The following is a 144,179-nucleotide window of genomic DNA, read 5'->3' as shown; positions in this document are numbered from 1 at the left end:
AGGGTGTCCATGACCTTCAGGGACTGATGGTTTTCCTTCTTAGTGCACCTCTGGCTAACGTGCCACGGGAAGATAGGAGTTGTCCTCAGGACTGCAAACAGACTAAAATGTGGTGCAATACATCTGCCCAGGTACTTCAGCTAAAATGAAATTCCTTTGATGTGATATGCTGTATGTTTCTAGTAATAGTTTTCATTTGCTTCATGTATTTAAGAAAAAACAACATGTATTCTTCATTTAAAACTAGTAATAACAATTCTGCCTTCTTGCAGTATGCTGAACTGTGTAAAGGTCACAGCTCTGCTGATGCCCATTTATTTATTTTTTGTTTTACACAGCTGGCTACAGATAAAGTGACTTGATGGCCAAATTCTGAGATCAGGCTCTAAGGAACTACAATATCAGATGCTGCCAAATGACATTTGATTCCTCCATTGTGAAATGCCAGGTTGGTTCTGGGGCATAGTGAGAAGCTAAATTGAGTTTAGAAAATTCTATACTGAGCTATTGTTTGGTATCAAATAAAAGCTACCTCTCCTGCAGCTGGTGCAAATCACAGGGCATTTGAGGACATTTAATACTATCTTCACTTTCTACTGCTTTTGCAAAATGCTGCAGCAGAGCTACATATATCCAGATTGCATGTGAAAGAATGGAGATCTCATTTCCAGGAGTATGAATGAAGAAGCAGGGTTTTTTTAAAGGCTTTCAGTAACCTACAAACCAAGTAGGCTGTATCAACCACAGTTTCATTATGCACAAGCTTTCTATCTTTTCTAAAGAATCCACATTGATTCTCTACCAACGTACAGTATTTATCCCTGTGTCCTCTGAATATTCTAAACTGTTTCTACAGATTTTACACTAAACAGTAGATCTTCTCTTGAAATAGTCTAGAATCCTTGAGTGAACACAATATACTGTTGTTCATTATTATCCTCTTCTACCAAAATCAGCTCTAGGGAATCTAAGCATATCTTTGAAATAACAAACTTTGTTTTCTTGAGTTGTCATACAATCATAAGGTTACAATCATTGTTGGGAAACCAATAGCTAAAGCAAAACCTAAGAGAAATAACTGGGATCTGGTAAGCTAGAATTTTCCTATCCCTAATGATCATGTGGAGTCCAATAGGACATTAACTTCTACAAGCTTTATTTACTACATTCAAAAGTTAAGTTAATTTTAACCTAGCATGAAATGTAATTGTAGGACTAACCTCTTCAGGAATATATGAACTTGAAACATATATTTCCTACCCCAAACATGAGATACACTCCAAGCATCATGCTACTTAACCTCTCGGTCTTGAACTAATTCTTGCAGCTAAAAGGCATTAAAGGCACCAGCAGTATCACCACTAACAACCTTTCTATTTCTCCACTCCTACCAAATTAGGTTAACCAACTCTGAAAGAAATCAGAATGAATGCATTTGTCTTTAATTATATTAACCTTTTTCCTATCACTGAGGCCATTCCACTATCAGTGACAGCCTAAGCTCAACAGTCCTTCTCTTCTAAACTCTACTCCTGTTTTTAACCAGAAACTGAAATATAACCCAGTAAAGAAAATGAAGAAAAAGTTACTAAGTGTCATTAACAACCAATCTTCCTGATTTCTGTTGGTCCTAAACAATCAGACAATGAGTTTAGTTGATGAAGCTTCCCTCTTTTAGGCCTTAATGTCACCCAAAACCTAAGACTAAAATTTTTTACATCAAAGTCACCAATTTGTGTAATAAATCTGAATGTAAGGTATTTGTACCTGCTTATGGAATCCTTAAGCCTAATTCTGCTTGTCTAGTGTAATGCAAGAATAAAAAGGCTTTCTGCCTTCCTTTCTGAAAACCTGATTCTGAAAACCTAGCTGTAAAATTAACACGTACTGTAGACAAAGGATTAATCTGTACCGGAATACTAACATGAAGCTTATGCCCCTGATTATACCATGCTATTTCTATCTCTGAAAACTACTATAGATGTGTTTCTTTTCCAGTTCTCTACCCTTATCCCAAACCTTCCTTAAATGGAAAAACGTGTCCAGGAATACTGAAAATAAAATACTTGCTTATGACTTCACCAGTCTTCTTTCAAACCCTTACAAATCCAGCAGTAAATCAAACTTGTTACAGTCCTCCTTTCCAGACCTTATCTTTCACCAGTCCCTAAAAGAAAATTAGTTATTCATCCCCAGTTATACCAATATTCTTGTTCCTGTCAGTCACAAGGATTTGATACTAAAAGAATTTCTCAAGTCTTTTCTTTTTTTCCAAATTCCAAATCTAACCACAAGGTTACCTATTCCCAACAGCTCCAGCAGAAAACTATTCATAGATTCTCTTTTCCATTCCCAATGGCCAGGCAAGTATCTCACTTCAAGATGACCTTCTCAAACCTTATTTGCAAATTCTAATCCAAACCTACTCTTTGGAAATCAGCTCTACTAAATAAAGTTCAAGGAATGGCAAACTTCAGTGGCCACTAATTTCTTTTTTTCCAAAAATTAAATATAAGTTAAAGAACATTATTAAGACACTAGGTCAAGAAAATCTGTTTTTATAAATACATTGGACTATGTTTATGATGAATGTGTTTAGCACTAAATAAACCAGAAATAAAGATTAGGTTTACCCTGTGAAACACAATGTCTAAAAGTTGTGGAGAAAACAGGATGCTGTAGAAATCTTAAAAGAGGACACTGGCTAAGTGATGTTACTGCAGGTCTGTCTGACCCACTTTATTAAACAAACGTTGGGAATAAAGAGAATATTTAATTGATATTACTAATAGTAATATCAATTAAAGTAGATAGTACTAAGATAGTACTAATGTGCCTTTACAAACACATGGTTTAAATATGACAGCATTGCCCTTTATATCGAACTCGGAGGTTAGTTTGCACTTAGAAGGCAATGCATAGATGGAAATGAGAGAAAGACATGAGAACCTTCATCTGTTCCTTTACTTATTAAACAGAAAAAGAGACACATATATATGTATAGCAATAAATCTGTGGTTCCAGCACATAAAGAAAAATTATCTATGTTGACACATCACTCTGTCTTACACATCCCTCAGTGATGAAAGAAACAATTGCAGAAGTGGCTGTAAAAAACTGGTCAGTCCTCAACTGTATCTCCACTGCTAACATGTGCTAACTCAGAAACATCTATTTTAAAAGGCATTTTAAAAAGCAAAGATTTTCACATGTTATCAACATGTTGACAAAACTGGAAGCAGAACGCTGGAAATTTCTTGTTGGATGGCTACCATGTTGCCATCTAACAATTACTCCAAGCTCCCTCAGTTGATAAGTTAAGTTTAAAAAGTTGGTGAAGTTGAGTGAAATATATATTTAACATATGTATTCTTTGCAACAGCATCTATCTCTGCATGGGTGTTGCATCATTCACACAATGATTTACAATACTACAAGAACATAAAGGCAGATTCAGATTGAAAAGATAAACACTAATCCAAACCACTGGCACTGGAATGTTAACTAGACCCTGCAAGAATAGCTTCCATGTTTCTGTGAGAAGGGGAAGGAAATGATCACTGAATTCATTCCATAGGTATAGGAATACAACTTTACATTAAAAAAGTGAGCTCTGTGACTTTCTTTCACATAACAAAATATTTGTTAAAGACGTCAATATTGTTGCTGAGAGAAATGACATGTTTGGCAAGGATATGCAAGTGGTAGCTGGATATTCTTGAAAATAAAGCAGATTTGGCATACAACTTGTTTTTGTTCTTTATTTTTCTTTTCCTCATTCTCTGCAGAATCTTGAGTAATAGTTACCAATAAAACATGAAGAATTATATAGAACTCAGTATAAACCCAGCAAAGGTTTATACATCTCTAAAATCTTCCTGTGAAGCTCCATCATCTGAGATACAAATATGCAATTTAAATCTAAATTTGTAAGACCTTCGTATAAATGTAAAATCAATACATTCTGTTTCATGTATGAATTTAAATACAGCTTTCCTCCTGCAATAGTGCACACTGATTCAGATTCTCAGCTCTTCAAAGCTGACTGCACAAGTGTGTTTTCTCTGTTAGTCATTCAGATTGCTTATAACATACACTGGAACAAATCAGCTGGGATTTAGGTGTTATCAGGCTCAGCTGGTGGAAGAACATGACTAGAAACCAATTCCACAGGTTACAGAGTCCTGTAAAAACCTTATAAAAATGAAGAGACTATTTTTTATGCAGTGTTTAAAAAGGAAGCATGATGTTATTGAACTACTTTCTGTGTTATTAAACCGTACTATAGAAATATGCAGACAATTAATTAATAGAAATGAAACTGTTACTTCAAAACTCTGATAATAGTATAGTTCTGAACCATTCCTTTTCTAGAAGCACATGGCCATTTCCTTGGTTCCTACATGGTTTATGACTGTTGGACTAGACTGTAGTCATGTACTGAACATGTACACTGAAGATCAAGAGCAGTCCTTCAACCAGGTTTTTAACATTGAGATTTCAAACAGCCCTTTGAATACTTTAAGCATTACACATATTTTTTTAAGAATAAATTAATTAATAAATAAGGGGAAAAAAGTCTTGATGTTGTTCTGTAAACATTGCTTTCAGAACAAAACAGCTACAACATTTTTAATAGAAAGAGTTGAGTATTACTTGGGATTTTCACGCTTTCAGATGCCAAAGTTCCTTAAGAACCTGTGCATTAGTTGTAGACATGACCTCAGCTAACCCAAAGAAAGCCACAGGCACGTCTCCTTTCTCCATTGGCAGCAACTTTAATTGGCAGGTTCACAACGAGCACTTTTGTTTGCATCCTAAACATGCAGAGCACAATTAAAATGTTTGATACTTTCATTCTGAAAGTGCAGCAATTAATATGTTGTGTTGTTTTTTTTTTAATAGGCCAAGTCCTTACACATTAAATAGCATCAAACACTTAAGGTACTTGTTTTACAAGGACTCGAAAAGTTGCCCACTTAAAATTATATGGATTTAGCTTGGTTTAAAAATAGACATTTTGTTTATTTTCCATTCCATTGCTCTAATATTTGGTTCTCTTTTCTTGCAAATACTGTCTCTGAGTATTTTACTACCCCCTACTGTATGGAGAGAAAACTGTGCAATACTTTGCTATGAACTATACACTGCTGGTAGCCCTCGAGAGCTCCCAATCAGCTGGAAGACCAAGAAGATGGATTCAGAGTTGTAGGATTTATAGGATCTGGTTTGAATTGTCACATGAAGTTCCTAGTGACTTTGATATGAATAACAGAGAACAAAGTTTCTTTGACAACCCTAAGGTAAAGTAGATTATTACTGGATCAGCGAAGCTAGTGGGTTTGTAGTGCATATCAACACGTTTCCAAAGCAACTAAAAGTGCTTTGCAAAGCAATGAGTCAGATCCTGGTTCTACAGTAACAACACAGAGGGATTTATATTTTCAGGAACTATCTGTCCAAGAGAAGCATACTGCTATATAGGTCTCTGGCACTGAATTTTTTGGGAAGCCACTGAATCAAACTGAAACCTCTAATGCCATATGAGCACATTTGGTGTACTACTGTATACCAACACAACCCACATAGTATTTACTCACTTGGGCTTCTACGTGATGTGATGAAACTCCCCACTCTGTCGAACCTCACTGCCTCTCTTTGTAAAAAGCATAGCTTTAAATTGCTTAAACACTTGCACAAGATAATACACATTCGACATGCAGTTTGTAGGTTAGTAAAAGGTCACAATCAAGCATTGCTCATTCACCATCAGAAGCCAGATCTAATCATTTCTCTCCCACCTTCTTCACAAAGTGATTTGCCAGTAAATCTTGTTTTCCATTCTGTAAGAAAGGGGAGTAAAGTTTGTGCCCAGTGGCATTTCCTCTCCCATTGCAGTTCACATGCATTTAACCTGAACTATTTCAGACTGGGCTTTCCCTGATGTTGAGGATGGTTGGTTGCTAATTTGCCACCAGCCTTGCTGAGTAACAAGGTGGTCTTCTTAATGGACTCTCCAGGTATTTGTCCTAGCCATGCTACCTGGGAGGTAGTCCTGGCTTCTTGAGCTTTTACAAATTCACTGAGTTTCTTCCACAAGGTTTTTATTGATTTTTTTTTTAATTCATGTCTAGTTGAAAATATCACATACCTACCCTCCTTTCTGATTTGGAATGGAAAACATAGTCATTAGAAACTGCAAGATTTCTATGAAAGATGAAAAGCATTTCTCACACAACTATTTTCCACTGACTGGAAGGGTAGCTTGTACAGCTAAGCTTGAGAATACCGTAGGCATGTTTTTCCAACATCAAACTACAGCACCTTTGGGTTTGTTGTTATTGTTTTTTAAGTCAGTACAGGTTAGACTGTGACCTATTGTCCAGATATAGTGATTATAATTTTATATGTGTTGCCTCTCTGCAGAACATGACCTAAATCATAGAATCATAGGGGTTGGAAGGGACCTCAAGAAATCATTGAGTCCAACCCCAAAATGGAAACTCATGGAGTCTCAAACCAATCCCTTGGTCCACTGGGGAAATGACCTGCTACAAAGCCTGTTCTAGCACTAGCTAGAATCACTCACAATCACTTGTTACTCTGGGGAACTGATAAATGTTCATAAATACCTAAAGGGAGGTGAGAGGAAAATGAATGAGGCAAGGCATGGTGTGTAGTGATAGGACAAGGAGTAATAGCCTAAAACTTGAACACAGGATCTAACATACAGAAGCACTTATTAAAGAATTTATTTACAGTAAGGGGGACAGAGAATTGGAACAGATTGGGCAGAGAGGCTGTGGAGTTTCCCTCTATGGAGATACGAAAGACCTACCTGGATGCCTACATATATGACCTTTTGCAGGGTACCTGCTTTAGCAGGTGTATGGATTCAATGATCTCTTGAAGTCCATTCAGCCCCAGCAATCCTGTATGAGTCTGTCTGATTCTGGGTGAGCATGGACATTAGTCCACACATCATTTCTACTTCTTCAGCACAGCACTTTCATCTCTAAGCAAGCCACCACTCTATCACATATATTCAGAACGAGCCATTTGTATGGGCTACAAAACAGTACTAGCACATGATTTCAATCACTACAATACAAAGTCAGCAGGTAAAACAGACAGTTGTCCAAATTCCATTTTAGTACCTAAAACAGAAATAATAATCCCTGTATCTTGGGTCTTCTGATGATATGTTAGCACTTGTTACCAGCAAATGATAGAGGTACAGAAGGTAGAGTCCATGTAAAATATACTGTTAAAAATATGAATTAGTCAGAATGTTTTATACAGCCAACTCCATAAATCTAGTCATATCCAGCACAACTTCTTTAAATTTCTCTTTAACAATTCTTATAAAATTAATGTATTTACCCATATTTTACTGTGATGTCAAATACATTATTTGACAAATTCTTTTTCAATTTTAATTTTTTTCCATACTCTTTAGTTAGCTCAAATAATAAAACTGCCTCATTCTGTCTTCATTAATTCACTTCCTATTTCAGGAAAAAAAAGTCAAGACTAAACATCTACCAAATGCTATTCCTCTCCAACTGAATATGACGGATGGTCTGAGAAGCACATAAAAATTAAACAAAAAGTGCATTGTTCCCTTCCAGATTTTTCAGCTGGTGTAAATCAGCATAGCTTCACTGATGCCAAGTTACAGAGATGTACATCAATTAGGAATCTCACTCTTCATCTTTAGGAGAAAGATATTTTCCCTTCCCTAAAGTCCTTTGCCTTTTCAGACTCACAAAAACTCCAGACCACTTTTCTGCAATGCTCTCCACATCCTCATAAATGATCTCCACTTGGCTTAAGTTCATTACTTCTAACTTGTGAAGTGATCTAGTATAGAGAGCTTGGGACAGATGTGATTGGTGAATTACTCCGTCCCAGACTCTGCCTGAGATCCAGGTGCCTAAATTGCCCAGTATTTGAATTTCTGTTTAGGGAAATAAGTCCTTAGCAAAGAGGAATATGAATAGGCTTTGCTCATCCCTGCTTGACAGTTGATCAGATCCCATAATTCTGAATGCTATACAATTTATAAAAACATAGTAATAAAACTAAATAATTTTAATCTAATTTAAAATGCAGTTTTGAGGAGACCACTGTTTTCCATTGGGCTCGATCGTTCTGGTTCCCATTCATTTGGTGCCTCAATATTCAGCAACCACCTATGGCAGGGACCATGTAACCTCCATCTAACCGCCTGGGAAACTGGAAGTGTGAGAGGGAAGGAGCCTTCACAGTGTTAAACCCTGGAATTCCCAGACTCCTAAGTCTTTTTGCAGACACTAGCCAGCCTCATACAAAGGCAGAAATGTACCTGCAGCCCAGACTCAGAAACACATCTGGATCACTAGCCCACTTCTTAACTTTTCCAAAGGAGCTGGGAAGGATCCAGCTCTTATCATTCATCTCTCAAATGCTCTCTTCAGGAATTTTCCCCTCACTTGCTGTAGCATCACTAGTTGTTTGTCTTCCTTCATCCTGCCCTGCCTCCCCATGATTCTTTTTTGTCATTCCTCTCCCCTGGTTTCAACCACAGCCCCTCCCAATCCAGACTAATGAAAGCTTTGTTTTCATTATATAAGCCCAGTATATAATCAAATACATTTATAAAATAACAAAACCGTGGAACTGACAAGACATGTGTCTACCATCACCCCATATCCAAACACTGAGGTTTGAGCTTGGCTCAGGCATCCCTGAAAGTGCCAAACACGGATTTCCACAAAAACAGCAAAATGGATCCATAGCTGCTGTAAACAGAATAAAGGTGCATTGTTTAAAGTTGCCTAGCAAATGCACACAGTAAATTATAGATGTCTTGAGAAGAAAGTTGCAAACTTCAGTCTGACAAACACTTAAGCACATGTTCAATATTAAGCAAAGGAGAGTTCCACCTCAAGCAGTACATTTAAAGCTTGAAGTATCACCCCAAGTATTTGAAGGACTGAAGTCTCAGTCTTGAAAGCTATTTCTGTTCTGAAAACTGCTCCACATTTATACCACAGATATCTCTGTAATAACTCATATTGGGCATGTTCAGACAAACTTTTTTCCTGTTTTATTTTTCTAAGTGCAACATTATAAACACATTATGCTCTACTGCAATTGAATTCACTTGAATTGCTGAGGTCTAGCAGTGCTGCTAATAAAAGGGTAGAACCTAAGGAATCATCCAGACTAGATTATGGGAGAAAAACATATTTAAAATTCAAGATTTCTCATGGAGTTTCAAAATGGAGGGTAAGTATTATATAGCAAGTACTTAGTCCCACTCAGGACACCTGGCTACACACTGAACAAATGCCAAGCTGTCTAAATACCTGACAGAGCTGGACAGCAAAACACAGGAGTCCCCAGGGAAGTCTCTTATTAGTAATTTTCACACCACAGTGATGCAGCATGTAGCTTGGGCATCAACAGAGAAGACACATTCCCACCTCCAGTGGTGACTGCAGATGCTAAGCACTGACTTCATACAGCTGCATTGCTCACAGTGAGTGAGCTGCGTGGCTGGAAGAGCATGTTTTCATCAGAGGAGAGAACTGAACTGTAGACATGTCAAGAGGAGAGAAGGCAAAATAAAACAAAAGACAAAACAAGTATGATGATGGTGGTGAAATGAACAGAAAAATAGGGAACAAGTGGAGGAAAGGAGAAATTCAAAACATCAGCTTTTTCTGTCTTCTTCATTTGTTTTATGGGTGTCATTGGGTTTGCTTATTTTTGAGTTTATCTTGCTTTGTTTTTTTAATATTCTTATAACTAATTTTATTTCCAGAATAGTTAACTATATGGAAATAAAACACTTCTGCAACGTGTCGTCCTGAAAATGCTAACTTGGTTTTTATAGAAGGAAGGGGACAGCAAAAGGCATAAGTATTATTTCACAATAAGTAAAACTCTCCTGCTGGGTCTCTGCACATGATAATATATTATGGGAAAAAAACAACTACAAACTTATTACTAGCAGTATAATAAATAGCATGTGCAAAATGCACAGTATAGTAAATACACTACAGGGACTACTTAGTGATTCTCTTCCACTCCATAACCATCATCAACCATCTTCTGTGGTTTGGCTCATCAAATATTTGCTATGTATTTTACCATTTTAACAGCACTGCAAATCCTTGGCTGGACACCAAATGCTGTACATTATTTTGTCAATTGTTGCCTTATATATTCAACATCTGACCTTACCTCCCCCTACAGTTCAACGTATAGAAGTGCCAATGAAATACATGATGTTTATTTCCAGTGGCTTTTATTATTAAATAGGTCTGTCACACTGACAAACCAGAAGATTTCTCTCTTGGAGGAAGTGTCAGAGGAAATCTATACCATTTGGAGACAAGGACTTTGGAACTATTTTTGAGAATCATTTCTGCTAAAGAGCTGCCTTGCAAGTTGTGTTAGCACATTCAGCTTTATGATCTTGAGAACAGAATGATATTTTCTGCACTTCTGTAGAAAAGCAGAAATACAAATTACCCTCATGCTCTCCTTAAATATATCACTGAGGAAAAAACACCAACTATTAATCAGTAGACATGATACTAACACAAATGCATATCCCAGTTGGTATCTATGCAGATAAGGGTGAAGAGATGAGAAGGAGAATAAAATGGGCATACTTATCCTTGCCAGAGGCTTGACTGGACCTGAAAATCTCAGAAGCTGAATTTCAGAGTATCTTCCAATATTGAAGGTGGATCAGTGCTGAGATGATGTCAAGCAGCCCTGGCTCTGATCAGTAACAGATTAGAAAATGTACTGGAAGGAGGACAGAGTTCCATCCACCAGTTCAATTTCTTATAAGCAGATGTGACACTTTCTTACCAGCTCTATAAGACTTGCATGGCATTGGTTCAAGCTGGAATCCATAGCTAGAAGATTCCTTGATGGTATAAATAAATCCCAAACTTTTAGCTCATACCTGTTTTTAAATAAATTTCCTGAGATAAATCATAGTATCATAAAATCAAAGAGGTTGAAAAAGACCCACAAGATCATCCAGTCCAACTGTCCACTTATCACCAATCGTTCTCATGAAAAAATGTTCCTCAACACAACATCTAAACACCCTTGAATAGCTCCAGGGTCGGTGACTCTACCACCTCCCTGGGCAGCCCATTCCAGCACCTGACCACTCTTTCAGAGAAGAAGTATTTCCTAACATCCAGTCTGGATCTCCCCTGGTGCAACTTGAAGCCATTCCTTCTTATCCTATCAGTAGTTACAAGAGAGAAGAGGACAACCCCCAGCTCACTACAACCTCCCTTCAGGTAGTTACAGAGAGCAATAAGGTCTCCACCGAGCCTTCTCTTCTCTAGACTGGACAACCCCAGATCCCTCAGCCATTCCACATAAGGCCTGTGCTCCAGACCCCCCACCGGTAATAAGAATAAATTCACAGAAACTCTAGAGGAAGATATAAAGGGATATGCTTGAAATGAAAAGATACAGCCCATGTTTTGTTCTGAAAAACATCAGGAAATCAAAACACACACAGCATACATAAGCATTATACAAGAACTCTTATTATTGCTATTATATGCCAGTCATAATGTAACTAAAAAAAACTTGTCAGTTTTCATAAATTTCAGTTCCTATGGAAACCACTTTTATTAAGCACTGGTTAAAAAAACAAAAACAAACAAAAAAAAACCCTGTTGTTTAGAATGTTTCAGTTCCTTCTAGGACACTGTTTTTGCTGTGATACATTAAAATAAGCTAGTAATAACAGCACTCATCGTTCAGCACAGACATTTGGGTTTTTTGCTCTCTTTCATGAAAGAGAGCATTTCTAAGCATTACATCAGCAAAGCTTTTATCTCATCATTCTGAAATTATATCAGTGAAGAGTGCATACTCTAAAGCATCTAGCTGTCTATCTACATTCAATTCCAGTCTTTCAGCAAAAATAGAGCATTTCTGGACCATATAAGTTATCAGTGTCCTATGTGACATAACCTCTTTTCTACAGGTCAGCTGAAATTTCAAGTCTCTCCTTCCTTTCCTTTCAGACTGTATTTAGAGCTATGCAGTCAACTGTACATTTGTCGAAATAACTCATGGTAGAAATATGGTCAATTCTATTTACAGATGTGATACCCAAGCACCAAAGACAGACCCCAAGTTCTACTTTCAGTTATTTAACTCAAGGAAAGTAACCAATATCACTCTTCAGTTAGCAGATTGATTACAAGTGTAGCCTTGTCAATGCTAAACTGATTCAGTTTGAGGATAGATGTTAAGTCCAGAGAGTTCTTTGAGAAGACTGCTTTCTCCTGTGCCAGCAGCTGAGCTTTCATCTCCAAAAAAATATGTGAATATCCAGTGCACAGTGTTACAAGGATAAGTCATAAATTCAGAAGCAAATATTACCTGTTACTGCAATGTGAGGCTCAAATAGCAAAAAAGTTCAAAGATTAACTTTTAAGAAGTAGAATCTGAAAGTCATCTCAAATCACATTAGTACAGAACATTAATGATTGTCCAGAAATGATGAAGACTGTTTGCTACTTCGCTGACAATGAAATATATCTTAAGCGTTTTACAAAAATTTCCACATTCTTTTGAGAAGGACTTCTCATTTTAGAGCTTCAGTATGTCAATAACTGTACAGCATTACTGTCAACAGGAAAGTAACTCTCAACCACTTACTAGTTGCTCTATAGTCCTTTCGCAGGCAAATTTACAAAATAGCTTTTGGCTCGCTAAGAGTCTGCAATCTTAGTTAGGAAGCAGCAAATATGACCAACAACAGGAAACTGCAAAAAGGAAGAAAGAAAACTTTGAAGACCCCTATATTTTGAGGTCCAGAAAGACATCTGACTTTTTAATACAGGCCACAGAGTTCTATCCAGGTACTTTTGCACTGAGCCATATTATTTCTGTTTGAATAAAATATATCTTCCATAAAGGCATTTAGTCTTATTTAGAAAAGTCAAGAGAGAGAATTCACTTCTCTCCTGGGTAGTTTGTTCCAGTGGTTTAAGCCAACTATGTTTCCAGAGCCTACAGAATGAAGAGATGCTTTCTGCACTTATATAATTCAATCCCTCATCTACACAGACATAATTTCATTAAAGTCAACAGACCTAAGTCATCAGTGAATTCAGCCAAAATTTTTGAGTTTCATTGACTAACTTCACAGAATATCATCAAACATTTTTTTCAAGCCAAGAACCCCCAAAGATATTTACTTGTTTGACAAGGAAGAGATGCATACCAGCTTCTTACACAGCATTGATTCCAGCAGACTGAAAAGGTTTGGGTTTGCAGAGAGCATGGTAAGTGCAGCTCTTCAGAAATGACCCAAAAATACATAGCCATACCTTACTAGCCAAAAAAATAAAATCTCACAATGGGTCCAATACAGCTTGGAAAGATAATCAAACACTTGTTAAAGAAACTAGACGTTCTGGCTATAGAGGTTAGCATGGAACAGAGAACACACTGGTTGGTTGTTCTCAATGCAAGATCATTCTTTTCCCCTGCTTTGCAAAACTCTTTCCATCTATTCACTTATCTAGGTGAGCCGATTTGGACTTGTCTTGCTTCAATATATCCCTACCAACACTGTCTTCATTCATTACATTGTAAATATGGATGTCACAGTCTCTTCAGGTGCTTCCAATAAAACCATTGCAGTAAAAGGACATATGAGGTGGGTTCTTCATAATCACAGTCAGCAGTAAGCATTAGGTAACAACTCAGAGCTAGTGCTACTGTATGCACCTTCTACCACAAAAAACGCCATGGTGGCATCCAACTCCTGCTTGTCTTCCACAGCTGGCTTTCTGAACGTAAATGGAAACAGCTTCCTCATAGTGTAAGTTCAGAGGAACAGACATTTTCATTAGCCAAAAGGTTTACTTCAGCTGAGAAGGGGAAGAGTTAAAGATTTGTCAGTACTTGCAAGATGTAAGAACAGGAGCATAGAAATCAGTCTCAGGAGCAAGAACAGGTAGAATGAAGAAGAGAACTGTGAGACAAATTCATCTAAAAACTCATAGAACTGTGAGAGAAATTCATCTAAAAACTCATGTAACAGATTACATCACCTTTGTCTCAGACAGATCAGCCTGCAAAGCACCCTACTTCAGGCTTCTAATTTTTTCCAATTAAATTCTATGCAGGCAGTAACAGTCCTTTGCAGCCTTTCTAAAGCATGGTACAACAGTGCCAGATGGTATACAATGGCTATGTTTACAGATAAAATTTATAGGGTGACGAAAATTGCAAACACAGGCTCCACCCTGTCTACTATGGAATTAGGGATTATTAAGCATTTCTTCTTGTACCTCATAAAATGATTCTGCTGGGAATAGGCATGGAGAGAGCAACATTTAACAGGTCAACTGACTTGACACTCTACAGAGTTCTTCTCACAGAGAATTCACAAAATCTCTTGCACAAAGTCAATTACACTTCCCCATGCTTCTCAGGGGTATACCTTAAAAACATTTGTATTAGATTTGGTTTTTGCATAAACACTGGTGTTAACATGAATATGAGAAACATCTCAAGATTGAATGAAACAGCAGTACTTGGAACTCCAGAAATTTCCTTGCCATTTTGCCTTTAGACACAAGATGGCAGCAAGAAATTCATTTCATGTACGTGTTTCCATTAACTCAATTGTTACCTGATAGTAAATGTTAATGATGTGGTCTTGGTTATTGTGACTATCTGATGGAAGTCTCCACAGACATTCATACCCTCACACTATTCTCCATTAACCTGTTACCCTGAATTCCATTGTTAACTCTAGTCATAATGACCAAGTATGTATCACATGGGGTGTACAGCCACATACGAAATACATTTATGTCAAATGCAGAGGACTAAGGATTGCCAAGCACAATCTCTGCTCTAGTGACCGTAAGTACGGACAGAAATCTTTTGTCAAGTTTTACTATATTATGTAGCCCTTTCTTCTTCCCTAGTGTGATTTTGGATAAGGGGAAATGGCTTTAAACTAAAAGAGGGTAGATTTAGATCAGATGTGAGGAAGAAATTTTTTACTCACAGTGCGGTAAGGTGCTGGAATAGGTTGCCCAGAGAGGTAGTAGATGCCCTGTCTCTGGAAACATCCATGACCAGGCTGAATTGGGGTCCTGTGCAGCCTGATCTAGTGGGTGGCAAGCCTGTCTATGGAAGTGGGGTTGGAGCTAGATGATCTTCAAAGTACTCTCCAACCTAAGCTATTCTATGATTCTATGATTTTTTTTTCTTCCTACAGTTTTCGACATTAGGATCCACCAACATCAGCAGCCCCAGAAAATTTATTTCTTGTCTTTATTTTCCCCACCCATAATGTCCTAATAGTTCTCTGGTCCAAAATATCAAGCTCAGAGCTGATCAAGGAAGACTTCTTAAGTTCTTTGCCAGAAAGAGTTTCTTTCTTTTAAATTCAAGTCAAAACTGATTTTCAAAATCACAATGAAACATTGTCTAATCTTACTCTATTGGTAAGTGAACACTTGAAAAATTCAGACCATTAGTCTACTTCTCCATAGTTCAGTGGTATTTGTGGGATATTCACAATTTCTGCTGATAAAAGAATCTGTTCCAGGGTCCTTCAATACCAAAGGATATTGGTATGAAATTAAAGAACCAAGCTTGCCACAAGCAAGCCTGTGTCATAGTCACAAAATAAATAGAGGGAAAAAGGCATTTTCTTAGTCCCTTGAACAATACTCACTCACATAATCTGAGTAGAGGCATGACCGACCAGCCTGGAGTTCTTTGAGTATGAAAAGTGATGTGTGGCTACAGGCAGTGTCAAGAGTTAACTGTGTTCAGAAAGCAGGCCAAACCAGCTGGAGGATCCAGAGCAAAACATTCAAGCTGGTAAGCATCTGGAGAAGCATACTACATGTTCAAAGTAAGCCAATGCTTCAATCATCTCACCTCACCTAATTTTGAAGTAACAGAAATAAAGGACATAGAGTAAAAAAAGACTAAGAAACTGCAAGATATCCATATATACATCTACTTTTAACCACCTGCTCTCTATATGGATTTAAATTCCTGATAAAGATCGGAGATTTTAATTACACAGCCTTTAAAGTGATGTTGAAATATGTGATGTTAAAGTTACTAAGTATTTCCTTTGTCTCCTTAAATCATTTTCTGCAAACTGCTAGTAACTGATTTTTTTAAGTGTCTTGCTAATACTAGACTGTTAAGTCAGTCCAAAAATGCTCATTTAATGCTTTAAGATCTCAAAGTAAATATTCTGCTTCATAGTAACCAAATATCTCAGTTGACATTACACGGACACACAGCTATTATAACTTCTTGGTTGGGGCGCATGTGATATACAAGTATACAAAAAATTTGGCCTCATATCTAAAGCTTGATAGTGCTTTTCCCCTCAGAAATAGCCATCTGTCTTCCAGAAGACATACCACACAAGATTAATGAATATTATCTTTGTTAAAAACTTTCATTTTCTCTGTTGAAGGGGAAGAATTTCCAGCTAGTAATTAATCTGCAATACAGCTCAAGGACAGAATTATTTACTTACTATCTTGGAATGCCGGAGATTGAAAACACATTTTCATCAGGATATTAATGGTGAGATCTGAAGTCTTCAGGTGAAATTCTTAATATAGCCACCAAAAGCAGTTTGATTTTTTTACCCATATTAACATTAAAATTTTCACTGGACTTTATTATGTCTGTTTCACTCTAAATAAACCTACAATGACCTCACAGTTTAACTTCTTTTTGGAAGCAGTCCTAATATTCCTACTAATACTAAGAGAAGCTGAAGCATGAAATTGTTTAGATGCAGATTTATTATTTTTCCTTCATGAATATTATTTCCAGTATAACATTTTGGAATCATGCACTTCTCTATCCTATTCACTAAATACTGGAGAATTTGCCATTTGACCTATGTCTGAATAGCTGAAGATTGAGTTGCACTTTTAACTTTTCCAGATAGAAGTTCCTATTTTTAGATCGTTTATTTTTATCTAACATACAGCATTCACTTAGAGAAGTTAACACCACAGGAGCAGAAGTCCCTCATGGCAATCTAATTACTGCAAACAAATTCAGAGGGACAGGAATTCCCACCCCTTTTGTCATCCTGGCAAGGTATGCAGATGTTGTAAGGATCTTAAACCCTCATACCTTCTTCTGGTGAACTACAGGCAAAAAGATGTCATTTCTATTTGTCATCATGTGAGACAAATCCTAGCAGTTACAGCAAGTTACAGCTAGTTCTGGGGCCAGCAAAACATTTGATTGACTGTCTTAAGCTACAGATTATGCAAGGAGAAGCATGGACCCGATACAGGGATGCTTCACCAGGAATAAGTCTCAGACAGTTAACTTTCCACTAGTGCAGCAAAAAACAATAGGACTGAGGACAAGAGCCAGCATCGAGAGGTTCAGCCAGCACTGCATCTACACAGAGAACAGAAAGTTTTGTCAGACTTTTCCACGTGCCCAAAGAATCTCGCGCTTGGTACAAAGCCCTCCTCCACTGAGGTGAGTAGATTTAAATTAGAATAGGATTAGGCCATAAATCAGACAATTTACACACTCAGCAAAAAAAACTGTAAGCTTGATATTCTCTTTGTTTTTACGCATATTTTTAAACCAGTTCACCTCAGCTATGCTCAGGTATTGTTTATATGTGTTTTCCCGAATATTCAGACAATCATACGGCACAAATACCCATAATTGGGCATCTAAATGGATATGCAAATATTCATAGGAAGCATATTTTAAAATTGTATGATGAAACACAGTACCAGGTGCTCAAAAGTTTATCCAATTTGGTAGCAGAAACTGTGTATACTGTGGACCAGAAATTTACTAATTAGTTAAACATCACCACTCCAGTTTCAGATTTATCTTACCAAGTCAGTATTCCCAGAGAAACTAACATAAATCAAATTTAGACTAATATTCTGAATATAAAAGTTGGTTAAGTCAAAATAATGAATAATTCAACATGACTGCTTTGTTCTTATACTGAAGAGGGAATCTACATTTATCAAATAAATTATTCATTGCAAAACTCATTCTGTTCTGCCAGTACAGACCACACAAACCATTCATCTCAATTCTTCTCAAGAATTATATCTTGAGAAGAAACCTCAACTGATCTGAGCTTTCAGTTTCAACAAAATCACTTAGTCAAACACAAGACATCAATACAGAGGACATCAGGATTATGTCAGATCTCAAAGAAAATTAATACAGACTAAAGAAACCACTTAACCTAACAATACATCTGAAGTTACAATTAAGACAGCTTAAAAAACAAATGATTTGACACTATAGAAATAATAGCCTGTTCTGCACAGAAAGGGGTATTATAAATTGTTGAAGGAAGAGTTATTTATTGCAGAGTATAAATATTGTAGACATAACATTTTTGAAAACTGATTTGAGATTTTGCAAGAATTTAAGAGTGTCTGGTTTTGATTGCAGCCTGAGACTGATTTATATTAAAAACTATGAAAAATGGAATCTTGAAATATTAACTTTTTCAACTCCTTTTCTCCATTCAATACATCTGTTGAATGAGATTAATCAGCACAGATTACCTGTAATAGAGCTAACATAACATTATTTTTCTGTAAAACAGCAATTTCAAGCAACTCTATTTAATAAATAATGAATATGGAAACAAATTATACTTCAAACCATAAGAATTCATTAAAAATTTGTGATATTTTAAACGGAAGTGGGTTATTCTTATTTGATGCCTGACAACCCACAGCTGGTGAGGTGTAAATGTGTTTAATTCTATTTTGCCTAGGTCTTTTTATAATCAAGGAACACAAAGACTGTTCAAAATCAAATAAAGATCGACCTGGAAGCACAAAAGAAAAGCAAAAAGACCAAGCAGACACTGATTTTGGAAAATGACAGAATTTGCTACCAGAATTCTTGATAATGGGACTATAGTTGATTAAACGGTAGTCATTGTGGAATAATTCTCACAGCAATTCATATTTTCCTTCAACCTCCACCACTCAGACTTCTGTGATCATTAAAAACATAAAATTTCTTTTAAAATAAAAGAATAATTACACATCTAGCATTTGCAGTTGGAAAAAAATCTAATCAATATTAAGAGAGTATTTTAAGGGATTTGAAACTAGAAAGCAAGTATGAAGAATAAACTTATTAAGAGAAGCATATTTGCATTGAGACTAATTTTATTGATGATAAACAAGTTGCTTTCAATTGAGCTATTATATCATAATATAATTACAAAATTATCAACATAACATTTCTTGAACACCATTATTTAATAAAATGTAGAACAAATAGTAGTCAGCAACTTTGCCTTTACTACAGTGTAAAGGTTCTTCGAAGTCTTCTGATCAGAAGACATAATATAGAACAAACATACTCAACAGATAGCACTGTCTATTGTCTGAGTACATTTGCAACAACAGCATAAGTACTTTTTAATGTCTCAGAAAAGCTTCATTAAAATCCACCTGTATATGGCTGAATTTATATTAGGCTCTTGTGTTTATATCCAGGCTCTTCTCAGTGGTGTGCAGCAGCAGGACAAGGAGTAATGGCCTGAACACAGGAAGTTCCAGACTAACATGCAAAATAAATTCTCTATACTTAGAGTAATGGAGCACTGGAACAGGCTGCCCAGAGACTGTAGTCTCCTTCTATGGAGATAATCAAGACCTGTCTGGATGCCTACCTGTGCAACTCTAGCAGGGGCATTGGACTTAAAGATCTCCTGAGGTGCATTCCAGCTCCTGCAACTCTTTGATTCTGTGATTGGCAGAATATCTGTATAATATATATTATACTATACTACAATATAATATAATAGTAATTATAATATATATGTAAGAATGCTTTATTCTACAACAGTCACATAGGAATTGCTTTTTTTCCATACAAAACTGTAAAATATTCTAGCAATACTGAAATCAACAGCTGTTCATCTGGTAGTTTAAATGGAACTAGAAAGAGACTTAAAGAAATTAGTAACTGATCCCTCTTCATTAAACACACCTAAATACCATTCTTTTTTTTTTTTCTGTAATTTTCTAAAATCTGAAAGTTTGCTGTTGCTGAGATACAATATCATCTCAATTTTATCTGCAATGACTACATTAACTGAGTAAATAAATAGATAGAAAGTAAACAAATAAATAAATAAGTGCCAACGTGTTTTGAATCCATATATAATAGAAAAATAAATTCAGAGGTTAATCAGATAAACACTTAAGTTAAAAAAATTACACTACAGGCATCACTTAAAATGTAAGTAGTTTAAGTGCTAGGCTTGAAGGAACAGAAAGCAAACAGTGAAAAATATCAGATGAAGGAAAAATACCGTAAACCAGCCAAAATTATATACTCCTAATTGATTGAGCACAGGCAAGATACTGTGACAGACAGGCATGTAGTATTAGAAGCAACAGACTTTATTTTGTACAAAGTGTTCCTTCAGCTTTTCAGTGAGTATAGAACAAACATCAACCAGCAGCCTGAAGTGGCTCATTCACCAGATAAGAAAAACATGCTATAGCTTGACTGGACTAACTACCAATTGAAGAATTTCACCCAGGAAGCTGAACATGCTCAGAAATCAGATGAGTAAACTGAAAAGAACAATTTAAAATTAGTTTAGAATGCCTATGCTCAAGAGATGGGGGGTGAGGGGGGGAGAAGGATGACAGAAAGAATAGAATAAAGTTGATGAAAGAAGCACAAAGATTACTGATATTCTCTCAAAACCAATGTATTCTCTAGGGAAACTGGTGGAAATTATTGTTAAAAGTTCAGCACATAATTTTATGAAAATAGCGACTCCCAATGGCTCATTTTAAAACTGAGATAATACGCGTGAGAAGATCTCAACAAAGGCAAAGACACTAAGAACTAAGAACATGAAACACTCCTAAACCCTGGGCAGATGACATAAGTAGACTGCCAGCAATTTGCAAGAGGAAATTCAAAAACAGGGTGATAAATCTAGGGGTTGGGGGGGGAAGGGGGACAGACAAACTAATTTAGATTTAATTCCATAAATGCAGTGTGTTAGCAGAAAGACAAATATACAACATCAAAAGGGAAAGACTGGATAAAAAAAAAAAAAGGAATGGGTATGTTGGATCCCAGACCAAATATGAGTCAACTGCCAACAAAAGTTTCAAAACAGAAGAATATAATCCTGTGTTTTTTAAAAGAAAACTACATAAAACACAGAAGGAAATTATTCCACTCTCCTAATGACTGGTAAAGCATTAGCTATATCTATTTTTGTCTTAGTTTTAAGAAAGATGTGGTAAACTGGAAATAGTCCTGAGAAGAACAAAGAACAATGGGAAATTTATAAAATATTCTATCAGGAAAAACAGAAGATTGAAGACCGAATGATAAACATTAGGTAATGTTTACAGATTTTGAAATCATCACTTATCCTGTTTCCATCAGAAAAAGCAAGAAGTAATCAGCTTCATGAGTGACACGAGACCTGGATAAGTTTTTAGGAAAGATCTTAGCTGTTACAACAAAGTTTATATAGGGAGACAGGTAGCTCAGACAACACCTGCACAAAGAGGATGGTAGGGGATGTAACCTCATCACTGCTAACAAGCAAAAATTCTTTGTCTGAAAATAAGGTAACTTAAATGAGTGCAGTGGGGATAGAAAGAGGGAGACACTGATTCCCTGGTAAATAGCTTATTAAATCTGTAACCTGCAGTTGCAAGAGAAATATCTATTTCCTCCATCTTGGTATTCTGGCCAAGAAGATCCATTTGAATGTGTAAATAGTCTGGTTAAAATGAGCTGGTTTGTTTGAGTAGCTGATTTCAAAGTTTCTTCTTGAAAGGAAATTTTCTTGTTTTGCAGGTAAAAATGAAATATATTTTCAAAAGACTCTCTACACCCATGGGGGCAGAATAATATTTTGACAGAGGTAGTGTCAGTGTTTCTCTGCTTCATTCTCAGCCAAAGTCACTCACTGAGATGAGTGGGACATGGTGGGGGAAGGTTGGACCTTTGGATTTATACAAGGATTGACTATGTTTCTTCCTATTTTCAGAAGTTTATTTGGTTAGTGTTTGGTTAGTTAGTTTTCTTAGTGCTCTTATAAACAGGAAGAGCTTTTCTTTTTTAAGAGAGAGCACTTGACACATGTCTGTGCTCACCTCACTTCTCTTTAATCTCCTACTCTGGGCCATAGCCACTGCTCAAGTGTGTTATAGCAAGTAGACTACAGTGCAGGATGCTCTTTGGGTGATAACAGATGACTGCTCCAGTCCAGAATTTATTCAAAAGAGGTAAAGGTATCATACAATCTACCATTCCAGTCTAAGTAATGTGATCATGAGATGACTTACTCTCAGAAGAGCTACTGATAAAATTGATTTTCATGTTGTCACTCCACTCTTCAGACTGCAGAGTACAGAAGTGGTCATCTGCTCCTCAGTTTCAAAGCTGAGGTGCCCAGGAGTGGCAGGTGGTAGTTTACCTTTTGACACATTATCAGGTTAGTGAGGACAAACTGCAATACTTTAAAATATCTTACTCAAAAACCTAGCCAAGACTAAACTCTCCTTGTCTCCATTTGACCCAGTACATTAAAGAGGATAAGAGGGTGTCAAATGCCACAGGTCTTTCTTTAGCCTGTTCCCAACATAATGCAACTGCATCCCATCCCTCCCTCAGAGCAGCTTCTGCAATCCCACCCAAAGCTGAAGCTGTAACAGACAGTAAAACTTCGGGCATCAAAGCGCAACACAAGCACAGCAACAATGGACAAAACAGACTGACAACTTCTGAAAGCATTTCACCTAAGAGCAGGAAATGACTACAAAAAGAGCATAGAAACTCTGCATCAGCAAAAGGCTTAGAGATAGAACAAACACTGTAAACATAATACAGCCTTTCATAGTAAGAGAAAGACTGAGGGAGGAGGAACAGTACAGCCTTTGCTGTTTTGACTGGCATCACTGCTTGTCTCGTTCTGACAGGTTGCCAGGTTAAGGTTTTGTTTTGAATCAGTCACTTCCCTTTGAACAGTGGCAACTGTTAGCATTGTTACCCTGTTACACTGAATATAAAACAAAATTTCCACCAGCAGCTTTCTTACCATATGTTTATTCTAGGAGGCAGCAGGCATCTAGAAATTGGTAACAGTCATAGTAAAGGAAACATTTGCAGGACTTGTCTCATCAAAATGATTACTTTGATCACAGTAATATCATACAGAAGATGATACTGAATTCACAACTGCTGTCCATGAAATGTAGGGTAAGAGATCTAATATAAGGTATTAATTTGTGTGGTTTTAGTTTTGTTTCTTAAAACTGATGGCTTATCATTACTAGAAATATAAAACTTATAGAATATACCTGAGGGATTAGTCCTAAAAGTCTGTTAAGCATGTTTGATCTGCAAAAGTATTTAATGGATATCCTTGAAACACTTTCTACTTTTGTCTCTAGATTAAAGCTATTCACTTCCTGCAGTTTTACATAGAAAAAACAAATGACACGAGGGGCTTAAAACAGGATTTCTAAAAGGTTTCACATCAGCATTAAGAGATTTTTTAATGTCTCCAATCTATGATTTCCTAATTATTTATGGAAAACATTTTATAATGAGACAATATATTTTCCTATTTACTTACCATGCCTTTTGTTCTTCCAAATTCTTTAGGCCTGAACAGATAGATATCATGAAATCTCTTTTTAGAAGAGTATCTTTATAGTCAAATCAGATTAACAATACAGTGCTTATTAGATTAATAAAGTAGTCCAGTCAGAAATGAGTTCTCCCTCTTGAATTCCTAGAGTGAATGGCCAAGTACCAGTTAGCTGTCATTCCTAATAAAACTAACTTAAATACATAGTAAAATAACTAGAAATTATGCATAGTAGCTGGGAATATAGTCCTTCTGCGGTCTTCTGGATTTAAAAAGACTAATACAACAATACAAGCTTCAGATGATAATTTGTAGATGATAGATTGCATTTTTGAAAGAAACAAGAGGAGGTAGACTCTCATACCCTTTTAAGGGAAATTACTGCTAAATTGCATAGGTTCTTTAGAAATCACAGAAATTATTAAAAACTAGGAAAGAAGGAAATATGGATCATTTTGAACTTACAAGTAAACTACTCTCAATAGCATAGCTGATGTTGCATCATTTTTTTGAAAGAGTGGACTTTAATCCTAGAATTTAGCTAACTTTCACAATCACCTCATTTTAAGCAAAAGAATCCTCTTACCTGAAAGTAATGCAGTTTGTTTATTATTCTGCAGGTACTTAGATAATCACCTTCATCTTGTTTAGTTGCATGAAGTTATTTGAGCACTATGAGGAATAGTTTATGTGTGTGAGATTTATTTCGTGCTGAGAAAATTTTTACAAGATTAAAACACCAGAATGCGAAGAATTCAGAGATAAGGTAAAGAAGGCAAAGACAGGAGAACTGAGTTTTTCATGACACATTAATGTACAGTATCCTTTCAAAAATAAATACATGAGAAAGCTCAATTCATTGTTACAGCAATGGATCTGCCCTGGTAGAATTCACCTGTTCTTGTTTTAACAACTTTTCTCCCTGTTAAGTGATTTCTCTGGGCATGGAAATGGTTGCCTTCAGTGTTTCAGCTGCTTTTAAGAAAAATGATTGTGGAAACAGATTAAAAAAAGAAAAATGAAAAGAATGTATCATAAAACCTCCGCTTTTCATGGAACACAGGATGTGTTTTTTTATTATTTATCTCTCATCCCTTCCAGCTATTTGTTTTCAAGCTTCCATGGCAAAACACCAGAGAAAAACATAAGAGGAGGTAAAAAAAGGAAGAACATTTAATATTTAACATTTAAAATTAATAGATGTTTAGATATGAACAGAAATACACACAAATGTAAAATATAGAAGTTATCTTCAAAGTTTTTGAATTATTTTATTGACTTGTGCTGATGACTAACAAGCTTTTCATTACACCACATTATGTGTAATTAAAGTGTCTGACATTTGCAGATTCTGAACAAATGATGTAGTAAAGCAAGTTATTGGAAAATATGTATAAAGACCTTTGGATTGAAGTATTTGTATGTTCTCATTTTTAAATGTTCAGTTAAAAAAAAAAATAAATGATTGCTTCCTTGTTAAAAACATGAAGTCATGTAGGACATCCTGCCTCAATAGCTCCTCATATGTAAAATAATATGTAAAGAAGACACACTTTGCTTTCTCAACAAAATGTTCCCTCTTTTGGGCGAAAAAAGAAAGTTGTATAATTTTAGCTAAATGTCCCAAAAATCCAGAGAAGGAAATGGAAAATAACCCTGCCAATTGAAACTGCAGGAGTTCTTTTGGCCAATGCCATGTCAACAGTCATTTTTGTCAAATAATGGGATATTGGAACAATAACAAAAAATATCTAGCATTGTCAAAGGTGCCCACGAATATGTAAGATCAAATTTGCCAAAGGCAGAAATTCTTTCCAAACAGACAAAAGAATAAGCATGAATTATACACCTGTACTTGCCAAAATGCCACAGATAAATGTCCAAGGGCAAGCAAATGGGAAGAAAAAAAACCAGTGGAAAATGCCCAGTCCCCACGCTTTTGTTATGTTTTGTTTTGTTTTTTACAGAGATGTACAAGAGGAATTTCATGTTCTCCAGTGTTGTGGAGATCCAAAGTTTGAAACATAGTAGAAATACAAATCTCTGTAAATGTCAACAGTTATAACAGTTTTCAGCTCAGATCTGCACTGGAACTTTGAACATCAAAAAACCTAATCCCTGTGTTAAATGGTATCAGTTGTATTGTTGTGAAAGTTTCTGTGTGATCAAACTACTCATTAAGGAAAGGGAAAAAGGGATTGTGAAGTTACAGATCTTCTACAGCAAAATTACCTTAAGAACTGATGAGCTACTGGATGCAGTGCTGATATTGGCTGAGAGGCAATATCTAGTAAAGCCAGCAATTCTTGAAGCAACTTATCTGCAGGGCTGACATCCAAATACTCCAGATAACTGGAATAGTAGAAGTATCTGAAGACTCCTCTGGATTTAGAGTATAAAGAGTATAAATGTGACTTTAGTATTTTATTTCAGATCAGCTCCTCTGTGATGAAGAATCTATAGTCTCTAAAGCCCCTTAAATGAAATGGAATGTTGTCAGATAAGTCAGAATGTTGTCATAACTGAATGCAACCATGGTGTTCAAGGACATCTACTCCACTGAGAAGAACTACCTAGCTCTGTTCAGAATAAGCTGTATATCAACCAGCTAGAATTAGCATGAGGTTTCTGAAGAATTATAACAGGTGTACAAATTTGGTCTTACATGAATCAAAAATGGCCCACCCTGGAGAAAATTAATAAAGAAATAAATCCAAATATAAGGGATTGCCAGCTGAAGAGTGTATGCCTCTGTCAAAGCATTTCCTTAGGGATATTTATTTGGAATGAAGTGATAGGAATGAGAAGATTTGTCAACATTAACTTTACATCCACACACAGCTTTCCGAGAAGTGGAAGCCAAAATGGCTTTGTGGCTTACATGAGAAGTGCACTGAATAACACTGCTGCCAAATCAAGATTCTTAACTCTGTATATACTCAGTGTCTTGAACTGGAGCAAATAAGTTGTTTAGCTTTATATATATATCTCTTTTTATAGTAAATGGTAGCATTTCTACAAATAGAGATTGCTATGATTCAAACATGATAAATACACTCAAGAGAAATACTATAATAAAGGAAACATACAAGGAAGCATTTAGAGATAATGGACACTTAATATGACCTCTACTTAAGGCCAATTTGTAAGATTCACACTGACATTCAAAAGAGTTTTAAGCCAATAGTCCCAAAGAAGAAATTCGGAAAAGTGTCACGCCCAACTCTCCAAACCTGATTTTATAAAACCAGAAAAAGATAAGCAGTTTAAACAAGGGTTCATTTAAAAATAGTAATATTATTTTTAAAAAGAGAAGTAGTGAAGATAAATGTATAAGCATACAGGAGTAATCTGGAGACAACTGAGTAGTGAGGAAAGAGAACTAATAGATTGGGACATAAAAATTAGTAGTGATATAATAAGACATGGTGGACTATCAGCCATGATTAGAACGTAGATACTGAAATACCATTCTAACAGCTGGAAATAAAATTAAGGCTACTGCCAGAGTAGCAAATAGCCACATTTACAGGTAAAAATTTTCAATAACATGGATCAAATTGAAGATTTTAAGGTCAAAATTAATGTGAAGTCGTGTAAACTGATTTACTGTGAGAAGTTTGCTAGTTCTTCATGGCTCAAATCTGAATCTGGATGAAAACCTCATTAACATTTTGCTGGAAAGAAAATGGCTATGAGAAAGTGTATAATTATGTAGACATATTAATTTCCCAGACAAGGACTGGAAAAAAAATGCTACCAAATATGGTAGGACTCATTTATTCCTGAATGTGATAGTCAACATATTTGTTCACCAAGCGTAGTGTGACTAATAAGTCCCGTTATTAGAAAAAGTTCTGGTCAGCTGGAAATGACAGAACAAGCAAAAGACCTGGGCATAAAACTTAATCACAAGATTATGATGAGTCACCAGCTTGATGATAAAATGTAATGTGATACTAATCTACAGCAAAAGCAAAATATTTCCAGTAGAAATAGGGAAATATTAAAATAATTATGCAAGGTAACAATAAGCTGCAGCCAGCATTCTATCCTAAGCTCTGAAATGAACAGAACACACATAAAGAAGGACTAGTTATTCTTCTGGGGAACTGAGAGACTACTTTTGGAGGAGAGACAAAACTTAGTGCAAAAACAAAATATTGTTCTCTAAAATTTTGCTAACTCAAGATAAGAACTGAAAGGACCATGCTTGGAGGCAGCTTCCCTGTCACTTGAATTAATTTAGGGAAGAAAAAAGAACAAATTTCCTTACACTCAGCTGAGTAAAGTTTTGAAACAGCTTACTGAAAGAAGGAACAGAGGAGCAAAAGTTAATTCGTTGGCTAATGATGAAAGATTATGAGTTTAGAGATGTGGTTGTTCAGTTTGTTATAGCAGAAGACTGAAGACTGATCCTGTAAATCCCTCGTTCAATGTACATCCATAATCATTAAGCACATCTGAGTTGCAGGTTTTCATCAACAGGTAGCAAACTACTCACACAGAAAATTAAAGCAAAACTTAGCATTCACTTAATGCTTAGTTTCATATATTCTGTTTAAAGCTTTGCTGATTTATATCAATGTAAGATATATAATAATATAGAGTGCACTCTAATAGTCTCACAAGATCTACTCTGTAGAAAATGTGGGAAAAATATGAACCAAATCTATGTAGCATCAAGTATGATTGAATAGAATTTGTTTTTCAAAATGCCTATTAGATTTTTTCAATCCATCTTTCCTCCTCTCATCCTCAATTTTAAACGTGAAGATATAGTAAAACAAAAAGGTCACATTTAGAAAACAGAAATAAAAACAAGTGTTTTTTTCATATATAGAAGTTTAAGTGACTTATAAGTTTAAGCTGTGTTTAAGAAGCAATAGAAAACTACAAAATGTGCCTTTATCTCCTCTGCCTCAAAGCCAAATGCTATGCTCTATACAACTATGTGTGCAGATAAAGTTTTCTTGTGGATTGCAATCTGAGCATTTAGAGGGCACATTTAACTTTCCCTGAAAAACCAGGCTTTTGGCATTGAGAATGCTTTTTCAATGCAAAAGGTTTAATGATGTTCAGAAGACAAGCCACCAAAAAAAAATGACAGCCTTCTTCTCCATCTTGTTTAACATTAATACATCATACTGCCATGGACAGTGGTACTTTTGGTCTATCTGTCAGTGTGGGGTTTCTCATGAATCTTTTTTTTTTTTTTTCTCTTTTTGCCTCTGACACCTAAGACAATGTGGAGGTCTGTATAAAATCAAATCTGCCAAAATCAAAATACCTAACTTATCTGACTAGACATTGAGTTAGCTTTCATGTTTACAGAAATCTACAGTGATTCAAGAGCTAATGTTTTAAGTGATGTACTTGTATTTTAATCACTTGTACAAGTGATTAAAAGCATTTTTAAGCCGGAATTATGGGTAGACTGCCTGCAGTACAGCCATCCATCTGGAAATTTCAGATTTTGTTTATCTGTTTTCGCAGGAATTTTGCCACATCAAATACTTGGGGTTGCAGAAAATGGCAATATGCATTTTGACTACTCACTGTCTAGGTAAACACTAGTCAAATGAGGAATACTGACATCAAAACAAGCTTGTGTGTGTGTCACTCCGTAAGTTACAGATTTGCTGGCTGCCAGATCAGATTGTAGTTATAGTTCCAATACTCATCAATAAAAAAGGCAGCACTCAGAAGATTGCTGGTCCTAAAGCATAAGGAGTTACATTTTGGATAGCATTACAAATATATAACAATTATAATCTTTCTATCATATCCAAAAATAGAAGGAGCAACTGATGACACTTCCTCATGAGTACTCAACAAATAAAGTCTGACAGTAGATCAGCCTCACCATGGAATGTATCTAGAAAGAGTTTGAACCAAGACATATTTTGGTATGACGTTGGAAAGGTTAATAGAATTGAATTTGTCCTAGCTGGAGGAGGGTGGAAAGAAGAAAGCCTTTCAGCATCTCTGCACAGTAAGTTTGGGTTAGGAATCAGGGCTTAAGTTGAGAAAAGAGGGAGTTCTCATGAAATACCCACTTAAACAATTAGAAATATCTTGTGACCGAGCTGTTCCCAGTATCTTAACTTTACACAAGACATACTAAAGAAGCAAAGAGGAATTTTAAATCAACCAAAAGACACAACAGTAGGAAATGATCCGGATCACAACCTTCCTGAACCTGAAAAGGCTTCATACATTCAACTTCTTAGCTTCAGCCTATCAAAAATTTTAAATGTGCTTGTTAATTGTTAAATAAGACCTTCACAAGTAAAATATATACATACCTACATATTACCAGGTAATCACAGCAGCTGCATTTCAGGCTTCATGGTTTTATGAAACTTAGTCTGTTAAAAATAAAACACTGATGCAGCTGTCCACAAAACAAAGAACATGTTCCAAAATCTCTATCGTCAGCCAGGCTTCCTTACTAAATATATATTTCAAATTCCTCTTCTTCTGCCTTCTCTAAACCTCTCAAGCACTTCATGCAGTAAGTTTGCAGATGAAATCAAGTTAGGCAGGATTATTTGATCTGCTTTCAATCTGCTTGAAGGTAGAAAGGTTCTGCAAAGAGAACTCTGACTGGGTTGATTAGTCCTGCCCATTATATTGTATTCAACAAGGCAAAGTGCCAGTTGTTACACTGCTGTCATAACAATCCCATGCAGCAATACAGACTCGAGGAAGAGTGGCTGAAACTGCATTTCATAGCAATGCCCACCAAAAAAAGGAATCATGAGTGCAGGTCAGCAGCCATCTGAGCATGAGCCAGCAATGTGCCCAGGTGGCCAAGAAGGCCAGTGTCTCCTGGCCTGCATCAGGGATAATGTAGTCAGAAGGACTGGGGAAGTGACTGATCCTCCACTTGGTGCCAGTGAGGCTGCACATCAAGAGCTGCGCTCAGATTTGGGCACCTCACTACAAGAAAAATTTGAGTTGCTGAAACATGTTTGTTTGGAGAAGAGCAACAGTTGGTGAAGGGACTAGAAGGCAAGACTTAGGAGGAGCAGCTGAGGAAATGGGGGATGTTTAGTCTGGAGAAAAGGAGGCAGAGGAGAGGCCTCACATCTCTCTTCAGCTGCATGAATGGAGGTTGTAGTGAAGAGAGCGTTGGTCTCTTCTCTCAGGTGAAAAGTGATGGGATGCACAGAAACAGCCTCAGGTTTTACCCGGGGAGGTTTAGATTGGATATCAGGGAGAACTTATTCATGGAAAGGCTGGTTAGGCATTGGATCAGGCTGCCTATGGAAGTGATGAATTTGCCAACCCTGGGGATACTTAGGAGACAAATGGATGTAGTGCTCTGGGACATGGTTTAGTGGCAGACTTGGAAGTTTTTGTTGACTTAATGATCTCAAGAACCTTTTCCAATCTAAATTATTCTATGATTATACAATTTTAATGTAAATGAAGACCTGTAGTGTAGTGGAGACAGAGGAAAAGGTAATACCAGTGTTGATCCAATTCTTCCCTTCCTTAAAACCAAGTCTAAAGTTTTATTTACCCTATGGAAACTAAAGATTATCTATTAAAACTAGTCTAATCAGAGGCCTGTACCAACCACAGATATGTAAGAAAGGGTCTTCAAATCTTTTATTTATCCATATTAATTTTTTCAGACACATAAAATGCATACATCATATTTATCTGGAAACTTTGCTAAACACATCACACCATGATAAAGTGTTATCAGGAAATGACAAGTACACTAGAGGAAAGAGCTGCAAATCAACTCTTAAAGAACATACTCCAATTTTTTTCTGGAGAATGGAGCTGGGATGATGGCAGAGAAGAATGTGAGAGACATGAAAATGTTAAAATGGTTTTGAATATTTTTTTAAGGTTTTTTCTTCTAGAAAATAATGGTTTTCTTTTACCATGTATCTAAATTTAACAACCCAATATTAAAGAGAACATTAAAGAATTTTGTGGAATCAAGTATTTGATATATCAAGTACCTAAAAAGAAACTATTTTATTTTCATTACACTTGGGTTTTTCATTACAGTAAGATAAACTACCTTGACTTAACTTGAATTATTGTTTTAAATTTTTACTCCAGCAAGTAAAGTGAAAAATTACTTAGTCGGGCCTACTTGCAAATTTTTAACAGGAGAAAAAAATCCTGGACCTTTCTATAAACTACAAATAAAATCTTATTTCTTCATTTAAATTCACACTAAAATTCCATACACAAAGAAGTCTGAGTTGACATGTGGAAGAAAAGAATTGACACTGCATTGTGACCTTCTTACCAATATCTATATTTTCTTCCTTCAAAGATATATTCTACTTTACATGTCACATATCATGGTGTTTATCAGGCTGCCTATAAATCCTGCAAATCCATGCATCACCTTAGAACCCTGCCTGAAATGTATTTGATTCTATCAGGAACATGTCACACAGGAATGAAACTTTAAATCAAGTAATTAATTTAATGTTAAGTTCTATTACTGGAATATATGATAAACTATGCTGTGCATTCAACCACATATAAATGTGTCAAAAAGGCAAGAAGTGGCCATCAGAACAGATAATGCCATACATTAAGCTTTGTCTTCAAGCACACCAGGCATCCTGAATTAGTGCTAAATGCTTATCAACTATGAAAGGAGCCTGAAATGTTAAAGCTGTAGATCACAAAACAGTAAGAGGGTTTTTGCTTTCTCCTTCAAGATATTCAGCAGCTGTGTTTACTTGGGGATTTTTTTTTAACACATAGGAAATAAGACATACTGATTTTATATAACAGAAGAACACTTTTATATTCTTCTGAAGCCATTAGCTTTTTCTTAGCTACTGTCAGGAAAATGCTTAGAATGACTGTTTAAAGACCTTATTTGTTACAGTAATTGGCAAACTCAAATTCCCAGGTAAAACCTATAAAAATATTTCTAAACACAATGGTACCCAAATATCACAGCTTCTGAAATTTTGAAGAACAGCAATCCATCACTTTTCTCAGGTCAGTCATCTGACTGTATATAAAGAGCTGCCCTTTCAACATACTCTGGCAGCTCCAGGCAGACGGGGTCTTGATGTAACAAATCCTCTGATGAATTCCCCGATGCAGAGAAATACTGGCTAGTCACAGTTCCTTCTGTGACTAATGATCCATCTGACTTGATGGCTAAGGGATGGGATACCTCATGTGCTACAAGAATCAACTGCTGCTCAGCCAAGTAGAAATTAGACATTTTTCATTTTGACTTATATTACACTGACCAATTTTCATCCTCTTTTAGTTTTGGGTCATGCCTTTTTTTATTTGTTCACTGTAGACCTATAGCAGGCAGAATATATTAAAACATAACAATAATCTCTTTACTGTCCAATGACTGGCACTAAAAGGAACTTTTAAGCTCTGGAAACTTTTAAGGTCTTCTTCATAAAGAAGATGAGCTTCTCAACATTCTACAGGCATTTTTGTAAAATTACCTAGGCGAGAGCAATCCTAGCCAAAACCAAGATTTATTAAAAACAGAGAAAATAGAATCCAAAGAAACCATTTCCTGAATAGCAGTGAGCTTAACACTTCAGTAAAACAGGCTTTCTATGATAGAACATGACAGTGGGGGGTTCAGGCACATGATTTCAGATAGTTTCCAAAACAACAATATATATAAAATATCACACCTTTCACGTGTTTCATTCTGACCAGCATACACATTTAGTTAAATACAAATTGCTAGTAAAATACCACAATACCAAAATTATTGCTGTTTATTTAAAGGACTTCTTATGTTAGATACATAAAGAGAAACACAACATTAGATTTCAGAACAGCAGGATAGCTGCAGGATAGCCTCATGTGGCAACTTCCATTCAATAAAAATAGTTAGATTGTGCTATGGTCTGTCTGGAGTTAACATATATTTTAAACTGAAGAAGTCATTAATATTAATAAAATAGTGAATTTATTTTGCTGCAGAAACCAGAGCAACTGACATAAAATTTGGAAAAATGTTAAAAGCTTTCATCCACACAAGAGCTTCTGTTTCTTTCCAGTTCTATCATCTGTTCAAGTAAAAAGGCATCATTTTGCTACACATATTTTTCCCTACATTTGTTCAGAGAAATTCATTAACTTAAATACCTCAGAAACTTCAGAAGCCTAAAATTATCTTCCCTCTATAAATATATTCACAAGCCTTTCCTTTTCAGAAAGTGCAAAGGCTTAACAGTCAATAATATTTCTAAGCAAGACAAAGTCTCTGTAAAGGAAATGTTCAAATAAAGATCCTGACATCAGTATAGCACAGCGAGATCTTTAAGACTAAGTTTGAAGAATCACTGTGCTGAGCTAAGCCAGTTCCGTGCCATCTCTGATTTTTCCTTAACTGAATAATGTCTGCCCCCAGAAGGAAAAAGGCCAATATCCCTTACTGGCAGATGCACTGAAGAATGGATGGATTTTGTAGAAAGACAATGCATATTGAGTCTCCAATGGGAAGTTAGAGATCAAGCTACTTCTGGCCCCAACATTGCTCAGATTATGAGAAAAGGGAAGGAAATTTATACAGTAGTATACATTTTATGGTAAATGATGAAAATAGTCGTGCAGCTTAAAATACTATTCTCAAGTATTCCCCTGGTAATCATTGCCCCCATATGTTTAAACATACACATTGAATTCTAAATCTCTTGCTGTACATGCTTTCATCAAAGTGACTTAATCATAAATATTTTCACTGGAGTTAGGTGCGTGCTGAAGAGTTTCTAGTTTAGTCTTATTCTTTGTCATCTTTCATATTCTTAGCTCTGAAATTAAGGCCTTACATTTTAATAAACGAAGAAGATACAAGATACACTAGTGCAAGAATCCAATTTTATTTTATTTTTTTAAGTATAGTCACACTAGGCTGAGTCTCTATTTACAGAACAGTTAAGGTTTCTACTTATCAAAAGAGATCAAATATATATTGAACTCCTCTCTATCCATTTCAGAAATCAGCTTCAGAATGTTGTTATGAAGCTGTAAAACAGCACCAAGTGGAACCAGAGATTCCAAAACTCTGTCAGAGAATCCCTTGGGTACTTCAGGAGAGATTAAATCTACAGATTATTCAGGACAAAATAACTTGGCTTGCTTTTTGGCATCAGAAAAAAAAATACCACCATTTCTAAGACCCCAGTTTCAGTTTGCTCCTGATTTCTCAAACATCTCAAATTTTCACTGCTGGAATTCCTCACTGCTTAATTCCTTCCAGTTTTTGTTGAAGAGTCTTCTTTACAGCAATATCACAAAATTATCTGATGACAAAAAAGGATATTTTCTAAACCCACAGCTTAACTATCTAATCCCTACATTTAAGCCTTGATCTTCATTTCAATCACAGATGAAGGCTCCAAACCTGATTTAGGGAAATTAGGGGATTCAAATCCATTGCTTAAAATAAGGAGTAGGCAGAACAGCAGCAACACTGTATTGCAATTGTCTGAAAATCAGTCTCAGGCTCTGTACAAGTATCCCCACAACCTACTTCAACAAGAATGGGGGAGAGGGGAGGGGAAACAAAAGAAACTGAGCATGAACATTGCCTTATCCAGAAAGTGTGATACAAACCAGCAAAAATAAGCCCAGGCAACATCTTAAGAACTGGAAGACAGAAGACAGTCATTTGCAAAGGTTGCACATCCATACACTCAACTTCATAACCCCTTTCATTTACCCAAAAGATTCAGGATCATAGTTGTCCTTTTAGGCTAACCATCAAAAACATAAAAAAAAAAAAAAAGATTGACTATCCATTATTGATAGTTCAAAGCAGATTTTTCAAACAGAACTGCCCCATAAAACAAAACATCTGTTATTCACTGTGGAAGAAAAATGTATACTTTGATGTATGCAACACCTCTGCCCTGCAATTTTAAAAGAATATAAATTCATATTTAAAACAAGTCAGGTAGTCCTTGTTGCCTGTTCCTGCTAAACTCTCATATCTTCAATAGTATTCCATTTTTTCTACAAAAGCCATCAAATTTTCCACATCTAACACCTTTCACACCAACGTGAACATTCGAGGAAACACAAGTGACCATAGAATCAGGCAATCATAAGGATTATACATTTAGGTTGCAAAATATTCTTGAGATCATTAAGTCCAACCATCAACAAAAACCTCCAAGTCTGCCACTAAACCATGTCCCAGAGCACTACATCCATTTGTCTCCTAAGTATCTCCAGGGTTGGCAAATTCATCACTTCCATAGGCAGCCTGATCCAATGCCTAACCAGCCTTTCCATGAATAAATTCTTCCTGATATCCAATCTAAACCTCCCCGGGTAAAACCTGAGGCTGTTTCTGTGCATCCCATCACTTTTCACCTGAGAGAAGAGACCAACGCTCTTCTTCACTACAACCTCCATTCATGCAGCTGAAGAGAGATGTGAGGCCTCTCCTCTGCCTCCTTTTCTCCAGACTAAACATCCCCCATTTCCTCAGCTGCTCCTCCTAAGTCTTGCCTTCTAGTCCCTTCACCAACTGTTGCTCTTCTCCAAACAAACATGTTTCAGCAACTCAAATTTTTCTTGTAGTGAGGTGCCCTAATCTTAACGCAGTACTTGAGACATCTTTTCAGTCATTCATCCTCAAGCCAAGCCTGTATTGCTGCATGGGTTTGTTATGACACCAGTGTAGTACCTGGTATTTAACCTTGGAATGCCATGCAATGGAATGTAACTCATCAGTCTAGCCTAACCCTCCGCAGAATCCCTTGAGCAGATCAGTGATCCTGCCCAACTTGTTGTCATGTGCAAATTTATTGAGGGTGCAATTGATCTCATCAAAATCGTTGATAAAGTAAAATTGGCTCAGTTACTAAGCCCTGAAGAACACCACTTGTGATTGACTGCCTAATGGATTTAATTCCATTCAGGAGAAACTGAGCCCAACCATCCAGGCTGTTTCTTTATCCAGCAAACTGTACATCCATCCAAGCAATGATCATGCAGTTTATTTAGGAGAATGCTGCGGGAAACAGTATCTAAAGCATAGCTGACTATGTTGGCAACAATTCAGATTATTTAATTTCTATACTTCAGTAACTGGTATCTTTTGGAAATAAGCTGCAATGGCATTCGCTGTGATGCAGTGGCAGAAGCAGTAATATATACTTCTAATTAAAATAAAGTCTCAGCCTAATATATTGCCTTTGATTGGTCCTGCAGTAGGCAAAATCTTAAAAAGTGTAAATCTTACTTTTGCCTTTAAGCTTCAGAATATTACAGTCATACATCAAGGTTCATTTCTAATTTTGTTAGAAATGTGGAAAAAAAAGAAAATGAGGATTTTTCCTTATGGAAAGTATCACCTTTCCTTCAATAAAAAAAAAAAAGCCTACTATTCAAGCTTTTTGAAATTTGGTAAGAGAAAATCAAGTCTTTTAGGTCAAAGCCACACAGAAATATTTTGGGGGTTTCCCACAAAAGCCCTGAAAGTTTCTAAGAAATGTAGATACTATCTGGAACAAGTACATTCAAAAAAATATATTGCCATTCAAACAGAGATTTAAGCTAAAAGGTTATTTTGGGTAACCTCCTCCTACTTATTTCATCAATTATGCTATTGAATCCAATTTCATAAGAAAGTCTCTCATCAACTACTACATTAAAATAAATAAACACAAATACCTCCCACAATTACATAGGAAAATATGTCACTTCTATTAGTATCTGTTGTAGTGGGAATCTTCGAGAAAAAAAAAACAACATAGAACCATTGGTAAGTAGCACTGCAAACACAAAAACTGCTGATTACAGGTTCAAACAATGCCTAAATGTTCAGCTCCATCACAGAAGAAGCTAAAGCCAGGTAGAGATAATGAAGAGAAGTCTGCAACAAAATTTCAAATGAGTATCCAAACATCTTACAGTGATCAAAAGAATCTACTATCCTGAAAGCATTTGGCCCGAATTCAAATAACTTTATAAAAATCTTATGTTTATCTGCTTAGTAGTATATAAAGAAATCAGAGCTGAAGAACATTTGATTAAAAAAAAAAAAGAACATTTTCCACTTAATTGTTCTGCATAGCACTAAGAAGTTTTACATTTACATGGAGGTATAAGATTCATATTCAGAGAAATATGAAGATGAAAAGGGAGACAGATGGAGAAGGGAAAAAAAACAGGAAAAAAAACAGACTTCACATACCACCTTAAATAAGGGTACACAGTGACGATTATAAGTGAATTCAAAGATCAGGAACAGACCTGCTAGAACCTATTTTTTTACTTCCCAAGACCTTAGGTATAGGGAAAATCAGAGCATGTAAATCAGCTCACTTAAGTTGAAGATCCCTGATATTTTTCCAATGAATATTTCAGTCTCATTTTGAAAAACACACCCAAGACAGATTTTCTTCTAGTGTCTGCCTGAATGGTACTTTTGCCTCTGCATAAGAATGCTGCACTGTTTTCAGATTCATTCCAATATTTTTTCCAGTGTTTCACTTCGAACTGAAGAAAATGAGAATTCTGAAGGCGCACCCTTTTAAAAAACTGAGTCATATCAGGTCACAACAATTTGGCTTAGATGGCTACATAAAACAGTGTAGTTGGCACAGATCTATCATAAACAGCTTGGTAGTGATTTTGAATGAAAATGAGTATGCTTGGAAGCCTGCTGAAAGACGAACATGGAGATGTAGATTTTCAGTTCTCAATCCTATTCTTCATGCTGGCAAAGCACCTGCATGTTGTTATAGGCAAATGCCAAACTCTTTGTTTTGAGACAAGAGTTTACTCACTCCCTCATTTATAGCCATTTTCATGCATTCTCATGCAGACTTTCTTTTCTGTTTATTCTCAGTTTAGTGGTGTGACAGCCTCTGGTATTCCATCGCAGCAGTAAATCCTATTTTCCAAGTGCCCTGTTTCCCAAGAACCACACTGACAGAACCACGTAACTCCTTCAGAAATTATTTTTACGGATAAGCTGGCAAATCTGGGGTTCAGAAGCTTCTCTTAGTACTCAGATTATATCCCATTCCCACCAAGCAACCCTAAGAGGCTTCCAGCTCTCTCCTTGTCACAGCAGGGTCCTGAAGAAGACAAAACCAGAAGTATCAGTGTGGCTCTCTGGAAGCAAACACATGCAGAAAGCAAGAGGGATGGAGACAGTTTTTCTCCAGTTTTACCCTAGGACAGATTCACTTACTTGAATTGACCAGAATTAATATAATGCAGTGATAAATCACATCTATTGATTCACTGACAGTGCCCTGTAGGACCTTCTTGAGCACCAGCCTACTGAATATTGCTTGCAGCAATGTCTTCCCTAACACTGTGCCATGCTATTTTCACAGACAAATTGTTTCCTGACACAGCATAGACTGATCTACATGCTTCCTTCTTAGTTAATGCATCATAACCACATTGTTTTGCACTGGTTGCCTTCTAATTTGTGAGCAAAGGTTTTCTGAGTCACAGAGCCTTCAGCTGTGACAAATCTATGTGGAGTTTCGACTCCTGAAGCACCCAAAATCACAGGGGCTACAGATGCAAAACATATTTCCCATATTTCCTAAACTATTTTTATGATTTGATTATTTGAGAAGCAAGGGAAGAAATGTCTGACCATAGAATGCCTTTTAAGGAGGCAGTGATAGCCAAAATTTTGGCCTTGAAGTCCAAGGTAGAAAAGGATGCCCTGAAGAAATATTTGCATATCTCTTGGCCTTTTTTGAACTTTTCAAAATTTTTCCACTTTTTGTTTTCAGTTGGATGTTAATCCCCAGAAAAAGCTTCAGATGGTGAAAAATTAAGCCTGGTCATAATTGCTGGATAATTAGCAGCTCACATTTGCAACAAGCCAAATAATAAGTATTTCATCTAAGTATACCTAGTCACTGTTTTGATGACACCTTTCCAGCTCAAGGTTTCTCATTTCTGGCTGATGTAAAAAATGTCATAGCATCAGGGCAATATGGAAGCCAACTGTATTTTTAGAAATCAGATAGGAGAAAAAGTGCCTTAAGAAAAGAAAGAAAGAAGAACCACTGCTCCAGTCTTCTTTCAACACTTCCAGGACACCTTTGCTGTTGGAAACACTTCGGTATACTCCTGGAGCTCCAAAACATTCATTGATAATCATAGAATCAAAAAATCACAGAATGCTTAGAGTTGTAAGAGAACTTTAAAGGTCATCTAGTCCAGATTCCCGGCAATGAACCCAGACATCCATGTCAGTCACGTTGCTCAGAGCCTGGTCCAGCCTGAGCTTGAATGTCTTGAAGAACTATTGATCAAAACCCTTCAAGATGCTCTGTTCCAAGAGGCAGAAAAATACAGACAGCTCTACAAAAGGAGCAGTTCCAACATATTTACAATTGTTATCATCCAGACATCTGTCCCACCTTTCCTAACAGGAGTAAATCTCCCTTTTCTCTCTCTCTTGCTCAGAAAGTCATTTGATACAATTGTGAACTGGCTCCTAAATTACCTGGGCTCAGCCCAGATATCCCTCCTCAGGATTAGAAACTCCATCAAGAAGATGAGGGATACAGTTAAGGAATGGAGGGAGATACCTATATTTTAAGCATTTCCAGACTCTATGGAGCCACTCTCCTAGAGCCCTCTACAAAGCTGAACAGGGTGTTTTAAAGGTTCCTTTCATCTTCTGGTATACACTCCCATTCATTTCAAAAACAAAGCAAACTCCACAAAGCAGGAAAGAAAGAAAGCTTGGGGAGAAAGAAAGCACAAATTAACTAGAGATCCCATGTGTTCACTTTAGACTTCAGTGTAGTCACGGCCTCTATGTGAATAAACCAAACAAACACAATGACGAATTAACCAAGCTTGAAAGGATAACAAGAATTGAAATTATTGTAATTATACAGTGTTCACAGAAGTGCCAAACTGAAGTACTCTGAATTGTAAATGAGACCTGAGGGTCAAGATCTGTTCCACGGAACGCACCAAAAACCTCACCCAAGTGAAGTAGCAGCTACTAGTAATCCAGAGCAGGACCCATGCATACTGTCCCTTCCCTAGGGAATTCCTCTCTCCCATTGGATTCAGATTCCCTGACTTCAGGATTATAATCACTGTCTTCTTGTATACTCAGTTAACTTTCTCACTTTTCTACTATATGCCTTCTGAAAGGAGAAACTGAACTTCAGCCACAAGAACACAGCATCCTGGACATCCTGACCTGCACTTGCTGAACACCTTGGCTTCTTTACACAAAGACAAGTGCCTACAATACCAAGGGATATTCTGCTTTTAATAACCACGGTCTTTATGAAAGGAAGTACCATACATTTCAGTCTACAGTGTATGCCCACAGTTCAAGCTCTATTCTGCTCTAAGAGCAGATACAGTAAGGGGGAAAAAAAGCAAGCAATATCCTAAATCTAAGTAAGAGTATATTTGCTCAACCTAAAGGCACAGTACACTCCTTTAGAAATAATTCCCTTCAGTTTTTACCATTTACAATACCTTAGGGAGGCTCTGAATACCCCCCAGTTCAGTAGGGCACTTCACATATTCTCCTGATTGCCCTCAGCCTCCCATTATACTTTGCCCACTGGGCCATTCTGACCTTAGCCATCTTCATAAGCAGAATGAAGTTTGTTCCAGCTACCTAGCTCTTCCAACTGATGTAAACCTGGTACAAGGTACAAATACTTTTCACAAGCTGTATGTTGGTAGAGAATTTAGCTGATGATCCTCCAGCATGGCTTCTGTGTTTCCCATTAGGTGATAAATTCTTTTTCTTTGATATCTTTCATGAAACTTACCTCCACTGATTAAATCAATGCTGATGATATCCCACAAATTTCCAGAGGGCCTTCATCAACTTACACATAACCATGGAAGACTTTTAAATGGGATTTCATGGAGTATACTTTGTTAGGCCACTGAAAACAAGTTTATTTTAACTGCAAGATCACATAGTCAGCTCAGCAGTGCTGAAATGTGGCAATGAATTCCTCTCATCGCATAGAGATGATGATCAGCAATACTACCAATAGATAGGAAAAACTAACCAAGTTGCCCTAGTCAGTGGATCTTACTTGCATTTAAAACTGACACATACATAGCAATTTGCTTGTGTTCTGCAGCAGCTGCAAACTATTAACTATGACAATGAAGTTGATTTTTAAACCAACAAATATGACGGCTATTATGAAAGTTCTACCACTGTCACATGGTGTGCAGTCTTTAAATTCATCCCTTGCTGTGTGGCTGAACTTTTATTGAATTTTTTTTTAATTAAAAGAAGGTCATGTGAGGACAGAAAACCTCTTTGTCAATCAGACTGTGTAGTGCACAGAATTCTTTCAGAACTCTCATAAAAGCCAAGACCAGCATACTGTATTTAATGAACAGTGTTGCAGAGATACTACAGCTGTGTTTGACAGATGAAAAGATAATCCCACTCATTCCCCATTGCTTCCTTTCACCTCCAAAATGCCAACATCTATGTTGGGTTCCCAGAAAATCTAGCACCAAATGAACCAACTGAGGCAGTTTTCAATACAAAAAACCTTCAAAAAATAGCCTTAGCCCAAAACATTCACTGACAGAAACAAAACACAGGAAAGCCAGCTGCCAATCCACAAGATACATTCGGAAGGAGAAGAAGGATTTTAGCTTCTTCTCAGGGCTGGCAATGTATTTGAGAAATTCTCACAGTGGGATATAATATAAAATGCCTCTTGTTATGCAGAATTAAATCCTGGGCAAATTATTCTGTAAAAATCAAGATCTAGCTCTTAAATAATATGAATTTTTCCTCTATGGTCCCAATTACATATGAAAAATATATATTTGATACTAGAAGCCTTTATATCTACTCAACTGAAGATCTGATTCCTCCTGGTTTCTATTTCCATTCATCTTCTTTCTCACCTCATCATATGAGCTACCCTTCTCCTTCAAAAGAAAGGCACAGAAACCCACAAGAGGGCACGATCAGGCAGATAAGGGGGTGAGCCTCACTATTTTACATAACAAAATCATATGCATCAAAACACACACACACACACGCACACACACACAACTTCCCAAATGTCTGAGGTTAGTTATCCTTCTTGTCCTGACAAGTTACACCCACCTTTCCCAGAGGAACAAATTCACTCAGTAACAAGTACCAGACTTCTGTTAGAACAGCAAATAAAGTAGGACCACCTACTGCCCAATTCTGCAAACATTTACTGGTAGACAATCCTGCATGCCTACCGCCAAGCACAGCCTCTGAGTTTCAGCTGGTCTGACCGTGTTACTAAGTGCTGTATCTCAATGTTCACAGAGTTATGCTCTATTGCTAGGTCAAAATCAGGCCAATTCTGCAACCCCTGTTTACAGTAGGCCTCAGGCAATAACTGATGATGGAATAACTCAAAAGAATGAAATGCTCTTTTGGATTTCAGGATAAGGCCCCCCAGTCAACATGTGGGAGCACTTATGGCTGTGTGAGACCTACGTTAAAAAATAGCTTAAAACCAGACAGTGTTTCCCTATGAGTGGCCAGTTTTCCCATGTTCCAGTATGCTCTTTCAAAGAGGCTCATAGGCTGAGATATCAGTCATTATGCGAAAATAACAACATTCAATTAAAACAATAGCAATTTTCAAGTGATGCTTTTTTTTTCAGTAGATGTATGACATTCCTAGACATTCTATTAATTAGCAGGCCTTAGGCAACACATTTGGAAAAATAGAACAATCTGGCCCTTGATTTTTATACAGGCCTTACCCGAGATTACACAGAGGTAGCCAAGCTGCCAGTAGATCCCTCACAAGAAGCACACACTCCCAGCAAGCAGCTGTGTTAAGAACTACACGCACCCCACTTTTAAGAATTTTCAGTCTGCAGGAATACAAAAAACGATTGTGATGGACTTCACAAGAATCTCTTAAGTGGACTTCACTAACCAGTCCCAAATCTGTTTCTTTGTCCTTTATCCAGTTACCTGTCTCAGCTCCACTATAAAAAACATCCTGGGTAAAAAACATGTCCTGAATGTTTCCTGTACTTCAGGAATTCAAACAAGCATATTACTTTCAAAGTAAGGAGGCTATTAATATCCCAATGAGCATCTGAAATTAACAGCATCACAGGTTCTACACCTACATGATGGTTATCTAGGAAACTGGCATCCTTGTTACATCTTTTCTGGGCAGCTATAGTTACAATTCATCAGAACATAAGATGAAAAACATCATCTCAGTAGAAGAAGTTGTAAGGCTCCAGCTGAAACACTCAAGCTTTTGATACTCCCACCTGCATTAATAATTTCTGGTTGCATTGGATAAAGATCTATGAGTTCCTTCATGTTTAGGAATTTATTAAGGTAACCAAAAATTTGGAATCTTTCTTACTTGTTGTATTACTCATTTCATCTGTTGACGATAATGGTTCTGTTACATTAAGGATAATTAGGGCTTTCAAAGACATTTCCACATTTTTCAGTGACGTAGCTGTAGCTAAAACAGCATCCAAAGTGGAAAGAGAAGGAGTATTCAATCTTGAAAGCAGTCAGACTGTCTGAAGAAGATATATTTTAAAGGTTTTATTCGTGGCCTTCTGAGAAAGGCAGCTATGACCTAAGCTTGAAGGCTAGCAAGGACTATGTGGGATTGCGTGGGAGGGGGTTAAATCTAATTTGTAAATGGTGAGTTATTAGCCCTGACATTTGAGAATAGACACTGCATTGTGTTGATGAGAGCAATCCTAGTTTTCTTGTTAATGGCAGTGATTCATTCTTTCCCACTCCACTATTGTTCCCATTTACCTGGCAAAGAGAATTTCTTCATATGTGTTTCCAATTGCCGATTTCTAGAGAAACAGTTCAAATGAGAACATGAGAAGAAATGCACCAGACAGGCAGAGTTCTGAGAACAGCTCTAGTGGATCTCAGAATGGGTGTGTTATTATTACCAAGTGGCTTTTTCTCCCTCCTCTACTCCCCTTTGCATATGAGAAAGACATGGCTCTCTTCTCTCTTTACTCAGACCTTACAATCACCTTTTCTTTCAAGTCAGTTTTAAACTCAAAATTTTCAAAAATGTTAAAAATATCTTTAGGTGGGTAAAGAATTTGGAAGCTCTAACTATCTGGATGAGGTCACGATCCTTCAAATCCACGTGTTGTCATTTATCTGGTATCAAAGAGCAATCAGTCTTGGATTCTCCACTGCTGGCTTACCCAACTGCACAAAAACAGCTACGCCCCAAGTGGCATTCTATGTCCACAGAGAAGGGGTCTCAGACAATTATTTTGACAGGAGTCCGGGTTTTTAAATTTGTCTCAAAGCCATGGCATATCAGAACAATGATCAGAAGTAAATCAAGACTCAAGTCTCCACACAGAACTGTCTCTCCAATAGTGTGTTTTATAAAATGTCTGACTATGGCACTGTGTCACTTTTCAAAATGCTAAACACAGCGCTTCTCTGCCGACCTCCCCTCATCCCAGCAGACTGTCCCACTGGTAGACAGGCCTGATCCCCTGCAAATGTGAAGTGACAGAGCTGCATTGACGTCAGTGATGATACTTCTCTTTATTACAAATACGAGTCTGGCCCTCCTACTTTTACAAATGCCCCTGAGGGGACTACATGGAAAACAAAGCCTGGAAAAGTACAGAGCTATGACTAGGGAACAGCCCATGGCACAGATGAGGGGACAGTAGCCATAAAGAGCTTGAATCCAGATGTGAAATTCTCCAATTCTCTATCTCTTATGTGAAACAAGTTAACTATTGGGTCAACCTTGCCCATAGCACACAGATTTCTGAGGGCAGCTCCACCCAAAGATCTTTGGGAGCTATTTACTTTGAGGCATGCAAACAGCTGTATATCTGCCAAAAGAAGGAAGCAAATTCCACCCTCTTTGCAGCTATCCAGGGCCACTGCAGCAGGCAGGGCAGGCAAGCTGACACACTGGAGCTACTTATGCACAAGTATTTCATGTGTAAGAGACATTGAGACCACAGCTACCTTTTCACCGGTAGTGCAGGTGTCACATCCAGAGACAGCAGAGGGCACAAAACTGACCTCAAACACAGTTTAAGTGGAATGCAGTATCCTCAATTCCTTTCTGGTTTTTAAGCAACTAAATGCTTTTCTGTGCAATCTACTGTAGGAAACCTGCTTTTTAGCAGGAGAGTTGGACTCGATGATCTCCAGAGGTCCCTTCCAAACCCTACAATTCTGTCATTCTGTGAAGTGAAGAGATGCATGAAATTCATATTGAGCCCTCAAGCTATTAAATGCCTATTGCACAGAGCTACATCCCTCTCTGAGCTTCCACAGCCAGCCACAAAGGTAGCTGGGCTTTGGCCATGCAGAATTCCCACAGATTTCAATGGGAATTTCAGTGTTCCAATCTGGACTCCAAGAATGCATCTTTGGACCCAAAACTCTGACTGCTGGAGCCACATTCAATATCAGCGTCTGGCAACACCCATTTGTGAAACAGTGACTCATTCACAGGCACAACTTTAGAGGGACAGACAGGATGACTTTAATCATACATTTCCATTTTGTTAAAAAAAAAAAACTCAGTGAAACCAGATGAGCATTCTGGATGATAATAGTTGGTATTAATGTAATGACTGCAGTGATCCACTGCTATAGTTAAGAATAGTTCAATATCACACAGAATGCACTGGTTTAATTTGCTTCCAGAGCATAGCAGTTAATGGACTCCTGCAGCTAAGAACAAAATAATTGTTTAAATGGCCACCATTTTCATTAAGATTGTTTTTTTTTTCTGCAAATAAGAGACATGAAATGAATTATAGAAAGTAATTTAAAAGAGACAGATCTTCAAAAGGACCTAGGTGACCTAGGAGTCTAGGATGTCAGATAAATAAGCTGCCATTAGCACTTTACATTCATTGTAAGTAAGGGAGAAAGTGGTTTGTGTAATGGTCTACACAGGGAATGACAAGTAATTCAGATAGATATTTCCTCAAGGTGCTCATCTGTTATGGCTGCAGAGTTCTTCCTAATGACCATCTGGGTTTCCATTCAAACACTGTTTTAAGTCTTTCCCTCTAATAGTACTGCATATCAAGCCTCAGACTTGACAGGAAGCATCTGAAAACACACTGGTAAAGCTGGAGGCTGGCACTAGGCTTTTACTGAAGAGCTTTCTTAAATAAAATGGGCAGTGTTTCGGGTGCTGTTCTTCTGGATCAGCATGTTTGGCTAATCAGCCTAACGTATTCAGGATACACTTCCATGGCAGCTTGCAAGCTGATGCCAATTCCCTTTGCACATGCTACAAGATGCCCAAATAGAAGCTAGCTCAAATCTTAAAGTAATGCAACTGCAACGCTGTAACACTGATCCCAAGCTAACAAATTCTGCTTCCCAGCAGGACTTGATAGTTCAGGCTCAGCCACATGCTAATCATGGCTATGCAGCTTCACATTCAGAGCCAGCTTTCAATCATCCAGCTTGGAGCGTGGACAGAGTGAGTTCATATCTGCCTGCCAAACCCTCAGCAGACATATCTTCTCAAGCAGCTAGGAGTAGAAATGAGGAATGAATCTTGTCTAATATTCTCACTGTCCACTAAATGGCTAGCCTTGCTCATTACTTAGAGGAGCAAGACAGAGTATGGTAGCCTGCTTTGCTTTCTTAATAAGATTACCAAAGCTCTTCCTCACTGACACTTCTCCAGCTTCATCCCAAGTCCTGCTACACTAAGAAGGCTAAGTGCCCTTCCGCTCAGAGTCATGAATTCCTTCAGGATTTGCCTCCATATGAAAAAATGAAAGTAACATATGCCAAACAAAACTCCTTTTACTAATACCCCAGACTCTGTAGGATAACAAGTGCTCTTCTAGATCCCCAAGAAAAACCAGGACCTCACAAAATACTCCTGAACTGATGATTTAAATTCTGTAGCCTGAAAGCCTTCCAGTTAGACTCATGGCAATCAGCCGAGGCATGATATATCCTACAGCTGTCTTAGTCCTAGAGAAAAATATCATATGCTTTGATAGAAATACATTTTATACAATGTCCATAAAACCTATTGCTCAGTGTTTCTAGTTCAAAGAGAACAAGTGAGAATTGAAAACAGTTTTAATCCCAAAACTTGTCCGCTTCCTCCATCTCTAGCTTCTTGTGCTGATTCATCAAGTCTCTTGTTACTTTTCTATACCTCAATCTATTTTCTCACCCCTAAATCTATAGTAAAACACCTAGTAGGAAGTTTGTCTTCCATCTCCATCCAGTGGCTAGCTAGTTTAGTACACTATATTATGTGGAAATTACCAACTTGAAAATCTGATGCGCTTTGGATCTCAGCCTGCGCTAGGAGTTAACTGTAAGATGGAAAATTCATACAAACCAAGAGCTCCCCCCACCCTTTCAAACAAGTTTTCTACTATCTTCTGTTTTTTCCTTCACTGCCTACACAAATCCAGGAAAACTGAGGTTATAATTCACCTTTTTGGATCCTAGCAGGCCATTCATTTAATGAAGAAGCTCAGGAAGCAACCATTGGTTTTCCAGTAATAAATTTGACCATGTTTCTTAATTTCCATGTTAGTATCTGATATTTTCCTATTATTCATATTTTAAAATCATAGAGATAGTTTCTATAGACTTACAAACACTTCAGGCAACACCAACCTGGAAATATATTCTTTTTGAACCTTCCATCATGACTACCAGCTTCCACATGCATTCCCACTTTTGCATGAATTTGTCCACTAGGTCATCTAAATTTGATTTTTCAATTTCCAGTTTACTTTAGACAGAGCCAGCATCAGCCCATCCAATTCAATAGGCTCTTTGAGATCACAGCTGAGGATAATATAGCAATTAATACAATACACAATTGCATTAGACAATGTCTAGAAATGTCATCCAGCTTAGAAATAAAAGTCCACACAGTCAAGCCACAAAGTCTCAGCCTACAGACTCCATCACATATCTGTATCTGATGTCCTGGAGGACAAACACAAGATTTATCCTGACCATAAGGAATAGAAGCAGCAAATGGAGTTTCACTGAAACTGTAACCTTACTGGTCTAGTACTCAGGCCAGGGAACAGTTAGCCAGAATACTTCTGCTGACCTCAGCTTCTGAGATAGTTCTTCCTTGTTTAACCTTGAATCTTTCACATACACATGGAGATAAACACCCAAAGTTCTACATGCTAAGACTTATGCAAACATATTTTGTGCCAAAGAGCATAGGCCAATAACCTGCAAAGATCCACACTCACACAAAATTGCACAATGGACCACACGTATTTGGGAGTGTGGCATTTGCCTATCACTAAAAATTATCAAGCACCAGTCATTCCCAGAATCAGTTTGCTGGTCTCAACGGATCAGTTACACTGCAATTATTCTTGCCTTAAGCAATATCTTCTATGCCAGTCATTCATACCAACTTGGAAGCTCACCCAGATCCTTCCCTCACCATTTTCCAGGTCCTCAAGCTCAATAACATTTAATTCACCAAGTGGAATTCCTCTGGCTCTTCTCTGCAATCCTAATTTCAACTTCATCCTGAAGAGCTGCCAGAGGCATAGAAAGCCTACTCCACAGGGATCCCAAATTCCGTAGTCCACTGCAGACCAACACTACATGACAGCAAATCTTTCAAAAGAAACCATAAAACACCATCAGACATCTAATACTTCAAAATGGAAATTCATACATAAGTTGTAAACTCTTCAAACCCACACACTCAGCTAATGCACAGATCTCTGACTCTCAAAGGCTGAACACCAGGTGCTTCACTGGTGCCTCGTATGTAAGCACTGATCCACAAGCTGGTGAGTGGGTGGAGCCCAGGCAGACCGGTACTCCTGGCAAGAGCAACGGATCTTTCCTCCTAATTCTACCACATGCACAGTAAGCAATACACCACTTAATTAATACTCTTAGTTCTTTCAGAACAGATACAAAACAAAACACACACAAAAAAAAAAAAAAAAACACAGGAGCTGAAGAAGCAGCCCCCAAACTCATCCAGAATGCCAAATTAAAAGGTATTTTGTAGATTTTCAACTGCTATTGGAAAGGCCCAACTAACAATTCAAATAATCTCAAAATAATAACAGCCTTCAATCTAACACGTATCAGTAAATTCCTGTTTCGCCCTTTTCTAGCAAAAATAACAACACTTTAGTTGCCAGTGCATTAATAAGATCCTATTTCTGCTCCAAAGATTGAATAGAACCTTTGTTCTACATAGCAAAGGATTAAGAAGGTTGCTATTTTGGTAACAAGATGCAGTAGAGGTACTTACTTTGCAGCTGAGATCCGGGCTGGATGACTGAGAAAGGAATAAACTCTGTTACCTCAGATGAACTTTATTCTCATAATCAGCATATCAGACTCTTTTTAGCATGATGCATATAATTAACAACGAAAGAGAGACTATTCATGAATAATTACAATTTGATAGTTTAAGCTCATATACAAAATGTACCCTATGTTTTACAGAAAAACATTAATGTAACTATAAGACAGCAACATGTACACACATATTACATAAGAAAAACTACTTTCTAAGTAGATTATTGGTCAGTTGTTTCCTTTTTTTTCCACTTTATTTCTGGGTATCTAACCTCTTTTAACAGTTTTTCATGGAGAAAATCTGTCATAAAGTGCCCCAAGAAAAAAGTGTCAGAAAAACAGCACATGGACAGAGACACATGAGAGAACAGTCTGAAAAGAGGATCAAATCATAGGACACAGGTCCAAGTGCTGAGGCACCAAGATGATTGAGAAAACTGTTTGTGAGGCTGGAAAAGGAAGCAGTGACCTGTGAAAATGAAAGCAACTCCATGAAAACATTAGTCATGTCAAAAATATGTTGTTTATAGTTATCATAACAACATTTTTATTAAATGAATTCGTTTAGTATATAAAGTTGTTGCAAGTAAAACATTTCCAAAGGACTAGGGTAGGTAAGGCAGTGTGGTTAGAAACTGGCACCACTTTTAATTACACAGGGATTAACTTTTTGCACTTAGAAATGGAAATGCTTGGGGCTCACATCAGAGGAGGTCCAAATTTCTAAATGAAAAGTATTATTGTAATAAAATCAAGGAGCATCTTTAAATACAGCAAACAAACAGATGTGAAGGTAAACAGAGCCTTGATATCTCACTTGTATCCTGACTGTTGACATGACAAAGGACTTTGGAAACGTGACAAAAATGAAACAATCTACTCTCATTTCCAGTTGTATGTATAAACATATTTTTTAAAGACCTCCATGATGAAAATCAATCCCAGAAATGGGCAGAATGTCAACAGGAAATTTATTCCATTGGTCATTACTGATATCCTGTGGGAATGCTGTTTTATATCCAGTGAAACTCTCTTATCTCTCCTTCTCCAAAAAACAGTAGGAAAAAGACAATAAATATCCACAGAGGTGCAGATATCTCTGGCAACACAGGTGCCAGATATCCCAGGGAAATGAATCATAGTTAAGTTTTGTCTGCATAAGCGATCACATGCGTATTGCCACTTCAGTCATTTTTGACATAATCACCAATTCCAACCATATCTGATAAAAGCAGACACCTCAAACATAATTATGCTCCTAGTAGGAGGCAGGAAAATAGTTGGATGGGTAAATAGAATGATCTTAATACTGTTTTCAATAATGAAAGGCTTCAGTGTGAACATACCCTACAAGGCTTTCAGGGAATCCACTAGTACTGAACAGTTAGAAATTTCCTAGCCACTGGAAAAGCTCCAATTGGAGCTTGAGACTTGTTAGAAAAGCAGGCAGCCCAACGTCATAGGAAATAAGACTTATTCAAAATGGGGCTTTATTCATTCCAAGCTCAGGGAATCACAGTTTTCAAAATAAAGAGAAAGAAAGAAACGGTGCTTACAAGTTTACATTTGCAGGTAACACTTTAATAAAACTTTAAAGGATCTGAGCTTGATGCAGATGTGACGGACCAATACTTTTGCTCTGTAATGTGTAGGAAGCGAGAATTACAAACAGTTCCCTCTCTTGAGTTTATAGAACATGTTGATTCCCTTTCAGATCCCTCAGTAGGTTAACTAAACAAAATATCTATTTACAACAGAGAAAGATATAAAGTTCTACAAGGATTGCCATCTGAGTATCAGTGTAAAGTAGTGACAAGTGAAGGAAGGATCTACATACTGAAGCTTTCCATGTTTATACTCCCAGTATGGAAAATAATTGCAGATTATAAAATAACTCCCTCGTGGAATAGTTGAAGAATTTGCATCAGTTTTATTTTCATATCATCATAGAAATGCTTTGACTCTCAAATGTTAACTCTCTCCGCAGGAGCTTAAAGGCCCGTAATGTAGCTTGACCCACACTGGTGGAAATCTGACAGGTCTCCAAGGCAGATAGACTTATAGATAAAAAAAGATGCTATCCATGCTACACTGGTTACTCAAATCTTATTACAATATATTAGCACATACCAGATTGTGCAGATTTTGCATATTGACCCCTAACACCTAGGTAATATTTTAGCCACCTAAAAGAAATTCTTTGATTTGGCCCCTGGGAGGAAAGGGCATCATGGCTGAACAACAATTTCTGGACATGGCAGTTTAATAAAATAATAATAATAATAAAATTTTGAAAATTAAAAGCTACCATTTTCATTTTGGGAACTCAGTTGAAAACTAGCATTTTCCACGCTTTAGCTTTCTCTTTGATAGCTGACCAGCCCTAGCCCATATGCAACTGACCCATGACTATGGACAATGGACAACAAATGAACCGACAAGACAACTCCTGGAGAAGAGAATTATTCAGCTGGATGAAGGCTATAACATTTACCTGTGTGGTTTTTTTTAATCTGAGTTCAGATAGATGGATGCATGCATGTGTATACACTTTTTCCCCACTTTTACAATACATGTCTTTTTATAATCACCTGAAATGTTCTCTCACTGTGCATAACATAGCTACAGAATCAGGCATTTCTATAGACTTCTATGTTTTAATTATATATTGTCTCAGACTTGAAGTCTTAGAAGCGTTAAAAAGACCCTCTGTGCTGAAATGAAAACAGTTTAGTCAACAGCAGTCCTTTCTACTGCATATTTAGGAAGATGCTTCAAGTCTCACTTTCCCCAGTATGTAGGAAGAACAATGTCACATTAAGTCAAAAGCTAGAGAACGTGCCTGTCATTTCACTGAAGTATGTGATATAGGGCCAGTGTTCCAGGCACCGGCTAGAGCTTATACTACTTTAAGAGCAAGAAAATGGAAGTTGGACATACAGCAACTAAAGGCTTTATGATCTTTCAGAGATGTTGCAGAGGGGATGTGGTTGTGTTCAGAAGGTCATAGAGTTCACAGATGGACAGAACAAGGCACTGGGTACTCCCCTCTCTATTTACCAAATGCACTTGCAGTAGGGTGAGTGATTGGAGGAGGTTTTCTAAATCTTTCCCTTGAACAGTCACAGTACAATCAGCAGGTGTGAGTGCCAGACATGCTGAAAATGAAGACATGGTTGTCTCAACTCAAGCAACCAGACTTAGAAAGAATTTTTGAAAACCAGAGCCTGCAGGAAAATGAGGGTTAGAGCAAAGCTGTACTAACTCTCAGGCCTCACACAGAGGCAGTTCTTTTGACTGTAGGACTCCTTTTTCCCTCACTTCCCCTAGTCCTTTGCATGGAGGTGGGGCCAGAGGGATGCATTTTCAGCCTTCAGAGGACCTTTATACTGTATTAAAAATATGGTTTCTTTAATGTTTCCTTTTTCAAAAGTAGTAATATAAACTAACTGAGTGTGCTCTTAGGAGAGCTGTTGGCAAGGGTATGGGATAATCCTCTGCCAAACCTCATCTTTGGCATGAAGAAATAAACAGACTGTGGTTCTGCATAAAGACAAAACTTTTGGAAAGCCTTTAGAATATTTCTCATAATTAAACAGTGGGGGGGTAGTTTTCTTGAAATTCAGAATATTCTCCAAACGACAAATTCAACCTTTAAATGTTTTAGCCTCATCAATTAAGAACTGAGTTCCTTCATTAAAAATAAATAAATAAATAAAATTGAAATTGTCCAATAATAAATGATGGATATGCTTTGATTTTAAACAATCCTCAGTATAGCTATTTCCATACCATTTCCTTTGTCTATAGCAAATAAATATCTTGTGTCAGATAGGAATTAAATTATTCTCATCACCCTATATTAATGAAAAGAACACTGACATTGAAAGATCACACGTTCTGCCTAACACCATGAAGGAACCACTGCCCACAACAGCAATGCCAGATTAACATGATCTAGACTCTGGCTCCATGCTTCCTGATCATGTTCCCACTTGTGATATCTAAAGATACTGTCAAAGATATGCGAAAAGAAAGGCACAGCCTCGCATTTCATTTCAAGGTGCTCACAATCAGTCTCCCATTGTAAATTGAAAGGCAATGCAGATTATACAAAGAATTTTGAAGAAAAATCAAGTGTAATTTTTGAGAAATATTTCAGCAAAAGAGTCCTAACGCTGAAATTCCTCATTAACATCAAAAATTAGACAAAAATGTAGAAGCCAGATAAGAGCAAAAAGCCTAATAGCCTTCTATTATTTTGGTTCATTACGTGAAACACAACTGCTGTGTTACTTAAATAAAGTTTATCACACATTGATCTGAAACACACTTAGATGAAGTCGATGTATCCAAAAGGCTGCTACGCTTTGCCAATACACACAGGATCATGTTGGACTGCCCAGTGTATCATGAGCACTGTTAAAAGAAACTAAATACTTTAAGAACATTTTAATAGTGTTCCTTTCTGATTTTGGGTGGAAGGGGAGACTGTCTTTTCCTTTTCAGGATTATTATTTTTTTCTAAGTATATTTCTAAAGCCTACTTAGTTTTGCTTAATTCCAGCCTTGTAAACCCTTTGTGTGTTTCTGTCTCTCTCAAGTCTATTTAAGCACTTTTATATCTCTCCTTCCAGCAAGGATATTGCTGCATTGTTTGTTTCCGTTCCTTCAAAAATCGAGTCTCTTTGCCCTCAGTTTGGTGAATTTCTCCTGCCTACACCCAAGTCCACTGCTTCAGGCAACATAAAGACTTCAGAATTAATAATTTATAAAAAATCACAAAGTTCTCTGCTTACTCCAGCAGACACCTCTGTACAAGATTCATTCATGACAAAAAAGCAGTTTTCCTCTGTAGTAATGATAATAGCAAAAAATGTTTAAATTTTAACACCAAAATTCTGACATCACCATGGGACTGACCAAGCTGGTGCCGGGAACCTGCCTCAGTCTGGACTTTGACATTAGTCAATTTGAGAGAAAGGACATACCTCATCCACACAGCCCTCCAGTACAGCTACATAGCTAACGTGTTTTCAAGTACCTCACTGAAAGAAGCAGTGGTTAAGCCCAAAGCTTCAAGAATTTCACTAAAGAATGTACCAGTATCTGGTTATGCAAAGGCCTTTGGTTAAAGAATACATAAATTTCAAATACCACTGGGGCTTGTGGGTTGAATTTTTGGGGATTTTGAGTTTAGGAATTTAAGTTGCATCTTACTGTGAGAAAAGAGAAAGCAAAAACAACTGAGAAATGGTAATAGTCCACTACAAACTCAGAGCCATATGCTGTCTTGCCACAACAATAAATAAGAGGCTTGTGTAGGACAGAAAGACAGGCTGTGACCTCCTTTCCACTAATTATCTCAAAGCCATTTTGCTGCATTTTTACACTTTCCTATCTTCATACATATTACTCAGTCCCAGTATAACTCTCCTTCATTATCTAGGCTCTAGGTTGATAACTGAGTAGTCCAAGTTCACATGTATGTGTTCCAAGTGTGTCTCATCAGAGTTAGGTATTTAAGTGCACGAGGATGAGAGACTTTTCTTTAAAAATAATTCATTTATTTTCCCCACGAGTCAATGTGTTGTCTGACTGCATCATGCTGCCATACAGAATAGGGCAAGATAGGGTCCCTTAGGCTTAAGCTGCATATGGTAACATTTTGGGCTGTAAATGATTCATACGCACTGCAGGAAAAGCATTTCCTGCAAGGAGCGCTAAAAAAAGGTGGTTCTATAAAAGGCATTAACAGAACAGCAGAGTGAAAACGGTTGACCTAATGGAAGGGGCAACATGAAGGTGGCATGAAGCCAAGAGCACAAGACAGCTGTGTAGCACATTAGGAAGCAGGACATTGAGCACAAAGCCGGGTTTATACAATAAAGCCAGTGCAGAGTTTCAGTTGCAAAGAACTTCTGCTGCATAGGTGAGAAAGCTGAGTGCAGTGTTATCACCTGAGTAAACACTAGCTGATGGAGAGGGATTTCAAGTCCTGATCTAACACCTAGTAAAGTAAATGAAGATTCCATACTGACCAAGCTCCACTAACAGCATGGAGACTGGGTCCCACAGTGAAGTCTGACTCCAAAAGAGTCAAGCAAGCAAAATCATTTCTTATCAATAGGAGTGCTATTGTTATTCAGCGGAAATGCAAATATGCTTTGGAATTGTCTTTCTCAAATGCCTGTTAGGGATAGCTTCATGGTGCATCACGAACATACACTGAAAAACACAGGCAAACAAAGATGTTCATTACATAAATATCTTTAAGGAGGTTTACCTCTGAAGGGTGTAGCTCATGTTTTCTCCACTGACCTCATTCTCATCCATCTATACTTAATATAGCCCACCATAGCGATTCAGTAGTTGCTAAATTCCCAGATAAATTTTGTCTTTTACTGAATTGCTTCAGAAGGTAAATTCACACTTTTTCAGAAAGAAATGAGGTTTCTTTTATGTAACTTATTTTCTTAGCCTGCAATTTAAAATAAATTTTAAATAACTTTGTCTTTTTTTTTGTTTTTAAGAAAAAAAAAAAAAACACAACTGTTTTTTTGGTTGAGCTACATTGTTTATTATCTTCCTAAAATGTCCAAACGATGAAACTCGTATAACCCATTGAGAAGTAACACAGAAATGACAGGACATGCATCAAACATCAAATAAATGGCTACTCCTGCTGCTCTTTAGACATCTGGGGCTTAATTTGCAATTATTTGCATTTTTAGAGCAAAGCTATACAATAGAAATGGGAACACATCTCCTATGTTGATTCAGAATTAATTTTCAAAGGGTGACATGCACCATAAATCCTATTGCATGATTACTATAAACATGCAGACAAAAGAATGAGGAACGGCACTGTCTGCTAATGGATGTTCAGTTACAAATTTCAATTGTTATAACATGTGATTAATTTACATGTTCAAATTAAGTCTCCATTTAGGCATGTTTAATTATGAGGTATTTAAAAGCATGGATGCATATGTTTGATCATAAGGAGCATTTAGGAAAAAGCTTGGCACTTGCTGATTGTTTGTCCTGGTTTAAAATGTTCTCATGACATCATGGAATTGAAAAGTTAAGAGAAATAAATGTGTCTGTTCCAAACTAACGATGCACACAAGTCAAGAACTCTGCTCTTCCTTGTATTTCCCATAAAGATGTGCATCAGAGGTATCTTTTTGGTAAGTAACTGAGGGGGGAATCTATGAAAATAATGGTGCCTTTGGAAAGTCCAGCAGTACACATACTGTGGATGCCATCATTTAATCCCACTTTAGAGCTCCTGCATTTCTAAAATCTTCTGACACCCCTGCATTTTAGTGGGACTTCCATTTCATGCCACTGTCATAGATGAACAGCTCCAGCAACTATACTACAATTTTCTTTGTAAAATGCAGGGGTCTAACTGCAAAGGACGGTTCAGGGCTAGTTTTTCAGTTCATCTGCCAAGACAAATGTTTGAAAAAGAATTCCATGCCATGTAAAATATAATAAGGTTTGCTCCAGCTTCACAAGTGAGTACAATTAACACAAGATTGGAGTCATTCTTACTCTATTCTCATTGTCTCTCAACTATTACTGACATACTCTGCATGAAGTGGCCTACTGGACCTGTACCATTTTGGAGTGATCTGAAGAACAATTGCTAGGACGTCGACCTGAAGAGTTAGTGACCCACAGTCAGACTCTTCTCATAACCAGACAGAGCACTGGCTTGAATTCAGACCCAACTTTGCTAAAGTGACTAGGTACTAGGGGGTTTGAGGAACTCAAACTGATTCACTTTGCATGTTTAAGTGCTTAAGGGGCCACCATCAAGCCTAAGAAAATCTTTAAAGTCTGGCATACTCACATAGCAGAGAAAGTATAAAACTGTTCCTTAGAAGTGAAAAACTGTGAAGAGAAATAACTGAGAGCACACTGTGGTAGCCCTCACTGCCGCTAATTGCTCATGTAATGTTCTGAGAGGCAGGATAGCAGGATCTAGATCTTTGGAGCAGAGAACATAATTAAGCCTTAGACTTCACCATTGCAAATTAACAACTTAATCATCAAGAGAGAAGGTAGAACAGAAAGACACCCCTGCTGAGTTTTGCCTTCTTCCTATAACCAGCAGTACTCCTCTTAGATGAAATTCTCTGGTGATAAGGATTGAGCTGTGCTGAATAATTTGCTTAATTCCAGAAATGACTATTTTATGATACTAATTCTTTTCTTTCACAGTCCTAGGCACTACAAGATGTACTTCTTTGAGACAGAAAAATTCTTCAAACAGCGATAACCTACCATCTAGAAATGCAAGAAGTGTAAGAACTGTAACACCAGAGCCTTTAGATGCAAGTTATTAGACACTATCACAGATACACTCACTAAAAAATGCTTATCTGTGTGAAGCGTCAGTAAACCCAGCTCAGGAGAACAGCTGTCTGACTAACAGAAGTGTCCTGGAGAAAATCTCACAGCAGCCTTCAGGCCATTTCCCTTCAGTTCCACATTATATCCCTTTTTCTGCATATTGTCACTTATGCACAAAGATGCTGCTGGACTAGCCAAAATATAGTTTCAAGTGTCTGAATTCATAATGGTTTGTGAAGAAAGGGCCCATTCATTTTGCAAGTATTGTACATCTACAGTAGTGTCATAATTACTGTGAGAGCAGTAGGAAAGCATATCGTAGATCTATTTATCAGAAGCAATGATTTCTAGAATCACAGAATCATAGAATGGCCTGAGTTGAAAAGGACCCCAAAGATCATCTAGTTTCAACCCCTCTGCTGTGGGCAGGGTCACCAACCACTAGAGCAGGCTGCCCAGAGCCACATCCAGCCTTGCCTTGAATGCTTTCAGGGATGGGGCATCCACAGCCTCTCTGGGCAACCTGTTCCAGTGCATCACCGCCCTCTGAGTGAAAAACTTTGTCCTAACATCTAACCTAAATCTCCCCTGTCTTAGTTTAAAACCATTCCCCCTTGTCCTATCACTATCAACTCATGTAAGCAGTCGCTCCCCCTCTTGTTTATATGCTCCATTAAAGTACTGGAAGGCCACAATGAGGTCTCCCCGGAGCCTTCTCTTCTCCAAGCTAAACAAGCCCCGTTCCCTCAACCTTTCCTAAACTGGTTCCAAGAGCTCCACATCTTTCTTGTGTTGGAGGCCCCAGGTCTGGACACAGTACTCCAGATGGAGCCCCACAGGAGCTGAGTAGAGGGAGATAGTCACCTCCCTCTCTCTACTGGCCACAATGTGACTTCTAACGTGACATAGAAGCACTATGTAACACTGTCAGGTAATATCAGTCACTCACAAATGCGGAGCAACTGCAAGAATCAAGGCAGTCCCTGCCCACAAATATACACATCCTAATTTAGTCAGTGTAGATATATTTCTGAATGCATTTACGAAGAAAAAAAAAAGAATATAAAATTAACCTAGAGAACAAAAAGTAAAGATGGGAAAGAAAAAGAAAATGAATTAAAAAAATAAATAGTGAAAATAATATTATTTTTGCTTGAAACTGCTAAGTGCAACTACACATTTTCAAATTGCTTAGAATTAAAATAGTGTTTAAAGTGTTACTGAAGACACTTCAATTTCTTTTGTTCTCTTTTTTTGTCCAAAATCCAATGATAATGTCCTACACTTGTCATTATAGTTGAAGCCTTTATAACATCTATTGCTTTGAGACAAATAGGTATTTGTAGAAGCTTTTTAGATTTATTACTAAACAATAACAATGTGGAAATAAAAATTCTATGGCTTTGAAAGACTTGGCATCCAGATAATATTTATGACCCAAAAAGTTCCACTCACATTTTTCTAAGTAATTGCTTTTTTCCTTCTGTCATATTTCTGTGACTTTCAGTGAACCTTTTTCTTCACTTTAAGTATTCAAGCTTTACTCATTAGCTTCTTGAGGATGAATTTGGATTTCCAAATTGTTCAAGTGCAACTGGTACTCTCAACTCTGCCTAATGCAGGTAATCAGCTATTTCCAGGGCCAGAGCTTACAACTGCCAATACAAGACTTCAGCCATTGACTAGGGGTCACAAAAAGCTTCACTCACTGAACTATACTCAGAATATAACATGTAAAGACAGACAAGATATTAGGGCTATAAGCAAGAGAAACCAGGCTATTTACCACACCAAGATGTAATACTTCTTGTTCAGAGCTATCATTAAAAGACCTCTCTATTGCTCAGAATTATGGTGGCAAGGCTTTGGTAGAAGCTTTTAAACATTAACAAAAAAAAAAAAAGAGTAGTTTATATAAGTTCAGCACAACTCTTCGTTCATTCCATTTGGATTTTTAACGGTTGCATTGCTCTCGTTCCACTAGGAGATCATCAGAAAATCACAATACTACGGACATTTTCAAACATTTTACATATTTTTGAGTCAGAACTGAGAGGGGTCACGTGACATACAGTTGTGTTAGTATATCTAGGGTTTGGATACTTACAAGCTCTTGCTTTCTGGAGTATTTTTCTACTTGTTTACAGCTGAGAATTACTGGATGTTTTTGGATTTTTTAACCACAAGGTTAGAATTTACGGGAAAAAATTAAGCAATAAGTAGGTACAGCGTCTCAACTTCATTTTTCTTGTCCTGACTGCCAGCAAAAGGATTAGGGAGATAAAGCCGGTCTTCTTCTGTGAAACTGCACCTAGTCTAGTCACAAGATCCCAAACCCTCCCTACCATGTTAGCTATACTTTGACCACACAAGTATGATTTACATGGGAGTTACAGAAGAACATGGCAAAGAGCTCTCTGCAGCTTCGCTTACATATCAGCAGAAAGAGCTTCCAAGGGACCTCTCCATCTCTGAAGTACTGAAAAACTTCCAGTGAAATCTTCCTGGATACCAATGATCTTGTTTAACACAGAACAAACTCTATTCTTAGCCAGCTGTAACAAGCACAAGCACAAGCCTGTACCAGCACACATTTTATCATTTAGTCACATAGACAGATGAATAGATCCCATCATCCTTTTGGAAGGTGCATGGCAGCAATCATAAATAAATAAAGTGTGCAGTATCTTATTTGAGACTCTTTTATTCCTTCTTAGCTCTAAAGCTTTTTTAAAATGCCAACAGCCTCAGTGGTAGTTGTGGTTTAATCTGGCAGGCAGCTCAGCACCATACAGCCATTCACTCACTTTCCCCCATAGGGTTAGGGGAAACAATCAGAAAAAGGTAAAACTCATTCATGGGTTAAGATGAAGACAGTTTAATAGGACAGAAAATGAAGAGAAAAATAATAATAATAAAATATATGTATATACAAAACATATGCAATTGCTCACTACCTGCTGACTGATGCCAAGCCAGTCCCTGAGCAGTACCTCAGCCTACTCTAGCCAACTCAGCATAATGTCATATGACATGGGATCCCCCTTTGGGCAGTTTGGGTTTGCTCGTTCTTCCCCTCCCAGTTCCTTATTCACCCCACCCCCAGCCTCCTCACTGGCAGGGCAGTGTGAGAAGCTGAAACGTCCTTGGCTTAGCAAAAGCACTGCTCAGCTAAACATTGGCATGTTATCAACATTATTTTTATCCTAAATCCAAAACATAACACCATACCAGAAAATTAACTCTAACCAAGCTGAAACCAGGGCAGTGGTGGAATTGAGGCTTGATACTGTATGTAAATCAGTAACATTCATTTTATTGTTTAGTAGTTTACTGTTTTTTTTACCTAACATGAAATAGAGCAATAAGTAACTCCAAGGGAATCCTGAGATTACCCCAAAACTTAGAAGTGCTTGGGATTTTGCTTTACCCAGCCTGGGCAGATTTTCAATATCCTCTGAGGTAAAATTGTTTCTGCTATCAACTCATCTGGTTTCACACACAAAAAGCTTATATGCACTACAGACCCTCAGTATTGCTTGGGTTTTGCCAATGCATATAAAATAAAATTAGTATTATTCCCACATACCATCTTGTTCATCATTTTGCTTGCCATCTCCTAGACAGTACTGTCTGCCTCCATGAAGCCCTGTAAAGAACTGTAGGTTGACCAGCTGCAACCAACAAAAATGTTTTTTGTAGGTTTTTTTTTTCATTTGCATTGTTGCCAATGCAAAGGTCAGTCTTGCCTTCCTTTCAGGTTCAGTGATAACTGATGACTTTGCTGAGAATAAACAGGCCTATGCATTCATGAAACATCCATCAGGAATTATCTTGGCGCAGAAGTGCGTGTATGAGCTCCTGTACTCTTTTCTACATAGCCTCCGTCTGCTCCTGGTCAAATCTCTATTTTGATTAAAATGTGTTGTTGTTATTGTTGTTGTTTCATTGAAAAAGAAAAATCCTATACTATCCAAGCTCTGAGACCTCAATACCATCTACTACTGTCTTGTATTGTTAAACTGCACTTCTCACCTCAAATAATGAGAAGTGATGACAAAGCAAAAAAAAAAAGAAAAAAACTTATAACACATTTACTGATTATTTACCTAGAAGTATATCCATTATTATTACTACAAAAAAACATCCATAATCAATCAGGTTCTAAAGGTCCTGTACTGGCACAATTCCCATTACACACTCTGCCATCCAGTTACACTGACTTTGTTTCTGCTTTGCATTTCTGCTTCTCGTTATTGTCAGATAAAAATCCAGATGCCTTTTCTGCACCTGCACAGACAAAAAAACAACACTGACTTCTAGTACCAGGACCCTAATTAATGACAGGAGAAGAGCCAGGAGCAGCCACAGAAACTGGAACCATCAGCAGGAACAAGACAAGAGTAGCATGGACAAAAAGAGCATGATGAACTCATAAGAAAACCAAAGGAGTTGTGGAATTATCCAGAATGACTAGTTTCTGTTCACAAAGAATAAACAAGTGACAGTAAAGACAGATGGGAGATACATGAAGTATTTTCTTCCCTAATAGTCCTACCTACCAATGACCAAGGAAGTGACACAATGTAATTGCAAATGGACAACAGGACCATAGACAGGAAGCAATAAGGGAAGAAGCTGCAAGCAAAAGAGAGGTGTTCAAAAGGAAGCCTTCTTTAATCCAGAAAAAGGTAATTCTCAGAAGGTATTTGAAAACCTTGCAGCATGCTGAAACAATACAACCCATCCCAGGTATGTCTAGTGGTCTTCACAAAACAATAGATTTCATGAGGCTATCAGTTCTTACTCTATCGGTCCTAACCACATCAAACGTGGAAAATCACAGAAAGTAGCCTGTAGGTTGCAGATGCCAGAAATATACTCTCTGAATGCCAAGTGCCAAAACAAGTGGTAGCATAAGTGTCCAAACTCATCCTTTTCTATCTCATATTAAATCCACATCCAGCATTCTTTCCTGTACTACGCTCTAGCCAACTGGAAGTTAACTCAGAGTCACTAGAGGTGAAAAAGTTTGGAACAACCACCTATCTCTAGGATAGCCAGAGCTCATGCGGTCTGTGTACAACTTGGTTTACTTTCAGGAATACGGTCTGCTGGTGTCAGTCACTAATTAGTGTTTTGTAAGCCATTATCTTTACTGAAGATTAAAGCACAATGTAGTCAAGTCTGACAATCAATATTCTTCTCTGTGATTTTCCTTAGTGGAATTGCATAATTCTCACCTGGATTCACCATCTCCTAGAAAGCACGTATTCCTCTTTCACCTGGAGGGCATGGTTATTAATGTATCATTCACACTGGGAGGAGACAAGCCAGAAATCACCATCTCCTATTAACAGAGCGTCTACACTGGTTCATATGCCAAGTACTGAGCATTTCCATTGCATTAAATGAATCAAACACTCACAAGTCACAACAGCTGCAGAGGAATTCAGCCAACACACAAGTAAACATGCAATTGGCATTGCGTGCTGCCTCAACCTATCAGCTATACTTCAGCTTCCTGACCTCGTACCTATAGTCTGTGCCTCTAGGAGGCACTACAGAACTACAGTCCAGGGCACCTAAGACGTTTAGAAAAGCAGCCACAGCCATAAATCCTCTTTTCACATGTTGTTGTTCATCTGTTCTCTATGAGGAGATGATTTATTTCTGTGGTAGAGAGCTACTCAAAGGAAAGCCTCAAAACATCCTAACAAGGATAAGTGTCACATATGTGTTATGTCAGCCACTACCCATTAGAAGGCCTATTTCCTAGAACTGACTTAGATGCAAGTATTTTCTGTAAAACAAAGTGCTGAAACCACTCTGATATTATGAACGTCATTGTTAACTAGGAAATGCAACTTCCACAGATCTTTTCAGTTAGTCTAATTTTCAGAACATAATTCCTGAAACATGTCAAATCATGTCATGATACATCATGTGATAAGTGTACCACATGTATTACGTCATATGTATCCTCCATCTCAGTACTCTGTGCCAAGCTTTTCTATACAGTCTTGATTATTCAAGACATTCAGCCACTATGGCCATTAAAAAGGATTCCTGTGGACAGGAGTTCTCTTCCCATAGTGAATTAGCAACACTTATTAAGATACCAGAATCCCCTGATTTAACTTGAGAGATTCAGTGAAAGAGCACTGAGACCTCTTCCCTTCAGATAGTACAGGCAGTAAAGCTCCATCTGTCTTCAGTTGGACTGATCTGGTGCAGAACTGGAGTAACACAGTGGTGAGTCAAGCTCACTGCGCTTCCCAAGGAGCATTTAATTGTGTTCTTTCTGTTTGTGGTTCATGCACTTAATCTAAAAGGTCGTTTTACACTGAAAGCAGTTGTTTTTCTAATGGAAAAACAATTCTGCATCAAACAATCCATAACAATAATAATAAAAAAGAATAAGAAACCCCATTCACATGTAAGAACCAGCCAGCAAGAGCATCCCATTGCACAACTTCTCTCCACTCCATAGAGCCCAACAGTTCCCAACTTTCCCTAAATATCTGTTCAAGAAGCTGAACTATAAGACAAGCACTGAAGGCAAATACCTCCAAGAGTCCTTGGTCTTTTGCTTGATCCAAGCAATTACTGTGACTCAGTTCTTATCATTTCATGAGCAAATTCAGTTTAAGGTCAATATTACAATCACATTGTCATGCTTGTACAGAAGCTGATACACAGAAAACAGATCATAACAGGTGTCCATATACTACTCCCAACTGCCAGTGTACTTTTTTTTACTGTGTGTTACTGTGCTGAAAACTGTACTGAAGCCTAATTAGATTGTCTTTAAAAGGTCCTTATCAAAATTATTTCACTGGAACTTTTATTGAAATTGTTGATAAAATTATGATCAAATATGCAAAAAGTATATATACACTTCAATTGAAAGAAGCAAAACATTACTTCTCAGCATCTTTTAACAGATTTTTGTCATGATTTTATTCTGATTTTTCTTTTTATTCTAATGTTTTTAACCCAACGTTAGTCCTCAGTCTTTCAAAAGAGAAAGTACATTATCATTTCTTTTATCTTTGTTAGAGTAAGGAGAAGCTGAGAGAGCCAGGGCTCTTCAGCCTGGAGAAGACTCCAAGGAGACTTTATATCAGCCTTCCAGTACCTGCAAGGGGCCTACAGGAAAGCTGGGGAGGGTCTTTATATAAAGGCACGTAACAACAGGATGAGGGAAAATGGTTTTAAACTGGAAAAGGGTAGGTATAGAATAGATGTTAGGAAGGAATTTTTTTTACTGTGAGGGTGTTCAGACTGCAACAGGTTGTCCAGCAAAGTCATGAATGCAGTCTCCCTGGAAGTATTCAAGGCCAGGCTGGATGGGACTTTGACCAACTTGGTCTAGAGGGAGGCATCACTACCTGTAGCAGAGGGGTTGGAACTAGGTGACCTTAATGGTCCCCTCCAACCCAAACCATTCTATGATTATCGGGAGGTGAGATAGGAAATAAAAAAAATACAATTTCTAATCAGCTCAGGAGTAAAATTGCAATATGTTTTCACTTATTTCCCCCCAAGCTTTCTTTTTTTTTTTTTTTTACACTAGAGCAGAGATACAGCACTAGCAGTCAGTCTTAAATCTGTTCAGTGTAAAACTGAATCTTCATCAAAATACTGTCAAAGTCAGCACTATACTTCCTGTGAAGGAGCTCACAGGAGACAGAGTTCACAGTGAAGTCCAAACACAAAACGGAGATGACTCTGTACCAGAGAGCTGAGTTACTGCTTGTCCACGTAGAATTCTGCAGCCCATTCACTGCATGTCTGTCTCCCTTTCCTCAATCAGCAGAATGCTTTGCAGTAACACAAATCAAGCTCCTGAACAGCATTGCAAATAAAAAATGAAGACAGCTTAAGGCATATAATTTGGGTTATGATTTGCAATATTCATTAAGAGGACAGCCAATTCTGGCAAAGAAAAAAGTGCTCTGAGCTACAATAATGAATACAGGGCTTGTTAAAGCAACAAGACTGATGATCTAATCCATAACGATCTGACAGTGGCTGCTTTTATAAGGTACCTTGTTTTGATTTTCATATCAATAATTATATTATGTGCCTCAAAACATCTGGCTGACTGGCTGACTTGTTGCATGTGAAAACCACCCTGTCTGTGGATATGCACTGGAATAGGAGCTATTACAGAATCATATAACAGATGCGGGGAGGAGAAATGATTCTTCAAAATTCTGTGCTATGCCAGGGCCAGACAGCACTCACTGTGGTCCATTCAGCCCTTAGAAGTTATGGCTTGAATATGTGAACTGAGCCTCCCAATGCCCAACCATGAAAACTCCTCTTTGTGCTTTTCTTCCAAGGCAGAGAGTCAACACCTGAGTTAGTATTCTCTTACTGAAGATGACAGGATGCTGTCACCTTGTCACTCAATGCAAAGAAGAGAAGGAATTTCTGCTTCAAATTATCCAGACAATTCCTGGCTAGTGTGGACATGCTGGGTCTCAATTTTCAAATAAAATGCACTCATCCTTGGGTTCTACAGTTGTCTCAGGACCCCTACTTCTGGCATCAATGGCACCAAGCACGTGGAGCAATATGCAAAGCAACACATTAGCTCTAAAGGGAAAAGTTTTAATTGTTTTTTCTGTGAAGACTTCTCTGAATATTTTATTAAGTTTTTGGGCCCAAACTTAAGTATGTTTTAATATAAATGAATACTCATTGCCAGTTCCAAACTTAACTATTTTTTCTGAGTTCTGATTTTTAGAGTGATTTTACAATATGAGAACTGAAGAGTTGGTATTTTTGGAGGACAAGAGAAAAAAGTTAAAATGCCTCTTGGACACTGACAGTCATGGGGTATCAACAACCTTTCTAGGAAGCCTGTGATCGCTTCTGACCACTGTCATATGAAAGACATTTTTTCTAATTATCCAGTCCAAACCTCCACTGTGCAACCTTGTGCTCGTCTCACATGTCCTATCACTGGCTACCAGGAAGAGACCAGCACCTCCCTTATATGTTTTCCCTACCCTGGGAAGTTGTAGAGAGAAGACTGTAGCTCACAGTTTAAGGAAATGGTTTATAGCCATCAAGTCAAGATACTTCTCACTTTTTTTTTCCCCAAATCGACACGACTTTCTCCAAATTCACAAGCTTCTGCAACAGTCTGATCCAAAGCTCTACTACACTTCCAGTGCATTCTCCACTGTTCATTCCACACCTCTTCCTGTGCCCTAATGCACAAATTATACAAATGAAAATGTTGTTTTTTATGACATGGACAGAGTTGAGAAATGTTAACAATAAAACCCAAAAACCACACTGTTTGTCTTGCTTCAAATGCTCTTAGAATCTTTAAACACAGTAAGTTTTTCAAAAGCTTCATTAATATGTAAGCATCTCCCGAAATTAATAAACACTTAGTGAAGTAAAATGAAAGGAGTACACGATTTTGCACAGAGTACTGTGGATGTCATGACTTTACACCAGTCATTTAATTTTTTATCTTTAAACTTGGAAGAATCCAGTTTAGCAGGTGGAAATAATAAAAATTTTCATTTCAACTGCATACAATTGGAAAATTGCCAGTTGTTATGTACAAAGTCTTTGGAGCATGTTTCAACAGACTTTAATGTTCAAAGGAAAGTCCTGAACCCAAAAAGATTAAAAACAAAGAAAATCCTAATCCATCCATCCTGCAAAACTACAGGGGACATAGGACGTACTATCTTGTCAGTATTTGCAGGGCTATGATGAGTTAGTTGTGCAAATCACTGATATAAATTCACAATCTCTAGCAGACAATTGTACGATAAGAAATGTTTGCACACATACCTTATATACACATTTACTCAAAGAAAATAGTCTAGAAATTTACTAGGCATTTGGTTATGCAGTTCAACAGAAAAAAAGTGGCATACACAATTTATAACTGAAGCTTGGCATCTTCAGAGGTACAATGCTGCTGAATTGAGCACTTGTGCTGCCTTCTGTAGATCACTTATTACTATGTTTTTAAATGTTGGTTTCTTTAAAAGGTCATTTAACTTTCTAAAGCACTTTCCATTTCATTACAGCCCATATTCAGTGAGAAGGCACACTGAAATCTGCTTGATCTATACTTGCACATCCATGTTTTTGTACTGAAATCAAAAAGTACCTGCAGAGAAAATCTGATCCTGCTTGCTGTATGCAGACAGCTCACATGGGGACAATGAAACCGCTAATACATCACAGAAAGAAGTTCCCACCTGAGAGTAATTAGTAGGAATCAGAAAAAAAGTTTACAAAATTCACTCCTAATGCCCAAGATATTGTACGAAAATGTCTTGAAGACCATTTAGATTAGCACCCAAGGACTCTTGACACTCTGATTTCAGATTACCAGATTCTGTTAGCAGTTATACGACTCAGGAAATAAAAAAAAAATGAAAGTTCTCTCTGATCTTAAATACAGGTAACTTCTGTGAGGATAGCTGTCCTTCACACAAACTATAATAGCAGTGTGAAACAAACTTCAGGTTACCTCTATATCTCCTCAACAATTTGTGTTAATTCCTACCATCATACATATTGCCTTCTCTCTCCACATTTAATATGACACAAATACCTGACTACAGGAAATTTATCTTCCAGGATGCAGGACTGTAGTGACATTTTTAATTTTAACAGCTAAAGTTGCCGTATCATTCTGCGATGGTCAATATTATTTCAGTATTGCAATCTGCAGTTCTGTCTGGTCACTGTCAGCTAGTCAGCTAGTGTTTTTCAAATAACGATGCTGCTCTTATTTTGAAGATAAAACATCTATAACTCTTCCAGGAAGAAGGTCATAAGGATTTGGGTTTGCTTGTTGTTTTCTGACTTTTTCCACACAAACAATTTTGAACCATGACATAAACAGAATAAGTCAATATTAAGTAACAAAAAAATTATTTTCCTCATTAATTCTTCCCTGTAATATTCTCCACTTCACTGCATTAGGGCAATTTTGTTGTTTTTTCCAGTTCCAAAGCAGAACAATAATGATAGTAGCATCCAAAATTTTATTCTAATTGCCTAAGTTGTATAACACCTTACTACGATGTTGGGAAAATAGCCGAAGAATTTCACATTATAAAACTCAACATATCACCTGATATATCAAGTTTGAGCATATTTTCAGACTATCCAGAGTTTACAAACTTTCCCAGTTCCAGTTTAGTCAAAAGCCTTTAATAGACCATCTGGTTCTAAGGACTCAAACCTAGAATATTTGACGTCCTTTTCACTATACTACATCAAATTACTGCTTAAAACATCAGTAAAGCAAAATTCATTCTCAGAAAATGTCTTTATGTTTTACAAAACTGTACTGCATACCCTATATGTTACAGCCAGCAGAATCCTTAGTTCAGTTACTTTTGCATGCTCCTTGGTCCACAGCCCACTGAAGCAAAGGAATTGTTTCTGTTGGCATTAATGGGCTTTAAATGATGTTCCTACTGTATCACCAGATCCTTACTCATTCTAAAACACATATGAGTTTTCAATACTTCGAGAAAAGGTTCAAACTATGCTCACAGTAGCCTTTCCTAAATCAAGTTTTCCATGCATACTTGGTAACTGCTCTGAAAGTCAGTGAAATAAAAGTATTAAGGGGTTTTATAGTTAAAAGGTATTGTTAATTATATAGTCTACTATCATATGCACTGTACCTAACTATAAATAAACTCTCAGGGAGCAAGTTTCACAAGTGTACATAATACTTCATCTTCTAGCAGCTGTTGAAAGGCTGTAGAGTTTTGAAAATCCAACACCAAATGTAGCTCATCATTTCTGAAATCAGACAACAGGTTACAATTCTGTATGTATCGCCACCACTCTTGTCCTCAAAGCTTGTCCTGGAAGTGGAAACACAGATGAGCATTTACATTTAGGAAAATGTATACAAAGGAAATACTAATAGAAGTGCCAAGCACATGTATTTCCAAGAAGATCAATACAACTAAGAAATTCAGCAAAACAATGCTTCCAAAAATTAACATTTTCCATGTTTGGTCTCTTCTCACTGGTAACAGGTGACAAGACAGGGGGAAATGGCCTCAAGTTGTGTCAGGGGAGGTTTAGGTTGGATATCAGGAAACACTTCTTTACAGAAAGGCTTGTTAAGCACCGGAATAGGCTCCCCGGGGAGGTGGTTGAGTCACCATCCCTGAATGTGTTTAAAAACCATCTGGATCTGATGCTCAGGGATATAATTTAGCAGTGGGTTGATCGAGTTAGGGTAGAATGGTTAGTTTGAGGTTGGATTTGATGATCTTGAAGGTCTTTTCTGACCTGAGCAATTCCATTATTCTGTGATTCTCTGTGCCAGCTAAAGTCATCCAGAGTAAATATGATTTCTTACTTATGGAATTGTTTACAAGTTTATAGCTTACCATAGCAAATAGCCATTATTGTTTTCTTTACATTTTGTTCTTCTTTCTAGTTTTTGTCACTATTATCCTCACTGTGAAGTTGAGATGCAGACACTGTCAAAGGAGGCATCACAGTCTATACTCTTCTAAACTCTTCCTGAATCCAAATATGCTAGTAGACATATAGTAGACAGACTTCAGTCTGTTTCTCTCTTTCTGCTTTTTTCCTCTTATTCCATGGTACCTTCCATGTTAATATTACAAAACAATTAGAACTCAGTTCCAACCCTGACTCTTTGCAAAGCACTTAAAACAGGAGTTTTTCTGGAGTAAGAAAGGACTGAGAGAGGACTGCAAGAATTGGCCCATACGGAGTTACATGCTAACTGTTGTTATTGTTCTCACAGAGTGCATTTAAGGTTTTGGGAACAAACAATAAAACAAACAGCTGAACAATTGTAATCATGGCCCAGTTCCTAGTTACAATTATTTTTAAGCTGTCTCACCATTTGCTAGTCTAACTTTTTTCCCCAATGAAAAAAAAGATATTATGTAAAACCTAAAGAAATACTGCTATAAAATGACAGTAAATCTAAATAAATATTTCTCGCATGTGACATGTTATGATTTCTGTTCCTAGCCCAATACTTGTGTAAGAACTAAATATGTTTTTAAATATTCCATTCTCAATATACTGCCAGTACTAGCCGATTCTTTAGTTTGCTTCTCTAGATAAGAGATAAACATGACCTCTGAAGTCTGTGACTAGACAGAAAATATCAGATTTTGACCACACATGTCTGATCAAAATTAGAATACATGCTCATGTGAAAGGCATATTTCATGCATTCATTATGTCCTAATGCTACAGCAGGGACATGTCAAATCAGAATAAGATGATAGCTTAAACATGAATATAAGAATGGCAGAATATGATGGTACATGGATGCAAAGATAACTGGAGAGAATCCTAACAGAGAATATCAGAATATCCTTTTAAGATCCCTTTTTCATTCAGATCTCTATACAACTTCCACTAGATGCAACAGAAAGACTTGCATCTTCAGTTACTGCAGCTTGCTATGTGTGTTACAGTAACACACTGAATAGTCGATTTTCAAAGGTGCCATAACATCCAAAGTGTAGCGTTCTCTTCTTCCCAGACCTGACATGAAACAGGACCTTGAAACATGCAGGGCAAGTAGATATCACAAACAAAACGCAGGAAAGAATCCAAATGGAGCCAAAGGGATTTAAGATGGGTTACAAAAATAATCAGTGTGGTAAAGCAAGAAGCACTTCAGTTGCCTGATTGTACCCAGTGACCTACCCATTAAACCATGCTGCCTGATAATGGACATGGGCCAAAGCTGCTCTGCTCTAATAATAATAGAGCAAATGAAGTAAAAAAACCTTCTTTCTAAATAAAAATCAAAGATTCTCAAGCTGTTCTTATCTCATGTAGAGATAGACATGCGCTGCAGTAAAATTGTGTGCTGAAGGCAGGAATCACTAGTGCTTTTCTTGCAATTCTTGTTTTTAATAAGAGTCCTGCAGGAAAAATATCATAAACGGAAACACAGAATCACTCCAGAGGTTACCCATTGCCACTCCTCCCACACCATGGCAGGCTCAGTTACAACCATGTCATTCCTAACAGATGTTTGTCTAATCTGTTGATGGATGCTCCAAGTTATTGTTAGGCAATCTCTTCCAGCACTTCACCCCTCCCCCCCCACTATTAGAACTGTTTTCCTTACTTCTAATCAGAACCTTTCTTGCAGCAGCTTATACTATTTTTTAGTCTCCTAAGTTGCCCTCTCATCTTTAGACTAACCAGCTTCAACATATCCAAACCTCTCCTTTTAAATCACCTCATTAACTAACATTAATCTTGAGACTCACCAAACCTTAGAACTGTTGGGTTTTCCATTCTGCATCTATACAGTTGACTATTCTGCCTAAATAAAACAACTTACGTTTGTTCTTCAAAAAGCCTTGAATTTTTTGTGTAAATACAATTCTGAATTCTCCTTCAGTGTATATGGAGTTAGTGTCAACTGAAATTTCATAAGCCTGTACTATATCACTATCAAGGAGACTACTAAAAATCTTAAACACTGAAGGCTCAATAGATGCTTATTCAATACATCAAACAACTACTAAAATGTAGTTCTTGAGATATGTTTAGTGAACTTCTTTTGCTTCTACTCTGTGCGAGATTCATTGAGAATATTTGCCTCAATCTTCTACAGGAATGCGGAATAAAAATAAATATATTAGAAGTTTTATTAAAATTGACATAGACTTCCTAATTCTTTTGTAAGCATGGTCTGCAGTTCTGCTGTATATTGTCTTGACACAACTTGACAGATGACAGTTTATTTTGACCATTATTTATATGCTGGGTGTTATGCAGCTCTTCATCTACATACTCAAAATGAGATTGCAGTATGTGTGCAGTTTCTTCCCAGCTTCTTTTTCCTCTTTTCTAATGGTAAGCACTGCCCTTTCCCATTTCTCTACTTGTCTTCAGTGACTTCTAAATCACTGATTATTCTGTGACTGTTTGCCTTTTAAATATATCTAAATATGCTAGACTATCTGAAATAGATACCAAGTAGGTAAAATTTGCACCTTAATAAATGTTCTTAGTGTTTTATTTTGCAATGCTAATTACCACTTCAATAAAACTTCTTCCTCTCTTTTAAATTACCGGTGGTTTTGACAATAATGTGCCTTAACTATAAACAAATCAGGATCCTTGTTGTCTTCACACAGGACTTGGTCATAGGTCTGAAGGAAAGAAATGCCCTGTTTGGATTATCTGACGACTCAAGAAGGATGAGTTCACATCATTCCTTTCCAAACAGTATAGCACTGCAAAGAAATAGCTGTTGAGTTTTAGAAGCAGTGTTAGCAGTATCAGTGAAATACTGCACCTAAACTAATTTTCCAAGGCACGATTTGTATGCATCATTGCTTTCAAACAGGGAAGGAGGTTCTTCAGAGATAGTTCAGGGTCTTTTTCCTTCAGTGTTACACTGTTAATTTCAGCTAAAGCTAGATGAGATTCAAAAGCAGCAACTGCTTTCCACTGCACTTCAGTGTTTTGATAAAATAATGCAAAGCCCAGGTTCACCTGTGTACATTCTTGAAGAATGACAATTTCATTTAGATACTTTTACACAGTCTTGACACTAGATTAATACTAAATTCCATAACTGTGCAATTGCATCAAAAAAACTTCTACCTACCTTGTTAACACAACCCATACATCTAAATTTGAAAAAGGAACAGCAGAAATAGTCACAATCTTCCAGATCATCTTGTACTCTGGTTCCTTTTTTTAATCCTATATTCAGTATGAAGAGAAACTGCCAGGTCATTTTTTTTTTCTTAGTGGTTTTATATTTTCAGGAATTTTAAGAAACAAAATTATTTAGGTGGAATTACCTCTTTTTCTTTATTCCTTTTTAACTCTTGATAAAAAATGTCTAATGATTCTAAATTCTGTGAATGTTCAGCCCACTTACCGCAATCTTTCAGTGCAAGGCCCAAACATCTCTGCTACAATTGCATTCAAAATAAGAGATTGTGGACTATACCCTGGGCAGAAGGACAAGCCTATAAACAACTCAGGCAGTTCCTTACAGAGATTGGTTGGAATATCAAACAAACTGCCAAAAGTTTAGCAGCCAGCAGTTAAAGTGACTTGCGTACATTAATTCAAGAAAAAGTTGGATTACACTTTGGAAAAGAAAGAAAAATACTACAGTACAGCAGCCACTGACATTTTATTTTTTACTTCTCTCTTTTTCTGTATTTCTTGGAGGTTGAGATTACAGTAAGACTATTTCATATAACTAACAAATATACTAATATTAGCAACATTTCTCCTTTCACTTGTTACAATCTTCAAGAAAGTTTCCCATGGTTACGTGAGACTGACCACTGGGCTCCCTTTGCAAGACTGCGTTTATATCTTCACTTGCTGAAGTAAACATGTCTGTTTGTTTTGGGCATAATTATGTCTAACAGTACTTTTAAAAAAATTCAAGCCTCAAAAAAACAGATGAGGACAATGAGATAAAATAAGATATCTTAACAAGTACACAGATGACTAGATAATTCAAAAAATACCTGGAGAAAAATGAAATTGAAATGAACATTATCTTCATCTGTTACATGTTTCTGTCATGTCCAATTATTATGTGATCACTGACGAAGGAAAAAAAACAGACATAGGAGAGAGTGTTTAGGGAAAAGGAAAGCAACATGAAAAGTCAAATTGAAATTATTTTTTTCACTGGGGGAAAAGTAACTGCTAAGCTTGCCAGAAAATTAAAACCCCAAGATAATCAACACAGAAAAGAAGAAAAAAAATAGAAGATTTAGAGATTATTTGTACTAGTTAAGTACACTCATTCACCCAAGTTGTCATACTGGTGTCTAGAGCAACAAATAGAAGCAATAATGATAATGAACATTGCTGTTGTAACAGGATAAAAAGAAAGTGGATTAAAAAAGTATCACCTAGTCTCTTTTCTTTCCAATATATGCTTCTTTCTTGTGGTGCATCTTCCTGTAATCTTTCCAGTATATGTTTAAGTTTCTCAAAGGATCAAGCTTCTACAGTCTTCATTTGAAGATGCTTTTCTGACTTAGGAACAACTAGAAACGATTTAGCTATCAGCAAACAGATAATATAGCAGGACCAATCAACACAGCAATGTCAGTATTTGCTATTTATCACCTCATGGAAGAAGTAGATGAGGCCTTCCTCAAATGATTTGGCCTTACTCATCACTGGAACACAATATCCTTGGATAGATATAATAAATCCCTGACCTGGGTGATCAAGGAGTCAGCAGGGGGTACGTACCTGGCTAGTGACTGTGGAGGTCCCTGAGGAGAAAGCAAATGCCACAACTATCTTCATGAAGGGCAGAAAAGAGGATTTGGATAACTAGCATCTTCCAGTCTTTTTTCAGTGGTGCCCAGGGACAGGACAAGAAGCAACAAATACAGAATGAAACACAAGAAACTCCTTCTGAACATCAGAAAACACACCATTGCTGTGCGGGTGACTGAGCAATATAAAAAGTTGCCCAGAGAGGTTGTGGGGTCTCCCTCCCATGAAATATTCAATAGAAACCTGTGCTAGGTAGCAAAGCTTGACCAGTGATGTTGGGCCAAAGGACCTCCAAAGATCTCTATCAACCTTAACCACACTGTGATTGGCTCATCTTGACTTTAAAAGGGCTTTTAAAACTGTCTTCCATAATGTTCTTGTAAACAAACAAGTCAAAGGTAAATATAAGAACAAATCTTAAGGTGATAGTGGTTAAACACTGGAAGAGGTTGTCTAGAGAAGCTTAGCAATCTCTACATTTGGAGATACTTAAAACCCTACTGGATGCAACTATAATGGATTTGAGCAGGAGCCTGTCCTATAATGTACGTGACTTCCACTGGTCCTTATTAACTTTAACCATTCTGTGATTCTGTGCTCCAGGTAAAGCTTATGAAATTTAAAATGTTCTGTTCAAAAATGCTTTGCTTACCCTTAGGATCCAGAAAAGGGAAAGCCTCATCATTAGACCTAAACTAATTAGTAAATAACCCAGCACTAGAAAGATAAAGCCTGTCATGTGTCTGAATTGCTATACCATCGAATGATGTTTTACATACAGGAAGAAAAATCCATGAGGTTTAAAGACATGGAGAAGATTTACTAGAAAGTTTTTGTTTTCTTCATCCAGGCATTTATCTTCATTTTAGACAAACAGATGAAATTCATCTTTTGTAATGATAAATTATAGTTGGATAAAATTTGTCTAGGCCTGCCCTTTATTTCATTCTTAGTTGCATTCCCTTGGTCTTTGAGGAACAAGTACTCAAATTAGGAAGTCCCCTTACAAAAGGATTTGCAAGAAAGCAGAGAATTCTGTAAACAATAGGAAAGTCCAGTCGTTGTATCTCTATTTGTGAAAGGAAAAAAGAAAAATGGAGCTGTTTTACTCAAAAATATACAAAGTAATACCAAAGAGTCTTTCTCCACAGTGGTGTCATCTGTCTGTCACAGGGGACAGTTGTCATCTACCTTGGAATAAGATCGAAAACTATACAGTGAAGTGGCAGGAACTCAAAGATTTACACTTGCCCTTAATGTGACAAATTTTTGGAAGGGAATAAAGATCAAATATACAAAGGTTGTAGAGAAAGAGAGTGCTTCCAAAAGAGAAAGCATGAGATGCTTTCTCTTGTGCAAGCATGGCTAGTGACAAGGGGGAAACAGAAGAATTGTGCCAGTACATATTTACTATTGCCAAATGAGCTGAAAAAATCCAACATCACTGCTATGGCTTTTTTTTTTTTCCACTAGATCTGAAGGACAGCAGCAGTGGGATCTGCTGTTTGTGTTGAAGTGTCAAGAGGGGAAAGAACAAAGACATGGAAACATCTGCTTTCAGAAGCCTCTTGAAAAATAATTATGCAATACCCTGTGAAAAACATCTGTTACAAATGCTGCTGTCCACCCATCGTATTGAAAGAAGTCACTTAAGGAAAATATAAGCAAGACTGGGAGAAGACTGTGGCACATTTTTCTCTTGCAACACCCAGTACTGAAAATCGAAGCATAAGGTCAGCTAGGGAAAGATGTGATAGAAGAAAGCAGGATGATATACCACTGCTGAACAGATGGTACAACCTGCTGTTACATAATCAATAGAAATTGAACCAGAAACTATGCTTAGCACGTGGACTCTCTCTGAATACAAATAAATTGCTTCCTGGGAATTCACAGCCCTCCCATTCACAGAATCCAATGCTCTGCAAGAAGTTATGTTTTCTTTTCTACCAAAGTGACCCTATTCTAGTTTAGTCTTTCTGTCCACCACATAGAATACAATTGTGTGTGTCTTCCAATTTTTTCAAGATTTCTGAGACCAGAATATAAACTGAAACACTAACATGAGAAAATAGTGAAATGCCAGTTAATGACAAAATTCTTGTGGAGACGGGGGGATAGGGTAGCAAAACAAGATTTTACACATTGCTAAGAAGTCAGCTATGACAATTGCCTCCAGTTGTTAAATCCTCCTAGAACCAAGTTCTAACTGTAGGAAGCAGTTCACCCCACTGTTTGTATACACTGCTGTAGACAAAAGAGGGCACATCCACATTTGAAGTACTGTGCAAAGATTATACACAAAATAGCTGTTTTAAGACCCGAATGTTTCAGGTGGACTCATGAGCCCAGCACAGTGCTGTGTTGACATATGATGCTACCTGAACACTAAAAATCACCCTCTGTCCTTGTCACTTTGATGTGCTGTACATGCATAACAACTCACATTTTAAAGCCTAAACCTTTAGCCAAAGTACAGAAAGAGTGAGTACTTAGAATAAATGAATATTGCATACATGAATAAAGGCACAACACCTGATGCTTTCCAGCTTCTGTGTTAGTACAGTTAGCTTCATCTACACTTCAAAAGACAGAGCACTGATGAGACTGAAATGACATTACACAGGAGTTCCATCTATCACTGCCCTTCACATTCAGTGGCAAGAATAGAAGATAGCAAAATATATTGCTCTCTGAATACCTTATTCAATTAAAGATTGCAAAATTTGGCTGAAGTATTCTATGTTCAGATTCCTTCAGCAGGAATACAGTGATGCCACCAGAATGAAGACCAAGCTAAATATTTTAACTGTGCAAGATACACTCCCATTTTCTTCACCAAACTATGTGGAAGTCCATATTACAAAATGACATTATAGAATTACAGCAGATGCCTTTGGCATCTGGGAAGCGTGGCAATTGGCTTCAGTATAATGTTTCCCCAGCTAACACAGGTCAAACCAATTTCCAAGTCAGTGTAGGACCAATATATATACACATGTAAGCATCCTACGGTTGCTATCTGACTGTACATTATCTGCTGCCACTAACTTCTATTGCCAGTCAAAACCTTGGGCACCACATAATCTACCTTAACAAATTGTTTGCTATAGCCAATATGTTATTCATTCACTTATGCCCACAGGTTGCACTGGGGGAGGGTCAAGTTGGTCATTAGGAAAAACATCTCCGAGTGGCTAGGCACTGGCACAGGCTGCCCAGGGAGGTGATGGAGTCACTGCCCCTGGAGGTGTTCAAGAAGCATTTAAATGTTGTACAGAGGGAAATTTTGGTGATAGGTAGGTGGTTGAACTGGATGATCATGGAGGTCTTTTCCAACCTTGATGATTCTATGATTCATCAATGGAAATGTACTCTTTATGACTGAATAATATATAAACTTAAACTGTATTGTAACCTTCTCTTTCAAGCAAGCACCAGCACATAGTATGAAGAATAGAGGAATCCTGGACATTGACTTCCACAGTCTGACCTCTGAGCCAAGGGATGAGCCATAACACATTTCTTTGCTTTTCTTTTTTTTTTTTTTTTTTTTTTTTTTTTACAGCTGCACATTGTTGTCCCAGCCAATTTAATTATCAAGAATGCAGCTGGGCTGCAGTGGATGCTTTCAGGGGCTGCAATGCTATTCGCTATTACAGCCATTTTTATATTTGATGAACACTGTAACTAGGAGCAGCAGAGCTATGTCTAATAATCATAGAATGGCCTGGGTTGAAAAAGACCTCAAAGCTCATCTAGTTTCAACCCCCACTCCCCCACATGTGCAGGGCTGCCAACCATTAGAGCAGGCTGTCAAGTGTCACATCCAGCCTTGCCTTGAATGCCTCCAAGGATGGGGCATCCACAAACTCCCTGGGCAACCTGTTGCAGTGCACTACCACCCTCTGTGTGAAAAATTTCCTCCTAATCTCTAACCTAAGCTTCCCCATCTCAGTTTAAAACCATTCCCCCTTAATATTATCCACTTGTAGCATTTTGAAGAATGGTTCCATTAATTTACTGCTTGCTTATACTGCTGTTACCTTCCTATTACCGCTCATTAAAACTTTGCAATATCAGCACTGTCTCATTACCATCCTGCCTTCTTCATGACTGCCTTTATCGTGTCTGTACTATTCAAACATCATTAAATTCATGAATTGCACAAAAAATTGTCAAATACATAAAAAATTGCAAGTTAGGTTGAAACTCAAACATTCTACCTTCTAATCCTTGTGGATCTGTCCACTTCTCTGCAAGAATATCTGTGAGAGAAAGGCAGGCATCAAAGCAGATATTTTTGTGAAGGATTTATTTCCCAGACATACTCATGCCGGCATCTTCCCTAAACCACTGAAAATAGGCTCAAATTCTATAAAATACAAGTATTCACAGCAGTGAAAGTATAATAATCTGAGACTGCCTATAATACTGAAGAGCAGATTCAGCAGGAACTTTGTCATATGAAACATTTGTGAATAACTACATTTGTTGATAGCTACAGTGATGCAGCACATATCAATGAAGTTGACAATCATATTTCATTAGTTGGATAATTTCAGATGAGACACTAAACAAGCTTGCTTTGTAGCAGGTAGACTTCATGAAACAAGAATGGATCAGCTCAAGTAGTAGAATTCAGAGCACATAAGAAGAGGAACTCCTTTTTGAATGACAGTAAAGATTGTTTTGTGAATTCTGTATTATCAACACATGCTGACACACATGATAGGTAGAAAATAGACTTAAACTCCAAAAAGGCGGGCAGGCAGTAGAACAGATAATTAGTATTTGTCTACCACATTACATTAGTAAGAGAAAAGACAGTTCACTGTTCAGCTCCAGAAAGACAACAGAACAACTGACCACGTGCATTAACAGAATACTAGGTTCTCAGCAACCTAAGCAGCCTCATCAGTGCAGTGTCTATGCCTACACACTCCCTAAATTTTAAGTTTTTCTTTAGGCATCTAAGTGCTTTTTTGGATCTCACTCTAAATTCTTACTTATGATAGAATCCTTTCCAAAAACTCCATTAATTTCTCCAACAATTACCAGAAGACTGTGAGATGATTCCACTAATCTACAAGAGAAAGAATGAGGTTGCTTTTCTGTTTTTATATGAACAACGAAAGAAAACACATCTGTAAACCTAGAACATTGTGCTGTGTGACTAAGCCACTTAACAACAAAAAGTGTGGCGACTTCCAGTACTCTACTGCTGCAGACCATAAGATCTATTGCATAATTATTATTAACATATAAATGAACATCATTAACCAAGGGTTATGCATGCTCCTCACTTGCACACACCAAGAAGCAGAAACAATGTGCAAAATTGCACATGTTTGCAATGTCCGCCGCAGTACTGGGAGAATACTCAGTAACTGAATGAAAACTTCCTCTGCAAAAGAACAGAGCATTAAATAAAGATTCTCTTGAAGAAAAAAATTCCCATAAAATACAATTCAGACAAGTCTATGGACTCAGTTGTATTTTCTTGGGAAAGTAAGTACTCTTTCCTCATTTCTGAACTCCAGGATGCAGATAATCAACATAATTTCACAGGTCTGGTGTATTCAACATAAAATAGTATGAAATCTTAATAATTAGCCTAACTTTAAATCTTCCAGTTAGAAGAAAAGTCCATACCCATGTGATTTAATCAGGCCATTCCCTCTTTTTCTTTACTATGCAAAACAAGAGAATTCAAAAAGAAATTGCAAATCATCACCCTTTCAGGAGATATCTTTTATTCCTCTTGGCAGATTTTTAGTATTCAATTTGAAAGATGTGGGTTCTACTTTCATCTTCTTTTGATTTATACAATGATCCTGGTTGTCTGCATTAAGCCCAGATTCTTTATGAGCTCAGTATACTGTCAACAACAATAGGATTCAGCTAGGCTTTGTGGATGCTGATGCTGAGTTGCAACTGAATTTAAATGGATCTGAGGTTTGTCTGAACCACAGCCTTCAGATTCACAAGCAAACTTAGGATGAAATTAGACCCACATTCTGTCCCAGAGCTATTTGACTTCTACATAGTTGTTTAAGGCACTTGAAGTTCTGAGGATAATATCCCATAGGAGCGATGGAGGTTTCAATTCTCTCAACAGTGTAAAAAAAAATGAAATACTGAGATATTCCCTTTGGAATTCAAAGGATAGCTACAGAAAACTAACACCCCATGTTTCTGACAAGAAGTTACAGAGATATCTGTGCACATCACATTGTGAGCCACGAAATTAAATTTCAGTGTTAGCATTTTGCATCAGTTTCTTAATTAAAAGGTTATATAAAAGGTAAATAAAACAAAACATGAAGGTCACATACAAGGCCTGAAACACATCATCTTAAAGGAAGATATCCATTAATTATTCATCAGTCATAGTTCAGGTTCACTTTTCAAGATAAAAACCTCTCTTTTCCCATGTTTTCTACAATTACAACACCATAAATTAAGGCAGCGCATGAAGCAGCTCTCGCAAATGAGGATAGGCTGGGGCTGTTCAGCCTGGAGAAGAAAAGGCTTTGAGGAGACCTGATAGCAGTCTTTCAGTATCTAGAGGGGGTTTATAGAAAAAAATGGGACAGACTCTTTAGTGGAATCTGTTGCAATAGCAGGAGAGGAAACAATTTCAAACTAAAAGAGGAGAGATACAGGGAAGAAGTTTTTTTACTATATGGAAGGTGAGGTACTGTCACAGTTTGCCCAGAGAGGTGTTAGATGCCCCATCCCTGGAGACACTCAAGGTCAGTCTGGGTGCTCAAATCATAGAATCACTGAGGTTGGAAAAGAACTACAAGTCCATCCAGTTTAACTGTCCACCTATCACCAATCATTCTCACTGAAAAAAAAAAACATTCCTTAACACAACATGTAAATATCCCTTGAATTCCTCCAGAGTCAGTGTCTCCACCACCTTCCTAGGAAGCCCATTCCAGCTCCTGGGGGGTCTTGTTGAGCCCCATCCCATTGGCTTCAGCCCAGCTACCCAGCCTGTCCAGATCCCTCTGGAGGGCCTTGCTACCCCCAGTCAGATCGACACTTCCAGACAATTCAGCATCATCTGCAAACTTACTGAGGGTATACTCAGTGCTCTCATCCAGGTCATCAATAAAGAAATTGAGCACCTCATGGAGCTGTAGGTGTCTCTGATCATTGCAGGGATTTCAACTATGTCCCTTCCAACTCAAATGATTGAGTGACTCTATGAACATTCAAGGCACAAACCTCATGAAATACGGCTATTATACTCCTTTGCTAACACAGTTAAACTATAGCTTGTAGTAACTAACAAAAGTCTTTCAAAGACCCCTTTACTCACAGAACACTTGCAGTCCCATCAGGAGAATATACCAACATTCTAAATTGTATTATCATTGCAAGTTTACCTAGTGATGCAGTCATGGTAAACAACACTACAACTATATTAATGGCCATAGTTAGATTTCTTAAAGGAAGAATACAAAATATTTTTCAAGAGCAGGTGTAGTATCAGCAAATGAAGTTCTGCAACCATCCAGATTGCAATACCTAAATATAAAAACTCACTTTTTTTTTCCTCTTTTCAACCTACAAATGCCTTTCTCTAAGTTATTGACACCTTCCACAAAAAAAAAAAAGCTGGAACTTCCAAACATTACACTAAAAATAATTCAATTACCATAAGATAATTTCATGTGTTCACATGGAATATGAATCACAGTACCCCAAAGGTTTCATCTCCATTCCACATACAGCTCTTGCGTGTCTGCTTTATTATATTTCATCTCAGCTTCCAAAATCTATTATTTTTTAAGTTGGGGTTGTGAAGAAAGCAGATTGTAGGGTAAATAACCCAAAAGAATCGTTTTCAGAGAAAATAGCAAAGAAAATGGTATATTTTGCTAGGCTTATCTGGATGGTAAACAGACAAACAGTAAATAAAGAGAGGCTCACCTTTTGCAGATAGCTGCAGTTCACTGATAACTCCACACAGGAGGGACTTCCAACAAGAGATCCTTCCCTGGTGGTGGTCAGCCCTTAAATGGTGTCTGGGAGAGGTGGAGCCAGACTCCACCCCTTCCGGTCACACAGGTACATTGCCTGCACCTGTGCTCCTGTGGCTGACTCAGTGCTCACCTCAGGTGATCAATCAGTGGTTCAGGCCCTGATTCAACAGTTCCCACACAGCAGATAAACAGGGCGGGCCAGGCTAAATTAAGATCATAAAACCACACCACATTTTCAGTGACTAGCTGATCTCCTGTGAAACAGGATTTCAAACTTTCCTTGGATTCCTTCATAAACAACATTCCAGGAGCTTTCTGTGTATGATGATAGTCCACTTTCCTTTTTTTAATTATTCTTCAGAAGGCACAAGCTGATTCCTTGAAGAGATAGTGCTTTTTATCTACAGGGACTTTGTAAACAAATTGATCCAGATGTTTTCCTTTAGAACTCTCCAGACATACTAAATTATTCCTTACAACATCAACACTTTATTTCCTCTATTTGCAGTGAAGATCTGAAAACAGACTACTCTTCCAAAGACAAATAACTGAAATGTATTAGCATTAACAAGATCATTCAAACAATTTCTTAAAATCTGTCTTCTATACATGGATACATTTGGTGCCATTTAACAGATTCCAGAAAGGATCATAATCAAATATTTGGATCACTTTCCTAAGCCACTGAAAAATTATAAAAAAAAATCTTAAGAATTTCATTTTTCCTTCCTTTTTTATATGATTTGCTGAATTAATCTTAAAAAAAAAAAAAAAAAAAAAAAAAAAAAAGGCATGGGATTGAAATGGATTCGTAAACCCGAGTTAAAACTCATACAAAATCCAGTCTAACTCAACAGGATGAAAATACAGTGGGAAAAAAAAAGAAACAGTGGGAATAGATCTATGGACTAACTGAAGGATATTAAACAATATTTTCACATATTCATTCAAAAATTAGTGAAGAAAGTAATCTATTCCTTGCGTTTATTACTGGCATGCCCTACAGGACATTCTTAAGAAATGCATATAGAAAAAATATATTTTTTAAGCTAATGTTAAAAAGTACTAATTTACTTTAAAGATATATAAGACTTTTAGAGATAAGAACAGGACAAAGGTAGATAGATAGATATAGATATAGACTATTATCTTATCTGAACATACAAAACAAATTTTAGCTGATTTCATTCATTTTCTTTAGATGTTTTTTCTTCCATTTTGTGATGATGTGACCACTTTCTCCATGACACTGAAGTACAGTTTCCTAATTACAAGATTTTGAAAGTCATATATATACATACAAATATAGTAACCAGCTTTCCATTCCATACTTGAATTAGAATATTTGCTTTAAAATGGAATCATTGGTAGCTTTCCAGTTACTATAAGGACAGCGGGATCAACAGAGTGCACAGCAACAGATTACAAAGCAGGTGGCATGAGGCTAAATCTAAACAGTTTCCTCACATAGCTTTGTAAAGTGGGGTCTAGATAACTCCTAATGAGTGTTAAGGGCTGTCTAGTCACTTAGTTGCATACAAGGTCTAGAGAGGTCAAGGTCTAGGGATCAGAGCTTCCAATTACATTCTATTAAACACTTGTTAGTTGTAAAAGATGTCGCCAAAAGACCGACAAGTAGTATACAGTCTAATTTTTAAACAGTTGTGCCCTTAAAAGACCCCCAGGACTTAAAAAACTACAAGATCCTGAAAGAGAAAAAGAGACAGCCAAAAAAGAGGTGAATCTAAGGACACAATAGAAAATTGAGGTCATTGTTCTATATCACATTCCCCATGTAAGAGGAATTTGAAACTCGTCGTCTATTGAATCAGTCGGTATTTGGCAGCATCAATTCTAATGTTGAGTTAAACCATTTAGGAGGCAGATTTGGAGAGCTTTTCATTGCAAAATGAACAAATAATGAAAGACACTTATTTCATAACCTGTATTTGTTACAAACACATGTCACTGAGCTGTTGCTCATTCCCTAAAAGCCAATAAAAAGGAGAAATTAATATGACTAAAGCCAGTGTTTTTTACTTCCTTTAAATAAAAGCCTCATATAAAAGCTCTTGTGGTTTGGTGATACTCTGCTGTTGCTAACTGGTAAGGCAGGATTTGGCAGTGCACCCCTTAAAGATGGGTGCTATGCTCTTTTTCTCCCGGTATGTGTACTGGGAGAACACAACAAATCAGACCATTCCAAGGGGAGAGCACCTGGAAAGTATGAATTCTGCAGTGACAGATTTTGAACCAGTCACAACCCAAAAGTATAGTAGAGAGACAACAGGCTTAAGCTGGGGCTAATGAAGAGGGCCACCCACATGCTAACAGTCAAGGATGCTAGCACTCAGCTGTGTCATAAGAGGAGGTAATGTATAAGGTTTGGGACAAGGAATCCTAACATTCAACTGCTAAGGACTGTTCTTGAACAACTTGGAGTATTATCAGAGTAGCCAGAAATATGGTACCCAGGGTCAGGAGACAAATTCATAAGGTTCCCCTTGAGGCAGCACAGCAGTGCTGGAAAAACTCCAAAATATTATGACCTTTCTTTCTCTTTAAGCTTCCCAAAACATGGCATTGTTCAGACTTTTTGGATCTACAAAACTTTTCAGAGAATGAAAGACTCCAGGTTCTATGAACTTCCTGGTGCTTTTCAGGCTCCTGACAGCCCTCATATTACCTGGACTGCAGCCTTCCTTGCAATATCTTGGCTCCGCTGTTCTCAGTCTGTCTGGAACCAATTAATGCATTAGCACAAAAAATGAACAAGGAATTAATCACCCCTTTCTTAACCTCAAAAGATTTGTTTTGGACAGGCCTTTATGGAGATGGGGGTAAAATGTGAACTGAGTTACCCCTTCCTAACTGACACAGAATTTTACTACTAATTTCCCTTCTTACCAACTGACACAGTAAGTTATGAGGTTGCATGTATCATGACTGCTTCCCTTGCCTTTGTTCTCTACATCACACAGGTAAAAGCTGAAAAAGGGCATTATCTCCTACATACACTCTTTCACACCCAGACTGCAAATTATCCAATTCAAGGTGACAAACCCCACCTCCCAACTTTATCGTTTTTTGATGGACTTATGTTGCCCCAAACCTCTATGTAACCGATCCCAACAGGAACACTCAACCTTTAATACATAATGTGTAAATTGATTAGCTTCCTTCTGCCACTACAGAGAATCTCAAAATCTCAAAAATCTTTTCAGCTCTTTATAATCCTGTCTATCCAGAGAAATATCTGTTTGGCCAGCTCCCTTCCCCTATCACAGTTAACCCACTCACTCTGTCACACCTCTCAAATGAGATCCTCCATCCTCCTTGGGACTCACAACTGGGAAAGAAGTAACACAAGACCAATGAAGGAAAGTAGTAGCATAATAACCCACCATTAAGACAACGACTCTTGCTTGCCCTGCCACCTTCCACCAGCCTCTCCCATTGGTTCAGGGTATTCCTAAGTACATACCAAGGCTGACTGAGTCCTTAAACAGGGAATCTAATGATAACATCACTCTTGAAAACCCTCTGCCTCGTCCACATCTTCCTCCTACTTCTTTCTGTTTCTACTCTTGATAAGCAGAAATTGAGGCTGCAGGGAAACCCATAAAATAAATGCACATCAGTAGTATACCACATGCAGCCTTAGCTCCGTGGAATTAAATGATACTCCACAGGACCAGCATCGTTTAGTAAACTCCCCCTTGTGTCCATGTATGGAGTTCAGTCATTCCTGATGCCAGGAGGAGGCAGCTCAGTCTCAATCAGCTCAGCCACTCTGCACGCCTCCACACCCTACATCCTCAGAATGACCAGGTGGCCCAACTACATCTTCTTCACAATTTTCCTCCCTTTAACAATTTTCCACCTCTTTCCCAAAACACTTCTGTATTTCTTTTCTTACCCTTAAAAAGACATGGGTTAGCTTTAAAAATGCCAATTAAGCAAGAATGAAGGGGAAATGACAAATCAGTTGTAAAATGGAGTGTTCAAACCTTTGGATTGTTAATTGGGATTTATGTACTGGAAAGATCCAATCTCTGGCACCAATGAGTTAAGAAGTGAAAAAAATGATGGAAATTTGGAAAAATTGGTATAATTATCTAAAAAAACCTAGCACATCTGGTCATTTCCCTACATATTATTATTAGCACCACAATTATTTCAGCAGGAGGGAAGATGGGGAAGAAGTAATACAGGATCTATGGAGGAAAGCAATGCTTACTCCTGAGGGAAAGCAGACCTGCCATTAAACAGGCAGGTCAACTTTAACATGCACGTCTTTTATCTGTGATTTATAGTGTTTAAATTAGAGATAATTATTTCCACTAGGGGTATCACAACTGCAAAACTACCCCAACTCCTTCTGTGCGAACATCTATGTTAGTATATAAATTGCTAATATTCTAATTTTTACATCCTTTTTCTTGTGGTAGGAAGGAAAATATGACCTGCAAGGCAAGAGACAACAGATCCCTAGACAATAATTCAAATGGCATAGATGTGAACAGGCAGAGAGTTCGCTTGTATGCTCTTGAGACTCAAATGCTTACCATAAAGACTTCCCAGACTGTACCACTGAATCTGGTAAGCTACTTGTTCTTCTTTCATAATTGTTTTTATGAGGTAGGCATGAAAAAACTATCCCAGGAAGAATGCCAGTAACAGTTGTGCTTTGTTGATTCTGCTTTGAGGTTTTTAGGTTGTTTTTCTTTTTTGCTTTTATGTTTTTGCATGATGATATTTCATGATATTAACATTTTGACAGTTTAATGGGTTCTCTTGCTTCTCCTGCAATGTAATCCTTCAGGAATCTCATACAGAATGAGTCTCTTGCTAACATATTGAATATTAAGACCTTCTTTTTAAAAATGTATGTTAAAAGTATCAGCTGTGCCTCACAATTAAATTTGCATTGTAGCTAAATTGGATGAGATTCAGTAAGAAATGTAGATACTTCAGTGTTAGGCAGTATAACACATATCATTCAGTCACTCCGTTCATATGGGAAAATTAAAAAAGAAAATGGAGTATCAGGCTCTCCATTCAATGCACAGGGTAACTTGGTGCCTCAAATGCAATCCAAAGCAGCCAGCACACCACACAAGCACATGATAGTAATGTACTCAGGGGGCAACTACCCAGAACAAGCTGAAGGCATATGAGAAGAGCAGTATGCCTTAAGTCCTGCTCATCCAGGAATGCAGTTTGATTTATAGTATATCCAGAATCCTGAAGTCTGAACTCATGTTACATTTCTGTCTGTCTGAAAAAATAAGCAGAGTTCATAGTTTTCTATTAAAAATAGTTTGTAAAAGCAGATGGACCAGATAGAGTCTTCACACAGGCATCTAGTGGTTGCCCAGGCAATAAAGGATCTCAGTTCTTCCCTTAGCTCACCAGGCTTCAAAGTCCTCCAAATAAAGTGTCCTACTCAAAAGTACACTTAATGCCTCAAACACAGTCAAGAAACTCTCGACTCAAAACAGACATCAAAAACTGAAGCACAGAAAGACCAATGGATAATTTGCGTGCAAGTTAAGGAGAGGTCCCTATTTCCTCTTCTACTGATGTATCATGCAGAAATTTCATGTAAAATGCACAACACGTCCTGGGAGCAAAGTGAAGAAACTTGGGTCTCTGTGTAATTCTGAGTGTCCAAGGAGCCCTTATTCCTCACTTGTACTTTCCTTCTCTGACAAAGTGAATACTGCCTGTACACTGACAAAGCTTCATGGGATAAGATGAAGAATGCGTTGACACACAAACCAAGACTGCTTTACAGAAAAGTGGCTCGGTATAATACAGTGGAAATGCAAGGTTTCATCTCAGTAGACAGACTGGACTTTATTTTTCCAACTCTTCATATTCAGGTACACCAATCGTGGTGGCTTTTAGAAATAAACAGTAGCAACTCCATCATTTTCTGAAATGCTTATTCTCTCAGCATGTGAACATCCCTTATAGATTAAGTCTCTCCTGAAATTCACATACCTGTTAGTTTTGCCCTTCACCACTCTGAAGCATCATCTACCCCATTTAAACTTCTTCATACATGTCTTCTTGAATTACTTAAATACTGACTACTTTATTTCAAAATGCTGCTTTGACACATTTGTTCTTAATCCTTGAAATTATCAAAATATTCTTCTCAGACCAAAGTTGCCAACAAAACCCAACTGTATTAATAATCTCAACCATCTCAAAAGTTAAGCACAACAAATTGCACACCGAGTACTGAGGGGAAGGAGCTTGGACTAATAGACCTGTCTTGCTTCAACTTAGAATTCAAAAAAGCAACTCAGCAAGTCCATACATAGTATGTTTATTTACTATTTACATTTATCAGATAAAGTTTTCATGTATTTACATGTTTCCCTTTACATACTACTTTTTTTTTCTATATTGGCATGTGGAAACATAAACAATAAACATAGGAATCCTCTATTCCTAGATTCAGGTCAGCTTCACCTTGTCCAAATTAAGGTGCCTGCACAGAAGTGGATCCCCAGGCTCCTGGGAAATGTATGACCAAAGTGTAAGTTTACTGTTAATGACTGAATGGTGGTTAGTTAAAGTGAGATAGCAGAAGCCCCCTCTTATTATTAGCCTTTTATAGCCACTGAGTCTTTAAAATGACTGCCAGGAGCCAGGATGACCAAACTGACCTTGAAGCAGCTCCCCAGTTGTAATCGTCTACAGCTTAGCATGTTCAGGATATGGAAACTTTTCGACTGTTTGCTGTGCCAATGACCTTTATCTCCTCATGAGAAGTTCCTCCCCACTAGCCATTCCTACCACATGGATAACTACTTCCATGAGAAAAGTAGAGTACAGGAGGCAGATGAAGGATTCTATCACTTCAAAATGCCAGTTTAATCTCTTTACAGATCAGTACTCATGAAACATATGAACCTTCAGCTTCAGCTAGGGGCAGAGGAAAGAAGAAATTTCATAGAACCACAGAATGGCCTGGGTTGAAAAGGACCTCAAAGCTCATCTAGTTTCAGCCCCCCTGCCGTGGCAGGGTCACCAACCACTAGAGCAGGCTGCCCAGAGCCACATCCAGCCTTGCCTTGAATGCCTCCAGGGATGGGGCAGCCACAGTCTCTCTGGGCACCCTTTTCCATTGTGCCACCACCCACTGAGTGAAAAACTTTGTCCTAACATCTAACCTAAATCTCCCCTGTCTTAGTTTAAACCATTCTCCCTTCTCCTATTACTATCAACCCATGTAAACAGTCACTCCCCCTCCTTTAAAGATCTCATCTTCTCATCTTACCTAAACCCAACTCAGTACTTTACACCTACGTTGAAATTAGGTTATTTGAGACACGTGTACTAAAGACCAATGCCATTAGAATGCAGCTGCATTACTGTATTACGAGAGAGATTTTTACTGTTCAACTTCAGTGGTGACTGAAGTGGTTTCCTATTCTGATAAGGAAGAATTTGCAGATTCTGATCAACTCATACTCACAAACTATCATCACCATAGCCCCCAAATCCACTTTGCCCTGCACTTCCATTCCTACCATGACCATTACAATTCATGACCAATTATTAGCCAAGATTTCCAGAACTGATTACTGATATCCTCTTCCTCACTGAGTAAAGGTGGAATTGAAAATACATTTGCTTCTTTGGTAACCCATGAAGAGGGGATGATTACAGGGGAAAGACACCACTACCTAGGATTATTTTCATTTGTGTCACTTAAATCAAACCAGATTACATAATGAACAACTTAAATCATAAAATGTGCTTATCCTCACTGAAATAATTTGTGTACCCTGTGTATTTCAGGTGTCAGTGAAGGCTAATTTGACAGAGTTACCTTCAGATACAAAGTTTCACTCCTGCAGTTCTGCTGAGAAAGAAATCAATTTGCCTCCTCTGAGATACCCAGGAAGTCACCAGGAAAACCATAACAGAGTAATCTTGGCATTTCCCAAATTTCTAAGTAAAAATCAAACAGGAAAAATATCATTCAACGTTATGTAGAGAACATAAAGTAGCAAAAAATCTCATGCCAAAGCTTAAAGATATTATTTCAAATCTTCCCTTACAAAAAAAAAAAAAAAAAGCGCATGTGAGGGAGCATCATTAAGTTGGAATCCATGGAAAGAGTGTTGTTGTGCTTTGGGGTTTTTTTGGTTTGGATTTTTTTTAAGAGCTAAAAGAAATTTCAAGGCTTACACTTGCCTTGGAGCCTCATTGCCAATTTTTGTGGTTTTACAACCACAATTTCTTATTGCTTTTTTCTCTTCTTTATTTTTCTTTCTTTTTTTTTTTTTCCTGAGAGAGTGGAGTTGTTTGTTTGTTTTTCTAAAGTATTTCTTTCTCATTGTCATATATGATACCCACACACTAAACAAGGGCAACTAATAGCAAAGGGCATGCAGAGAAACTGCCTATTTGAACTGAATAAAATTTTCCCTTCTGCATCACCAGAGCCTATAGGATCTGCCCAGTAGAGCTGCTGAAGTGAGAGGGAGACTTTATATAATAATCTTCCCAGCTTGACACAGAAGTTCTGAAGTACCTTAACTTCTCCAACAGTTTGTTCTGTAGCCCACAGGCTGAGATTGCAGCCATGCCCAATAAGAAGCTAAAGTCAGCAGGCAGGCCTGTTCTCCCCACTAGTGAAGGACTGAGCATGCATATATCTCCAGTGCAGCTATGGCTAGAAAAAGGAAGGCCTCAAGTCTTAAGCCCTGTCTACCTCATAGAGCCCTCAGAGTGGACAAGTTAAACATAAAAAACCCTCTTAGAAGGACTCCAGCACCTTTTGGTGATACGGACTATGAAATAATGGAGATGTCTATGAATAACTTGCAGGCTGCCACATCGACACCAGAGGCATCTAAGGCATGTGTTCAGTGATAGACTCTTCTTGGACATCCATGCCAACACACAACCCAGAATTACATACTGACAGTGGTATTGCATGCAGAGATTCTTCTATAATTCGTAGAATGAGAATGGCTAAATTGTCAGTATCCTATTTTTTAGAATCATTTTGTCTAGTGTTTGCTTGTACTTAGAAAAACAAAAGCCACTCCTGCACACACAAGTCTTCCCTGGATTCAATGTGAAAAGCCTTACTATGAAGACAGACAAGAGAAAGCCAGGTTCAGACAACGATGTTATAAGCTCCATCTACTGCCCTTAGTAGTTTCAAAATTTGTGAGTTTTATTCTTAAAAACTTTTATGAAGAAAGAGCAAAGGTTAGGGTATTTCTGATTGCTGCAGGCCCCTGCTAATTTGTCATACTGTGTTTTTTGTTATGGTGGGGGAAAGGAGCACATCCTTTGCGGAATTTTGATGCTTATGATTTTGCAACTTCGTTTGAAGTTTTAAATAAATAACAGCTTCTTACCAGTAGCTTGAAATAAACAGTGAGTTTGTCCCTGGCCTGTGTACAGTGTTTCTTCGGTTTTGTGGTGGGTTTTGGCAGGAGAAGGGAGGTGAGAGTAAGATGTTTCCCTCTGACATCTTTCTTCTTTCACACAGCTAAAAAATATAGTTCCATATGCCTTACAAAGTTTCAGGGACTAAACCTTACTATTTCCTCATCAACTCAGTGGACCCAAAGCAGGTAAGAAGTGGAAACAGATCTAGAAAATAAGGCTTTTGACATATCCCTACCTTGATCCTGAGATATACCAGGACATATTGTCCACAATCACTTTGTATTAACAACCTCCAAGATATCCATCCTAAGACCAGTACCAGGACAATGTGATTCGATGCCCCATTGCATGGATTATCTGTGATTCAGACTTGCATGACAGTTTGCGGTGTTCTCACAAGCAAAATACCACAAGGAAAAATCTGAATTGTTGCTGGTTTCTAATGACTAATTTTTGACAAGACTAATAAAGTGTTTTACAGTCTACTGTTTTTTTTTTCCTAAGTATTTAATCCCTAACAGTTTAAAGTAAATTTCAACCACAGAAGGCATTTAGGCTGATTCAACTGATGTTCACTACATCAAAATCTGATGATCTCCTTTCTAATGGTGAGGACAGCTCATGTTTTTCATAGTTAAGGTGAGACTCAGAAAAGAAGTTTACAAACAATTAGTTGTTTTAAGATTTGTTGTTTACTACTTAAGCCCACAAGAAAATTTATTGCTGTAATAAAAACTGCATGAAAATAAATAAAAGGACATTTAATTTAAAGGATCTTAAGCTTTACAAATGTGTTGCAAACAGGAAAAAAATGTAAAGATTGTTTTTCTTCTGTATTTTAGAGTATTTTTAAAGTTTCTTGAATATAAGCAATCTGTTTTACACTCCAACTTTATACTCTTTGTTCCACAATTTGCAAAAAAAAATTCCCCCTTTAAGCCACTGCTTTTCCTGACCACGGGAAAATACAGATAGTGAAATTAAGATGCATGTTCCTAAAGCAGTATACGTGTTTTGATCTCGTGTGATACTGCTCAAGAGCTTGACTAGGCACTTTATTATTGTGTGTGAAACACATACAAGAGAAACAGAAAAATAAGAATCATCCCCATTTCTCTCTCTTATCATCGTTTTCTGTAACATCTACCCATCTGTATTCAAGAACTTGTTTTGCTCTCCTCATAGACAGTCTCTCAATACACTGATATCTAACTGTTATTCTGTTTTTTGCTTTTTTCATCTCAGTATCCTTTGGTCATCCATTCTATTCCCAGTATTTCACCTCTGCGTTTCTTGCAAAACTGCCTTTGCATGTCAGCTTCCTCAGCCAGTTTTTGCTAAACACTAGAGAGAATTATTATGCCCATATAAGCATTTGTGTGGGTGACACAAAACCACTAAACCTGAGCATGGAAGCATCTATTATTTATAAAAAACACAAAGTTCTTCTGCAGATGCCATTTGTATTAAAAAGATCTGGAGTTTTGTTCTGTAGCAAGGAAAGAGAAAACAAGGAGTGAAAACTGTCATCCCCTATGTTTTCTAGGTTTACTGAGGTGTAACTTCATCTTCTCTTTACTTTTATTCTTTTTATGGTATGTATTGCTCACCAGCTAAATGCCAGACCTCCTCTGTCACACTGATGATTACCTAATGCTAATTATAATGGGATTTTTTCTTACATTCTGAATACTTACCTCCATTTTTTGCAGGATTTCTTCTGCAGTTCCTGCTTCTGTGAATAGTCTAACTAAATGTCTTTCCCACATGTCCATATTCTATAATTTCAGACAGGTCTCACAGAACTCACAACTGCATTGTCAGTTCTTTTGTTGGTGTGCTTCCACAGTCCACTTACATGTTTGTTGTTTTTTTCAAATATGATCTAAAATTTTAGATCTATGATCTAAAATATGATCTAAAAATCCTAGTGCTAAAGATACCACAAATAATGGAAACGCTCAGTGACATATTTATCTAATACCCCTCCAATATAAGCCAAGGCAGCAGATGATTACTGAAGTTTCCCCTCTGCTCTTGGGCTTTATAGTATATGTGCTCAGAATCAATAAGGAATCGTGCTCTGACATTTCTTTACATGTTGTAGCTTACCTAACCTTGCTTCACACTTAGGAACACTATCTAGGGATGAAGATACCTTTTCATTTGGTGCTGTGGCAATGTAAGTAAAAAGATGGCCCTCTGCTGCAAATTGATTACAATATGAGCATAAAAAGAGACATAAAAACAAATATGAAAGACAACATCAGAACACTGGGTTGTTCCATTTGTCTGCCAGTAGTGTCCCAGGGTTGTTTTTTTTTAGCTATCACCAAAAGAAAAAAGAAAAGAAAGGGAATCTAGAATGAGACTATAAATTTGTTTAGCTTAACTACTGGCTAGTTATGTGAAATTCTATTCAAGCATTACCAGCAGAATAAGGGAAAACACAAAGGTAATTGCTCAAAATTAAAAACAAACAACCAAGTTTGGCATCAGTAGCTAAGTGGCTGTCCATCTTGGAGATGGCATCCTACCAGCAAGACAGAAGTGGAGAAGATAAAAAAATATGGCAAAAGCAAAGAGAATTAGTTCATATTCAATAAGACAGAGAAATTGGTTACGTCTGGATCTGAATGAATGTGGGTAGATGATAATGGCTTGTCTTAGTGAATTTCTATAAAAAGGCAATCCCATCTGGAAGTGATTACTTAGGAAGAGGTTTCACTTGAATATGACTTACAGGTCAAAGGCTTTTGCACTAGGAAATACAGTGATCAAGCAAAGAAGGTAATGGAAAAGATGTGGGAGAGAACCTAAAAAGCTCAGACTTATCCATGGTAGACTTGTGCTGGTAGCTAACATTCATCACAAACTGTTAAATTCGGATCAAAATGTCTATTATCAGCTTTTATAGAGGAAAATAGGTACATTCATTTTCAAGATAAAAATCAGAAGTCAAATTTAGCATTACATAGGGAATAAGGTCCTCCTACTTTCAATATTTTAGTTAATAACAATCTCTTCCTTTAATGGTAAAGCATATAACTTCTATAATTCTTACTACCGCTAGCTTCATTTCAATGCAATATCAAAGAAAAGAAAGAAAAAATAAACTGTGCTGAACACAGTGGACACAGGGAATTTTGCAACTGAGAAACATGGCATACGTTGGCAGAACTCTACTGACTCTAAGATAAACCTGCCAAGAGGTGTCTAAGCATCAACTCTCTTCAGATTTCCAAATACATCAGGTGTTCCCAAAACACAGATTAATACTGATCTTTTCAGTATCCACAAAAATTATTTACATCCTGGCTTTCTCTAACTCTAGATAAGTATGAGTAACAGATGATAAGTGGACATTTGGATAATATTTGGAGAACAGCTCCAGAAGCTATCACTCAATTCTGTTCTTCTTCTCCTTTCAAAATACCTGCCATTATGTATGATAAGATCAGAAGCTAATTATAGTAATGAGGAAAGATGGTTGGTAATCTGGGGAAAATCGGAGATTTCTTTCCTCCTTAATATCTACAGTTTCAGAAATCAGAAAGTGTTCTATGTAAGCAGAAAAGAATCAATACAGTACTCAGTTTTGGTGTTGGCAATTTCTCAAAAAAGCTGTAAAGCTGTTTTTTTTGTTTTTTTTTTTTTTTTGACATATTAAGCCATTACTTGTGAATGAAGAATGGAACAATGGGAAACAAAAAATGAGATATTCTTTTTTACCCACTGTATATTGAAACAAGAATATGTTTCCCTTCAATTTACTTCATAGAGTTTTCCTACTCAGATAATCCAGATGAACAATAAATTGACTAAGCAGTAAGTTTCATTCACTTCTCAGAATTAATGATCTAGTCCAGAGAATAGCGTGCAGTGGTTTAAATGGTTTGGAAGAAACACAGCTGAACTATGTGCTGCTAGCCAAATCTGAAAAGTTGACAAAAGCATCTACCAAATGATAAGCACATTGACAGCATATTTTGCAAGAAATTATAAGCAATGTGAATCTGATCCCCTTCAGTCCCGCATGCTCTACAGTTTTCTACATCTGTGCAAAAAAAAAAAAGCAAAATGTTCAGGTAAGATCACTGCAGAGGTGCTGATTACTACACAGACTGTTAAGCATAAAAAAAAAAAAGTATTTTGTGCCCCAGTCACCCAAAGTGGATAATCAGTTGTTTACTCAAAGACTACACTCCTCACCACTTTAATGAATTTGTAAGAGAACTATATGAAAAACACATTCCCTGGTGGCATTATACTTTGAAAGACTCAAAACCAAACAAATTAATTTAGCGTGTTATGAAAGAATTAAATATCAACATATTTTTACTGTTCCAACAAGGACTATTTTGTCATAAGGACCTGCTCTTTGCCTCTTGCCAAAATTCAGCAAGGCCCCAGAGACTTGCATGACAAATCTATGTGAACGACAATCACCGTTTCTGAGCTCACTACTGACAGAGGCCACTTACCTAAAAAGGAAAATTCAGAGTGACATCTCTTCTGACACTGAGCTGTTTGGGAATTAACTACAGATATGTTTCCACCTTATTTTAATACTAGTTTAACAATTAGAAGCAAAGCTTTAATGTTTTAAAAAAACATATTTCCTTTATAAATCAACGTTTATTATTGATCTGGCATTTGATATAATACCAACAACTAAGAAAAGATACATTTATATAATCCCATGAGATTCTAAAATGTTTCATTAAACCAAATCACATAATCCCATAATAAAATATAATTGTATTACTTTTTAATTGATGTTGTGGCATATATCACTTAATTAAAAGAACTGATGTATTTACAGATAAATCGTTAAAATTTTACCCAGAAATTTTAAGATATGCCAGATATCACTGTGCATCGTTTTATTTGTATTCTCAGAAATAATGTGTTTCTGTGGTATAGATATGGAATTTCCAATGAGCTGCTCTTGGCACCCATACAAACCCTTGCATAGCAAGGTCCAGCAAGACACTGAAGAAGAGACCCATTTGCACAAAAAACTCTCAAGAAACAGATCTTAGGAGATACTGAGACAATTCTTACCAATTCTGAAGCCATCAGAGTAAGTCAACAGCAAAACTATCCTTGAACTTAACAGGGACAGGTTTTGTCTCATTAAAGTCTCTTCACTGCAGAGCAACTTCGCTAGCTCACCAGAAGCAATTTCAATTTTCTGTGAGACTGCCAGCTTAGCTACCACAACCATAATGGCCAAGCCACTAGTCAGATCACTCATACATAAGTGGAATCCTAAGAGTTTGCATTTTACACCGTATTTGAAATAAGGGTGATGAGACTAAATAAATGGGCATAAATCAGTTGTCTTTGGATAGAAGGCTTAGCAATGTGTGGCAAAGGAGCTACGAGTCAAGCAGGGAGGTATTACAACATGATTCCTCCTCCTTTTTCTACTCAGCATCTCTACATCAATCATTTGCTTAGTGCCATTGCAAAAGTACATAGTGAAATGTGAATTATCTTATGAAAATGCTAGTTGCAAACACATTTGTACTTTGCACTCCAATTCACTTAAGTTTGCTTGATGTGTTGTTGGGAAGATAGCCTTGATGTGATAGTTAAACTTTTACTCTGTGTGATTCTGGTAAATAAAGGGCACAATATAATTCTAATATACTTATTTTTTTAACAGAAAACAACTTCAGAGTTACATTTGTCATATATTTACTACAAGCTAATCATATTTTGACAGAACCACAGAAAATGAACTGTCATTATTCATTGCATACTGAACCTATGAATACATCTTCTTACTTTGATTAGAGACAACATTTTATTTGTAGCCAAATACAAAAAGCAACAGAAGCAGGGAGGTAGGAAAGGGAACTGTTTTGGAAAAGTATATTAGTACAATTTGACACATATATCCTGTGGCTTTCGTGAACAGAAGACTTAATGTAATTTATTGCTTTTTAAAGGATTTTTCTGTGCCATTTAACACACCATAATGATGTAACATAGTTACATTTAGTAACAGTTTACTTCTGCTGAGCAGCTGAGTTCACATGAGCTTGTAAGTTCTCACAGAATTGTAGGGGTTAGAAGGGACCTCCAGAGATCATTGAGTCCAACCCCCCTGCCAAAGCAGCTCCCTAGCCCAGGTTGCACAGGTAGGTGTCCAGGCCAGTGTTGAATGTCTCCAGAGAAGGAGACTCCACCACCTCTCTGTGCAGCTGTGCCACTGCTCTGTCGCTGCACTGTGAAGAAGTTCCCACACACATCTGTGCAGAACTTCCTATGCATCAGTTTGTGGCCATTTCCCCTTGTCCTATCACCACACGCTGCTGAGAAGAGTCCAGCCTCGTCCCTTTGTCTCCCACGCCTTAGATATTCATAGACATGGATCAGATAACTTTTTTTTCTAACTTTTTAAAGTTTGTCTTTCAAGATTGTATGAATGTAAAGCTTCAGGTATTATCTCCTGTGACTGATTCAGAATCTAGTGTTCGGGTTCCACTTCAATCCAAACTGGAGTGGCTTTATTTTCCAGTTTAATATAATGCATAAATCTGAACAAATGGCTGATAATAACACTAAAGGTGTGGAAGTATTCCTTTTTCACTGGAACAAAGTAACAGTAGGAATGCCAAGATTTAGGTCAGTGAATACACTTTCCTTTAGTCTGATCACCTGCTCTAAATGCAGCATAGGTGGAACTTGTCCCTACATCTGGGAAGGGCCAGATGTATTGGGGATACAATAACCCAAGTCATAAGATACTAACATTCTGTTGACTATGGACTCTTAGCACACTAAGAAGTTCACAAAGAAAATAAGAAATCTGTTCTAATCATAATTTGGGTGAGGAACCCAAAATAGCACTGGAGAACTCATAGAAAAAAAAATCAATATTCTATATATGTATTTGCAAATACAAAAGGAAAGAGACACACAAAATATGTGCACTGGATGGACATATGAGGAGAAAGCGAGTGAGGTAAGTATATCAGATTGTCAACTCCTTTCCCAGGCCTTCACTGCACAAAATAACAGAATTAAAAGATGAAATGTGCTGACTACAACTGAAGAAAAGGCAGAACATTGGTTATTTGTCAAATATATGATCATTTTTCAATGGACACAGCATAAGTAATGTATACCATATACTTGAACACATCTTTCTCAGGCACTGAAGATTATTTCTTACCCAGAGAAATGCTAATCAATACAATAGAATAGTAGTTCATAAGATATTAAGATCTGAGCACAAACAACTTGATAAACTCTGGTTTATTTATTATCAACCAAGGTTTATACTGAACTAGGAGAATCTCTGCATTTGGAAAGAATGTATCGGATCTGGACAATGTCTTTAAAATATATATATAAGCACTTTTTAAACTGGATGGTACCCCAAAGCTCCAAGAATTTTTGAGAGAATCACCATGTCTATTTTGTACCTGGAAACACTATCACCTATAATTCTGGCTATACACACATGGCTGCCTCATGGAATAGACTCCGTACTGTCGCAAAGGATTGTATAAAGCATATTACAGAAGTCTGTGAATTCAATGTTATTACTGAGTAAACATCCATATCTGAAAACTTTCAGAAATCAGATAACACTGGCACATCTGAACCATGAAGTAGGTTACTATCAGAACACTAAATGCATTTCTACTAATTCATACCTTAGAAGATTTTATAGGTTTTGAAATATTCTATTTATTAAAAAAGTAATCACTACATTAAAGAGAAATACTGTAAAATCATTAAGTGAATATCAGCATACACCAGCATTTATGACACTTCCAAAAGCTCTTTGCATTAGTCTAATGAGGCACCATTAACCAAAAATCTAAACAGACAAAATACTAAACAAAAAAAGAAATGTAGAATACATTGACATGAGCAGGTGAATCCCCATTAAGAAAATGTTTATCAAAAGAAGATTTGACACGATAGTGTTTACCATGCACAGAATAAAACATTTGGACATTCATTGGAAGATGGCTCTTTTCAGCAGTGGCTACATTTTTGTTATTAATTCAACAGTCCAACCACAGTGAAAGTAAACAATTTAAAGTATTCTTTTGAAAAACTCATCAGAGAAGAGAGATGTACTAATTATCACAGACTTCTTCCTCATCCATAGATGTGGCTGCGTGATTGAATCCAGCCCAGAAAAACTGAGTGCAAACAGAAGGCATGCTGGAGAGCTGGCCCTGGCTTCAGGCCACCATAATCACTGTGAAACTCCATTTCCAGGGTCCACTACAACTCATTCCTCTTAGGCTTCCTCTGGGTCACTATGACCTTTGTTGAATGATACAATAAGTGATAGAAGTGGAGACTGGGAGCACATTTGTTGCACTGTTCAAATTGAAAGCAACCAGAGGATCTGAACAAGATTGCAGTTAAATGTAATAAACTGTTCAGATATATAACTCCCTGTTCCAGACACATGGAATCTGGTTATAACAAAATACAAGCTGTATTTTCTAGAGACTAAAACTAACACATTACAGAATGCAGAAACACCAACAATTTCCTAAAAGGAAACTGCACCTGTTGCAAGCTTGTCCTCATTTGACCAAACTCTCTGGAGATAGCACAATGGATAAATGCCACAGCTCTTCACATTTTAAGGGTGTGGTTTAGCTCTGTCTTTGTAAGAAGTTTTATCCATGTTTCAACAACAAACAGAAGAGAAAAATCCTCTTCAGATGTCTGTGTGTAACAGTGTAATTTACAGTCTGCATTCCTCCACTTCCCTAAGTCTGACTTACTGACTTGCATAAACGTTCTTTCAGTCCTGCAGCTCCCTTAAGCAAAGTTAGCAGCACACACACTGCTTTACACCAGTGCAAACCTTCCTGCTCTTTAAAACTTTGACCTCCGAATCATTAAAGATCAGCATGAGAGTTTAATCATGTAGCCACAGCCCTGAACACTGAAAAAGTAAACAGTTTTTTAAAGTTAAATTTTCCAGTTTTTCTTAAAAAAAGCAAAATCTTGGCTTTATTTGCTTTTTTCAAAAGACAAAGAATGCAGTAAAAATAATGGAACCAAAAGGAAACGAGGTCTGTCATTTACAATAACACTGATACCAGGATAAGAGGACACCATACAAAGACAACATCTAGTTTCAAATGTGATCACTGTGGGCACTGTTAAAATTTTCATCCTTACCTGGTCTCAGCTTCTGAAATTTCCTGATAACTTAACAGTCTTCACCTAAGCATAACTGCAGTTGGATTCAGTGAAATTTTTGCCAAAGCAAAATTAAGTAAAAGAAGGAAGGGCTGAAGGAGTAGACAACTATACTCAGGTAACTGAGTTACACTCAGAGTATATTGATGTGAATGGGGCAGCAAGGAACTGTTCAGAAACCTGGGTTGGCATATTCTTCTGTATGCAACTTCAAACATACACATGCTGTCACCAAAACAGCAGGATCTACCTGCAGCATGATCATAGTTCAGCTTCTATCCTCCACAACTGCCCTCCTGTGCTGTATTCACAACAGACACGATCTTCTATTTTGTGTCTCAGCATGTTTTCACTTTGCAGGGTGTACAGAAGTACAGCATTCAAAATACTCACAGGAACTTAGCAAGAGTTGCTGAATCATGCAGAGAGACTGGCTAATGGTGGGACCTGTAGACCACTCCCACAACAGCCCAATTGTCCATGGATACTGAACAGACCAGACCAGGAGAAAACTCCAGAGACAGATTTAAAAAACCCTTTTTCTTCAGGTTCTGTCACTTCCCCAATGATTTGCTGTAGAAAGAAACATGCAGCTGATCGCATATGAGGACAAGCATGGTGCATGAAGAATATTGCAGACTGGTTTACTGGAGATGCAGGCTGACAGCCCCTAAAGAAGTCTGTCAGAGGAAATAACAAGATTGACTTCCTACATGGGACAGCTACTTGAATGGGAACTAGACAGTGTCTCTAAGAGAAAGTGGAAGTCTCTCTTAACTACCAGAGATCAGCATCTTGTACTAGTATGGGGTAGGGTCACCCAACTTTCACTAAACAAAAATCTCAGAGAAACACAAAATGAGGAACCCTGACACTGAAGAACAAGACACCACATCCCATTAAGATCCCACAGAGGTAGAAGTTGCTGCCTTATATAATTGTGAGTTTAGCTCCTACCTCTCTGCATGGTAGGGATTCTCAGCTCCCAAGAAGTTCACAATTTGGAGGAGCTGTGAGATGTTGCCCCTGGCCATGGGTGTGGCTTTAGCGCTGCTGTAATTTCCTGGCTCTTCTCTTTCTGTTGTCCAAGTCAAGCATTTTGAAGTGGCACTGTTACTTATTTCTAAGCGCAGTTGCCACTGATGCTGAACAGTGATCCATTGTTCCTATTGTTGCTTCCACACTCAGTGGTTCATAAAAACAGTGGTTAAGATGCAACTTCAGCACAGGGAGTCCCAGAACTACTTACTGTCAGAAGTTGGAAAAGTATACAAGCAGAAAGAATAATTCTATACTTGCCCTGCTTCTTACACTTGTCCATAAGTATATTCTTCTGGCTTCTATCAGATACAAAGTCTTGGTATCTTTGATCCAACCACAGGTTGCTGTCCTTATGCTCTTCCTCTGACATTTCCCTGACCAAAACTAATAGCCTAAGTTCAAGTTTCTTTCTACTAGCAATGCCAATGTCCAGAAATACTGTTATTTAAAAACTGCAGTCCAAGTGTAATACTTCGGTTCTCCATGTAAATGTATTTTCCAGATTCTACTGTGTCAACAGAAGTAACCATGCCATGGAAGCGAAGCTTAACAACAAACAAAGACCTGAAATCAATATTGGAATATATTGATATTCTCTATTTTGGACATAACTACCCCAAAAGGAAAAAGAAAAAAAAATAAAAAGTAAAGGCAGAGAAAAGACAGAGAAACAGAGAGAGAAAGAGGAACCTACATTCTATCACTTGGTCTTCATGAGGATTGCGAATTTCAACAATAACAAAGAGAATATTTGAAGAAGTAGAGAATTATGGAAAATGAGAATATTTAAATTTCACCAGCATTTTTCAGCTTTTGATAAAATGTTAAATGGATGTTTATTTAAGCTCTTTTTTATTATTATTTTGAAATCCTAATTTCACCAGCTGTTTTATTTTTCCCAAAAGGAAAATGAGATAAATATTTGGAAAGCCTTAAAAAAGTGGCATTGTTTTCTACCAAAAAATGCCCTATTTTATTAAGAATTTCTGAATCAGAGTGTGTTGTTTTTTCAGAAAAAAAATACATCAGAAACTGTATATTAAAAAAAAAAAGTTAAGAAATTTTTCAAAACCCATTACTCATAAAGAATAAGAGCAAGATGCATGTGCAGTAGAGTAACTGATTATCAGAATTGTACAACTTTGCATTTTAAGCATATGGCAGAAGATTATATAGATGCCAAAGCAAAATACAGATTGTCATGTTAATTTTGAAGGGAAAGATTTAAGATGACAGAAATGAATGTCAATAGGACACTAATGTATATACCAGAAAATGTAACAGCAATGGGAAAAAGCCTGCATGGTTTCAAAATAAGTGTTCTTTAAACTATTTAATAAAATAATTGCTCAACAGATGCTTGCACTTCTCTTAAACTGAGTCATTCCCAAAGGAAACAAAGTTCAATAGAATTCAAAATACTCAGGAGTTAATATGTTATGGACATAAAAGATACGTTTCCCCACAAATTAGTAACTTATAAATATGAAAGAATTCATGGAATCCACTGTATCCATTGTTATCATAATAAATAATGATATTTGAATGTATGTGTTATTAAAATTATTATGGCAAAGTGTTTGAATATAAGTGTCAATTGCAAGTATACATTGAACTGATGAAAAAGGCAGTATCCAAAACAACACTCATTAAAAAAATAAGCAAAGTTAATGACAAAGTAAATTTTAAAATTTAGGTAATGAAGGAATTGCTAAACAGATTTTTTTAAAACAATAAACTTTGTAAAATAAGTATTTTCAAACAGATATTACCATGCAGATTATATTACTGAAGCCATGTCTACATCTTTAAACACTTGGAGAGGTTCATTTCTGGCCAACAATTCAAGTCATAGGTCATACACCAGAGCTTTGGATAAACAGTGCTCAAAACAGACTAAAACAGCAATCAAGAAAAAGGCTAAACGTCAGAAAGAAAGGATAATGAAGAAATGTATGTGAGGCACATTAAGGAACCTGTACAGAGCGGATGTCACATTCTTTTTAGCAATGCATGTACCCACATTTGCTTTTGGCAAACACTGCTTAACTGCTGCTGTTTTTCATGAAGTCAATGAAGATTGAGTTAGATAATGAGCTGGCATGCACATTTGAAATGTTTACTGTGTTCCTTAAAGTAAGGGGAACACGCTGGTTCTTAAACTAATTTGTTTTTTGTTGTTGGCTTCCCACTTCTTTCCCATACTACTCTGTTCTCTCTATCTTTGGAATAAACAGAAAATGACTGAATCTTTTTTTTATATATAATTTTTTTTTTTTTTACAATTATAAAACTGAGGAATCAGTAGTTTCCAAATGGCAAACAACTGAGCCATGTCAACAGCCATGTTAATCTCGTGTGTTTGCTCCATTGTTAACAATGAAGGAAGGGGGGTGAGGAGGACAAAGTAAAATCTGTCTGTTCTGACCGAAATGCAGGACATGAACAAGGAGTGTTTCCACAAACAATGTAGTCTTTTTCTTCTGACTGGGGGAGGTGATGGTAGCAGTACTTTTGTGGAAAGAGAAGCTTGCCCCCATCTTGCCAGTTAATACAGCATTCAGAAAATTTATATGGTGGGAAGAATTTCCCACCCATTGTTGACTAAGAACTTGATTTGAAAACGCAGGTTTTAATTAAAATTGGCACTTCCAAGCTTCATGCTGGCATCCACCATCTTGCTAAACACTGAGCTCATTTGTGGTTCCAGCAGTTTGCAACCCACTGTCAGAGGTGACAAACCAATTCCCACCCTGCCATCCTTACTCAGTTCTCAGACCTCATCCTATCACAAGCAAATGGGAAATTTACTCCAGTAAACACAAAGCAAGGACTGTGGGATGTGGCCTCATTTGGCTGGAATACACAGATCCCAGACTTTATTACTTTTAAGGCATTATTAACGGGCAAGACTTCTTCAGAAATGTTTGGAAGAAAAGAGTCAGTTATTTTCAAGGTTTCTGCATGCTTCACTACCCTCAGATATCCACAACCATTATTTTGGCCAGGAATCCCACTGTTTAGTTTAAATTTAATTTTCTTCCAACCTATATTCCCTGGAAATAGTATTCAAAGGTAGAAATTCTAAAACATTATCACCAGCAATAAAAACTTTTGTATATATAAGATGTAAAATTTGTCTCTTTCATGCAAAAGGACAAAAAAGCTTACTAGATTTAATGAATATATTAGCATTTGCAATGTGTTCTGACTTGAGGGATCCCAGATGAAAAGCACTGTTACAGATGTGCTTAAGTAACAAGTAAAAAATCTTCACTGAATAGGAGATAACACATTATTTAGGACACTTTTCAGAATAGTTCTTTGAAAAGAAAAGAAACATTTTTTTTCCTAGCTCTACATATCCTAAAATCTTGAAGAACAAGCTGGGAGGGTGAATTTTCTATTTTCTTTTATTTGATTAGGATTGATGCCTTTAATATGTCTAACATTGTTGGTTTCACTACAAAGGATTTTGCTTCATCTTACAGCAGAAGCAAAATATTATGCAAATTGAATAAAGGACTTCACAAGACTATCCAGTTCATGTGAATACTAGCTAGCAAAGAAAGCTGTTGCTGGCTTTTGAAAAATCTGTCAACAATTAAGCTCATCAAAAGGAAATTCATAAGCCGATTTAGCAGAAATGTCTCACAAAGCCTGAACACTGTAAGGTACATTCATGTATTCAGCTCAGTTAAAGTTCTATTCACAAATTAAAGTAATTACCAAAGATTCATATATTTGTACTAAAAGCTTGCTCAATGCATAAATCCAGATACAGAAAGAACCTCAAGATTTCTAAATTACTGCACTTTGAAGTCATTTGCAGAATTATCTTACAGCAGGAATAAATCAATGTTCCAAGTCTTCTCGCATTATTCTGAGAAATACCGTCTTTCAAAATCAAGTACAAAAAATGAAAGATATCTAATACTTATCAGTGCCCATTTACTGGACTTATAACTTAAATACTTCTGAAAAAAATACAGATCTTTGTTACTGCATTTAGAGCATTCTATGCTCTTTATTTCAGCCACAGCATTTGGGCTTAAAAAGGGTTCTACAGAGCACGACAGTTCCTGAAACCTCAACACCAAAGTAGGTGAGTCAATAAAAGACCATTAGCATTGCAGTCCATCTCCCCGAATCCCGTTACAGGACACATAGAGACTTGTGAAATAAAGTGATTCTTATGTCTCATGATTTGTTCAGACCACGGCTAGCAAACCAGAGAAGTATCTCCAGGAAATTACAAGCTTCATTGGGGAAATTCTCCCTACACTGCCTGTTAATTTCACTAGCAGACTACAGTGATTCTGAATTTTGCACCTATACATGATTTGACCAGTTCTGACTCATCACACTGTGCTGAAGAGTATATCTGGCTTCTTCCAGTAATGAATTTCTGTTGATTTTGTAAGATCCTGTTCATGACCTTAAAGCTAGTTCATAGGGTTAGACCTTTCATTTTTCTTTGTTCAGCCACTACTTTCTGCCACTGCTCTTTCATTATTCGACCTCAGGTCTTACAGGAATAAGACTTGGCTGATACTTATTTGCGAAATTCTTTGCCTTCTGATCTTGGGAACTTTGAAACTCTTTGCTTCAGAGTGTCAGACTAAGCCTGGATTAGGATTCTGTCTTTCATCTACTATTCAGCAAATGATTCAGCTTTGGTCTGAGACAATTTATAAAAACAGGACCAAATAAATTCACATTGCATTGGAAAAAAAAAATCTATTGGAGAATTACTGCTATATGACACTTACTCAGCAGCTACTGTTTGTTTCTTTTTACATATGAGCAAGGTTCAGATATTGCCAGAAAATTTCAATGTTGAAATTTAAGGTTGTTAGGCTGTTTTTAAAACACTGTTAGTAATTGTACAATTACTCCTAAAACAAACAGAACTGAACTTAACTCTAGAGTACTCTGAGCTGAGTTTAAAAAAAGATACAAATAGAAGGTAAAAGTCATGTAGGTGTGAAAGAAGTAATTTCCACCCCATGCTGGAGAGATAGTACACATTAGCTATACAACTATAATTAATCGAAATACTGTTCATTGTTGCAAATCAGACTCAGTGATTTTTATAGACATCTGTTTTCTCTCACATTTACCACATACATAGATGTAGTGTCACTATTACAGACATCTGACTCATCCAAAAACATCAGAAGTCAACCATTAAATCAGTGAGGAATAAGCAGCCCATTAGAAGCCATGAGGAATATAAGACACATGCAGCCTAGGGAAGATTACTGGAGCTGCCATGCCATCAAGCTCCTTGCATATTGCCTTGCTGAAGATGAGGGAAAAGCAAGCAAGACCTCTGTTCTGTGGGTAGCCACAAAGCTCATGGAAGCTAGTGGACAGGACAACTATCTACTACTCAGCCTCAGCAGTGAGGGAGCAAAAAAAAAAAATACTCCCTTTGTTTAGCAATAAACACAACAATAGGAGCTACGGGCTAAATTGTGAATCAGCATGACAAAGCTGGAGGAGGAGCTGGGCCATGCAGCCTGAAGGATCTCCTCCAGAGTCAAATGCAGAAGTGGGAGTTAGACTTTGCTTTTTAGAACAACTACTTCATGTCAGAAGTAGAAAAAACATGCAGGAGAGCAAGGAGACAGTCCAGAGATGGGTCCACAGAGGCTAGTGAAGACAGCAGCATGGCCCTCAAAGAAAAGCAGAAAGCTTTTTGGGCACAGTACTGGCTGCTGGAGGACTTGGAACAGAACAAAGAAACACTTGAGGGCATTCAGAGAAATTTAAACTAGTGGAATATTATTTTAATTAAATAGGACTGTATCAATGACATATCTGACAGCTACCACAATCTTCTCCCTGTGGCAGCAACCTGTGAGGCCTGTGAATTGGGCAGCTACGGGGGGAATAATCAGGAGAAAGGACAAAGGTCCATCTTGCAAAGTTCATAACATCAGCAGGACAGAGGTGCCTCCTTACCACACTTCTATCTAAACAATCTCTAACATGTTGGTTAAAACACAACATAGAGAGCGTATTCGAAACCTGTACAGGAGCAGAAAAAGTATGCTCACCACCAACCAGGTACCCAAGTAGGCCTCCATATTCCAGCGGAAAAAAAATCTGAAAGTTGAGTAGATGACACAGCTGTCCAAGCTTCCAAACAAGTAAAGTTTAGAGACCAACCTGCACATCAGCAGCTTGCTCATAGATGAGTGCTCACATGTCTTTGGAGCATTGTGCCCATGACAGAAACTTGTGCCAAGGCTGAAGGAGCAGCGACCATTCTAAGCTAGCAACCAGACTACAGTCAATCCCTGCCGCAAACAGGGATGTTACACCTTGGCCAACATGACTGTGTGGAAGTCCATGGCACAGCCAGCAGAACTGCTGCTCCAGCTTCCGCATTGGAAGCAGCTCTATTCTGCTGTAGGAAGAGCGTGGGATTAAAGAATCAGCCACCAAAGACACAGGCAGTTCATGTCTGGCTGCTCCTGCCATATTTTTCCTTCTCATGCCTCTCCGTATTATACTCCCTTACTCCAAAATGTTCTCACACCTGGGAGAAGGAATGGGAACCAAGCTCTTAGTTCTGACTGTGATTGCTCAGCTAGATTAAAAATTGAATCTGAAGTAGAAACTACACTTTTAAAACACTCTCCTCTCCAGAGTCAGAACAAGATAGCAGCACACAGCAGTGTGTGTCTAGGTAAATCCCAATTTGTAGAATCATATTCTAATGTCTTTCTGTAGGCCCTGCTGTAATTTTTCAGTTTGTGCTTATAGCAACTGAAAGGCCCTCAGTGACTTCTCTAGTTTTAGATCAGATACTTAAATTTCAAAACAGAACGATTACATAATGGCTGTAGGATTCATCAGTTTTATGAGAGTATGCACAACTGCTGCTGCTGCATACCAAAATGAACAGCTGAGGTGCTTAAAAGTATCAAAGCAACTTCTAGCTTTAAAACCCTATTTTATCTCTGAATTTAGCTACCTTAACCCATTACTGAAAGCAATCAAATTGTTTTTTTTTCCTTTACATTCTCTTACTGAATTTTATCTGAACTTCTCTATCATAAATCTCATATAATAATCTCTCTCTCTTCCTTGTAAGTCTAAATACTTTGTGACACTTTAGTACCATCAGGTTCTTTCCACATGAGTTAGGGTAACGTACTTAAGTTTATACATCAGCATTAATTTTTAAAAAATACCTATTTGATATTTAAGCTATGTGCAATAGTTGGCAGTCCACTGATATAATAGAGAGACCAGATTTGCAGAAAATTTGTTCTTCCTGCAAATTTTCTAAGAAATATCCCATACTGAGCATACTAAAATAACTCTGACCATCTTCTCAAAGCTTAGCTCTTGTGAAGGAAGGACAGAACAGATTGGAGTAACTAAAGAGCACAGAGAAAGCAAGTAATTTGTGCTAAGACAGTGAGGAAATCACAAGCCTAGAAAGAGCATGCAGAAAACTGGCTGTGCCCTGTCACCACTACTGAACAATACTCTGCTGTGAAGCTTTTTAAATACTTTTTAACATTTAGCCCTTTTTAAACATGTAGCTGTGCTGTAGATACTGATTTCCTCAGATCCAAGTAAAATTATTCTTCTCAATATTTGGTTGATCTCTATTGTAAGCTACAAAGTATTAAGACAGCTACAGAATATTGCTAATATTTTTGAGCTAATAGTGTGTTTAGAAGGTCGTGTCAGGTTATTGCTGGGAGGATTAAAAGATTTTCTTTCTTCCAGAGCCCTTTGTTATGAGAAACCAAGGAAATTTAAAACAGGATTTATTCCTTCGAACCAGGACAAACCAACAGAGTGCTGTGGCAAGAGCATAAAGCAAGAAGTACTCTGGGCCAGGAAATTTACAAAGAAAGCTTTCTACGAACTCAAAAGTTAAGCTGAAGTCTTAAAACTCTTAATGGCTCTACGTTAAGGGCAGCAAAAGGCAACTAGCTTCACAGCCACTTACTCTTTGAAAGACCTTTGGTAGAGTGTGTTGTACCTTACTGGTTGTCAGTAACACAAGTAGACACTTCTAGCATTTATATGCTACATTTTGTAGTTATCAAACTTTATTCAGGTCTTGCTGTCTGCTCATAAGGTCATCAGCAAGAAAGGCTAGCAATGAGTATCAGCTATGATTTCAGAAAGACCCAGTGAAGAAACTGGAAAAACAGGCAGGGGAGAAAAAAGGAAACCCAGCAAAATTTGGTCTCAAATGTCAAAGCAAATCTTCCAGCAGATATATTGATTTTTCTCAACTGATCTTTCTTAGATATGAAGGAAATTCTTAAAACTCAGAATTCTGTCTGTAGGAAGTTTTAAGTCAGGTCTGCACCTTTGTATGTGTTGTTATCATAGTGTTTGTCAATTGTTAAGATGTGAACAAGGTGAACGCTATGCCAAGTCAAGTTAATGTACACTCTGACTTAGTTTAAAATTGGAACAGATTGGCCTTATGAAATGATTGTGGATGTATCATAATTCATTGTTCATAATGCAATTTATCAAAACCCTCTAAATCCAACCTCTGTAAGATATCACAGTGCTTTCTGTCCTAATTCTTTTAGCCTCATCTCTCACATGTTCACAACTCAAGACCTTGTTTTCTCCTTGCACCTGATCCTGAAAAACATTTCTACTTTGGTTTTAAAAGTAACTAAAGTGACCTTAGCATTCATTTCTACATGTTGCATCAAACTGACTTTTTGAGCAATACCTTCGGTCACATGCTCACATTCTGCTGCAACTAGGCCTATAAATATTCCAACCATTTACAAATAAATGTGTCATGCCATAATGGATGTGCTGAAAAAGAACTGATGCAACAACAACGACAGAAATATTTATATATGTTTTTAAAAAGATTTCACTGACAGGTGGCTTTCATCTACTGCACAACATCGCTAGCTTAGCTACTGCAGCGGATGTTTTTAAGCATCATCGATGTGCTTGTTTTAGAATTTACTCATCACAAATCAGCATAATGCAACATCCATTCTGGTGGGCAGTTTATATATTCTGCTTCCACCAGACCATCCATATAATAGTATGTAGTTCACGTTAGGGTGATGGAGCTCACTTCTATTTGGAATGACAGCTTGATGCAGCATTTCAAGGCTTAGCCTAACTTGCCCCCAACTTGAGGTCAAGCAGCAACCATTCCCAGAAAACATGTTTGTTAGATGTGACTGAAAACAGTTTAGCACTTGCATTAAAGAAATAATTAAACATGAACAGTGTGCCTTGATGTTGTTTAAATGAATGACACATTCCATGCCCAGAGGAGTTTTCAGCTCAGTTTTGTGACAGACAAAACATAATAATTGATCCAAGAAGAAATTAACGAAAAGAGCACCCAGAGGTTAAGTATCATTCTGCTTGAAATATATTTTACGGTGTTACTCATATAGTATACCTTGTCAAAGAAGGTGGAGTTCAGTCTAATCCAACACGCCTCCACTAAAACAGCTGGCACAAAATATCAGATGGGCTTGTTAGCAGCTTCCTCTTGAGAGCTGTTACATAATCACAAGGGCTGTAAACAAGAAAGAAAAAGAAATGGAAAATAACTGGATGAAAAATTCAAGGAAAGAATCATATGCACCTACCTCTGTGATTCTAATCTGGACAGAAAGAGGAAACCTAAGTTTCACTTCAGCTATATAAATACTCTAATTTACAAAACCTCTTCACAGTAGAGATTTTTATTTTTTTTTCAGTTTATACCAGCTAGATATTTCCAGGAAACTTAGAGCAATTGATATTGCTGACATCTCTACACAGAAGTTTCTCTTCTCCCACTAAATCACAATGCTGAACAGAGAACCATAAGCCAACTCACTCTGGACACACTCCACACAAAAAACACAATGGAGCAGATGAGCTCTTAGAGAAATTTAACTTGTGTTTGGATGCCTAGAAGGAACTCCTCTTCTATAGGAGCACGAGGCAGCTGTAAATATGGTGCACAAAAGGGTACATTAGGATGTCCAATTGGGAAACTAGAGTGCATTTTGCATTATGTGGTACTTAAAACATAGAGGCAAAAGAGAGAACTAGAGGGCAAGGCCCTTAACCTTATTTACTGATGATGTCCCAGTGCCCTGCTGAATGGATCCAATTGAGATGTGGTGTCTGAGGTTCAGCAGATACAAACACCCAGGGCATATCTCATACTCCTGTCATACTTCAGGGCAGGGAGGCTGCCCACCTCCAACTCCACCACCACTGAGGACACCAAGGTACACATGCTATTAAAAATACTGGCAGCTCTCAGAAACATGATGCCTTTCTTTAAAGTGCAAGGTGTGATGGATACACAAAGGAGCTGTGCCTGGATATAAGGACCTAAAACCAAATATCAACCCACTAAAACTCCAGATAAGCTTCTTCCTATTTTGCACGGGAAAGATTTGTCTCATTTCACTTTGGGATCTGGCAAATAATGTCTGCAGCTGAGGCAGCCCTCTTGGTTCCAAACATGATGGAGAGGAATGGGCCATTTCAGGGAACAATTTTTCTGGTCTGTTTAGACATCTGATTATTCCAGAGGAGACACTATTCTACAAGAGAGTGACCATTTATCCTATTAACAGTTATAAAGTGAGTCTAAAAATCTTGTTCAGATACAGAAACCTATTTAGCTAGCAGAATCGCAACTTCAGACAACTTCATTTCCAAGTGACATTTCTCAAGTGCTCACTTCCAGAACTGGCTTCCTCAATCTTAATAGTGCTTCCCAGTTCAGCACCTGAATGACAAGGCTCCCCATTATGCGTGGAGTTTAGGCACTTAATTCAGAAGTTAAAACAGTACACAAAGGGCTACATTCAGCACATAAAATATAATTATTTTGCATCTAAGATAGGTGTGAAAAAGCACCTGGGAACTTGGAAGCTTTGGCTTGTACCTAGCCTGAAGCTAGGGACCTGTGCAATGTGAGGGTACGCCATTTCTGATGGACAAGAAGAGATGGTTCAGCTTCAGACAGCTGATGAGGTTACTGTGCCCAAGCTTCCCCTCACCCTCCCTGCACTGATATTTGAGCTGTTAGTAAACCAGCTGCAGAACCACTGGAGTTATTTAGCACTTTAAGGGTGGGGTAAACAGCTAGAGGTGATAACCACATTAGCTGTCTCAAGCTGGCAGCAACATATAAATCAATCAAAGGCCTCAGGCTCACTGAAATGAGATGTGCAGACAGCAGCAGACTAAGGGAGCTGCTTACACTAGCCAGTAGGAAACACAGAAACAAGTGCAGTATAAGATCACACATGCAAAGACATTTACAAATAGGTCTGGAGACTGTACTCTGTCACTCAAGTATCAGGACATTCATCTGTCTGCACTTTGGTTCCATGCCCTGCCTTCACCAAGAGATATTAACCTACATCCTTCAGCAGAATGTCAGGCCACCCAGCTGCCACAGTTGGTTTACCATCATCTTGCCTACCTCCCATGCACAGAACAATCTTATTTCCTTCCTTTAAAAAAAAAAATACATATATTCCAATTTCTAGATACCTGTCAAGTCTCAGCTTATAGTAACCTAGCTCTCCTTTATCTGCATTAAGTGCCCTAAAACACATTTACTAGAAATCATTCTTGTTCTTACCCTCTGGATACAGAAAAAGGAAAATAAAGCAGCATTCATGCGAGGGTGCCAAGAACAAAAAACCCCAGCTAGTGTTTCAGCATTCTCCTGGGTAAAACATTTTTTCTTCTGCCAAAACAGGCAAAAAATCTGAGCACAGATCTTTTGTCAGAAAGGTAAGACCCTTAATGGATGGTTGATTCAATATCAGAAAACAGACTTTTTTCTTCATAAAACTGTATGTAATATGAGATATACTCTGCACACACTTTTTGCTATAACCACAAGTGGAACAGGAAAGGGGATGAGAACACTTTTCTCTGTTTTAAGCTCTGGACCACAGACCAATAGCTTGATGTGGTCAGGACTCAGGCAGACAGCACAAACTCAAAAACAGCAGTGGGTCCCATGGCAATTTCACTAGTAGAAATTGGCCCAGAAAGTATTAGCATATGAGGAGAGAAGGTAGGTGGGAAGGCAGAGGAATACCAGTGACACCTAGAGAAATCCTTAAGCACTAAAGAGGCATTTAAATATAATTCCTCCCATCCATCTAGCTCACTAGCCCCTGTGGTTCAACTGACTGTGCAGAGAATTGTGCTACACTGCCAGAAAGCCACATGTCTATGGCAGCAGGTGGAGAACTTCAGCCACCACCTTCTCTGCACTGAGTGCTTATTTTCTTGGAATGAAAGCATCAGCTGCAATGGGCAGAAAAGCAAAAGTATCATGACCATCATACACTCTTTTCATACAGTAGGAGAGCACTTTCCCTCTTCATTATGCTCAGCACTGGCAGATAATGCAGCTTCCCTCCAGAATCCCATGCACTGTGTATATGGGTTGAGTCCAATATTAACCTACAGAGCCATTCTAACTAAAAACATGTTAAAGAGAAGTGTGCTTAAAAATAGAGCTATAATCATGTACGGTACTCAGTGTGCTTAAATAGTGCACGTAATATAGTTCAGTGCAATAACCACTTGGTACTCAGGTTTCTAACACAAAGGAAGATATAGAATGGAATTTCATTTCAGTCTGGAACTAATACTGGAGTACTGCCAGTCCCATGCAATCTATAAAAATTCTTCATGTTAAAATGATGTGTCCCGTTGTCTTGATGCCTTGATCAAGGTTTCTAAGATACTCATTTCTCTGACATCCTCCTCCTTAACTAACTTACACTGAACATATGTTAATCTAACTGCACCTCAGGAATATACTGCTTTGCAATTTTTCCTCAGCATATGTAGTAGTTATTGCTGTCCTTGTGTAACTAGTGCTCTTCCATATAAATTGAAGTCTCTCAAAAGAATGGAGAAAATGTAAACATCACTGCAAAAATCTCCCTTTTGCTTTCAGCTCACTTACCAACACCTGCAATCACCTCACCAAGTTACATTCACTACGCACAACCCAGAGATTAACTGAATGCATTAAAGTAACACACAGCCTACAGTAAATAATTCTAAAGTTCTCAATAATCACTTAGGTCATCAGAAATTAAATTAGCAGCACCTTGTTATAAACTTAAATTTTCTGGGTTTTCATTCCGATTTTCCATCTGAACTGAACTGAGGCAATCAATTTCTGGTGTTATTCATAGATTTTTCATGATTATTATTTATTTTTAAGTTTCCTTTCATTATTTTGTGTGGGAGAATCAGAATGGCAGTATTCCAGAAGGTATGGCAAAAATGGGGTAACACACATAAGTGCCCTGTATTTTCACAAAGTCTCTCAATCTTCTGAAAAGTCACTGAAAAGAATGGGAAAAACTAATCCACATTAATACAGTAAATTTTCTTAAGATAGTTAAGCGATCTCTGCACTCTTGGTGGAATACGGGCTCTCCTCCTTTCAGCTATAAGATCTAGCCAGCAGATGGTGGGTGCTCTTGTTCAGAAAAGCAACGGAGTGCACCTGACAAGTGAGGAATCTTAAGAAAAGATGTGCAGAATGACACATCTGCTTTCCCCTGGCTGGTGCATCAGCCAGGAGAGGATTTGATCCAGGAAGATAGGAATGCATGGGTAGAGACCTCCAGTTGTTAAAGACTGAACACATATGAATGCTAAGATTTTTGAAGCCAAATTCCTATTAAAAACAATAGAAATTTGGGTGTACAAATCCCTTAGTCTCTGTCCAGCCAAAGCAATTCCTCACCCCCCAGCTTTTAACTGCTACCCATTGGTTAGCACTGCTGGTGCAGTTTTTTAGAAGGATTTGTTGCACAAAGAGAGAGACTTATTAAAAACAGAAAGGAATGTGTTGTGCCTCTGTAGCCAGAATCATAGTTTAAAATCTGTAGGCCGGATTTTCCTGAATGCTCAAAAGATACAAAACTGTTATAAACCCATATGAACCACTTAAGCCCAAGTATACGGCTGTTTTTCATCTCTAGTGATTCACAGAAGTCATGTTTACTACTGTAACTGACACAGAAAGCTTCCAGAAGAGACAAATAAAGTCATGTTTTCATTAATATTTTTTTCTTTTCTAAAAACATTACTCCATTGTTTATTAGTTCAGAGGCTGTGCTTCACTTAAGGATAACTTCATCTTATATGGAGCTATAAAAATGAAATATTTTCATTTTATTCTATGATTATTCTCTTTTGCTATAAATAGCTAGAGTTAGCAGGCCAGCAGTCTTAAAATCTGTCTTCTGCTTTCCCAGTTCACTCTACTAGCTTGACTAAAGCACAAGGTGCATAGTTAATTTCTTTTGAGCTAAAATGGTGCAATTCTCGTCTCTGTCCAAGGTGAATTTCACCCAAGGCAGACCAGCAACTTAGTGCATGTTTGTGACCAGATCCTGAACTATTTGTACAACCAACTCTTCTGTTAGTTTCTATTTAAGTAAGGTGATTTCATTTAGATATTTGTGCATTTGCCAGGAATGAAGGGGGGAAAAAATAAAGCAGCCCTTTAAAAAATTTCTCATAGTGGTTGAAGGACAAATCAGCTGATGAGTATGTTTATTGCTATTAAATAATTTGGGAGACATAGAGGGATTGTTTCAGTATTGGGAAACCTGCTACTGAATACATAGACTATAGGTAAATTGCTGCGTTCTCTCTTTTTGGGTTGTTTTTTGTTTTGGTTTGGTTTTTGGCAGGGTTTTTTGGTGTGTGTGTGTGTGTGTGTGTGTTTGTTTTTGTTTGCTTGGTTGATGATTATCAGGGCAAGATTTTTTTTTTTCTGTTAAAATTCTTTCTGAGATGAACAGAGACATCCATTGTCAACCCTGCTTCCTAGGGTGTTAGCTGCCTGCCTGCCAGGAGCCCAAATCCATGAGATAACAGTCACAGTGCCAAGCTTCAGCTAGCAATTCAGCCATTGCCCAGTGCTCCTCTCAAGCACAAATAGAAGAGCCAGGTGTGACTCAGACAAGACTGCACAGAAGTGACTTCTGGCTCTAGGGAAGGGAACCAGAGACACAAGTAGTGCTCTGGCCAACTTTCCTAATGGACGTGAAAAATAAATCACGATAGACCAGTCCGAACACTCTTCTTAGTTGCACTTCTATGGCCCAGAGGTGAAAGGGGAACCAGAAGACAGGATGCTGACTTCAGAAAGACTGACACAATGCTGCACAACCCCAGACCCCAACACTTTCATCAGGAAGCCAGCAGAAGTTCCACAGAGGGTATTATTAAAGGAGGCTGGCTGAAAACTGTATTGTTATTAGTAATGCAGTGGAAAATATACATCAAGCTTGGTTTTGTACAAGGCTACCCTAAAGCCTAGTTCTATTCTGGGCCTTCATTAACAAGTAAAAGGATGGAATATTAAGGTACACTCAAATTTGCAAGACATCCAGCTGCGAAGAGTGGAAAAACCTTCACAAAACAGGATTCAAAGAGTTTCCAATTATCACACTGGCTCAGAAAACAGTAAGATGTAATAGAAAGAAAAGTTCTGCACCTGGGCACAAAAATCAAACACACAATTACAAAGCAGAGGAAAGTAAGTTAGCTACAGAACTGCAAAAAAAAATCTCAGACACAACTTCGCACAAACTGAGTTAGAAGCGTGATACTTGCAGATAAAAGTGCATGGCATTTCATGAGAAGTAATCATTCTACACTTCTTGGTATTAGTGATTTTTCAAATAAAAAATGCTGTCCGATTTTAAACAGTATGCTTCATTATTTGTACAGACAATCTGAAGAGTCCAGAGAAGAACAAGAGGAAAAAAAAGAAAAAAAAAAAAAGGTTGGAATACATGATCTAGGAAGAAAAGCTAAAAGATTTGGATATGTTTAGTCTAGAAAAGAGACTAAGGGAAGACATAAGTCTTCAAGTATGCAAGATGCTTTTTTGAATATGACACTGATCAACTGTTCTTCAGGTCCATCAAGGTTAGAAGAACTGCTTACCATGTGGTGAAAGATTTGTTAGCTCTCAGAACAAAATAACTAACAAAAACAGCAGTATACTGGAACATCTCACTGAGGCTGGCCTTGGAATCCTCAGCACTGCAGCCCATCATGGAAAGGTTAGGCAAATCACTGTCAAAAATAGTCCTTGGCTCTGCTGCAGAGTAGAGATGGACTGGTCGCCTGAGCTCCCTCCCATGACTACAGTTCTATGATTTACTAGGGAATATGAAGCTTCTTGCACAAGCCACTCTTTAGAGGTTTAAAAAGTCACACTGACTAATATATTGCATATAAAAATCTCTATCCTGATGCCAAATATTTCAAACACTATTTAAAGCTTCACCACTGTAAAAACTTATGTTCTAACAGGAAATTCAGGAATTAGAACTCTGCAGTATTATTGTAACAAGGGAGAAGCCTTGTAAAAAGACTTTTCAAAGTCTCACGTGTGACCGTAGGACAAGGTCAGAAAAGGCCAGTGACATTTCTCCAACAGAAAATAAAAAAACACATACACAGTTGGTGTTGTCTCAGTCTGAGAAATGCGCAGCAGTAGCTGAAAAATGGAAACTCATTCAACAGTTTGGTACAGTAGGTTATCTGACATCCATCTTGCGTTTGAACACTAACAAGCTAACACACTTCAGAAAATATATCTCTCATGTTGAATCTACCAGAAATACTTTTACCTGATGAAACTGGTGATCATAAAGTCACACACATATCCAATGGCAAGCACATACATCTGATGAACACATCCAACACTCAATAAGAAATCCCTGAATTCTCACAACATCACTTTAGAAAAGTGAATACTGTCTGGACCAAACTATAATCAGGCCGTTGCACAAGCACATAGAAAACAGTCACTGACTGCGAGCCCCACCAAGGAGGCATTAGAGCCCTTTGGACAAAGGGATTGCATCACACCATGAGCAACACAGATACTACAAAGCACAGAACTCCTGCCTCAGACCTTACATGCCATTAAGAAGAGAAAAAAGTGAAAAAAGAAAGGAGCACTACTTGAAAAGAACTGGTGAGAGAAGATATGCTAAAGACAGAAGGAAATACTCTGAAGTACCATAGTTACTCCTTTCCATTCTGCTCAGAAACAATCAAAGAGTGCAACAAGCCTAGCAAAGACCTGCATAGAAACAGAATCACGTAATTGTGAGGGTTGGAAGAGACCTCTAGAGATCACCCAGTCCAACTCTACTGCTAAAGCAGATTCACTACAGCAAGTTGCACAGAAAAGCATCCAGGCAGGGTCTGAACATCTCCAGAGCTTGTTCAGTGCTCTGTCACTCTCACAGTGAAGTTTTTTCTCATGTTTGTATGGAACTTCCTATGTTCCAGTTTGTGTACATTACCCCTTGTTGTATTCCTGGAGCTACCAAAAAGAACCTGGCTCATCTATTTGACATCTATACATTAGATATTTATAAGCACTGATAAGATCCCTTCTGAGTCTTCTCCAGGCTGAATAGCCCCAGGACTCTCAGCCTTTTCTCATAAAGGAGATGCGCCACTCCTTAATCATCTTTGTGACCGACCATTGGATTCCTTTCAGAAGTCCCCTGTCTTTCTTGAACTGAGGAACCCAGAACTGCCCACAGTACTCCAGATATGGCCTCACCAGACCAGTGTAGAGGGGAGGATAACACAATACTGCACAGTTAAATGCTAGGACAAGAATCAAGTAGAGCTGGAATTCTTTAACCCTTGAGAGAGATTAAAATCTCCACAGAAGATTCACCAGAATAGCCACACTGATCCAAAAAAGGTGAAATTCAGAAAAGCGCTTAAGCTTCTGAAGTCTCACAGATTTCAAAGGCATCCAAGCAGTTGGTGAATGCTGTACTCAGATTCTCCTGAGATATTTCTCCCCTGAAGCATTTCACAAAAGTATTTGATAACACTCTGGAAGAATATGAGCTACCTGCAAGGATAATTATTAAAAACAACACCCAAGGAACTGGAAGAAGCTCAGGTTTCTTGTTAAAATGTTTAAAGAAAGTTTCTGCAAAGAGTCTTTCTGTTTTAAAGCATTTCTACATACACATTCTGTTCTTCAGAGAACCCATTCCTGCATTCCTTGCAAACCCAAAACACCCGCTGACATCATTAGGCAATGCGTTGGCATTAGAAGGAAGGAGCGGAGCCAACAGAAGTTGTGGGTAGCCAAAACTGTGCTGGAGACAGTTCGCCCCGGTTCAGTCAAACTAACTTTTGAAACTGGTTTATAAACTGTGAGACCCCTAGGGTCCTAGCTGACCCCACTCCCCATTACTGCCAATGGCACTATGAGGAGCTGATTGACCCATGCTCAGCACAGATGGCCACGCTCCTTCCCTCAACCCTCAAGCCAGCATCCAGAAGTCCCTTCTCCTATGCTTGGAGAAATAGCTATCCGAGCTCCCTGGCCCCACTCCCGGAACCAATTCATATGCAGTGGGCTACACATCCTGCTGGTGGAGAAGAGCTAGGAGGGACTGTCTTGAAAAGATTTAAAATCTTATTAATGAATACAATACGAACTTCAAAGTCCTACTGGGGAGCAGTATTTGTGTAATGGCAAGAAAGAAAAACAAATGTATCTTGAATCCTGACACAACTAAAGGCAGCAAAGGGAAACACCCAGGGAGCCAGGATTTCAATCAACAATTGATTTGAGTACCCATTCTTGTGGTAGATGGAAGGAATCTGCTTAAGAGAAACGTAAGAAAAGAAGCTACAGATGGAAGGAAAACAGAGATCACTAAGGCAAAGGGCAAGGGCTGAAGAAAAGCCAAAGTGAATTATAACAAAAGCAGCTAACACAAGCTTGAACTCAAGACAGTTAAAATGGAAAAAGAAAAAAAAAAAAGCTGTTATTATTAACTAAATAGGCCTCCCGTGAAGAGATGATGAACACTTGTAATTCTGTTATCTGTACTTTGCTTAAAGAGCCTTATTTGCCCTTCTACAACCCACATACATGACCACCATATAACTCAATGTACAGAAAGCATGGGAAGCTGTGATTTCACAGTAACATTGCTCTTGGTCTGGAAAAACAAACAAAACAAACAAACAAACAAAAAAAGACCATAAGCCCGCAGGGGACAGTGCAAACACAGCTCTTGAAGCTAAAATCTCTTCCTAACATCATGAGGGCATTGCATTCACACAGCACAAAATCTTGAGAATTAAAACCGTCTCTCTGGTTCTGGACAGATTATGGTCTTTTACAGTTCTGGACAGAAACCAGTTCCTTGATTTAAGAGGTCTCAGCCAGATACATAGGTCACTCTGAAAGTAATGCCTCCTATTTATTGCCATAGAAAATTCTACACAGAGCACTAAAACACTGATAGAGCAAATTCTCTGCTACAAAATGCTATTTTTCAAACATAGTCACCACCTTTAGCTGTGTCTTTTCAACAGTAGTAAACAAGAGCTCACATGCCATGCTCGTGAAAATCTGCACCAGTAGAGGTGACCCACCGTCACTGTCTCTAATGCTGAAACATGCTACCCACTACCTCGAAGTGGTCACATCCACTATTTTGTCTCCATCAATGTTTAGCAAGCATTGACATATGTCAGTGGTTGCTGTTTTTTCCACATGGAGGAATTCAGTGACACACCTTCACTTCAAACACATTGCCATGTCAGACTTCTGTCAGACTTCCCTTCTGCCCATCGGTCATGCAGCAGCAAAATGTAATAGAATATTGGTGAAAATGTTCAACCTCTACTTCCATACCACCAACATCCATCTCTGACATCATGGGCAGAGCTCGATAATAAAATAGGAGGCATTACTTTCAGAGAACCCCTCATATTTACTGCTGAAGGCTGAAGATGCGGACACCTCAGATAAACACCGAAGAAAATGCAGAATCTCAAACTCAAAACTCTATTCAGAAAACTCTCTTCATACAGGATGGCAACTGCAAAGAAAATTATGAAAGGCTTTTCTATCTTCTTTCTTTTATATATATATCTGAGCAGGCAGTCCAAGATTAGACTGCAGAGTTGGTTCCTATGGGACAGGTATTGCACCAGACTTTAGACTACAGAATATTTGTATGCTGTAAAGCTGGCAGATAGATCTGTGATTTTTAGTTTATTTTTCCAGGGGACAAAAGAGAGGGAGACAGGAGAATATCAGTATGAGTAATACCTTTAAGTTAGTCAATTACTAGTCTGTTTTCTTACTGCAGAACTGCCACTGATGTCCAAAGGCCAATTCTTGATAATATTTTTCATTTTCCCAGAAAGCACACTGGCAGAAACATCAGTCTTCCTATGAGTCTCTTCTTGATATTGGATGAAGTTCAGAGATTAAGCTCTCTGGACTATGGACATGACCAACTGGGAGAAATCCCATTTGGTAGTTTTCCTCCTATCTGACTGCTCTGCAATTCAGCATCTTCTGCTACTCATTCTCTCCTCTACCTTCTTAAGAACATTAGTTTTCCTGCTTCAGTAGAGCCAGCGTACAGATATTCCAAAGAGAGGAGCCAAGAGCTGTAAACACTCTCCAAATTTCTCCATTGTACTGTTTGGCACATAAGGAAAACAATTTTTGACATTATGAATGTTTTTCATTATCATAAGAAGAAAAGATCTGAAACTACATTTCCCATCAGGCATAACAACTTAATTTTGATGGTTCTGAGGACAGTATCATTAGCTATCCATTACATTATTCTGACACATGTCATATTAATCATTAATACAAATAAATCAAGAAGAATTGAATCACATGAAAACTAACTAAATGTAAAATTCCTACCCAAAAACAAAGAAAAAAAGAAAAAACAGTACTATTGTAATTCAGCAGCCTTGCTTTCTATAAATACATTTTATACTTGATTTCTCATTTCCATAAGAATTATTTTTTATTATTTTTTCTTTTCATTACAACTACATATTCACTCGCAACTGAGGAATGTGAAATAGTTTTCAAGACTCCTTGAAGTTTACTACAAATTGTGCAGCCAGACCAGATTGTCTGAAGCTTAGCTTCTAACCTTAGCTTTGGCTTTGGGAAAAAAAAAAAAAATGTTTTCTTCAATCTTGTGATGAATTTCACAGAATTTCCAGGAACATGTAAGCCACATATCAAAACTTTGTAATTTAAAGTCCCATTTTGGGATCTGGAAGAAGCTGCAGTTAATATTCATTGCATTTATATTTTCTCATGCAGTGGAATCTGTGTTCAGTAGCATCAGAATGTGGGTTTAGCTGAAGAGCACTCTTACATAAATTAAGGCAAAATGTTCATAAGGTATTTCACAGAAAGAGAAAAAAGTTTTTTGAAAGAAGCAATAAATGTAAATTTTACAATTCCTTTTAACAGGAGATCAGATTCACTTTTTGCATCAAATCTCAACCAACTTTGATGCAATCTCACTAGTGCCAATGGAATTAAATGGCTGTAGATACAGTTGTTCAAGTCTTACCCCTTTTGAAACCAGTGGCAAAACTCCCAGTGCCTCCAGATCCCATATGTGTAACTCACAGGCACAGCACTGCTCTCCGTTGGCCTACTAACCTTTGTGACTTAACACATGCTATGCTTCCTGTTTGTAGTCTCTGAGGTAAGCCCTCTGTGCTGTTGAAGGTTCCTGGCCTAAGGTATTGCATTCTTTGTTTACTGTCTGGCTGCATAGATGTCTGGCACAGATTTCAAAGTACAGTAACTCAAAAATATGCTCAGTGCATATATGCATAAGACCTGTAGTGGATTGCATCACAAGTTCTGCATCTAAAACGCATACCTAATACTCTCTGTATTACTCATGGCTTGCATCAAGCAGGTAATAAAATACAACTGTATCAGTAGCATGAGTTTAACATCATTGGATAAAGCGGATTCATTCCAGGCTGACATCAAGTGAATGAGTTTAGGATATTTTTATGTAAGAAAGAAACATACAACATACTCTGCAAGATCAGTACAGTTCATCTAATCCAGTTTCCTTCTGTGCCAACATTCACAGCATATACAAGAAATTCTATGCTGTACATTTACTGAATTTTGTTTCCTCTAATTTTGCAAGGCTTGGCACAGTGAAGTACTTCAAACAAATTCAATATCATATTAAAAATGTCAACTTAGTCTCAATAAAACAAGTGTCTCAGTGCAATGGGAAAACCATTCTATATGCTTGCTGCATTTGCTGTACTGGATTGCACTCAACTTGCTGAAATTAGGCATCTAAGCACTACTTAAGTGATATAACTGAGTTATAGAGAATCATAGTGAAACTTCCCAAGTGAAGCAATACAGCAAATGTGAAACACTGAGTTAGAATCCAAACTTTCATACATCTTTCTCTGCCCAGCTTCAATGAAACATTGTAATTACTCTTGCAAAACATTCACAGATCATCTTGAGTGAGATGACACAGCACAAGCAGGACAGATTCAGTCAGAATGGGTTAACAAAAGGCAGGTCCTGTTTGACCAACCTGATCTCCTTCTACTACCAAGTGACCCACTTGGCGTATGAGGAAAAGGCTGCTGGCACAGTCTAGCTAGACTTCAGCAAGTCCTTTGACACTGTCTCCCACAGTGTTCTGGAGAAGGTGGCAGCCTGTGGTTTGGACAGGTACACTCTTGGCAGGATAAGGAGCTGACTGGAGTGCTGGGTCCAGAGAATGGTGGTGAATGGAGTTAAATCCAGATTGCGACCAGTCACAAATGGGGTTCCCCAGGGGTCAGCATTGGGGCCAGTCCTGTTTAATATATTTACTGATGACCTGGACATGGAGGTGTTGGTTGATGCTTGGCTAAACGTGAGCCAGCAAGGTGCACAGGTAGCAGAGAAGACCAATGGCATCCTGATTTGTATATGAAATAGCGTTGCCAGCAGGAGTAGGGAGGTGATCATCCCCCTGTACTCACTTTGAGTGATGCATTCAGATTTTGGCCCCTCACAAGAAAGATACCAAGGCCCTGGAGTGGGTCCAGAGAACTGCAACAAAGCTGATGAAGAGTCTGGAACACAAGTCTTATGAGGAGCGACTGAGGGAACTGGATTGTTTAATCTAGAGCACAGGACACTCAGGGGAGACCTTATCACTCTCTACAGCTACCTGAAAGGAGGTTGTGGAGAAGTGGGCCTCTTCTCCCATGTTATAACTGATAGGACCACAGGGAATGACCTTAAGTTGCACCAGGGGAATTTGAGGTTGGATGTTAGGAAGAACGTCTTCTCCAAGAGTGGTCAGGAGCTGGAAAGGGCATCCCAGGGAAGTGGTTGAATCACAGTCCATGGAGGCGTCGAAGAAACATTAAGATGTTATACTGAGAGACACAGTTTGGTGAGGAAAAATTGGTGGTAGGTAAATGGTTGGACTAGATGATCTTGGAGGTCTTTTCTAACCTGATGATTACATATTCTATAGTTTGCCTCCCACTGGTATTTATTGCCAATTTTGAACTCCAGGCTACTGTCACCAACAATGCTAATCACATATAGCAAAACAGTCTAGTTGCTATGATAAAAAATAGTCTCTTTCTATACCATGTGGCCTCTCCTCCACAACCAGACCCTGGGAAGAAAACATATGTAATGGAGAGAAACACACCAAGCCTAACCAGCAGAAAACCTCTATTTTTTCTCCTGCACCACATGAGGTAGCCCTTTCACTGATTTTGCCAGATGAAGCCATGCCATAAGGGCAGTACCACCAAGTGGAGTCACAGGTCTGTTTCTCAGCCCTTGAATTTCCACATCATGGATATTTGCAATTTAGGCACAGTGAAAAAGAATTTTTGTCTTGTTTGTTCCAGACTAAAAAGCACAAACTGAGAAAAACATCAAGGTCTTGGAAGGAATAAGTAATTATTCCTTTACTCTGGAAAGGAGGTGCAGTTCTAACAAGAAAAATCTGATCAACAGAGCTAAAATCTGACTTTTATCCATTCTGAAAATCAACACCATTATATAGCGTAAACAGTTCAAAAACCTCATCCAAGTCAATAACATCAACATCCTTCATCTTAAAGCATTACCTTATCACAGGTTTTTAATAACATAATTCAAGAACAGGTAAAAATCTGGTGGAGCTTTCAATAGCCTGCACTGAAAATTTACAAAAACACAGTGTGTGTACATAAGTGCATACACAAGCATGGATTTCTGCAGGTAAGATGGTTAATTTCTTTGATCAGCTGACTGTAGATAGGATTTTTAAAGCTTGCAGTCCCATTCTAGATCCAAAAATACAGCCAGCTTGCCCTTGCTGGTTGGCAAGAATCAGCAAAATTGTGTTAACAGTTTATTTCAAGAATACAAGCTAGTAACAGCCAAATGACAGTTGTAATGATCCTGATGTATTTCTCCCCTTAGGGCTTTTTTGTTTAGAATCTAGCTACCATCCAAGTAGAAAAAAATCTCTTTGCCATGAACTCTTCCATCACCCTGGGCTTTCTCCACTGCCACCAGTACTGCACCTTATGAGAGGCAAGGAGCCACTTCCAGTCTACCAGTGTGATACTTCCACCTGGGATTAGACACAACAGTATGTATTAAGGACAAGCAGAGCCTGCTGAAATCCAAGGAGTCTTTTCACAGACTTCAATAGGATTTTGGTTAGATCCTGAGTCCCTTTTTAAGCATTCACTCATTTTTTCCCTTGTTTATTTAAAGAACCATTTCTCTGAAATCCGGGCAGAAATATGCTAATATTTTTTGTATTATCTCAGGGCAATGGTTTAATCATAAATTAAATTGAGAAGTGCCACTGTCTGCAGCCAAAAGAAAGAGGCTAACTATGACATACCACCTGTGCTCTGCTTCTCTGGCTCAGCACCGACCTTGGTTAACAGGAACATGTGCCTGAAAACGGCTCCCAAGTGGAAACTCATAACAACATGAACAATTACAGCAGAATGATAAACACCCACATTGCACAAGAAAGCCATCAACCTCTCACAGCAGCCAGGACTCCAACTTCATCTGGAAAGAAATATACATGTACCAGAAGAATGCATGTGTATATACATGAACACGTATGCGAGTGTTTACACACTCTCTTCCTATGCTTTGTGCCTACAGCATCATGTTTCACTGTGTAATACAACATATGCTTGAAAACATCCTTCTGCTCCCTTATGGTAAAGACAACTAACATTGTCAGGTTTCCTATATGCAAAGGCAACATAAAATTACAATTGCTTGTACTGACTTAATCCTACCAATCCACTCATCACATTCATTTTTCTCTTAACAAGATAACAGATGAATCTAGCTTTTAGTAGCTTGGATTTCCTTTAATACTCTATGATTACATGCTCCCACAAGATCATGAAAGCTGTGAAAAAGCCATTAAAAATAAAAAAAAATAAAAAAACTGGTCTAACTGCATTTCCTCTTAACTAACAAAACAATGGATTTTAAATGTTACATGGATGATTTTCTTTCACATGTGGTCTTACGCAAGATTCCTGCTGAGGAAGTCTAAGGTTGGCAGTCATCTTCAAAGACAAACAAAACAGCCAGAACAGTGTTTATAGGCTCAAATCTCTTCACAGGCACAGGTATTTGCACAAGAGGAACACAATGCATTCATGTGGAAATCACTTCAACCGTGGAAGATCAGATGCATTCTCCCGGAGCAAGGCCTTCTGCAAAAGTGTTTGAAACGGAGGAATGACCTAGCCTGACAAAGAAGACCAAAAACAATTCTTGCTTTCTTTTGTCATCTATCTTCTGAAAGTATTTGCTATCTTGGCCACCTTCAGACATCAATAGACAAAGATCTGTGAAGTGCAAGTCATCGGAGAAGTAAAAGAAATAGAAAGTGTTCAGTTTCTCAGCATGAGAAGTATACTTAAAGCAATACAAGCAAGACAGCAAGAAAACTTTTTTATGTGCCTGCACATGAATCACAGGAGTTACGTATCATCAGCATACAAAGATGACAAGGAAAGACGTTTGTGCTGTGGTGATACGTACATTGATGCAGGCTTTAGGGATGGGTGCATTTGTGAATCTGACTGTAAAAATGTCTGATAAAACTCCCCATTTTGAAGGCCAAATCTGACACCTTTTAGACAGTTTTCACACCACAAACACCAGCTCTGCCTAATACGTGTGAAACTCTTGGTGTGGCTGGAAGATGCTGATCAGCACAAGCAGCGGATCCTGCAAGGGACTGAGCCACTACAATTCCTTTGTAACCACTGTTAAGGTGAATCTGTAGAATCATGAAGGTTGGAAATTACTACTAAGATCATCTAATTCAACTGTGAATCCATTCCCACTATGCCCACTCACCACATCCTCCATCACCATATCTCCACGTTTCTTGAACACCTGCAGGGACAGTGATTCTGCCACCTCCTCTCCCTGAGCTTCCTTCCTGCTCTTACCCACATGTGTGCACTGCAGCATTTAGTCATGTAAATAAGGGAAGAAACAGTGGTGAGGATGCATAGTTTTGTTTTTGTTTCAAAGATTGTGCCTGTAGACTTGCCAAAGCCAGATGCTGTAACTGCATAGTGTTACTCCACAAGATGGGCCAGAATCTTCCAGACGCTGGGTGTGGTGGGTGCAAGGCCGCATCATTAGCTGTTTGAAGCTGCGTGGGTAGTTTCCATTGTGGTCTAGCAGCCATGCAGGACGCACCCAAAGAAGCTGGGTAAGCTACATACAGGAATTAGCCCATAGTAAATTTCACGCTTTCACAGCTGGATTGCTACCCATACCCTAGCTAGCCAGCTGAAAGCAAGGTAGGCTCATCTTTTGCTGGAGAAGGAGGTGGGTTATGGCTCCCATGAAATAAAAGTAAGTTTAGAGTGGAATCAGGAGGCAGATCTGCCCCGATGAGTATCCCAAAGAGGGAAAACACCAGGCTTCCATGGCTTCAGTCACTATGTTTCAAGTTCTGGAAACGTCAGCCTTAAAATGAATGACTACCCACTAAGAGATCATGGAAATCCCATTAATTTTCAGCAGTTCTAGACTTTCCAATCACCTACCAGCAAATACCAAACAAGAGCTTGGAAGCCTTGTGATAGAATTCCAGGCAGTCCTAAGAAAAATGCTGACCAAAAAAGGAAAAAAAAAAAAAGAAAGAAAGAAAGAATGGCCCATTTATACCAACAAATGAATACAAACCTAGTAGTCAGTTACCTGTCAAATGCCATTTTCACTGAGAAGCTGCAGGAATCAGGGAACACAGAAATACGTTTGTTATTTCCAGAATGCGATTTTCTCAGAATTTCTGGTTGGCAGAAAATTTTCTTATTTCTCCCCCAGATCAGTTAGGGACAACAGCCTATAAAAAATGAACCATGAATAAAAAATTATTTTCTTCAGCCATGTTAAATGAGTAGATATTGGAAAGGAAAGAAAAGGAAAGATTAATACTGCTAACCAATGTAAACTTTGAGACCTTTATATTGTCAGACTTGTTTTCATGTAATTTGAGATACTAATACCAGAAAGAACAACTGCAATTTCTTACCTAAACCTTTATATGAAATCAGATTGAGTTACCAAGGAATAATACATTACCACAAGTCAGCTGAACCAACATCCTCAGCCCTTAAATAGCTCATTTTTGTTAAAATGAAATTGTCCATGTGCCTCAGCCTGAAAGTGCACTCAGTTATCACATTTCAGCTGACACATTACACTACATTTATATGCAGCTGTTTAAGTATATATCTAAAGAAAAAAAAGGCAATAATTGACTTCCAGCATCATCAGTTTGCTGCCTAACACTACACCACTAGGAGCATAACACAAGGCCAAGGGTCACAATTCTCTTACACAACAAGCAGGAGCAACAGCTGTTACTTTACCAGTTACTAATTAACTGAACTAATTAACTAATAATAAATTAATCACTAGGACTATTTACCCAGCTGTTTCAGAGTAAGCTTATGCCTGAGTCATATGAGAAATCCCTCCTAGCCACTAAATTTGCTACAGATCACCTTATCCAAGTTCTTCACTGCTTTTTAATATAAGGCTGTGCTGTTGTTCTCGGTTTACAGATTGAAAAGTGAACCACTTAAACTTGTTTTAAGTTATACAGGAAATCTGTGGTGCAACAAAGTCTTGACTACAACAGATTCTATATTCCTTTTACATACCTCTGCTTCCTCAGCAAGCAAGCAAGCTGTCCTTTACACTACAGTCTGTCCTGCTTGTCAGGAGTATTAACTTATGACCATCAAAAATAAGGAGATTTCTCCTACTGTTGTCAACCAGAGCTTTGCAACTAATTTTATCAGAAGCAGGAACAAGCCTGCTATCCTCAGACATTTAAAGAAACCACAAGTTCTCCTTTACAGCTCAAATAGAGCAGTAAGTTAGTAAGTAGCAAATTAAAGGAACTATGTATGCTTATATACATGTACTTATGAAAAAATAGATATATGCACATAATTGTCAAGACAATGACAAATTTCAGTATTCTGTAGTCAAGGAAAAACCTACAGACCCATGAAATATCTGCCTCATTTCCTTTCTCAAACTCTCCATTAATTTAGCTCTTAATCTGTAGCATTTGATGTCTGACACTGATTTCAAACTGCTGCCATCTAGTAGGAATAAATACCTTACATCTATAGAAATGACTATTTTACCCTAAAATAGGGATTGGGGGAAAAAGATATGTTTCAACAATGAGATCAATATACAAGAACACTAGCTGTCCTTCCTAGATGACTGTCAAATTTAAGAATTAAATATCCCATGATTTGCCACGATTAAAGTCATGCTTGTTTCCCAGCATTTGCTGCTAGTTCTGGCAAGCCATGAGAGCAAACTCTAAATCTATAATGTGACTGGTGGAAATGTTGTTTTTAAAGGTTTAGAATGTTTTAGCAACAAATATTAAGTCACTCCAAGATTGGAATATGTATGGGATCCATTTTTCACCACATTTCATCAGTTTTTTTATACTGTGAAAACCAAAGTGGTTATTCTGGCATAAAACCAGTATAATGGAATGGAGACTCATGCCTGTGGTCATTAACGTGACCTAGTTGTATATACAAAAGGATATGGGAAAAAAGCATTAAGGGTGTCAAAGCCCAAACTTTCCAGTATTACATTGGTTTTGATAATCACCTGGTAGCATTTGTAGTGCCATTTTTTACTCATCACTGGGATCTCAGAATTTATGTTCAAATCAATAACAAGAAGTCGCACTGTCATATCTCCAAGCTGTGCAAGTGTCTTCAGCAGGCCAAGGTGTGTGGTACACAGTGGTCATGTGCCACTCAAAGTTACAGATGGAAGTAGGTTCCAGCAAAAATTCTGACATAAACCCCAATGTTAGGCTGTGCTGTCTCCATTTCAATTCTCTCTCAGACAGTTTCTCATTGAGTCCAAGACTATCTTTCGAGTTTTGCCCTTGGATTATGTTCTCATAATAATTATGCACAGTAAATGTCAGAGAAGATTCATGAAGGCCATGAGAAGATAGGCCAAGCAGTACAGAAGACATTTCTGCGCTAGATAAAGCTATGAGACACAACTCTTGAAGGCCTGTAGTCTGGAGAAAAATGGCTTGGCAAGTAGAAATGAGGGCCATAAAGCCACAGCATACACTGAGAAAATTAATTTAATTCAACCAAACATGAGAAGATCCATATTGCTGTTTGCTCCTTTGGGTTTGTTTTTCTCAGCTCAGAATAAGATCTGCCTTTGAACTCTTCCTGCCAAACTCTTGACAAGTTTCATTTTGGAAACTGACAACAACGAGGAAGCTTTTAACTGTTTTTATATTAATCTACTTCAAACTCATTTTTATCTAGCTAGAGGCAGGGTTTAATCAAATACAGGTTCTTCTCTGAAACAGGCCTCAGCTCAACTTAACCACAGTTTACATTGTGGCCTACATTACTAAATTCCAATGGCATTTAACTTTTCAAGGTCTTCCTTTAGAGTGGTAACACTGAGCTTTACATGATACACAGACAAGGGTTTAGGAAATGCCAAATGGTTACTCCTGAAGGGATTCACTGAAGGACTCCACCATCACTAATGGAAAACTGCAGAAAGCACTTAGCAATGTCAGATGTTAGAATTTCTCACTATCCATCACACACATGCACACGCACACACACTAAAACCTTTCATGCTTACTGGGAAGCTCCTGGAAGAGACCAATTTTGCATTCCCTGCAAACCCCCAAATTCCCCTGGATTTCTCTGTCAGTTTGGAGTTGCACAAGAATAATTCCCTCTCCAGCTAGTATCTTCTGCCAGAGCCACAAAAAGCATGACTCTCCTGCAACTGCTAGCCAGGAGATTTAGCCTTTTTGGGCTCAAATTGTGAAGCTATCCTCTAGCTCTGGTAGTTCCAGGTTCAATTCCTGGTAATGATTAGGACAAGAGTTACTCCATGAAGAATGCAGAATCTATCTCCAAGTACTTAAAAAAAATTAATACAGCAGAATATCTTTACTTTGATTACAATAGGCACAAATATATAGCTACATAGTATCTCAAGAGGAGAAAAAAAAACACATTGAGAACTGATTTGCAACAGGAGACAGATTAATAATAAATGGTTATATAACACAAAATGGCACATCATATTAAGACTCATTAACTGCAATAAAAAACAGATGTCATTGTGTCTATAACAACCCTGTAAAATTCTACTTGTATGTTAATTCTGGGATTATTTATACATATAAATATAAACACATATATATGCAGTTAATACATACGTTAAATATTTTAATTTCCATTGCAAATATCAGTCAATGAGATTTTATGTCTGAGCTTATAAGGCTTAGTAACCATTTTTCTGAAATTGTCTAGGATAGAATACATGAGAGGTGGAAGCAGCTGACTCAAAGATTCACACAGTATTACCAGTATATGCATTTACAGCTTGTGTTTAGAAGGAAAAAAACACATCCCATGGGAGAACAACATCCTTCCAAGGAATTAAACAAAAACAGAATAAAAATTAACAGGAATTAAAGATATCTTGAAAGCAAGAATATAAACTGCAATAACAACATAACAAACTCCCTGCAAGGATTTCTCTCTGCCACCCGTAAAACATAAGCTGGAAAAAATACACCAGGTCACTCCTAAACATGATTTGAATAAGAAGAAACAAATTGGGAAGGGAAAAGGGAAGGGAAAAGGGAAGGGAAAAGGGAAGGGAAAAGGGAAGGGAAAAGGGAAGGGAAAAGGGAAGGGAAAAGGGAAGGGAAAAGGGAAGGGAAAAGGGAAGGGAAAAGGGAAGGGAAAAGGGAAGGGAAAAGGGAAGGGAAAAGGGAAGGGAAAAGGGAAGAAGGGAAAAGGGAAGGGAAGATTTCCCTGTACTTTTGCTGTTTTATTTACTGAATTTTCTACAGATTTATTTTTTTTCTTCTCCTATTTTATTACTATTTCAAAAATCTTACTATACTTCAAGTATAGCATTAAGCAAATACACCAGACTTAATGCATTGATTCAAAGAAGGTCTCTGTATGAACACTCTTTCTTTTCTACACTAAAGCCTAACCTAGAAACTGCTTAAAATCTCACCTCTTAAAATTTTATTTTTTTTTAAATCCCCTGCAGTCAGTGATACACACTTATCCATGTTTATAAACTTGGCAGACCAGGTTACAAAAGAGCTACAGCAAGTTCCTCTCTCCCCAGGCAGACTAAGGTATTTTGAAATGCCACTAAACATCTAGGGAGCTTCAGTATCAACTAAATAAGGTATCTAAAATAATACATAGACTAAAAACCCACATCCTATGAATATATTTACTAACTAAGGGTACCATATAAGTACGAAATATTGTAAAAAAGTAAAAGATTTCCTTTCATTTGGATACAGTGAAGGTCATTCCACATGTTAACTCGGACTCACACTATCAATTCTTTTTTCCTACCTCCTCAAAATGCATTCAAAAATGTATTAAGAGCCTAATCACATTGTAGGTACAAGCATCCACCTCCATTCCTGTAGTGACAAACTTATGCAGACAGATCATTAACAGATCTCAATATGCAAACTGGTTACAGGAGCACTAACAGTCCACACACTTTTTAATCAAGCTTAAAATGATAATCTAAACTAATAGAATGAATTCTGTCAGCATAGAAAAGAAAGTGCAAGCTGTTGCAGAAAAAAAAAAAAAGAAAAAAAAAGAAAAAAAAACATTTACTAATGATATACAAATTTTAAGAGGGACAAGTGTGAACAAACAAAAGCTGTTTCATCAAATTCCATAACAGGAGTATGCAAAGGAAATGCCAACATGCATTACGTTAATAATATGCAGTTAAGGGCAGGTTGTTAACCCTTTCAAAATCAATGATGCTGAAAGTCATGAGACTGGATTTCCTCATATAGCTCACGGTACGTTCTGTTTGATCTGTGATGGGAAAATCCCCTTTGCTTTACTCAACTTCAAAGTTTATTTTGGTGCAAAATTCCCCTCAGAAACAGCTACGTGACCACATGACCTAAGCAGCAGTGTGGTAATGCACATACATACAGCTCTTCTTCCTAGTGTGTCTTTTGTAATGTATGCTGTTTTCATGCCAAAAACTCTTTCACCAATAGACTGTTTATTGGGAAATTAGGTAAGCTGGCCAGCCATGTGAATCAATTGAAGGTAAAACACTGATAACAGACAACTAGAAAAACAGATGAGCAGAGTTTTATAACAAGCTCTCAGAGAGAGCTTGACAGAGGGAAGAGCAAGGAAAAAAAATCAAAATACTTCCTATAAAGTAGATCAATTTGATTTAATTAGTGTATATGTATCATGCACTTACACATCACCACAAAAACCATAGGGTCCATCAAGAAATAGTATCTATTGCAATCGTTTTGTATAGCACTGCTGAGAAGACTAACAAGGAAAGGTTTTGCCTTAGACCCCTTCCAGAGCCATCAGGCAAATGTGACATGCTCCCTGGAAGAGCCAAGATCATTACAGAGTTGGATGACAGCTAGGCATGGCTTTGTGGAGCCTAGCAAGGCCCACACAGGGCAGTGGGATGCCTACAGTCCTTTGCAGACTTAGCTGTTAGAATTTTACTTCAGTTTACATAGGCCATCATTGTGACAGCCCAAGTGACAACTGATGCACAACCACCACCACACCAGCAACTGAACAGCACCATCTCTCTTTTCAACCTCCTCCTGCTACAAGTCTCTCCACTAAAAGCTGTCAATTTGGAGACAAAAATCTGTGCAGCACCATTTTCCATGAACAGAATTAAACATTCTGCTTACCTAGCAGTAAGGGAGTGGGAATGTGAGAGGCAGAAGGTCTGGCAGGAGCAAATGTGTTGCTGAGAGCCACTGCCTTGAGTGCATTTGCAAAAGCTTGCATACTGCATGGCTTCTTAGCTACCCTGCACTGTGCTTCTGTACGCTGCACTATATAATCTCCAAGTGCAGTAGGTGGGCTGGCTATTTTTAAAGCACTTTAGATGAGTTTAGACTGATTATCATGCTTCTTTGATTTTCCTCTGTTTTGCAAAAGAGGCTGAGTTTTGACTCAGAAATAAATGCTTCTGGCAAAAGAAAACAAACTTAGGCCTTATAGAAAACTTATACTGAATATAAAATTAAGTACAACACAAATCATTCTGATAAGTGGTTAATAACTTAGTAAATATATTATTCATCAAACCACTGGGATTGCACATTACAGTGATTTATAATTGTCTGGAATGTTTTTAACTGGTGTATTTATAACCCCTTATACCACATGGTCTTCATATGCATAGCAAACTCAGCAAGAGCTTTTTACTTAGCAAAAGCACAGAAATAAATCTTAACATAAAGTGAATGACCAGATATATTTTATAATCCATACATGAAGTAAGGTTTTCAACAGAATATTCTCTAAATAACTGTTAATATATTAAGCCAGCAACAGCGGTCCGTGTATACTAAATAAACAAATATGCAAAGACTTGCAATGGAAAACTCTTCCATTACTGTCAAAAGTTGAACTTAGTGAGCTGCAGAGCACTAATACCTACTGCTGAATCCATTCTAGGGTTGAAGACTTTGAAGCTTAGCCTGAGAAAGTGTTTGGACTGCAAAGAGCACTGCAGTTGGACTAAATCTTGGTAGGCCCCTTCCAACTGAACTATTTAGTTCTATTCTTTTCTGTGCTATTTATAGACTCACAGAACATCCCAATTTGGAAGGGACCCACAAGGATCATCATGTCCAACTCTCGGCTCCACACAGGACCACCCAAAACTCAAACCATGTCTGAGAGCACTGTCCTAGCACTCCTTGAACTCCAGCAGCTCGGGGCCATACCCACTGCCCTGTGCAGCCCATTCCATGCCCACCGCCCTCTGGGGCAGCCCCTTTCCCTGACCCCCAGCTGCCATTCCCCGGCACAGCTCCATGCCGTTCCCTCGGGCCCTGTTGCTGTCACACAGAGCAGAGTTCAGCGCTGCACCTCTGCACCCTTTGAGGAGCTGCAGCTGCCATCAGGTGTTCCCTCAGCCACCTCAGCTCTGGGCTGAATAAACTCAGGGACCTCAGCCACTCCATACCTACCTTGCCCTCCAGACCCTTCCTCATCTTCATAGCCCTCATCTGGACACTCTCCAATAGGTTTATGTCTTCCTTATACTGTGGTGCTCAAAGCTGCACACCATGCTTGAGATGAGGCCACACAGCACAGCAAAACGATCTGCTCCCTCACCTGGCAGCAGTGCTGGCCCTGGTGTGCCCCAAGGCATGGTTGGCCCTTTTGCCTGCCAGGGAGCACCGCTGACTCATATACAATTTGCCACCAACCAGAACCCCAGATTCCTCTCCACAGGGCTGCTCACCAGCCATTAAATAGCTGCTTTATCTACATCCACATTTGTGAGGTGACCTGTCTCTGTAAGTATCAGACCAATGTTATTTCTGGTCCTTTTGCTGCTAACATACTTTTAAAAGCCCTCTTTTTAATTATTTTTTTGTCAGCTCCAACTCTAATTGAGCTTTGATTGCATGCATTTTCTCCCAGCAATAATGAATGGCATCTTCTCTTCCTCCCCTCTTCCCTTCCTTTCCCACCCATTCAATTCCATTCTATATTTTGTAAATGTTTCATTATTTTTTTCCTGACAAAGGTAAAAGGAATAGTTGTTTGTAATACCCACATCCTTTGCCATGAAGCTGGCAGCAATTATGCTGTTTCCTAGGGCTCTGCCCACATAGCTAAAGAAGACCTTTCCACCTTAAGTCAGGTACTCAATATTCAGCTTGTACTGACTGAGCTGCTGCAAGAGAAGGGTTATGAACTCTTGCACTTCCACAACTCAATTTCAAACAGACTTAGTGCCAGGAATCTTGCGTAAAAGCTTGTTTACAGATTAGGAAAATGCAGTTGCTCCTATGTCAAAATTTAACTGAACTCTACGTATATCCCCAAGGTCCTACAATTCATATCCAAATATAGACACATAGGAATAAGGCAATTTTAATACAAATTTCTAGAAGAGAATTGTTTGAGCTTTATTGACTGGTTAGAAACACAAACTAAATGGCCAGTTTATCCTGGAAAGCATCAGACCCTTTATCACAGTTGACTGTGATGTGATTAGTAAGATTGGACTCAGCACATTTATATTGCATGTGCCCACTGGGTCTGAAGTCAGGGCTTGATGCAACAGACTTGCCATTCCTGTGTACAGATCTGGATGCTTGCCCTCCTCCCCATCTCCTTCTCATTTCCTGAGAATAAACACTAGCTGTGTCAATTTTTTTTCCCAGTTTCATCTAGATTGATTTACTTCAAACTGGAACAGAGCAGAAAAGACTTGCTTGCACAGCAACCCCCAACCTTTACTTGTAAGGCAAAAACTAACAACTGCTGTTACCACCTCTTCACGCTGAATAAAGACCCATAGAACAAACTCACCCTTGTACACTAGCTCTTCCCAAGTCCAAGGAGCCCTGAAAGATTGCAAGAAAACACACAGCCCAAAATCAGACATGGAACTGTGTGTTAGTTACAGTACAAGCCCAACTGAAATTTAAGAAAAAAGCAGCTATAACACCTCACCCCACCTTCCCCCCTCCCCCATTTCTAGATCAGATAATAAGTTTCTTGTGATTTTGGACTCTGTTTTTCCACCTCTTTCTGAGATGCCCTTTTTCTGACCTGCTTGTACTCCCAACTGCTAAATCTGGACCAGGACTATTTCTCACTGTGAATGCAACATCATCAACTTAGTGCATTGGAGAGCTGTTTTCAACTACAAGTTTGCCCTTGTACTTGGGGTCCTATGATTTACACTCAAAAGCATCACTGGCACATGGAAAGCAGTTTTAATCCTTGTGGACCTAAGGCTGATACTGCCGGGTATCATCTAAAGCTCTGCAATGAGAATAGTCTAGCACTGCTTCTCCACACAGCTGATACATACCTAAGACCTTTGCTGACTCATGGGCCTTGAATCATATGGCATCATGCCTAATCAAACCCTGGTCTCTCCTTTGCATCACAAGGACACTACATGTTTGGAGAGCGCTTGGAGTATTTCGATATAATTATGTAATACTTTGCAAACTTGTAAAATTCTCCAGGATCACAAAAAATCCCCACAAAACTGAAGAAAAAGCAAAAAAAGGAGGTTGAAGAAAAAAAGAAACAAAAGAAGAAAAAAAAACAGAAAATCACTTGCAGTAGGCTGCATACTTCATGAACTGATACAGAAATCCAAGACGCAAAATGTAACATTAAGCTAAATTCCAGCACCCATTACTCACCCTGCATCTGCAACATGAGTAAGTCATGTATGAAATAAGATACTCTTCTGTATGAGATATCCAGTATAACCTGGCCCACGCAGGAGGGATTTTCCATCCAAAAGGCAGAGAAGAATAAATGAGTGAAGAAAAAAGTAGAACAAGATGGCAGCATAGAAACTCTAGGTCAGCATACTGTCAGAAAAATGACAGACAAGTTCACTTTACATGCACACACCAAGGAAGCCAAAATGTCTATACTGTGCTGATGTAATCTCTCTGTGTTCACCAAAAGTTAATACTTAAAAAAAAAAAAAAAAAAAAAAAGTAAAAATATGTTGTTTGCAGCAATCCCTAACCTGATAAGGTCTTAGTATTTCCAGCAGCTAGAGGTTTGCAGACATCCTCTATGGCAGCCAAAATTCAGACTACCACACTCTGTCTCCATGCATGAATATCCCTCAATGAATTTTTCTGATCCTTTTATGAATCTTTTCTACTTCTTGTATCCACAATATCCTACGGAAATGAAGTTCTGCCACTGACTCTTTGTTGTGGATTTAATTCTAAATTTGATCATTTTAATCAGTGCCCTCTCATTTTTGTATTGTCAGAAACTGTGATTAACTGTACTTTGATTCTTTTTACAGAGCTAATATGCAATGCTTCCCTGGCATCCTGTTTGATTGCTGACATGCTATGTCCGGTTCATACAGCCATAAAGTTTTATTTCATATCCAATCAGTAATCACAAGCCTGTATTCTCTTCCACAATAAAAGCAAAACAACTATCATTATATCACATCTGTTTTCTCACTTCAAACGAGTGTTTAAGGCAACTCTGGAACTGGTCTCATAATACCTCCTCCAACTTGTCACTCTGTATTGCCAATGGCCATATAATGCAAATTATCCCATATGTTTTTGGATGGAAGCCTGACAGTAAATGCCAACCTGATTTTCCACAGTCCAGAGAATACACATTCACAAATAGTTATAGTATTTATAATGCTTTGTTAAATGTAAGGTCTAAAAAGAAGTTTAATGTTGCTTTAAGAAGATCAGGTGAACAAGGTAGTCACTGTAGCACTTTTAGCCTACTTATCATGAGTTACTGGGCAACGTGTGATTTATTAGTAAGCAGAACAGAGCTTGTATATAACTCAGGAAACATGACTTTCAAGAAATTTCAACAGATTTGTATGAAAACCCTTAGGGTCGTTTCAGGTTTTGTTGACAATTTTTCAAGAATTTGTGTAGTTTCTGCAGCTGCACATCATAGGATTTCCAGAACTGGTTGACTCAGACACACCCAAGTATTCTTGTAGGGTTCTGTTACTCACAGACTGCTCTGCTAAAATGAGTTATGATTTGGCTACAGTCGTTACTTACTTTGTTTTAACTATCTTCACATACTTGAGATATTATCTTGGACTTGATACTGTTGTGCTTCTGAGCAGCATGAAGAAACCAAAGATTTAATCCTTCAAAGAGTTCATGACCCCAACAAAGATATTTCCATTGACCTCAGTGAATTTTGATTCAGGCTAAATGTGAGGAACTCCATCAAGGACAGCAGGAAAATCCAAGCCTGAATTAGATGGATAACACAGTCTGTCTATATCCTTGTAATTTGCTGCAACAACGCTACACTCAGACTGGGTAAAATCCTGACCTTGCTAACATCACCAACAAATCTACTGCAGAAGATTTCACCAACAAGGTTTCACTGAGGTATATGCCTCACAGATCAATCTTACTTGTGCTATTTTCCTTGTCTGAGAGCAAGCTGTCTATAAAGTTGTCAGAATGTTTATCCCTTAGAAGTAATTACAAAAAGAAAGATGCAATGGCTGGAAAATATAAACTCAGAAGTTTACATAGTTATTTCCAATTTTTCTAATATCTGATCCAATTTTTTAATGCTTGTGGCATAATTCTAAATTACTAACAGGGCACTTGTCTTTTCCATTTCTTTTTTCCCCTCTTTTTCCTTGAAATTCACAGCTGCAAATCAATGCAAACTCATTCAGCAATTACCCAGGAGAAAACTTCTATTTTGTGAAGTGAACATTGTGCTAGGACCTCTCTGAAAACTTCTAACAATGTTCCTCCCTTGGGCTTTTCCATCCTCCAATCCCTAGCTTGAAAGCTTGCATTCTCCCTAGCTGTCCCCTTTAAAATATGTTTTTCTAAAAACTGCACTGAAGTGAAAAAAGACCAAGAAGAACTCTGATTTATTATTTTAAACAGCAAAGGTAGCTCTCCTGCCTTGATCCTGGCATCTTATAGATTTTTTTTGCTCTCTTTGCATTTTGGCCAAAAATAGCAATAAATAGACCAATTCCCTGCTTCCTATGTTACAGCCAACAAACTGATTGCATTATTACTGGATAACATCACCTCTTTGGAATTAGGCTGCCAGCTGAGCTCTTATTATAGTAGTGAATTCACATCGCCACAGTTAGCAATGTCAGCATTTCTATTATAATAGCCTCTTCCTACTCCTACTCTTTTTCCTCTAAGGAATGAAATTTGGACTTAAAAATGAACTTAAGGTTGATTCGCTGACATGATGATCCCCATCCACCAGCCCATGGCTTGTCATTTTAGCACATTTCTGACAAGTTGCTTTGGAGTATTTTTAAGTGCAGGCCCAAGCATGCATTCTTTCTGCATCCAGAATGAATGTGCATCCAGAGAACACAGCACTTAATTCCAGTACCTTCATGGCTTGAGTTTCTTAATAAATGTGCTTTTAATAATCTCTTCATTTCAGTGAGCCACTGCTTTTAGAGCTGTGCCTACAGTGTGCACAGGAAGATGCATTTTGCCACAGCTTCCCTTCAAAAACACGCTTCAGAACACAGATGTCGCACAGGCAGCATGTTTCTCAGAGGCACTGACAGCAGTGAACTGCCTGGTGTGGAGGATGTGGAATGCAACCAGTCGGGCTGCACCTGGGAAACAGGAAAACACGCTCACCATGAAAACTTCTTCAGCGTGTTCTAGCTGGGACATGCCACGAGGACTCCATGGAAACCACACGCAGCTACAACTCAGCAGCCTGCATGCTGAGCACAGCCATCCACGTGCTCACCTTCTTCCCTGACACTGACCCCACATCTCTCCCTAGGTGCCCACATCTCTCTTCCCATCTGCTGAGCCCTGCATTTGCCCAAATGGATGCAGGGGAACCACCTCGTGCATGCCAAACCCCACCGGGACAGGGAGGCCGAGGTGGGGACAAGGCAGGAGATCAGCCCCAGCCTGCCCACCAGGCCTCAGAACCACGACGAGGTTTGGGCGCTCCCTCAAAGAGCGTGACACCACCGGAGGACGCAGCCAAGAACCAGGTGGCAGCTTTCACTCAGGCTTGGGCCCACCCAAGCTCAGCCCCTCAGAACCACCTGACAACCGCGGGGCACACGGGGCTCGGCCACCCCCTCCCGGCCCCGCAGCCCCTCGGGAAGAGGCCGCGCCGCGGGCACTTACGTTGAGGCGGGCGCCGTCGGAGCGCTGCGGGCTGCACACCGCGGTGCCGTCGGGGCTCTCACGCGGCAAGGAAGGGGCTGGGGGGAGGCCTTTTCGCCGCTGAGAGGGTGAATTTATGCTCCGACAAAGCCGTCGGTTCATTCCGAAGGAATAAAAATACATTGTGCACGGAGCTGAGGGGGGGCTGGGAAGGGGAAGGATGTGTGACTCGAGGCGGCCCGGCCCGACCCGCGGTGCCCGGGGAAGGAACGGCCGCTCCGTGCCCGCTTCCCACTCGGCTCTCTGATCCGCTAATCAGCGGCAGCCGCGGGCCGCCGTGAGTCACCCCCGGCCGCGGCAGCATCAGTCTTTGCCGCGGCGTTGGCAGCCAGACGAGCCGCGGCGCGGAGCCGCCACTGTCCTCGGATGAACCCGGCGGAGCTGCCAGCGCCAGTCGAGCGCTTTGCGAGGCGAGAGCCGGGTCCCTGCCGGCGCGGCGGCGTGCGGCACCCCTTCGGCGGGGCTGGCGGAGACGGGGCGGGGGGCGGGAGCGGGGGGGGGCGAGCCCCTCGGCGGCCGGGCCGAAAAGGTAAGCGTGGATGGAGAAAGGAAGGGAGGGGGGAAAGACGGTCAGC

General features: G+C 38.0%; 1 long non-coding RNA gene across 2 annotated transcripts; it reads right to left on the bottom strand.

Moving 5' to 3' along the window:
• Positions 1 to 50,237: 50,237 nt before the first annotated feature.
• Positions 50,238 to 143,619, bottom strand: LOC136057662 (uncharacterized). 2 transcript variants are annotated; one of them, XR_010623054.1, is made up of 3 exons: positions 143,566 to 143,619; positions 112,800 to 112,919; positions 50,238 to 50,325 (listed from the first exon to the last, which is right to left on the bottom strand). It is a non-coding gene; the product is annotated as an uncharacterized LOC136057662 (long non-coding RNA). The 2 variants fall into 2 exon arrangements; XR_010623055.1 differs by lacking the exon at positions 143,566 to 143,619 and adding an exon at positions 124,822 to 124,900.
• Positions 143,620 to 144,179: the final 560 nt, after the last annotated feature.

Source organism: Cyrtonyx montezumae, unplaced genomic scaffold (assembly GCF_038088225.1).
Source record: "Cyrtonyx montezumae isolate F1298 unplaced genomic scaffold, pur_monq_1.0 scaffold_10, whole genome shotgun sequence".
NCBI lineage: Eukaryota > Metazoa > Chordata > Aves > Galliformes > Odontophoridae > Cyrtonyx > Cyrtonyx montezumae.
The sequence above is the reverse complement of the archived record's forward strand: the minus strand, read 5'-3'. Positions and strand labels throughout refer to the sequence as shown.